The 140,402-nt window shown below is 50.1% G+C and overlaps 3 protein-coding genes and 1 long non-coding RNA gene across 9 annotated transcripts; 2 read left to right on the top strand and 2 right to left on the bottom strand.

Moving 5' to 3' along the window:
• The first annotated feature begins 2,777 nt into the window (after positions 1-2,777).
• On the top strand, positions 2,778-52,130 carry Anxa6 (annexin A6). Of its 2 annotated transcripts, XM_042688855.1 has the most exons (26): positions 2,778-2,890; positions 12,584-12,623; positions 18,508-18,598; positions 19,697-19,791; positions 20,180-20,293; positions 22,435-22,525; positions 22,816-22,895; positions 24,297-24,353; positions 25,114-25,207; positions 25,707-25,802; positions 28,376-28,434; positions 28,843-28,965; positions 29,627-29,685; positions 31,661-31,739; positions 34,180-34,261; positions 35,642-35,736; positions 36,643-36,756; positions 36,869-36,959; positions 37,667-37,746; positions 38,287-38,340; positions 44,301-44,318; positions 45,562-45,655; positions 47,157-47,252; positions 48,961-49,019; positions 50,220-50,342; positions 51,691-52,130. In XM_042688855.1, the coding sequence occupies exons 2-26, from the start codon at positions 12,606-12,608 to the stop codon at positions 51,748-51,750; spliced, it is 2,022 nt and encodes a 673-aa protein (XP_042544789.1). In that variant the 5' UTR covers positions 2,778-2,890; positions 12,584-12,605; the 3' UTR covers positions 51,751-52,130. The 2 variants fall into 2 exon arrangements, with proteins under 2 accessions (XP_042544789.1, XP_042544790.1); XM_042688856.1 differs by lacking the exon at positions 44,301-44,318.
• A 15,167-nt stretch (positions 52,131-67,297) lies between these two features.
• On the top strand, positions 67,298-120,037 carry Tnip1 (TNFAIP3 interacting protein 1). Of its 5 annotated transcripts, none has more exons than XM_042688842.1 (18): positions 67,298-67,347; positions 86,694-86,865; positions 87,891-88,025; positions 89,698-89,783; positions 91,341-91,421; positions 94,003-94,194; positions 97,292-97,386; positions 99,367-99,490; positions 102,965-103,054; positions 104,119-104,184; positions 104,381-104,512; positions 107,722-107,850; positions 110,146-110,274; positions 111,657-111,782; positions 112,233-112,298; positions 112,554-112,745; positions 116,437-116,524; positions 119,348-120,037. In XM_042688842.1, exons 2-18 carry the CDS (start codon positions 86,730-86,732, stop codon positions 119,377-119,379), a joined length of 1,899 nt encoding a protein of 632 aa, XP_042544776.1. In that variant the 5' UTR covers positions 67,298-67,347; positions 86,694-86,729; the 3' UTR covers positions 119,380-120,037. The 5 variants fall into 5 exon arrangements, with proteins under 5 accessions (XP_042544776.1, XP_042544774.1, XP_042544775.1 ...); XM_042688840.1 differs by lacking the exon at positions 67,298-67,347 and adding an exon at positions 76,958-77,110; XM_042688841.1 differs by lacking the exon at positions 67,298-67,347 and adding an exon at positions 77,110-77,198.
• Positions 90,816-106,472, bottom strand: LOC122115403. Its single transcript, XR_006148761.1, has 3 exons — positions 106,220-106,472; positions 95,866-95,870; positions 90,816-90,825 (listed from the first exon to the last, which is right to left on the bottom strand). It is a non-coding gene; the product is annotated as an uncharacterized LOC122115403 (long non-coding RNA).
• Positions 120,038-120,752: 715 nt separating the features above from the next.
• Positions 120,753-130,107, bottom strand: Gpx3 (glutathione peroxidase 3). Its single transcript, XM_042688994.1, has 5 exons — positions 129,932-130,107; positions 124,252-124,405; positions 122,388-122,505; positions 121,979-122,078; positions 120,753-121,758 (listed from the first exon to the last, which is right to left on the bottom strand). The coding sequence occupies exons 1-5, from the start codon at positions 130,016-130,018 to the stop codon at positions 121,537-121,539; spliced, it is 681 nt and encodes a 226-aa protein (XP_042544928.1). The 5' UTR covers positions 130,019-130,107; the 3' UTR covers positions 120,753-121,536.
• Positions 130,108-140,402: the final 10,295 nt, after the last annotated feature.

Here is a 140,402-nt window from a genome sequence, read left to right as displayed (position 1 = left end):
GAGGCAAGCCAGGGTGCAGAATTGAACAGATGGTTGTGGAAAGAATCCAAGCCAAGGAACATCTGGATAAGACCCTCACAGCAAGAGCAGGTCAGTCTGTCATGTCTCCAGATCTCTAGGAGGGGTGAGCTGGGCTGGAGCAAAGCCGGTGAGAAGTAGGTAGAGAAGCAAGAGAGGAGAAGTAAGAGGGAACGAATCGTGCAGGACCTGTGAAGCCCGAGGGGACTTTGCCTTTTACTCTGAGTCATTTGGCAGCTGTCGCAGGTTATTGAGCAAAGAAGAGTCATGACAGTCACCATGTTGTGTAACCACTGGGTTCTGTCCAGTGCCCCAACATTTTCATCCCTGCTAAGGGAAACCCCCCACAAATAAGCAGTCATTCTGTTTCCCATGGATCCCTAGTCCTAGTGGCCACTGATTTGCTTTCTGCCCCTTTAGTATTATGAAATAGTTATATATTGTGTATAAATGAAATATAATGAGTCCATTTGTGTCTGGCCATGTTCATTTAGCAGTGTGTGTGTGCATGTGTGCAGATACGTGTGAATATCCACATGTGCACATGCCGTACTAGTGCTGGGGCTTGAGCCAGTGCCATACTAGTACTGGGACTTGAACCTAGGGCTTTGTACTCTCTCTTGGCTTTTTCCATCCAAGGCTGGCACTTTAGCCGCAATTCTGCTTCTGGCATTTTCACTGTTAATTGGAGAGGAAAGTCTTCCTAGGCTGGCTTTGAACCTTGATCCTCCATACCTCAGCCTCCCAAGTAGCTAGGATTACAGTTATGAGCTAATTTGAAGTTTATCCACATGGAATTTTGTGTTAATACTTCATTCCTCTGTGTGTGTGTGTGTGTTGGTGGTGGTGGTGGTGGTGGTGGTTGTGGGGCTTGAACTCTGGGCCTGGGTGCTGTCCCTCAGTTCTTCAGCTCAAGGAGAGCGCTCTACCACTTGAGCCACCATACCACTTCTGGTTTTCTGATAGTTAATTGGAGATAAGAGTCTCGTGGACTTTCCTGCTAAGGCTGGCTTTGAACCGTGATCCTCAGATCTCAGCCTCCTGAGTAGCTAGGATTACAGGCATGAGCCACCAACACCCAGTTGGGCATATTTATTTACTGTTTATTTATTTCCTCCTCTGCTGGCAGACAGACTCAATGAGAGAACAGAGATCTTTGTCTATACAACTCTCAGAATAGTGTCTCTAATCCTAGCCCCTTAGGAGGCTGAGATCTGAGCATCTAAATTGGGAGCCAGCCCAGGCAAGAAAGTCTATGACGTACTTATCTCTGATTAACCACCCAAAAGCTGGAACTGGGTCTGCGGCTCAAGTGTACAACACCAACCTTGGGTGTATATGGGGTTGGGGGGGAGCTAAGGGATAGCACCCAGGGCTGAGTTCAAGTCCCAGTACTGGTGTGCAAGTGTGCACATGCACACACACACAGAGAATAGTGCCTGGCACATAGTAAGAACTAAATAAATGTTTTCAGAGAGTTGTGAGGATGAAGTGTGACATTGCATATAAGATGTTTACCTGAAGTCTTTGCTTTTTTTTTTTTTTGTCGGTCGTGGGGCTTGAACTCTGGGCCTGGGCACTCTCCCCAAGCTCTTCAGCTCAAGGCAAGCGCTCTACTACTTGAGCTACAGCGCCACTTCCGGTTTTCTGGTGGTTTATTGGAGATAAGAGTCTCACGGTCTCTCCTGCCCCGGCTGGCTTTGAACCGCGATCCTCAGATCTCAGCCTCCTGAGTAGCTAGGATTACAGGCGTGAGCCACCAGCGCCCGGCTGAAGGCTTTGCTTATAGAAAGTGTTTGTTAAATAGCAACCATTACCATGATGCATAAGAAGAACTCACCAACATCTTCACTAGGTTCAGCTTCTCTTGTTCCATTCCTGAAGTGCGCTCCCCTTCCCCCTCCTTCTCCCCCTACCCCGTCCCCCCCCCCCCCCAATCCTGGGGCTGAACTCAAGGACTGGGTGCTGTTCCCTTAGCTTTTTTGCTCAAGGCTGGCACTCTACCACAGCTCCCCTTCCAGCTTCTTGGTGCTTAATCAAAAAATATGAGTTTCATGGGCTTCCCCCCGCCCCCTCCCGGGCTGGCTTTGAACCACGATGCTCAGATCTCAGCCTGGGCCAGGGGGAGCCCTGGCTGACATTTGTTTTCAACACAGCCCTAGATGATCACTTCTGGATTCTGTCTGCCACCTTCAACACCCCCCCTCCTCCCCATTCACTATTCTATGCTCCCCCAGGAACCGAGCATCTAGGGTTGCTGGGGCCCAAGTTCGAATCCCGCACCACAGCCTACTAGCTGAGCGACCTAGGTCAAGGAACTGCCTCCTGCGGCCTGGGCTGTTCTCCTCCTGGGAAGGGAGTAAGTCATGCCAGTGACCTGAAGGGGATGTTGAGGCATGAAACCCGATCAGGCAGCTGAGGTGCTAGGCCTCTCTTCACTTTTCAGTTTCTCAGCAAAGCGTTGGGGCTGTGGAGTTGCGGGAAATCTGGGGGGGTCCACAAGTCGGGGAGTCAGAGCCCTTGGCCACACCCCTTTACTCTGCAGATCTGGGGGTCTGGAGCCTGGGGTCCCCCCACGCCTCCCAGTACTGGGTGACATTCTAAAGATTCCCGAAGTGAAGGCTCCCGGGTGGGGTGGGGGTGGGGGCGTGGCTTGGCGGAGGGGGCGTGGCCAGGCGCGGCCTAACCCGATTGGCCTCTGCGTGTCACGTGTCCGGCGCCCAGGGTCGGCCCCGCCCCCTCGCTGCGCCGCGGCTGCAGCTGCTCAGCTAACGGGGCCGCGACCAGCGAGCTCGGCGTCCTGCGCGTCCCGCCCGGTGCGCGTTCGTCCCTCCGTCCTCCGATCGCCCCGCGACAGGACGCTCCACGCGCGGTGAGTGGACCCTCGGGGGGGGGGGGGTCCCCAGCCAGGGCTGAGTTACAGAGGTCTCCACGTCGGCTGACCCCGTGCCCTCTCCACGCGGGGCTTGGGGAGGGGCGCAACGACCCTGAGTGGTGGTGGGGGGGTGGAGCGGGCCGCGCCCCTGCTGGGGATGGGGGGGAGAGAGGGGCACCGAGGGGGAGCCCCGGCTTTGCTGAGGGATCGTGGGGAGGGGGGACCTAACTTGGGGGGTGGAAGCTAAGAAACCTTGAAGGCCCGGGGTCGGGGGGCGCTGAGGATCCGCAGGGATGGGTGTGACTGAGGCCGAGACTGAGCGCGAAAAGGGACAGAAGATGGCCTGTGTTGGGGTGTGTTGGGCAGGGGGGAACCCAAGGTGCCGTCGGAGGAGCCGGGACCCTCTTGTTGTGCCTACCCCGGGCTCTGCGGGTCCCTCCTGCCACTGGGCCGCGCTTGAAGGAACCTCCAAGGGTTCTTGGCTGGGAGACAAGGATTCCCTCTCCCCCCCCCCCTCCACCTTTCTCTCTGCTTTGCTGGAAAGTCTACACCTTCCTCAGAGATTAGTCTTCGAGATCCTTGCAGACATACTTGTTATGGGAGTTAGAATCCCAACCTCAGCTGCATCACCAAAACTTGCTGGGTGACCTTGAGGCTAGTAGCTTTCCCTCTCTGAGCCTCCATTTCCTTCTCCTACGTACCCAGCGAATGACCCCAGCCATCGGTTTCTGTGCAAATGGTTCTGTCAGGTGCCAGGACCCTATTACAGGTTTGGGATTCTTGATTACAGGTTTGGAATGCCTTGTCTTACCCTCCTAGGCCCTGGAAGGAGAAAGGGAAGGGAAAAGTGGGGGGGGGGGTCCTTTGGGAGGACTGCTCTGGTCCCATTTCCTCTCTCCTTCCTTCCCTCCCTCCCCTTCCTTTTGTTTAAACTCTGGTGGGTTTTCCAAGACAACTCCAAATTTGGACATACGGCTGCAGGGTTTGTGAAAAGACTCTGGTTTCGCGCAAGAATCTGTCTTTCCTCCCCTCTGCCCTCCTCCCCTCTGAAACTGCCCCTCCCAGCCACACAGGATAGCCTGGCCAGCTAAAGCCCTCACAGATGAGTGTCTGTAACCCTGCTAACCCCTGTGGACAACCCCTCGGGCCTGATCTCCTTTAAGAATTCGGAAGACTGCCCTGGGGGTGGGGAAAGCTAGGTTGCAGCTCCTGATGGGCAGGGCGGGGAGAGATGGGAAGACTTAGACACCCCTGTTTCCCCCTGGGCCCCAAGACGGTCTTGCTGAGCTGGCTGCAGGCCGTGCTTGCCCAGCTCAGCTGTTTGAAGATTCAGACTTCTGGGAGTTGGGTGTGGCCAGGCTGGGCTGGAGGCGGAGGCCCAAGCCTCCAACCCCCTCCCCGACCTCTGCAGCTGTCGCTGCCTCTCATCCACCTCCCTTGCTCTTCCCACCCTTTGTTTCTGCTATCTCTGTGCATCCGTGGTTTCTGGGCAGGTGCTGCAGCTGGGGCCGGGGCGGGATGGAGCTCAGAGTGTTGGGAGGAGAGAGATGCCCCAGGAAGGCTAGGCCTCTAGGGCAGGATGGGAGTGGGAAAGGGAGTCTGCAGTGCTGGGTAGCTGCCCAGGGCGGGGAATCTCTGCACTGCAGCACCCAAGAGGGAGCCCTGGAGATGCCAGGCCTCAGCCCAGCCTCTGCCGTGCACCCAATCAGCTGGGTGCCCTGGGCACACCCACCTTGTTGGACCCAATTCCTTCTGCCGTAGATGGGTGAGTCCTAGGCTGGGGGCGCCCCAGGCTGCAGCACCCAGCCTCTTTAGAAGACTTCCTGGGTGGGGAAGCTGGCTGAGGATGTGGTCTCTACACTGAATCCTGAGCCTGTGCGCCCCGCCCCCACCAACAGGAAGTGTGAGAGGGCTGGGAAGGTTATCTCTCAAGATCCTCATCTTAAGAGATCTGGCTGGTCTTGTCTTCAGCCACTTTCCCTGGGTCCTTTTTTTTTTCTCCTCCTGGGCTGAGAAATCCCCATTGAGCCTGGCTGTAAGAAGGATGGATGGCTGTCCTTGGGGACCAAGGTTCTGTGAGCCTCAGATCTCCCATCAGCAAATGAGGAACACAAGGCTGGGAAGGTGGCTTAGTGGTAGAGTGCTTGCCTAGCATGCATGAAGCCCTGGGTTCAATTCCTCAGCACCACAGAGACAGAAGTGGCGCTGTAGCTCAAGTGGTAGAGTGCTAGCCTTGAGCTGAAGAGCTGAGGGACAGTGCCCAGGCCCTGAGTTCAAGCCCTGTGTGTGTGTGTGTGTGAGAGAGAGAGAGAGAGAGAGAGAATACAGCCTGCCGCTGCCACTGATGGTTCTTGTCTGTATGTCTGTAATCCTCGCAACTCTGGAATCCCGGTTCAAAGCCAGCCTGGGCAGAAAAATCCCTGAGACTCTTTTCTCCAATTAACCAATGAATAAAGCTGGAAGTGGAGGTGTGGCCCAAGTGGTAGTGCACCAGCCTTAAGCAAAATAAGCAGAAAAAAAAAAAGCCAAGCAAGAGCTTGAGGCCCTGAGTTCAAGCCCCAATAATGGCACACACACACACACACACACAGAGGTGACTAAGCCTGGTGTGTTCCTGAGGTGGCAAGATGAGAAGCAGATATGAAAGTCGCCTCTCAAGCCGAGCTCTGAATAGAGAAGCAGGTACTGCTGTTGTAACCGCAGAAGGGTGGGGTGCTGGAGGAGGCAGGCTACCTGAGCCTCTTTGGCTAGACTGAGGTTCTAGTGCCCTTGAAGGATTCGTCCCAATGCAGTGACCACAGCTATTGACTGAGCCCTTACAACTTGACAGCCCCTGGCTGAGCCCTTGATGTGGGCGTCACCGTTATTAGCCCTTTGGGAGGAGTGAAGTCTTCCATGTCCCTCCTGTGTGCATGTCTTCATGTAAGCACTGAGCTTGGTCAGTCCATTCTCACTACCTTGTAACTCTGGGGGGTGGGGGGGCTTGTGTGCGCATGGGCATATGTACCCATGGGTTCTGGGCCCTGAATGGCCTTTTGCTTGGCTTTTTCACTGAAGGCTGCCACTTGAGTCATTGACCTCCCCCCACCCCCCTTCAAGCCTGCTCCTCAGATCTCAGCCTCTCTGAATACCTCGGATTACAGGCATGAGTCACTGGGGCTGAGTGGGAGGTGCTACTTTTATCCCTACTTTACATATACAACTAGATACCAAGAGGTAAAATGTGTGTATCCGGGCCTTTGGCTTCTATCTTAGTTAGTCTGGCTCCAGCATAGAGCCAGCTTTGCTGATCGTCTCCCGATGTGACCTGAGCTGGGATTCAAACCCAGGTCAGACCATTTCCATCTCTGGGGCAGCCAGAAGACCTCCCGGGGCCTCGTCCAGCCTGGGATCAATGGTTCTGGGTCAGGAGAGGAAAGACTGCTCTCTAAGAAACCTGAGTGCCTGGAGCTGGAGGGGGGGCGGTGCCCAGGCCCAAGGCCAGGGTGGCATTTACCCTGGCTCCATTAATTGAAACTCGTGGAGGAGAACCATCAGAAAAGGGAAGAGGAAAGGATCTAGTTGGGTTAGTTTTTTGGGTTTTGGGGGGCTTTGTTTGTTTGTTTGGTCGGTCCTGGGGCTTGAACTCTGGGCCTGGGCGCCATCCCTGAGCTCTTCAGCTCAAGGCCAGTGCCCTACCACTTGAGCCACAGTGCCACTTCTAGTTTTCTGGTGGTTAATTGGAGATCAGAGTCTCACAGACTTTCCCGTCAGGGCTGGCTTTGAACCTTGATCCTCAGATCTCAGCCTCCTGAGTAGCTAGGATTCCGTGAGCCATCAGTGCCCAGCTTTAGTTTGTTTTTCTTTTCTTTTCTTCTTCTTTTTTTTTTTTTTCATTTGTTTTGTGTGTATGTACCTGGGATAGAATCCCAGGGCCTCATATATGCTGGGCAAGCATACTGTCACCTGGAAGGATCTAGATTTTATAATCCAAAGCAGGGTGGGGGTACATACACCCTTGGAGAATGATCTTCTGGAAGGTAGAGATAGAAAACATCAGACTTTTTATTTTTCGCAATAGTAGAGTTTGAACTCAGGGCTTTAGCCTTCCTAGACAAGCGCCCCACTAAAGCAAAGTCCCTGCTTTAGTTACTTTAGGGATAGGGTCTCATCTTTCCTGTGGACCGTACTCTTCCTGTTTACATATTCCTTGAAGCTGGGATGACAGGTGTACACCACTGTGCCTAGATATTGGTTGAGATGACGGTTTCACGAACTTTTTGCCAAGACTAACCATGAATCATGATCCATTCTCCTCATCGGTGTCTCTCAAGAAAGTGGCTGGTATTCTGAGCCACCAACTTCAGGCTCCTGTATAACATATACCTTAAAAATGTTTTGTTTTGCTTTTGCTTTGTGCTAGTACTGGGGCTTAATCAGAGACTGTGTGATGTCCCTTAGTTTTTGTTCATTTGTTTTTTGCTCAAGGCAAGTGCTCTACCATTTGAGCCATAGCTCCATTTCTGGCTTGTTCGTGGTTAATTGGAGATAAAGAATCTCAGGGACTTTGCTTCCCTCTGCTAGCTTCAAACCAGGATTCTCAGATCTCAGCCTCGTAAGTAGCTAGAATTATAGGCATAGCACTGACACCCAATTCCTATATGTACCTTTATATATGTACCTATATGTACCTGTAAATACCTTATTTAAATATATATATATATATTGTTTATTGTAATAAATCTTCAGTTTTGTTCTCTTGTTACTAGTAGTTTCTGAGACCCAAAAATAATTGGCAGACTGTTGTGTTATCCTGCCAGCCTTGGGGAGAACCTTGTCGGTCTCTTCTTCCCTTTCAGCCCTCATATCCTATGAGTGAACCTGATTTGCTCAGTAGATATCTTCAGGTTAATTAGTGATTATCTTCACAGAGATGGGCTGAATACCAAAATTCTTGAGTTATTTGTCTATCCTGGCCATAGAAAGCATAGAAAGAATGAAAACACAGCATGGCTAAATGTGTCTCTTTTTTTTTTTTTTTTTAAATTCTGTGACTTTTCCAAGTTACTAAAGAAAGTTTAGTGCATATCATCTGACAATCCGTCAGCACTTCATGCTCTTGGCTGTGGGTAGGGATTGAACCTTTAGGGAATAACAGCAAAGACACATAGACCATATAACTACTCAATAATTTTCCTCCAAAAGGGCAAAAATCAGGACCCACAGTGATATAAAAATGATCTTGTGCTAAGGATTTTATTCTAAGCATTAATCTATGATCAATGCCAGGCAGATGTCAGCAATGCCAGCACTAAACCAGATCGGTAGATCCCTTTTATTGAGAAAAATGTCACTAGATGCAAAACTGGTTTTTCCACCCGCTGGAGAGGGAAGGCTGTGTACTGGTATTGGAATTACTTTACATACCAGCAGTTAGTTATCTAAAGTTTGCTGAACTGTAATAGCCCAAAGGTAGTGAAAGGCTGTAATTAGATAGTTTCCAGGGTTTTCCTTTGAGTTGGACTTTTAAAGTTTGTAAAAAGTATTGGCGGGCTGGGAATGTGGCTCAGTGGTAGAGTGCTGGCTTAGCATGCATGGAGCCCCAGGTTCGATTCTTCTGTACCCCCTAACACAGAAAAAGCCAGAAGTGGTGCTGTGGCTCAAGTGGTAGAGCACTAGCCTTGAGCACATAGAGGCTCAGGGACAGAACCCAGGCCCTGAGTTCAAGTCCCAGGACTGTCAAAAAAAAAAAAAAAAGTATTGGCAGTGCTTGTTTTTGAACTCAAGAGCCTCCCATTTGGTAGGCAGGCGCTCTACCTACTGAGTAAAATCCCCGGCAGGATTTTTCCTTTGAAATACAGATTTCTTTTTGCCTACAGTTCAGGGAGGCCAGCAGCCTCTATCCAATAGAGGCTGACCTAAGTCAATCAAGGGAAGGTAGTTTCAGGGCTTTGTGGGGGTTCCAAGGAGGGGAAATCACTGCTGGCTTCCTAGAAGAGGTGACCTTTGCATCCTGCAGAGAGGAGTCCTCTCACCTGACTGTACTTCAGAATCACCCAGAGAAGTTTTTAGAAGTTACCAAAGCCAGATTCTTACCTCAGAACCATTGAATTAGTCTTGGAGCCTGGGCACCATCTTTTGCTTTTTTACTCAAAGCTAACACTCAATCACTTGAGCCACCGCTCCCCTTCCAGCTTTTTGCTAGTTAATTAGAGATCAGACACTCAAGGTTTTCCTGCTTGGCTTGGAACTGCTCTCCTCAGATCTCATCCTTTTGAGTAGCTAGGATTATGGATGTCAACCACCCAACTTAGTAAAAGCATTTTTTTCTTTTTCTTTTTTTTTTTTTTGGAGCGGGGAGATGCTGGTCCTATGGCTTTAACTCAAGATCTGGGCACTGTCCCTGAGCTTTTATGTGCAAGGCTAGTGTTCTACTACTTGAGCCAAAGTTCCACTTCAGGCTTTTTGGTGGCTAATTGGAGATAAAAGTCTCCTGGACTTTACTGCTTGGGTTGGCTTTGAACCACGATCCTCAGATCTCAGATCTCCTGAGTTCCTAGGATTATAGGCATGAGCCACCAGCAGCAAAAGCATTTTTTAAGTTGTCTCTTACAGTAATCTCTAAAAACCTCTGGTGTAGGGGATATTGTCCCCATTTTATGGATGAATATACTGAGGGACAGAGCGGGAATCTGGATTGCCTGATACATAGGGTAAGTTAGGAACCAGATCCTTTTTTTTTTTTTTTTTTTGGCCACTTATGGGGCTTGAACTCAGGGTCTGGGCACTGTCTTGGAGCTTCTTTTGCTCAAGGTCAGCATTCTACCACTTGAGCCACAGCACAACTTCTGGCCTATTCTATGGATATGGTACTGAGGAATCGAACCCAGGGCTTCATGCATGCGAGGCAAGCACTCTACCACTGAGCCACATTCTCAACCCAAACCAGATCCTCTTGATGTCCCTCTTGGCCCTGGCTAGATAGGAACCTATTTGCCCTGGGGTTGTTCAGCCAAGCCATCGGGTGCTGGCTGAGGCCCGGAAAGCCACTTTTCCTCCCTGAGGCACCCCTCGGATGTCTGAGAGGCTGGGGGACGGGGCCCTCTCATGCTTCTAGAACTTTGGATATGAAATGTCCAGCCAGTTTGAGACGTACGATCCTGTTTGCTCTGGAAAGACTCCAAGGCCTTCGGAAAGCCAAAAGCAGTTTGTAAATGCTTTTGGTGCGATCAGCTCCCAGAGTCCCCAGAGGGGCTGTGGAATGTACTAGAAGGTTGGCTCTGAACCACAGACAGTCTGAACCCCCTAGCTCTGGGGAGAAGCTTGCTTGCCACGTAGGCACTCCCAAAGAGGCCCCTCGTGTGAGCCTCCCCCTCTATCCAGATGGGGGCCTGGGTGGTTTCCAGCAACCAGGCCAAAGCACAATGGCCCAATGGTGCAGTTGACGGCCAATAGTGTCCTCCTTCCCTGGTGTCAGAGGGCTCCATTCAGTCTTTCTGATGGCCTTGGAATTTCCTTCCCCTCTGGCCCCACCACCCCAGGCCTGGGGAACACCACAGCTGGAGGCCAGCCCCATCCTGGGCAGGATGTCAGCACCCCTCCCCCCCCCCCCACTCTGTGATTGGGGGCTGGTAGTTTCCATTTCCTGGGGAGAGCTTCACATTTGCAGCTGAGGGCCTCTGGTTGCCAGGGCAACAGCCATGGTTTTTCTCAAACTGAGCTGAGCCAAGTGGAGCAGGTTGACCCAGCTGAGCCCAGCGGAACTGCCCCAGGCCACAGGACCTCCTTTCCCCGGCCTTCGCCCTTCACTCTGCACCCCTATCTGATAACGGTCATGATCGATCACTTGGGGGAACTAGTCTTCAGGTGATGCAGGCAAATGGGCCAAAGGATAAGGAAGGGCCTGTTCCAGCTCCTTCCACCAACCCCATGAAAGTCTCACGTTTGTGCTCCACAGAACCTTGAACTCCAAAGTAGGCAATAACCCTGGGGTCACATAGGTAATACGTGTGCTCTCCTGCGTGTGGCTTGCCATGCCAAAAACAGGGCAGGGCTGTTCACTGGGATATTTTTTTTTTCCTGAAGAGGGGCTGCCCTCCCAGAATTTCCCCTCATAGAACAATGAAACCTATTGAAATGGGTTTGTTTGGGTTTTGTGCCAATACTGAGACTTGAACTCAGGACCTCACGTGCTTACTTGCCTTAAAAAAAAAAAACAAAAACTCAAGGGCTGGCCATCTATTAAATCAAGCAATGCTTACACTTCTGGCTTTTTTGATGGGGGGGGGGGTGGTTGATTGGAGGTAAGAGTCTGCCTAGGCTGGCTTGGAGCCCCAAACCTTCAGATCTCAGCCTTCTAAGTAGCTAGGATTATAGGCATATAAGCCACCAGTGCTGGCTTCTTATTCATTTTCTTCTTCTTTTTTTGTTGGTTGTGGGGCTTGAACTCAGGGCCTGGGCACAGTCCCTGAGCCTCTTTGTGCTCAAGGCTAGCGCTCTACCACTTAAGCCACAGCACCACTTCTGGGTTTTGAGGGGTTAATTGGAGATGAGTCTCATGGGCACTTTTTGGCCTGGGCTGGCTTCGAACCACGATCCTCAGATCTCAGCCTTCTCAGTAGCTAAGATTATTAGGCATGAGCCACCAGCATCCAGCTTCTTATTCATTTTCTGTTTTGTGTGTTGTACCCCCCTGCCCTCATGGCCTTGTCCTATCTAGAAAAATCTAATCTTCACAGTGGCCCACAGGATCCCCCATCCTGTCATTTCTGTCCCTTCCTGGCGATCACACCAAGCAATATGGTCCTGTATTGACACTGCCCCAAGATGAGAGTCCCTGACCCTCCATCCTGGGGTTCTACCAGCTGCTCCCCTTGTCTTCCAGTTGCTGCTTGGATCTCCAGATCCTAGTGCAGTGCCTGGCTGGGTATAGATGGTGGGTAATGATCTCAGGTTCCGGCTGGACTATTCCCCTTAGAAAGAGGCTGCTGGGAGCCTGGCATCTACCTATCTGCAGCCTGGGAAACCCTGGGCTGCAGCTGGCTGTGTGGTGACTTGAAGAACCAGCCATGGGGCGCATTGCATGGGCTCTGGACTCTGATAGTGGTTGAATTCGTGTCTCAGTTGTTTGACCATGGACCACATGTTGTGTTGCTCAACCTTAGTTTCTTTTCCTGGGATAGAAGGGGGTGTCTCATGCCTGGAAGGACTAGTGGGGGGGGGGTGCTTGGTGGTGGTGTTCATTTGTGGGTCCATGATCAGGTCTAAGTTTCCCCCCCTTAACCACTCCAGTCTAGACACCACTATGCCTGAAAGAAAAGTCTCAGGCTGGGTACTGGTAGCTCACTCCAGTAATCCAAGCTACTCAGGAGGCTGAGATCTAAGGGTCGCCATTTGAAACCAGCCAGGGCAGGAAAGACCATGAGACTCTTATCTCCAAGTAACTACCCAAAAAAGCCGAAAGTGGAGCTGTGGTTCAAAGTGATAGAGAGCTAGCCTTGAGTACTAAAGCTCAAGGAGAGTGCTCAGGCCCTGAGTTCAAGCCCCAGGACTGGCAAAAATAAACAGGCTCTGGCCCAAGCTGGACCTCCATGTGGGTTATAGCCTGGAGGGCTGGAGGCAGCTGGAAGATGGCGGGATGGAAAATAGAGAGAGGGGAGGGAAATGCAGGAATAACATGGAGGTCTCATGACTCTGTTTTTTTCTCCACAGTGGCTTCTGTTGAACCAAGATCATGGCCAAGCTAGCACAGGTAAGAGCTCTCCCTGTTGAGGGTTGTTCTTGGCCTCCATGGGACCTGGGATCCCCCTGGCATCAATAGGCCTACTTCAGAGACCCCTTCAAAAGCCACACCTCTTTGGAGGCAAGTCACCAGTGACAATACATAATACCTCAAGCAGAAAAGGATCTAGGTACATTGGCTCACATGACTGACAAGCATGGGACTTCAGGTCTGGCTGGATCCAGGGGTCCAAATGTTAGTCAGGATTCCACTTTCAGGGAGTAGGCTTCCTCTGGGTGGCTTTGTTCTGGGGTCTGTTCCTCCTTGCTGTGCATGTTAGCCACCAGCAGCTCTATTCTGTCCTAGTGAGAAATGAATTCCTAATGCTTTCTGGGGGAATTTCCAGGTGTGTTCTCCTTGATTGGCCCTCTCTCAGAGCCAGATCCCACTGGACCTGTATAGCTCAAGATTTGTTCCCCAGAAAGGGAAATGAATAGTGGGGAGACACAAAGAAAGGAAAGAAGGAAGGAAGGAAGCAAGCAAGCAAGCAATAATAGAGGGTCTTTCCCCCTATAGAGATAGAGTGTTGTGCATTAATACTGGTGCTTGAACTCAGGGCCTGGGCACTGTCCCTTAGGTTATGTGCTCAACGCTGCTGCTCTACCACTTGAGCCACAGCTCTACTTCCAGCTCTTTGCTGATTCATTGGAGATAAAGTCCCATGACTCTTCTTACCTGGGTTGGCTTCCAAACATGATCCTCAGATCTCAGCCTCCTGAGTAACTAGGGTTACAGGTGTGAGCCACCGGTGCCTGGCTTCATCCCTGTTTCTTATGACTTGCCACAAAATGGACTGGGGGCCCAAAGGGTAGCCACAGCTTGGGTGCAACACCTTGGCATCTGAAAATAGCCCTGTATCTTTCCCCTTCCCCGGCTGCAGAGCATGCTCTGCCCCAGACCTCTCCCACTCACTCCAGGCAGAACTCCAGACACAGCTTTGCTGTTCTGTATTTCCCGGATTGCTTCCTAAGGGGCATTGGTATTGTAAGGTTCTAGCTGACTCACATAAACAGGTCAACCAGGGAGAGACCAGAGGGGTCAGGAATTGTGGGATATAGAGCTATGGACTCCAAGGCCAACACTCGGGCTAGTGTCTGTTTGTCTGACCCGTGCTTATTATTATCATCAAACCAGGGGCTAATAGACATCCTTGCAAGCAAGTTCTAGGGTGGCAGGGCCTTTAGGGTCCCCTCCCTTGGGACAGGTCTTCCAGCAAGCTCAAGTTGATATCTAAGCCACGCGCCGATGGCTCACACCTGTAATCCTAGCTTCTCAGGAGCCCGAGATCTAAGGATTGAGATTTGAAGCCAGTTAAAGCAGGAGAGTCCACAAGACTTTTTTTTTTTTGGGGGGGGGGGGGTCGATCATGGGGCTTGAACTCTGGGCCTGGGCATTGTCCCTCAGCTCTTCAGCTCAAGGCTAGTGCGCTACCACTTGAGCCACAGCGCCACTTACGGTTTTTCTGGTGGTTTATTGGAGATAAGAGTTTCTCAGCTTTTCCTGCTCGGGCTGGCTTTGAACCACAATCTGCAGATCTCAGCTTCCTGAGTAGCTAGGATGACAGGCGTGAGCTACTGGTGTCCAGCTCCCACAAGACTCTTTTTTTTTTTGGGTCCGGTCGTGGGGCCTGAACTCTGGGTCTGGGCGCTGTCCCTCAGCTCTTCAGCTCAAGGCTAGCGCTCTACCACTTGAGCCACAGCGCCACTTCCGGCTTTTTTCTTTTTGCTTATGTGGTGCTGAGGAATCGAACCCAGGGCCTCATGCATGCAAGGCAAGCGCTCTACCACTGAGCCACCTTCCCAGCCCCTTCCCACAAGACTCTTATCGCCAATGAACCACCAAAAAAGCTGAAAGCAGAGGTATAGAGGACAAGCCTTGAGAGAAAAAGCTAAGGAACAGTGTGTCCAGGCCCTGAGTTCAAGCCCCAGTGCCAGCACAAATATAAAATAAAATAAAATCATTGGTATCTACCACCTCCAATTATTAGCTCTGTTTCTAGTGGCCACCCTATGTCATACACATGTCCCTGTGCAGACACGCTTACATGTTCACGCAATGCTCCCTTTTCTGGAGTCTGTTTATTCTGGTTCCTTCTACAGCTGTCCTTTCAAAAGAGGGACATGGGACCCGAAGGCCCGAGAGTGTGATGTCTCACGAGGTACCAGCTCTGTGGTCTAGTTCAGGGTTGAAATGCAGTGAGGAACCAAACCACTTTAAGAGCAGGACAAGGACCAGACTCACGCCTGTCATCCTAGCTACTCAGGAGGCTGAGATCTGAGGATCACAATTCAAAGCCAGCCCACGCAAGGAAAGTTCGTGAGACTCTTACCTCCAATGAGCCACCAGAAAACCAGAAGTGGCGCTGTGGCTCAAGTGGAAAAGCACTAGCCTTGAGTTAAAGAGCTCAGGGACAGCACCCAGCCAGGCCCAGAGTTCAAGCCCCACAACCAACCAAAAAAAAAACAAAAAAGAGCAGGAAAAGAGAAGACAGATGGCCATGCCTGAGACACTGGGAACTTACAAAGAAAGACCTACAGAAAGTTCCACCAGGGCAGCTGCAGTCCCAATACTGGTGGCCATCCCTGGGGCAGCTGCTGCTGCTGTGTTCTGGGTGTGGCTTCAGCCTACAGAGCGCCAGGGCCTAGGCTGCTCACCAGCTGGCACCAAGACCTGCTGAATATTTCAGGTGGAAAGTCCCTTGTCCTCCTCCCCCACCCTCCATCATGTCTACCTGCAGCCAAGATCCCTTCTGCCAAGAGACGGGACGGGCCGAGGAGAGACCCAGCCATCCAGGAGGGGAGCACTCTCCACATTGGGGGGGGGGGGGGGGTGAGGAGGACTGTCACTGGGCCCAGATGATTGTCTCTACATGTGACCAATGCTAAGAAACTCAGCCCCACTCGCAGTGACCATGGTCCTGTGGTATTCTGGGTAACAGCTGTGGCGGGAGATTATTTACTTAGGGGGTTAGATGTAAAGTTCCAGCGTGGACATTGGTTGTCTTCCTGTCCACTGAACTCTTGGTGACAGCACTTGAGTGTTGTCCCTGGTCATCTCTGAGTGGCACGTGGGCTGGGTCTGGTACCTGCCTCTCTGGGGGTCCCGAGATCAGATTGTCTGTCTGTGCCAAGCTGGCTTTAGGAATGTCCAAAAATGAGGCGTGGGGACCCTTAGCATGGGGCAAAACAAGTTCCCTGCAAGGTGCCACCGTCCAGTGTTTGGCCTGTGACTCCTTCCTTCCCTGCCCAGGGCCCAATCTGGTTGCAGGAGATTTGTGGATGGCGGGAAGAAGGCTGTGTCACTTTCTAGTCACGCTGGCCTTTGCAGAACTTTAAATAGCAGCCCGGCGCCCACGCTCACGCCTCCTCCACAGACATAAACGGAACAGCAGGCTCTTGCTCCTTGAAAGTGAATGTGTGGGTCACCCCACCCCCATGCCCTGCAGCTATTTGGTCCAAGAATCCTTCTCTGCCTCTACCACCCCCCAAGCAGAATTTGGCCCTGGCTCATTAACCTTGCTTCTATCAGAGATAGTTGTTACTTGCTTTGTTGGGATTTATGGGCTCCTCCCCCACCCACCCCCAGCCAATCAAATGCTATCTCTGCAGCTCTCTGCTATACTCCTTCCTGAACCCTGTGTTTCTCAGTGCCATGGCTGACCCGCAGGTGCCTGCCACCTCTGTGAACCCATTGTCCATTCAGGTTTAGATCTGATGTCTCAGTCTACCTCTCCTGGCCTCCAGGGACCTTTGCCAGCTTGTCCTCAGATGCTGGTTCACGGTTTGGTTTACTCAACTGGCCCCACAGAGACAGACAGCCCTTATTTCTGCATTGAACTTGGGGGACAGGGGGGCGTGGAGCTCTGGCTTTGGATCCCCTGAGTAAATTGGCAGCTGCAAGGCTTGTGGGGGACAGGGGATGAGGTCTGGGGTCTGGGTGGCTTTTTTAATCAGTCATGGGCTTGAACTTAGGGCCTGGGTGCTGTCCCCAAGTTCTTCAGCTCAAGGTAATGCTCTACCACTTGAGCCACAGTGCCACTTCTGGTTTTCTGGTGGTTAATTGGAGATAAGAGTCTCACAGACTTTCCTGCCCAGGCTGGCTTTGAACTGTGATCCTCAGATCTCAGCCTCCTGAGTAGCTAGGATTACAGGAGTGAGCCACTGGTGCCTGGCTTTGAGTGGCTTCTTTAAGTGGCTTCGCCTCTCTGCCTTTGCTTCTCTTGGCTTGCTTCTTTTAGCAGCTCAAGCAGCTGCTAAAATAATCACTGGAGTGTAGGGCAAAGGGCTTTTGAACTGTGAGTGCATGAAAATAAAAGAGCCAGTGTCTCACGCCTGTAATCCTAGCTAGCTACTCAGGAGACTGAGATCTGAGGATTGCAATTCAAAGCCAGACCAGGCAGGAAAGTCCCCGAGAGACTCTTATCTCCAATAAACCACCAAAAGTGCCACAGGAAGTGTCACTGTGGCTCAAATGGTAGAGTGGTCACTTTGAGCTGAAGCTGAGGGACAGCGCTCAGGCCCAGAGTTCAAGCCCCATGACCGACAAAAAAGAAAAGAAAAGGGGTTCTTGTGGGTCTCACAGGATCATTTTCATACCTTCCAGCCAGCCAGATGTTTATACTCTTTCCTGGGGGTGGCCAGGGCTGTGGATCTTGGCCACACCACCCTCCATGGAGAAATGGCACTGTCCTTGTAAGTTGGAGCAAGTAGATCCAGAGATTCACCTACACCTTTCCCTGGAGTTATGTGAACAGTATTTGTTTTTTCATTTATTTTGTTTTGCTCTTTTGGTGATATTAGGACTTGAATTCAGGCATCTGAAAGCCTAGCCATGCCCCTCCCCCAGTATTCTTTCTCTCTCCCTCCCTCCTTCCCTCCCTCCCTCCCTCCCTCCCTCCCTCTCTTCCCCCCTTCCTTCCTTCCTTCCTTCCTTCCCCCCTCCCTTTCTTTCTTTCTCTTTTTTTTTTTTTTTGTCATGGGGTTTGAATTCAGGGCCTGGGTGTTGTCCCTAAAATTGTTGTTTTTGTTTTTTTGCTCAAGACAAGCTCTCAGGCTGGGAATGTGGCTTAGTGGTAGAGTGCTTGCCTACCACGCATGAAGCCCTGGATTCGATTCCTCAGTACTACATCAACAGAAAAAGCCACGCGTGGCACTGTGGCTCTAATGGTAGAGCAAAAGCAGCTCAGGGACAGTGCCCAAGGCCTGAGTTCAAGCCCCAGGACTGGCAAAAAAAAAAAAAAAATAGCGATCAACCACTTTGAGCCACAGCTCCAGTTCTGTGTTTTTTGGTGGTTGATTGAAGAGCTTCAACGAAGCCAGGAATTGGTGGCTCACACCTGTAATCCTAGCTTCTCAGGAAACTGAGATATGAGGATTCTGGTTCAAAGCCATCCTGGCAGGACTGTTATCTTCAATTAACCACCAGAAAACCAGAAATGGTGCTGTGGCTCAAAGTGGTAGAGTGTTAGCCTTGAGCAAAAAGAGCTCAGGGACAGTGCCCAGGCCCAGAGTTCAAGCCCCCATAAGTCAGGGGTGGGGGCAGGGTAAGGGGGAGGAATTGAGGTTCAACTAACTTTTCAGCCTCCTGAGTAGTTAGGATTATAGGCGTGAGCTACCAGTTTCATACTTTTTCTTTTTTAAATTTGCTTTTCAAATAGGGTTTTCTGCTTTTGCCCGGGGTTAGTTCTGAACGTTGATCCTCCTATCTCTGCCTCCTGAGTAGCTGGGATTACAGGTGTGAGCCACCTCACCTAGCTCAGTACTTGGTTTTATCAGAGGAAAGGAGCTCAGCCTTGATTTGTTCCAGCAGTCCAGACCCAAGGTCAACATGTTACCCTCTGCCTTTCTTTCCACAGGGTGCCAAGTACCGAGGCTCTATCCACGACTTCCCAGACTTCAATCCCAATCAGGATGCCGAGGCTCTGTACACTGCCATGAAGGGCTTTGGTGGGTTTCAGGTCCCTGGACAATAGGTTTTGCAGGAAGGAGGCTTCATTGGAGTTTGCCTGTGCTTGCTAAAAGTGTGGGCATAGCCCAGAGCCTGTTCCTGTTAGTGGGAAAGGGCATGAGACAGTGAAATGTCCTGTGGTTTTCATTTGTTTGTGAGGTTAAGGATTGAGCCCAGTACCTCATGCACTGGGTTCTCTGCCACCAAGCTGTGCCCCCCCCCCCCATAATAACCTTATTCATAATAAAGCATTTGGGGCCAAGGCTGGAAATGTGGCTTAGTGGTAGAGTGCTTGCCTAGCATGCATGAAGCCCCGGGTTCGATTCCTCAGTACCACATACACAGAATAAGCCAGAAGTGGTGCTGTGGCTCAAGGACAGTACACAGGCCCTGAGTTCAAGCCCCAGGAGTGGCAAGAAATAAATAAAATAAAACATTTGGGGCCAACAGTAAATCATAAAGGATATTGGAAGCCTTCTCCACAGCCCCTACTCTACTCCTCTCCCCATTTCCAGGAAAGTGAGGGCCTTCTTGGTGTACTTGAAAATCATCTTGGTGGGCCCCTCCCCATAGCTCCCCCTGCCTTTGCTCAGGGTAACTGCTACCCTGGCTTCAGTGCTTATTGCTTTCTTCTTTAGAGAATGGGATTTTCTTTTCTTTTTGTTCTTTTTGGCTAGTTCTAGGGGCTGGAACTCTGGGTCTGGGCATTGTCTCTGAGCTCCTTTTGCTCAAGGCTAGCATTCTACCACTTGAGTCACAGCGCCACTTCCAGCTTTTTCTGTGATTCATCAGAGATAAAAGTCTCAGGGGCTTTTCCTGCTCAGGCGGGCTTCAAAGCTTGATCCTCAGATCTCAGCCTCCTGAGTAGCCAGGATGAAAGGTCTGAGCCACCACTGGCACCTGGCTGATACCTAAGTTATGCTCAGATTGTAAGATCCTAGACAAGTCCTTGCTCCTCACTTTCCTTCCTTGTACTATAATACCTTTCAATGAGGACTTAAGAGACCTCATTGGCCCCAGGCCTCTGACGAGGAAGCAGCCTGAGAGGGCTTCCTGGAGGCGGTGTGGGCTCACGACGATCATCTCCCCTCTTCCAGGCAGCGACAAGGAGGCCATACTGGAGCTGATCACCTCCCGGAGCAACAGGCAGAGGCAGGACATCTGTCAGAGCTATAAGTCTCTCTATGGCAAGGTAACCATGGCAACCAAGGGCCGAGAGGGTGAGGGTCAGCCCCCACGCTGGCCCTTCAGCCTCAGAACCTGCCCTGGCTCTTTCTCTTCGTGTAGTCTGACCTAAGGCTAGAGCACCTGCTACATCCGGGGCTCTGTGCTGGTGTTAGGGCACCACTGGGAAAATTCCCAGACTGTGGGGGGAGGGCACGGTAGACAGGGAAGCAGTCAGGGGTAGGAAGGGTGCTGTGCTGGGACTTGAACCTGCGTGACCCATTTGATGAATGACTGGGTGGGTGACTGACGTCCCTAGGGTGGGCTTTCAGGGATAACAGCGTGACTCAGGGCCCATCACCTAAGGCCTTGGGGCCTGTACCTGTGCCATGAGCCCACCTCTTCCCCACCCTCAGGACCTCATTGCAGACTTGAAGTACGAACTGACGGGGAAGTTTGAGCGGCTCATCGTGGGCCTGATGAGGCCACTTGCCTATTGTGATGCCAAGGAAATCAAAGATGCCATCTCGGTGAGTAAGCATGAGGGCGAGTTTGGGGCTTGGGGGCCAGGGTATGGGTAATGAGGGCTTCTAGGGCTCTCCAACAGGCATCTGCTAGGCCCAGACCTCCACAACAGATGACATCATGCTTCTAGAAGCAGCCCATCCCACAGGGCTTACCCTGTCTACTCTAGACAGCCAGCTGTGGACAGATGTGTGACACAGACTCCACAAGACCTTGGCCTTGACCCAGGAGTTTATACTTCTGAGGGAAGCAGGGTATGGTATTGAAACCCCTCTGTTAGCAACTATGTGAAGATTAAACAAAACAGGACAAAAATACAGTGTCCGGGGTGCCCTGAAGAGAGACATCAGGGAGAAATCCCAGGCCCTAGAGGGGCCTGAGAGGATGTCTGAGGATAATTTAGGGAATGCCTGGGGAACCGATTTTTTGGGGGACATTTGAGATCTTGTCATGCTCACGGCTTGGATGGGCTGGGATTTGGCAAGTAGGAGAGTGGAGTTGTATTAGGATGAGAGGAGGGACGGGGGGGGGGGGGGGGGGGGGGGGGGGATTGGGTTTTCACGCATGCGCTGTCTGCAAGGAAAAATGGGGGAAGGTGAAAAAGCCCATGATGTCTTGGCTGGGACAGAGCTCAGGGATAGATCACCTGGCCCCTGAGCTCCATCGTCAGTCCCGCAGGATCTGTAATTAAAAGCCCTTGGTTCGAATCCTGCACTTGGCAGTCAAAGAGCCGTGGTCACTGCTGGCATTGGGTTATCAACATGAGTGCATTTCAGAAGCAGAGAGAGCAGCCGTGTGAGCTTACCGCCTCCTCAGCATCCCTCAGCATCTACGTGAGCAACTAAGCCTAAGAACGGCTCTGCTTTGCACACGAGAAAACCAAGGCCCATGGGGCTGGGAAGGTGGCTCGGTGGTAGAGCGCTTGCCTTGCAAGCATGAGGCCCTGGGTTCGATTCCTCAGCACCACTTAAACAAAAAAAAAAGGAAGTGGGCGCTGTGGCTCAGTGGTAGAGCACTAGCCTTGCATGCATGAGGCCCTGGGTTCGATTCCTCAGCACCACATAAGCAAAAAGAAAAAAGGAAGTGGGCGCTGTGGCTCAAGTGGTAGAGCACTAGCCTTGCATGCATGAGGCCCTGGGTTCGATTCCTCAGCACCACATAAGCAAAAAAAAAAAAGGAAGTGGGCGCTGTGGCTCAAGTGGTAGAGCACTAGCCTTGAGCTGAAGAGCTGAGGGACAACGCCCAGGCCGAGTTCAAGCTCCAAGACCAACAACTCCCCCCCCCCCCCCCACAAAAAAAAAAAAAAAAAAGAAAAGAAAACCAAGGCCCAGGAAAACAGTCTCTGTTTAAAAAAATTGTATTGGTACTGGTTTCTGTCAAGGCTGGTGCTCTACCACTTGAGCCACACTTCCATTTCCACCTTTTCATTGGTTAATTGGATGTAAGAGTCTCATGGGCTTTCCTACTCAGGCTGGCTTTGACTTTTGATCCTGAGATCTTAGCCACCTGAGTACCTAGGAGGACAGATGTGAGCTACCAGTACCTGGGAAGATTGTATTTTTGTTTTTTTAATTAATTTTTTTGTCAGTTGTGGGACTTGAATTCTGGGCCTAGGCGCTGTCCCTGAGCTCTTCAGCCCAAGGCTAGTGCTCTACACTAAGATTGTATTTAAAAAGTCACAAGAAGCTGGGTGCTAGTGGCTCATGCTTGCAATCCTAGCTACTCAGGAGGCTGAGATCTGAGGATCACAGTTCAAAGCCAGCCCAGGCAGGAAAGCCCGGGAGACTTATTTCCAGTTAGCCAGTAAAAACAAAAAACAGCTGGAAATAGAGCTGTGTGGCTTAAGTGGTAGAGCACTAGCCTTGAGCAGAAAAAGCTCAGGGACAGTGCCTAGGTCCTAAGTTCAAGCTCCAGGACACACACACACACACACACACACACACACACACACACACACACACACACACACACACACACACACACACACACACACACACACACACACACACACACACACACGTCACAAGAGCAAGCTGCTGATCAAAACAGGACTAGAACCCATGCCTTGAGTGTCAGCGGTTTCAGTGCTGAGGTCTTGCAGCCCAGGCCGCCGTATGACCCTCTATCCTTGCCCCTTTTCTCTTAGGGAGCCGGCACAGATGAGAAATGCCTCATTGAGATCTTGGCTTCCCGGACTAACGAACAGATCCACCAGCTGGTGGCAGCGTACAAAGATGGTAAGATGATGGGAGGGAGATCCTTGCTCAGGATCTTTGCATGTGAAATGAAGGTGATTGTGGGGCGGAGCCACTGAGACTGGCCACACCCCCTGTCCTCCCTTCCCTTTGACACCACCCATCTGCCCATGGGTCCCTCTAATAAGTATTCTGTGTGGGGTGTGGGATATGTGTATGCCATGTATCTGGGTTTGGGGACTTGTGACAAATACCTGATCACTTTGGTGGGGGTCAGCAAGAATCCCGGGGGCCTCTGGGGATGAGGCTAGAGTTTGTGTGTCCTCCTGCAGCCTATGAGCGAGACCTGGAGTCTGACATCATTGGCGACACTTCCGGCCACTTCCAGAAGATGCTCATCGTCCTGCTCCAGGTGGGTACAGGGCGTTCCTGGGCCCCTCCACAGAGCTGCCTTGCGGAGAGGCTCCTGGGGGCCAAGGGGCCCTTGTCCCTGATGCTTTGGCAGGTGGATGATCTGATGTGAGTCCTTCTTTCATATTGTGTCTTCCTTCCCTCCCTTCCGCTCCCCTCCACACACTGTCTGCTGTGTTCGCTGGAGCCTGAGAGGTTGTTCTGAGGATCTAGGCTCAGGTACCTCTCCTCCACTTGCTCAGAGAGGCATTCACAGCTGGGCTGGGCTCCCTCCCAGCCCCCCAAGGGGCCATCACCAAAGGGGCTCTGAGAGGGCTGAAGAATTCTTTGGTTATCTGTGGGCAAATTCAGCCTGCCACACTGGAGCTTTTTTCTTCATGTTTTCCCATACATGTGCACCTCTGTCCCGGGAAGCAAGGACCCGGGTTGGCCCCTTTGAGCAGCGTCCTGTTTCTCTGTGTCCTCTATTGGATGGGGCTCGGGGCTTGAGTGGAGCAGTAGGAGCATCAGGAGGGTCTGCGCCTTTGGGGCTGTGCACTTAGACCTGTGATTCAAGACCCAGATCGTCCTTGGGGAAAGCTTCCTGCAAACGTGCCAGCCCTTTGCCTTGTGGCACTGTTGTCATAGGCACTGCCATCTAGATTTCGGGTCCTGGCTTCTGAGATGGCCTCAGTGTTACAGCCTAGGGAAACACCTGAGAGACCCTGGCTATGCCCGGTTTGGTTGTGGCCCTGAGAATAACTGGGCAGCTGAGGAGAGAGATCATTGTATGATTCTCTAGGAATCAGATGCCTTTTTTTTTTTGGTCAGTCATGGGGCTGGAACTCAGGGCCTGGACACTGTCCCTGAACTCTTTTGCTCAAGGTTAGAGCTCTACCACTTTGAGCCACAGGACTATTTCTGGTTAATTGGAGATCAGAGTCTCACGGGGACTTTTCTGCTTGGACTGGCTTTGAACTGGGATCTTCAGATCTCAGCCTCCTGAGTAGCTAGGATTATAGGTGTGAGCCACTGGCACCTAGCTTGTTTTTTTTGTTTGTTTTTTGGCCAGTCCTGGGGCTTGAACTCAGGGCCTCTGCCCTGTCCCTGAGTTTCTTTTGCTCAAGGCTAGCACTCCACCACTTGAACCACAGTGCCTCTTCCGGCTTTTTCTATTTATGTGGTCCTGAGGAATCGAACCCAGGGCCTCATGCATGCAAGGCAGGCACTCTACCACTGAGCCACCTGCCCAGCCCAGATGCCATTCTTAATCCCATGGCAGCTAAGTATTTCTCCTGACCCAGACACCTCGCGCCACCGCTGCTGCTCACCTCTGCACTACCAGGGTTTCTCTTCTCTGCTCCAGCGCTGGCTCCCAGGCTCTGCACTGTTAGAGACACATTTTCCTTGTCTCTCTGTCTAGGGAACCAGAGAGGAGGACGATGTCGTGAGCGAGGACTTAGTCCAGCAGGATGTCCAGGTAAGCAGGCACTGAGGGAAGGTCCCCAAGACACCGCTGAGGAGCCTGGGGAGAGAGGGAGAGGGAGGGGGTCATGATGATATTTATTTATTTATTTAGATAGTGCTTTGTGGAAGAAAAGGTCAAAGTTTATCTTTCAGAGGTATACATAGCAGGTACACAGGTGAGATGGATTTTGGAGCTTTCATTGTGGTTGATTTTATTCATTCCGTTACGTCCTGTGGATTGGAGTTAAATCCCTGGCCTTTTGCCTGGCCTTCTGCCAATCACTTCATAAACAGCATCAGACAGTACTGGAGAGATGGGCACACATCGATCGGGGAGATAGATATGTGAGGAAATACTGTAACCCACGGTAGGTCAAGGAGATAAAGAACAAAAAGTGATGGGAGAAAGAGAGAAGGAAAGAGAATTCTACCTGGAGACTGTAGGGGGGGTGGTACTTTGAGGGAGGAAAAACAGGACATTTAATTGGAGCCATGAAAGTTGAAGAGCTTCCCCAGAAAGAAAGGAAGAAAGGCTTGCAGGTATATGCAAAGGTCCTGAGGCTACCAGTTACTGATAATGTCAGGATCTGCTCTGAATGACTTGGCTAGGCTGTCCTGTCCCCCCAGATTCCTCTTCCTTTTTATTTATTTATTTTAATATTGTGATTTGAACTCAGGGCTTTGTGCTTATTAGGTCCATACTCTCCTACTTGGGCAACACCCCAAACCCTCCTGAGGTTTTGTGGCCATTAATTCATACCTCTTCTCTTTAGGATCTGTATGAGGCGGGGGAACTGAAATGGGGAACGGATGAGGCCCAGTTCATTTATATCTTGGGAAATCGCAGCAAGCAGCATCTCCGCTTGGGTAAGTTCCAGAAAAGACCCCACAGCTTGCCTGCCTGGGGGTTTGTGCCCAGATCGCCCTTCTCTTTACCTTTTAAGTGACACAACAGCTACTTTAGCCCTGATCCAAAAGCTGATGCCATGAGAAATGAGTGGTTTTATAGGGTCCCTCTTCTAAGTCATTAATGAGGGGTCATGTAGATACAGATATAGATATATAGAGAAATGAATTCTATAGCCATATAGATATATAGTCTATAGATGGATATAGGTAGATAAACATACCTATCCATAGATAAATCTATAGTTGTAAATATATAAATATATATATAAGTATATATAATTTATATCTATAAATATATCTATAGATATAAGTATATAAACCTATATATAAATAGATAAATATATCCATATATATGGTAGAATTACATATGTAGGTCCCATCCCTCAGAAGTCACTGTCCCCTTCTTGCCATTTCAAGGACAGTAACCTAGACATCTTGTCTCTCTCTTTTGACACAGTGTTTGATGAGTATCTGAGGACCACAGGGAAGCCGATCGAAGCCAGCATCCGAGGAGAACTGTCTGGGGACTTTGAGAAACTAATGCTGGCTGTGGGTATGTCCTGAGATCACCTTCCCAAGGGATTCTGGGATGCCAGCCCCAGAGAAACGGGCCAGGAATTGGACACAGGGAACTCATTTGTGGAGTAGGGAAGGAAAGCAGACGGGCCTGATTTCTGCCTACCCCCTCCTCCACAGTGATAGAGGGAGCAAAGCACTGAACTTGGGGCTAAGATAGTGATGATCATAGTGGAGCCTAGACTCATGCCTGTAATCCCAGCTGCTCAGGAGGCTACGATCTGAGGATCATTGTTGAAGGCCAGCCCAGGAAGACAAATCCGAGATACTCTTAATCTCCAAGTAACCACCAAAAATGCCAAAAGTGGTGGAGGTGTGGCTCAAGGAGTAGAGCCCCTGCCTTGAGCGGAAAAAAAGCCAAGCAAGAGTATAAGGCCCTGAGTTTAAGACCCAAACATAAAAGGAATTTTTTAAAAAGCCCCTTGTGGAGGTCCTATTGTGCCTGCACCACAGTGCTTAACCTTTAGGAAAGGGCAGAGAACAGGCACTGCTCTTCACAGTGAGGAAACTGAGGCTAGGTCACGTGCCAAGGGGTAGTTTGTCATGAACTGTATGCTCTAGCCTTCAATGGTGAAGGCTCAGATCCAAACCCAGTGCCTCTCTCAAATTCCCTGCCAGCCCAGGCAGGAAAGTCTGTGAGACTCTCATCTCTAATTAACCATCAGAAAACCAGAAGTGGAGCTGTGGCTCAGACTGGTAGAGATCTAGCCTTGAACACAAAGAAGCTTAGAGACAAGGCCCAAGCCTTGAGTTCAAGGCTCACAACTGGTGTGGGGGGAACAGGGGTCTGGATTTCTTACTGGCTTTGAACTACTATCCTCAGATAGTAGCTAGGATTTCGGGCATGAGCCACTGGCACCAGCGACTATGAATTCCTATCTCAGGCCTCATCTTCCCCCCACCCCCATATACACACCCCTTCGATTGTCCCCTGCCAGCCTTATTTGAAGTAGTTGGGGTCTGACCTGCTTTGTCACGTGACTCCACTGCCAGTACCTTCCTGGTATAATAGAACCTAAAGAAATACCTTTCACCTTCCACCCAGCACCTACCCCTGATTGGACCCAGTTCCTATGAAATGGAAAGGGACCAGAAACAGGAAGTAGATCTTTGAGATAGACTCTTCTGATTTCTCTTTTTCTTTCTTCCTTTTTTTTTTTTTGGTCCATCATGGGTCTTGAACTCTGGGCCTGGGCGCTGTCCCTCAGCTCTTCAGCTCAAGGCTAGCACTCTACCGCTTGAGCCACAGCACCACTTTGGGTTTTCTGCTGGTTTATCGGAGATAAGAGTCTCATGGACTTCCTTGTCCAGGCTGGCTTTGAACCAAGATCCTCAGATCTCAGCCTCCTGAGTAGCTAGGATGACAGGTTTGAGCCACCAACACCCAGCCCGACTCTTGTGATTTCTATAGGCTCCTTGGCTGATTTCTTTCTTTGTTTAATTGATTATTTGTTTATTATTATGATTGACCACATGTTGCCAAGGCTGTGTGTAACAAGTCTTCACACAAGACAACCTCTCTGTTTATGTCAGTGCACTGCACAAACACACCAGGAATTTAGGAACTCTTCTGGATGCATCCCTGGATAGAAGGAAGTGATGGGCAGTGACTAGGATAGAGAAATGAAGCTGGTGGGGCTGGGAAGGTGGCTCAGTGGTAGAGCGCTTGCCTTGCATGCATGAGGCCCTGGGTTCGATTCCTCAGCACCACATAAGCAAAAAGAAAAAAGCTGGAAGTGGCGCTGTGGCTCAAGTGGTAGAGCGCTAGCCTTGAGCTGAAGAGCTGAGGGACAGCGCCCAGGCCCAGAGTTCAGGCCCCACGACCGGACCCCCCCCCCCCCCAAAAAAAGAGATAAATGGAGCTGGGCACTGGTGGCTCATGCAAATGATCCTAACCTCTCAGGAGGCTGAGATCTGAGGATCACGATTTGCCAGCCTGGGCTGAAAAGTGCATGAGACTCTTATCTCTCCAATAAACTACTCATAAAAAGCTAGAAGTGGCGCTGTGGCTTAAGTGGTACAGCGCTAGTTTTGAGTACAAAGAGGCTCAGGGACAGCGCTCAGGCCCTCAGTTCAAGCCTCTGGACTGGGAAAAAAAGAAAAAAAGATAGAGAAATGGTGTGGCCAGCAACGTAGAGGGTGTATTGCAATTTGCATCTGCCTTTCTTTTTCTTTTTTCTTTTTTTGTGCAAAAACACAGTTAAGCCAGGCACTGGAGGCTCACGCCTATCATCCTAGCTACTCAGGAGGCTGAGATCTGAGGATTGCAGCGCAAAGCCAGCCTGGACAGGAAAGTCTGTGAGACTTTAATCTCCACTAACCACCAGAACACCGGAAGTGGCGCTGTGGCTCAAGTGGTAGAGCACTTGCCTTGAGCTGAAGAGCTCAGGGACACTGACCCACCAAAAAAACAAAACAAAGCAAAAACAAACCAACCCAAAAGCCAGGATTCTTCCTGCCTTTTGAACTTGGTGGCTCCTAAGGGATAGAAACAAGGTCATAGCTTTCCTAATCTGGTCAGAATAATCCGCCTCTTCTTCCTCTTTCCAGTGAAATGTATCCGGAGTACCTCAGAGTATTTTGCCGAAAGACTCTTCAAGGCCATGAAGGTGTGTGGTGTGGGGCTGGTGTGACTGGTTGGGGCCAGTGTGCGTCTTTTGCCAGTCATTTTTCACTTTCTTTTTTTTTTTAATCAGTCATGGGGCTTGAACTCTGGGCCTGGGCGCTATCCCTGAGCTCTTCACTCAAGGCAAGCGCTCTACCACTTGAGCCACAGCGCCATTTCTGGTTTTCTGGTGGGTAACTGGAGATAAGAGTCTCACGGCCTTTCCTGCCCGGGCTGGCTTTGAACTGCAGTCCTCAGATCTCAGCCTCCTGAGTAGCTAGGATGACAGACGTGAGCCACCGACGCCTGGCTTGTTTTTCACTTTTGATTATGAAAATTGTGTTTCGGCCTACACTAAGGGCTCTCAGCCTCTTCTCAAGGACCTATGTCTCAAACCTGTTTGTCATTCTAGGGCCTGGGGACCCGGGACAACACCCTGATCCGCATCATGGTCACCCGCAGTGAGCTGGACATGCTGGACATTCGGGAGATCTTCCGGACCAAGTATGAGAAGTCGCTCTACAGCATGATCAAGGTCGGCTCAAGGGAGTTCAAGTTCAGGGGTGCTTGGGAGAGGCAGAGCTAAAAGGGAGGCAGGGCCACTGCATGAAGCCCCCATCATTCCAAGGGCAGCGAGATTCTGTCTCCTACAAGGTGTGGTCGCTAAGAACGTAGTGATGACGGCCCTTGAGGCCTTGGCTTTTCCAGAAGCCGTAAAGTTAGATCTTTCCTTCCTTCCCTCCCTCCCTCCCTCCTTCCTTCCTTCTTTCCTTCCGCCTCTCCCTCCTCTCTCCCTCCTTCCTTTTTATTTTGTGTTGAGTAGAGGGCTAGGAATGTGGCTTAGTGGTAGAGTGCTTGTCTAGCATGCATGAAGGCCTGGGTTCGATTCCTCAGTGTCACATACACAGAAAAAACTGGAAGTGGCACTGAGGCTCAAGTGGTAGCCTTGAGCAAAAGAAGCTTGGGACAGTGCCCAGGTCCTGAATTCAAGCCTCAGGACTGGCAAATAAACAAACAAACTGGAGACACACACCACTATTTAGAAGTCTCTGCCACATCCAGACAGGAGGAGGAGCAGGGCTGGTAGGGAAGACTGTGGAGCTTTCCAGTGTTTGGGCTATGCAGAACCTTTTCTTCTTGTCTGGGAGATGCTCAGGGCCCGGTTGGAAGTTATCTTCTTTTCTCTCTTTACCCAGAACGATACCTCTGGGGAGTACAAGAAGGCTCTGCTAAAGCTGTGCGGAGGAGATGATGAGTAAGTAGTCCCACGCCCCGGCAGGAGGAAGTAGCTGGGCCTCTCCTAGCCTTCATCCTGGTGGAGGATGAGTGGATCGAATGAGACGCGACAGCCCTGCAGGTGAAAGATGTCCTTGCCAGTGTCTATGGAGCTTGTGGCTCTGTGCGTCTGGATATGAGGGTGATCTTCCATGCGTGTTGATGTCTTGAAAACTTGGAAAGTCAGTCTGGGGTTTGGACCAGAAAACAGACTATGGGGATCCAGGCCCTGCTACTTTGTAGCATCTTTGTGGCTCCGCCCATTTACTTTGTGGCCCCGCCCACTCCCCTGATTTACATATTTGTATGCTTGATGAGCCTTCCTATGGTGGCCCCATTGGGAAACTCCCGTGGGACCCTCACCCAGGATGGACTGCGGGTGAGGAGAGCCTGTAGGTCCCGTGCACATGGCAGCATGGCCTGGAGCAGGGGGGAGGGGAGGGAGAGGGGTATGGGGAAGGGTATGGGGAGGGGGAAGGGTATGGGGAGGGGGGGGTCTGAGAGTGAGACCCAAGAGGAAGGGACAGGTGACAGGTGACAGCAGCTGGCTTTCAGGGGAGTTTTCACAGAAGTCCTGGAGGCGAGAAAGAACGCGAGTTCATCTGTGTGACTGAGAGCACTTTTGTGGCATAGGAGGAGAGGGGGGCGGGCCCCACAGAGGCCTCTTCCCCAAAGATTAAATTGGTCCCCATGACTTGACCAAATTTGGGGAAAGAGAATTGTGGGTGCTCAGTTGTGGAATGTCCAGGAAAGGTCAGGAGAGCATCCTGTCAGTGTGGAAGGTGCCACAGGGGCAGGGAATCTGGGCCACAGAGTTGCTGGCACCCGGGAGGGAGTTGGGGGCCCTCACTGGAAGATCCTGGCGCACTGGCTTCTGGGGAAAACAAGGCTGCTGGGAGGTTCAGCTTAGGAGAGGGCAAAGAATCTTCGGGATGGAGGGAGGGCTCTGGTCAGCCGGCCCAGGTTGGAGAAAAAGCCAGACAGCCATGTGTGCATGGTGTGCATGTGTGTATGTGTTGGAATGTATGTTGATTGTGTTGGGGTATGTGTTGGGGCGTTACATGTTAGAGTGTGTGTGTTGGTTTGTATATATTGTGTGTTGGGGTATATATACATGTTGGGGTATGTTTTGGTGTTGTTGGTATTTATATGTTGGTGTGTGGGTGTTGAGTATATCTTGTAGTACACATTTTGGTCTGTGTGTTGGAGTGTATCTGTTGCTATGTGTTGGGATATAAGAGGTATATATGTTAGGGTGTGTGTGTGTTTGTTTGTGCATATTGTATGTGTGTTAGGGTATATGTTGGGGGTGTTGGGGTTTATCTGTTGGTATGTGTATTGGTATGGGCCTGTGTACTGGGTGCATATTGAAATATATATGTTGGTTTGTGTCTTGGTGTGTATGTAAGTTAGCTGTGTTGGTATGTATGTATATGGGTGTGTATGTGTGTTGACATGTGTGGCCTGTATGTTAGACATGTATTGGAATGCATGTGTTAGTGTGTGTTGGTGTGTATGTGTGTTAGTATGGGTTGGTGTGTATGTGTGTTGGTGTGTGTGTTCGCGTGGGCATGTGTGTTGGGTGTCTATTGAAATGTATGTACTGGTATGTGCGTTGGTATGTGTAATGGTACATGTGTATATTGGTATGTGTGTTGGTGTGGATGTGTGTTGGTGTGGATGTGTGTTGGGTATGTATTGAAATGCATGTGTTGGTATGTGTGTTGGTGTGGATGTGTGTTGGATGTGTATTGAAATGCGTGTGTTGGCGTGTGTGTTAGTGTATATGTGTGTTGGCGTGTGTGTTGGCATGGGCGTGTATATTGGATGTGTATTGAAGTGTATGTATTGGTGTGCGTGTGTATTGGAGAGTCATCGGTGTGTGTCAGATGCGTGGAGAGCTGTGGCCCTTGATGACGTTCCCTCCCATCCTCTCCCAACCCCCTCCATTCCAGTGCTGCTGGCCAGTTCTTCCCGGAAGCAGCGCAGGTGGCCTATCAGATGTGGGAGCTTAGTGCAGTGTCCCGAGTAGAGGTCAGACCCTCCCCACCTCCTGCTTGACCTCTTCACTGGCAGCTTCCACTGTCCTGTGCTTCCTTCACTCCCTGCTGCTCGGGTTGGCTCCCAGCTGCCCCCTGGAGGCCAACCTGAGAAAGCAGCTCTCGCGTCTGAAGCTTGTTTCCTCCCTCTCTCAGAGCATCAACTTGGGTGGGCAGCCACCCAGAGGAGGCATCCCATGATTCCTGCACTGACTCTCACACGCCCTGGGAAGTGCTCTGGCCCCCTCCCTACTAACAAGCCTGGCTTGAATGGACACCTGGCTAGTTCCACAGCAGGGGCCTAACCCCATTCTGAGCCCACAGTTGGGCTGTGCATGCATTGGACACCCAGGGTCCACTCCACGGAGGACAGGGAGGAATGGTTGCACAGAAACACTTGGGGAAAGACATTGCCGATACTTGATCCACATAAGAAGTTGGGGCCCTCGGATCCTCTCTGCTTTTGGCTGTGCGCCCTTTGCCAGGTTTCTACCTGTCTCTGGCCCTCTACGTCTGCATCTTTAAAAATGAGAGGCTTAGAGGTCTGGGGGCATGCTCATGTGGGAAGGCTCTGAGTTCAAACCCTAGTACTTAAAACAGGGCAGGGTTGGTGGCTTGGGGGCTCGGAGCTCTGATGTCCTGATTTCCCTGAATTGATGGCCTCTGTCGTGCGAGGAATGAAGTTTAGTGTAGCGGTCAGGGCATTCCACAGCATCAAACATGAAGCCTTGCAGAGTGACAAGGCCGATCTTTAGTCTCACCACCTTCCTGAGGTGACACAGATACCACCTCAGCTTGTTGCCACCCCTGTTGGTTGTCCTTACCCATAAACAACTGAGGAGCGAAAGGAGCTGGTTTTAGGTTCACAGCTCCATGTGTGTGTGTAGGTGTGCACATGCGCTGGTAGTGGGCCTTACACTCAGGGCTTGGGCTCTGTCCCTTAGCTTTTTCACTCAGGACTGAGCCACAGTTCCACTTCCAGCTGTCTGCTGGTTTATTGGCGATAGAGAGTCTCCTGGACTTTCCTGCCTGGGCTGGCTTTGAACCAGGATCCTCAGATCTCAGCCTGCTGAGTGGCTAAGGATTTCAACTGTTGTGAAGCACCTTCATCCGGTCAAGTTCACAAGCTCACAGCTTTTTAACAAGCGAGGACATCTTGTTAAAACATGGTGATATTTAACCTGAAATTTTTGTTTTTCTTACTTTTCTTTTTTTTAACATTTAGTATATTTTTTATTACCTTTGCTTATGATACAATACCACTTTCTTTTTTCTTTTTTTTTTTTGGGGGGGGTCCAGTCTTGGGGCCTGAACTCTGGGCCTGGGCGCTGTCCCTCAGCTCTTCAGCTCAAGGCTAGCGCTCTACCACTTGAGCCACAGCACCACTTCCGGCTTTTTTCTTTTTGCTTATGTGGTGCTGAGGAATCGAACCCAGGGCCTCATGCATGCAAGGCAAGCGCTCTACCACTGAGCCACCTTCCCAGCTCCACAATATCAACTTTCTAACTCATGATCGTCAAATAAGTGTTTTTGCATCCGTTCAGGGACAAATATTTCCTGAGTGCCTGTTATGTGTTAGGTACTGTGGTAAACACAATAGGATATATCAAAGGATAAAACAGACAAAAACTTACCCTTTAAATTGTCCTTGAGAGGCCTGGGAATATGGCTTAGTGGTAGAGTGCTTGCCTAGCATGCATGAAGCCCCGGGTTCGATTCCACAGTACCACATACACAGAAAAAGCCAGAAGTGGCACTGTGGCTCAAGTGGTAGAATGCTAGCCTTGAGCAATAAAGACAGTGCCCAGGTCCTAAGTTCAAGTCCCAGGACTGGCAAAAAAAAAAAAAGGTCCTTTATAATGGATATGTTAGCGCTGAGGATGTAGCTCCTTAGGGGGCACAAGCCCTTCATTAGATCCCCAATACCCAAAAAGAAAAAGATGGCTCCAAAATGAATGTGTTTGACAAAGTAACCAAGCTGAGCTTGCTACGCATTGAGAAATAACAAATATAGAGAACGACGTGAAGGCCGTTGAATGCCATTTCAGAACACCTTGGCTGCCTTTTTAGGGACAGTAGCTTTCCATCAAGTAGTTGGGGGAGGGAGACAGGATGAGATTCTGATGAATGGTGGGGGTGGGCCAGTGGAATGAGCAGCCGCAGGGAACTGTGGGCCAGAGCTGAGTCCTCCAGCCTCCAGCTGGCCACTTACCCTTGACCAGCGCTGGCCCTGCTCCCAGGCCTGAAGTCTCTCATGTCTCAGCTGTAGGCCAGGGTCTGTCTTCCGCATCTTCTTCCTGCCTCCTCCTCCAGGCTGCTTGGTTCAGGGCTTGTGTGGAAAGCCTCTTCCCTTGCGCATGCTCAGATCTTGGCCAGCTCCTGGCTGGGGAGCCTGGCCTGTAGACACCTCCTGAGGGCTTCTCTGCTTCTCACAGCTGAAGGGAACCGTGCGCCCGGCTGATGATTTCAACCCCGACGCAGATGCCAAAGCCCTGCGGAAAGCCATGAAGGGAATTGGTAAGGGGGGGCCTGAGAGCTGGGGGTGGCTGCTCCTGGGTGGTGGGTTTGGCACTGGGCTGGGCCAAGGGGAGGGCCGAGGCCTCTTACTAGGGTCCACAGGACAAGGAAGACTCTAGACTGAATCTTCCCTCTCTTGGAAAGCCTCCAGGCTCCATCAGACAGGAAAGAGGGGCATCAGGAGAGTTTGAACCAAGTTGTGCCCAGCCCTCTTGGGAGCAAGTAGGCTGGTGTATGTGTGTGTGTGTGTGTGTGTGTGTGTGTGTGTGTGTGGCCATAGAACTTGAGTTCATGCCCTGACTTTGTTGCTAGCCCACTGTATGGCTTTGGGCAAGCTCTGAAGTGAGTCTGGGTCTCAATTGTCCCATGTGTAAAAATGAGTCTGGTCTCAGTTTCCAAACCCTGTGTAAAATGATCCTGGTCTTCAGATTCCAGGCTTGGAGCAAGAGCACCCCCTGCTGGCCAATCCCTCAAGGCGGCCTGAACTCTGAGCCTGGGCTCTGTCCCTCAGCTCTTCAGCTCAAGGCTAGAGCTCTACCCCTTGAGCCACAGCGCCACTTCCGGCTTTTTTCTTTTTGCTTATGTGGTGCTGAGGAATCCAACCCAGGGCCTCATGCATGCAAGGCAAGCGCTCTACCACTGAGCCACCTTCCCAGCCCTGTTTTTTTTGTGTGTGTTTTTTTGCTGGTCATGAGGCTTGAACTCTGGGTCTGGACACTGTCCCCTAGCTCTTCAGCTCAAAGGAGTGCTACTGCTTGAGCCACAGCGCCACTTCCAGTTTTCTGGTGGTTCATTGGAGATAAGAGTCTCATGGGGCTGGGGGTTGGGGGGAGCCTGGGAAGGTGGCTCAGTGGTAGAGGGCTTGCCTTGCATGCATGAGGCCCTGGGTTCTATTCCTCAGTACCACATATACAGAAAAAGCCAGAAGTGGTGCTGTGGCTCAAGTGGTAGAGCACTAGCCTTGAGCCCACAGAGGCTCAGGGACAGGCCTCGGCCCTGAGTTCAAGCCCAAGGACTGGCAAAAAAAATCCCTAAGTGTGGAAACAGGTTCAGAAAGAGAGAGACTTTGCCCAAGATAGCCAGCCATTGCCAAAGCTGGGACTGGAACGCGCCTCTCAACCCAGTGATCTCTGCCTCCAAGGTGTCTCTTTTTGCCAAAGCAGTGACATAGGTGGCAGCAAGCAGTCCTGAGAATCAGTGACTTGAGTCAGCGGCACGGTGCCCGCAGGAGCTCAGGGCACATAGCTGCTGATCCAGCTTCTACCCTAGGGTTGATGGCGACTGTCAGTGGGAGGAGGGAGAAGCGGGGTGGGGAAGGAGGCCGATCAGGGAGGCAGAACCACAGGCCTTCCTCTGAGGCCTGTGACTTTGGTGACTCAGGAACCGACGAAGCCACCATCATCGACATCATCACGCATCGCAGCAACGCTCAGCGGCAGCAGATCCGGCAGACCTTCAAGTCTCACTTTGGCCGGGTAAGGGCTGTTCCTGGACCCTGGGCCTTGTGTCCATACAACCTCCAGAGGAGGTTGCCACTTCAGCCTCTGCACAGCTAGGCAAGGGGGGAGGGGTCTTCCGAGCCTCATGCAGATGTGGGATCTTGGAATATCTCCAGCGCTTGGGTTTGGGCTGCCAAACAGGTGTGCTTCTGCGTTCTCCCAATTCCTTGTGATCTGTGACACTTGTGCAGGGTGGCTGGGTAGAGTCAGGGGCCTGGAGGGGGGATGGAAGCTAGTGCATGCAGCACTTTGAAGCCCTAGACCTTCTGCATAAGGAGAGCTGGCTTCTAGGTCCCAGCATTATTGGTGATTATGGCACCCTTGGTAGCATCTGGTATAGGCTGATGAGATCCCCAGATAAAAATGGTGTGAGGTTTCAGCCTGGCCTCTAAGGAAAGCAGATCTACCCTCTCCCTGCACCCCCCCCCCACCTTTGTGCTTGAATTCAGTTCTGGATCTGGATCTTGAATTCAGGGCCTGGGCAATATATCCCTTAGCTTTTTTTCACTCAAGAATGGCATTTTACCGATTGAGCCACAGCTCTACTTCCAGCTTTTGGCTGGTTCAGTGGAGATAAGAGTCTCACAGGCTTTCCTGCCCTGGCTGGCTTTGAACCTCAATCCTCAGATCTCAGCCTCCGAAGTAGCTGGAATGATAGGTATGAGCCACTAAAGCCTGGCTCAGATCTGCCTCTTCACTGGCTCCCCACCACACCCTCTTTGCATTCTTATAAGTAGGAAGTCCACCAGCAAAGTCTATCAGCAAAGAGACCTAGGTCCCTCCCTACTGTCTCCCGTCCTCATTACAAATCTCCTCCCTGCCCTGGGTCATCCATGGGCCAGTGCTGGTGTGGGCTTGACCTTGGGCTGTGCTCTTTGGCAGGACTTAATGGCTGACCTCAAGTCTGAGATCTCCGGAGACCTGGCAAGGCTGATTCTGGGACTCATGATGCCTCCTGCCCATTATGATGCCAAGCAGTTGAAGAAGGCCATGGAGGTAGAGCGTGGGCACCAAAGGGATGGCATCCAGGCTGTTTGGGAGCTGGGGGGAGGGACACAGGTACCCCTCGAGACCCAGGCTGAGGTGGGCTTTTGGCCGAATGTTCTAGGGCGCTGGCACAGATGAAAAGGCTCTCATTGAAATTCTAGCCACTCGGAACAACGCAGAAATCCGGGCCATCAACGAGGCCTACAAGGAGGGTAAGTGTGGGGGGTCTGGGCTGCAAGCTGCTAGTCAGGAGTGGGTGGCAGGAGAGCCAGGGTCCCCAACTTTTAGCCTCAGCCTTTAACTTGCCCCTCAGATCCTGCTAGTCCCCTTTCCCATAGTCCACGAGGCTTTGGAAAGCCCCTTGGGCCTCCTAGCCTGGTGTCTAGGGAAAAGACAGAAGTGGCCCAGAAAAGACCAAGGCCCAACGTTCTTAGAAGAATACCTGGGAAGAGAGAATGTCCCAGCCCACTATGAGCCGGCCAGGGCAGGAAAGTCCATGAGCCTCTCATCTTCAGTTAACCAGCAAATGGCTGGGAGTGGGGCTGGGGCTCAGGTCTGTAATCCTAACTACTCAGGAGGCTGAGATCTGAGGATCACGGTTCAAAATCAGCCTGGACAGGAAAGTCTGTGAGACTCTTATCTCCAATAAACCACCAGAAAACTGGAAGTGGCGCTGTGGCTCAAGCGGTAGAGCATTAGCCTTGATCTGAAGAGTGCAGGGACAGCACCCAAACCCAGAGTTCAAGCCACAAGACCAACACACACACACACATACATACACACACACACCAATCTGGCTAGAAACACCTCCTCACCTCTAACACTTTCCTGCCCCAAGTCTGAAGATCTCCCACCACAAACCACCACCACCAAGTCTTCTTTTGCCAGCAGCTGACCATCTCTCCTTTCTCTCTCTTAGACTATCACAAGTCCCTGGAAGATGCCTTGAGCTCTGACACATCCGGGCACTTCAGGAGGATCCTCATCTCTCTGGCCACGGTGAGTGAGTGCATGGATCCATATCTGGAAGAGAGGAAGGGTCACAGGGTGGGAGAGAGGGTATTCCCCACTGGCCTTTTCAGTCCTGCCACCCATCCTGGTCCTTTTTTTTGTTTTGGTCCATTGTGGGGCTCGAACTCAGGGCCTGGGCGCTGTCCCTCAGCTCTTCAGCTCAAGGCGAGCACTCTACCACTTGAGCCACAGTGCCACTTCCGGCTTTTTTTCTGTTTATGTGGTGCTGAGGAATGGAACCCAGGGCTTCATGCGTGGGAGGCAAGCACTCTACCACTAAGCCACCTTCCCAGCCCGAAAGCTTTGTATTTGTATCCAGTTTCCATAATCTGAGCACTAAGGCCTCCTCCGCTGGTGGAGAGCTCACTATGCCACTGGCCACTAGGAGGCAGCATTGTCCATAGGCTTCCTGTGAGGGAGTGGCTTCCAGGAGGTGATGTGATTGAGCAGGACCTGTGGTAGTGGTGGTAGGGCAGGCAGAGCAGGTGGGGATTTTCTGGGACTCACTGCTCATTGATCTTGCTGCAGGGGAACCGAGAGGAGGGAGGAGAAGATCGGGACCAGGCCCGGGAAGATGCCCAGGTAAGACTTCCATCCACCCCTCTGAGATGTGGCTCCTGGTGTGTGTGTGGTGTGTATATATGTGTGGTGTGTGTGTGTGTGTGTGTGTGTGTGTGTGTGTGTGTGTGTGTGTGTGTGTGTCCCTGACAGAGCAGATCTGGTTTGATTGGTGGTTGCTAAGCCTTCTCCATCCTTAGATGTGAGTGTGTGTGTGTGTGTGTGTGTGTGTGTGTGCATGTGTGTGTGTCTGTGTCCCTGACAGAGCAGATCTGGTTTGATTGGTGGTTGCTAAGCCTTCTCCATCCTTAGATGTGAGATGTAAGGATTTACAGAATGAGATTTTCACTGATGGTACTGGTTTGACTGGCATTGCCCACATGAATGGTAGGAGCCTCCACCCCCTCCTTCCTCCCCCCCCCCAAAAAAAATAGGAGATTCATAGGTCATCCAGATGAAACCTGGGGAGAAAGGCAGTCAAGGAAGAAGGCAGGTAACTTCTAAAAGTCATATAGCTTGCTGTGCGCTGGTGGCTCATGCCTGTAATCCTAGCTACTCAGGAGGCTGAGATCTGAGGATGACAGTTCAAAGCCAGCCAGGGCAGGAAAGTCAATGAGACTCTTATCTCCAATGAACCACCAGAAAACCAGAAGTGGTGCTGTGGCTTAAAGTGGTAGAGCATTAGGCTTGAGCTGAAGAGCTCAGGGATAGCACCCAGGCCTAGAGTTCAAGCCCCACCACCAACAAAAACAAACAAAACTAAAGATCATATAGCAAATTCCTGGTCCAGCTTGAGCTGAGTCTAGAGGGAGCTGGTCTCAGCCGATGTTGCTGAAGAAAAGGCCTTAGTAACTGAAAGTCTAGTTTTATTTTCTGTAAAACCCGACCAAGGGCTAAGCGAGTCCTGGGAGAAGCCTAGAAAGCAAGTTCCTGACAGCTGCTGGTGGTGTCGTGCTTGCAATGTTTTCTCATGGCGCATGCTCAGAACTCGGTAGATCATCGTTGACCACTGCAGGAGGGGCTGTGCTGCGGTCACTTGATCTGCTCTGTCTGCGTCTGCCCTGCTGCTTTGGACAAGCAGCACAGATCTGGAAATGGCTTCTCATGGAGGCGGGACAACCCCAAATTCATTTTTTCCTGAGCATCTGCATGGCTGTGCTAACTCCCCTGAGACCATCTGTCTGGTCCCTATGGGCCTTCATCCCAGGCCTGGATCTCCCATCTCTTCTGCCTGATTGGTCCTCACTGCTGGTAAAGGTGCTGTATCCAGGGTTTGGGCATAGATCCTGCCAAGTGTGAATCCAGCCAGCTTCCTTCACAGTTTATAGATGGGGGAAAGAGGCCAACAGGCTCTGCTACCAGCTCTGCATCTCAGCTATAAAATTCCTAGCCACGCCCCCACAAGTACAAAACTAATTACAATAGACTGACTAGGGCACGAAGATCATTCTATATATTAGTAATTAAATTTCCCAGCCGTGTGCTGATGGCTCACACCTGTCATCCTAGCTACTCAGGAGGCTGAGATATGAGGATCAAAGCTCAAAGCCAGCCAGGGCAGGAAAGTCCATGAGACTCTTATCTCCAATTAACCATTTGAAAGCCGGAAGTGGTGTTATGGCTCAAAGTAAGTGATAGAGCCCTAGTCTTGAGTGGAAAAAGCTCAGGGTAGGGCTGAGAAGGTGGCTCAGTGGAAGAGCGCTTGCCTTGCATGCATGAGGTCCTGGGTTCGATTCCTTAGCACCACATAAGCAAAAAAGAAAAAAGCCGGAAGTGGCGCTGTGGCTCAAGTGATAGAGCGCTAGCCTTGAGCTGAAGAGCTGAGGGACAGTGTCCAGGCCCAGAGTTCAGGCCCCACGACCGGACCCAAAAAAAAAAAGAAAAGAAAAAGCTCAGGGTCAACATCCAGGCCCTGAGTTCAAGCCCCATGATCAACAACAGCAAAAAAGCCAGAAGTGAAGGTGTGGCTCAAGTGATAGAACACTAGTCTTGAGCAAAAAAAGCTAAAGGACAATGTCCAGGCCCTGAGTTCAAGCTTCAGTACTAGCATACATCTTCATCATCATCGCCATCATCATCATCTTCTCCTCTCTTTACTGAAGCTCCTTTCCTATCTGAGGTTTCTAGATAGCTTTGGTTTGATTGGCCCTCCGGCTTGCCTGTCTTCTTATTACTGCGTGCTATCCTCTGCAATTTCCAGGCCGGGTAGCTGTTGTCCAGGGGCCCAGCCCTGGCTTGGGAATAGTGTCACAACTGCAGGATTATACTAGGTGTGCTATTCCAGTGGCATTGTCGGTGTGTTTGTGGGAACTAGCCTGGGAGCCCAGCCATACCCTCAGTAACTTGCCCAAACCAATTGCATGCACTCATTCAGAGATGATCGTTGAATGTCATCATGAGTGGCTTCATGGTTCCATGGGGGTGAGGGGAGAGGGCTTTGATCTTCGATGTTACCCAAAAATCCATCCTCCACTCCCAAAGTCATCTCCCAGGGAATGCTTGTGCCTGGTACCTGGTCTGCTTATGAGGCTATTTGCAGTGGACACTGGGAGGGGCAGGGGGAAGGACTCTCTTGGCAGCTGGTTTGCAGAAAGAAGGGAAGGGGAGAGAGAGAGAACCTTCTGGAAGCAGCCAAGGGACCCTTGAGCAGCCAGAGCCCTGCCTGACTCAGCTGCTTCCCAGGCTAGGCTGCTGGCCCCAAATCTCTGTGTACACCCATTTTCTTACACCTAGAAATTTTTTTTTTTACAAGTAATACGTGTTCTTTATAGAAGCTATAGGAAATGGAAAAAAAGAAAAAATCCACCATCTAATAACTTTTTAATATCTTGACATATAGTAATGAAGTTGTTTTTCTACTGAAGATCAATCAGATAGACAGACAGTCAGACAGATAGATAGATAGGCAGACAGACAGATTGGTCTATCCACATTCTCATGGTCAACCACTTCCTCACAATTTCTGACGTACTTCCTAATAAGTATGAGTGGCTTTTTTAAAAATCCAGATTAAAGGAATACTGATAAACACAACATGTATGCCTTTACTCCCCTCATTCAAGACTTTGTACTTTCTTAGCTTGCTCGTTTGGCTGGTGCTGTACTACTTAAGCCATGCCTCCAGCCCTGTTTTTTTTTCTGGAAATGGAGTCTTGCAGACTTGTCTCCCTCGGCTGATTCAGATGATGATCCTCCATGTCTGTGCTTCCTGAATAGCTAGGGTGATACACATAAACACCTTGCTCTTCTTTTTTATATAACTTATGTCAAATGAGGCTGATCATCTCATTTTTCTCTTTTTTCCTGTCCCTGAGCTTCTTTTGCTCAAGGCTAGCACTCTACCACTTGACCCACAGCAATACTTCCAGCTTTTTCTGTTTATGTGGTACTGAGGAATCGAACCCAGGGCTTCATGCATGCTAGGCAAGCACTCTACCACTAAGCCACATTGCCAGCCACCGAGGATCTTCTTGTGCTAAGCACCTGCTCTACCACTGAGCTCCACCCCAGCCCTGTCTAATCTGCAAAGATTGTTCCATTGATCAGAGAAACCACAGTCTGTTTCTCATTGTTCTCTGCTACGGAGAAAGCTACAAGAGCAACCTTGTATTTCATTCACTCTCTTACGCTCATTACATACCTTAGGGCACATCCCTAGTGATGTAATTAATGAAATGCATTGTGTATTTAAATTTGCATAGACATTGACAGTTTATACGATAAGAAGGAGATTGCAGTAAACTGTTAGCTTATAAAATAAAACCAAGCTGGGTGCCAGGGGCTCACGCTTGTAATCCTACCTACTTAGAAGGCTGAGATCTGAGGATCAGGTTTCGAAGCCAGCCCAGGCAGAAAAGTTTCAATTAACCACCAGAAAACCAGAAGCAATGTTGTGGCTCAGAGTGGTAGAGCTGAAAAGCTTAGGGACAGTGCCCAGGCCTAGAGTTCAAGCCCCAAGACTGACAAATAAATAAACAAATAAATAAATAAATAAATAAAACCAGTGGGCTGGCAATGTGGCTTAATGATAGAGTGCTTGCCTAGCATGCATGAAAACCTGGGCTTGATTCCTCAGTACCACATACACAGAAAAGGCCAGAAGTGGTGCTGTGACTCAAGTGGTAGAGTGCTAGTCTTGAGCGAAAGAAGCTCAGGGACAGTGTCCAGGCCCTGAGTTTAAGCCCCAGGACTGGCAAAATAACAAAAATAAATGAGTAAAAATGAAATAAAACCTAGGGAAATGTAAACTAGTACAACCTCTCTGGAAGGAGGCTTGGATGTTCCTCAAAAAAAAAAAAAAATAGGCTGGGTGCTGGTGGCTCACGCTTGTAATCCTAGCTACTCAAGAGGCTAAGATCTAAGGATGGTGGTTTGATGCCAGCCAGCAAAACTATTACCTGCAATTAACCACCAAAAACCAGAAGTGGTGCTGTAGCTCAAAGTAGAAGAGTACTAGTCCTCTTGAATAAAAAGAGCTCACGGACAGCATCCAAGCCCTGAGTTCAAGCCCCACAATTGATCAAAAACCAAAAGCTTAAACATAGAACTTCCCTATGGCCCAGCCATACCACTCTTGGACATCTACCCAGATCATTGCAAGTCAGGTTACTGGTAAAGACACTTGCACACCCATGTTCATTGCTGCACTATTCACAACAGCCAAGTGATGGAAACAGCCCAGATGCCCTACAACAGATAAGTATATTAATAAAATGTAGTACCGATACACAATGGAATTTTTCTCATCCATTAGAAAGAATAAGATCATGTCATTTGCAGGGAAATGGATGGATCTAGAACAAATCATGTAAGTGAGGTAAGCCAAGCTGAGAGACCAATGGTGCATGTTTTCTCTCATATGTAGAAGCTAGATCTAATGTAACTGGACATGATACCCTATATAGGACTCTAGGCATTCACGCACCAACAGTAAGACGGGGGTTTCAGTTCACCTAAGAGAATAAGTGCTCTGGGCAGAAAGCAAAGGTTGGAGGCAGTCCCTGCCAAATGAAGGCATCTGGATTTGTTCCTGGTAATTTCCAATAACAGCTATTTCCCTAGTGAAATACAGTGTTTTAGCCACAGGGGGTGCTGTGGAAAATGCCACCATTAAAATCAACCTTGCCTTTCCTGGCTCTGCTGATTGGCTGGGTGACTCCCAGGCCTCAGTTGTCTTGCTTCCTACCTGGTTTGAGAGACATAATAGTTATCTCATAGGCTGGATGGAAGGTGGCTCAGTGGTAGAGTGCTTGCCTTGCATGCATGAGGCCCTGGGTTCGATTCCTCAGTACCACATAAGCAGAAAAAGCCAGAAGTGGGGCAGTGGCTCAAGTGTTAGAGTGCTAGCCTTGAGCTGAAGAGCTGAGGCTAGAGTTCAGGCCCCATGGCCAACAAAATAAGGATTACAGTTTCTCTCCTGCCCCTTCCAATTCAATATACCAAGGGCCCAGGGTATCAGGGGATTGAACTCAGGGCCTCATGCTCATACTTGGCATTTTCCCTGACACCTGATGCTCTACCATTTGAGCCAGGTCTCCAGTCTGACATTTTGCTGTTGGCCCGTGATAGAATCTCATGATCTTTTCTGCCTGAGCTAGATCACAATCCTCAGATCTCAGCCTCCTGAGTAGCTGGGATTACAGGCATGAGCTACCAGTGGCCAACACGATGAAATTTATTTCTCTTAGTTTTATGACAAGCAAATAGGTCTGGAGCCTGCTCTTGATACAGAGTGCGGGTCCTGTTTCTAGCGCTTTCTCTTATCCTTTAGGTGGATACACTTTTCATTATTCCCTATCTGTCTTACCCTTTGAGTCTAACCCCGAGTTATTTTTCCCTCCCTGCCATTACAGTTTTGAGGTATCTTAGGGTCTGGTCTCTAGGGTCCTCTGCCCCCACCCATCACCCCAATCCCAACCTCTCAGGCCTTCTCTGACTCTTGCCTTCCCTCTCTCTCCCTCCTCTCTCTCCTCCCCCGCTCTCAGGTGGCCGCTGAGATCTTGGTGAGTGTCCTGGTGTTCGTGTGGGTTTTATAGCTTCTCTGAGCAAAGTCTGTCTGTGCTTCTGGGCTGGGTAGAGTTGTGCAGGAATGTGGAGGAATTGCTCCTCGGCTTCTCTCTCTCCCCCCTTCAGAGCCCCTTAAGGACCCCACTGCTAAAAAAACAAAACAAAAAAAACAGGCCAGACAAGTATTTCCCACACATTATCCTAGGCATGATTTATGCAATGTAAGTACCAGCTATGATGGTTTTCTTCAAATCAACTCATTTTCCCCCCTAATCTAAACTACATTATTATAAAGGCAATTAAAATTGATACAGAGGCAGACACGGTGGCTCATGCCTGTAATCCTAGCTACTAGGAGACTGGGAGCTGAGGATCAGCATTTGAAGCCAGCTTGGACAGGAAAGTCTATGTGACTCTTACCTCCAGTGAACCACCAAAAATGAACTGGAACTGGAGCTGTGGTAACAAGCGGTAGAGCTCCAGCCTTGACTTAAAAGAAAAAAAAAAACTAAGGGAGCCAACACCAGTGACTCGTGCCTGTAATCCTAGCTACTCTGGAGGCTGAGATCTGAAGATCACGGTTCAAAGCTAGCCTGTGCAGGAAAGTCCCTGAGACTCTTATCTCCAATGAACCACCAGAAAACCGGAAGTGTTGCCGTGGCTCAAGTGGTAGAGCGCTCACCTTGAGCTGAAGAGCTGAGGGACAGCGCCCAGGCCCAGAGTTCAAGCCCCATGACAGAAAAAAAAAGAAAAAAAAAAGCTAAGGGAGTATCCAGACCCTGGAGTTCAAGTCCCAGTACCTGCACAAAAATAAATAAATAAAATAAGTTGATATGGATGGCATCATAGCTGGTTAGAATATAATTGTGGGAACTTAGGAACGTGTCCTGGATATACGTTTGACATGTTGACCCTTGAGGAAACACTGGCAAGGCCATTTCTGCTTGCATGCCATTCATAGTTCCCAGAGGGGCTTTCAGACAGCGGGAGGGAGGGAGGGAGGGAGGGAAGGACTCCTAGCTTCTGTCCAGTGGCAGATTTGCCCAGTGCCAGTCCCAGAGCCAGGCCCTTCTATGCATATCCTCAGGGTCTCCAGGAACAATAGTTTGGGGTGGGTGGCTACTGCTAGAGGATGAGGGAAGAAGTGGGGGCAGCCCCAGCCCCCCCTCCAGATGACTGGATTAGCCCCGCTTCTGACTGCAAGAAAAGAGATGATGCCCAGACTTGTGGTTTCTGCAGGAGATCGCCGACACTCCCAGCGGAGACAAAACTTCCTTGGAGACGCGGTTCATGACGGTCCTGTGCACCCGCAGCTATCCCCACCTTCGAAGAGGTGAGACCTCACCCCACCCCTCCACTTCCGGTTCAGCAACCAGAGCCCCAGATCTGACCTGGGTCTCTTTAGCTCGCGATGAGGGGCAGCCAATGAGCCGAATCCCTCCTCTTAGACCAGATGTGGAGAGTCATGGCTGACAGTAGATCTCCAGAGTCCTGACACATCTGCAGCCTTCAGCCAGTTCCCCTCGCCTGTTGGGGAGGCGGGGGGGGGGGGGGGGGGGGATGATGAGCCTCTGGTGTAGCTGCCAATACTGCTATGTTGAGAAGGATTCTGGGGTACAGTGGGAAAAGATCTCTGGGTGATGCCTCTCAGGAGCAAGGCAGCGTGGGCAGCCAGTGATGGCAAAGAACCACGAGTCCCTGAATCAAATGTTGCCACACACACACACACACACACACACACACACACACACACACACACACACACACACACACACACACACACACACACACACACACACACACACACACACACACACACACACACACAGGTGCATGGCTGTAGCACTGGCCCAATTGCAAAATTCCCTTTCCACAAAGGTAGTTTATGCATTTGCCTGACCTCTTTCTGTATGAAAGGTGCTTTAACATGATGGCCAACAGAAAAGAGAGTCTCGATGAATTCCCTTACTTACTCTGCAGCTTAGGCAAGTTCCCAGATCTCTGCCTCCGTTCCCTTACCTAGGAATTGGGATTTTAGTTATGCCTTGAATGATTGTTGTTAGGATGTAAAAACTGCAATAGAAGCCGGATGCCAGAATCTCATGCATGTTACCCTGGCTACTTGGGAAATCTGAAAATCCCAGATCAAAGCCAGCCCAGGCAGACAAATCCATAAGACTCTTTCTCTCCAACTAAGCAGCAAAAGGCCAGAAGTAAAGGTATGACCAGGCACTGGTGGCTCACACCTGTCATCCTAGCTACTCAGGAGGCTGAGATCTGAGGATTATGATTCAAAGCCAGCCTGGGCAGGAAAGTCAGTGAGACTCTTTTCTCCAATAAACCACCAGAAATCGGTGTCAATATATATAATGTATTACACACACACCCATGGTGTGGTCTATGGGTGTGTGTGTAATAATATATTATGATTATACATTATGATTTACATTAGGAATGTAGATCCTATCATCATCACTACTTGTAGCAGCTTGGCTTGAAGATAAGAGTCCAGACAGAGGCAGGGGTCACCCAAGGTCATTAGTGAGCTCAAGACACAGTGCCGGATGACTAGGACCCCTGTTCTTCTACACCAGCCTAAGTTCATAGAACTTGCTAAAGCTCTGGGGCTGGAAGCTCTCGTTTGGCACAGATCTGGCCGGAAGTCCACTCAGAAGTCCTTCTCAGTGTCCCTGCCCAATTCTCAGCCTGGGCTGTGGCCATTCCCCCTGCCCTTTCTGCTTTCTGGGGGTGGCCCTGGGAGGCAAGGAGAACATCGCCTCCCTCTCTGAATTGAGGGTCACTTCTTCCCTCCTCCTGGCTTCTCTTGGGACCAGTCTTCCAGGAATTCATCAAGATGACCAACTACGACGTGGAGCATGTCATCAAGAAGGAGATGTCTGGGGACGTGAGGGATGTATTTGTGGCTATCGGTAAGTGGAGGGAACCGAGGAAGGGGCTAGGGACACTGGGAACATGGCAGGGTCCCCTAAAAGAATGGAGCTGTAGTCACTGGTAGAGGAAGTAAATACTGCCTCAGGTCTCAGCCAAGGGGGTGATGGCTGGGGCACGGTAAGGACTTGTTCACCATGTGGAGCAGGTAAGAAAACAGGCCTCCCGGGCTGGGAAGGTGGCTCAGTGGTAGAGTGCTTGCCTAGCATGCATGAAGGCCTGGGTTCGATTCCTCCACCAAAAAGGCCAGAAATGGTGCTGTGGCTCAAGTGATAGAGTGCTAGCCTTGAGCAAAAGAAGCCCAGGGACAGTGCCCAGGCCCTGAGTTCAAGCCCCAGGACTGACAAAAAAGAAAAAGAAAACAGGCCTCCCTGGTGAAAGAAGAAGACAAAGAAGGGTATTTGGGGGGTGCCGGACCCTCATGATCAACACACAATATGCATACGCTATGCACACACCACATACACTATGCGTTCACTCAGGACACACACTACACGTCCACACGCTGCACTCAGCACCTGACTACGCTGGCCTCCTCTTACATAATTTAAATTCTCGAATTTAAATTCTTGACTGTGAAAAGGATCTTATTTTCCCTGTTCCTGAAGGTGTGTAAGTAGATAGGAACAAAGACTGCACTCTTGTGGTTGTTTTGGTTTTGGTTTTGTTTTTTATCAGTCATGGAGATTGAATTTGGAGCCTGGGCACTGTCCCTGAGCTCTTCAGCTCAAGGCTAGTGCTCTATCACTTGAGCTACAGCGCCACTTCTGGTTTTCTAGTGGCTAAGTAGAGATAAAGAATCTCACAGACTTTTCTGCATAGGCCGTAATCCTCAGATCTCAGCCTCCCAGGTAGCTGGGATTACAGGTATGACCCACAGGCTCCCAGCTCTGAACTCATTTTTATTAGTATTAGTTACTATTGCTTTGTGACTTCATTTTTGATACAATGTGTTGCATTAATGCACATACTTTTTAAAAAATATTTTGGTGCCAGTCCTGGGGCTTCAACTCAGGGCCTGGGTGCTTGCTCCTCAGCTTTGGTGTTCAAGGCTACCCAGCACTTGAGCCACAGCTCCCCTTCTGGCTTTTTCAGTGGTTCATTGGAGATAAGAGTCACACAGCCTTTCCTGCCTGGGCTGGCTTCAAATCATGATCCTCAGATCTCAGCCTCCTGTAGCTAGGATTTACAGGCATGAGCCACCAGTGCTTGAGTCATACTTTTATTTTTTTAATGCCAGTCCTGGGGCTTGAACTCAGGTAATGGGTGCTGCCACCCCTCCACTTCTGGCTTTTTAGTGGTTAATTGGAGAAGTGAGAATCACAGACTTTTCCTTCCATGGCTGGATGACAAGTTATCCGCACCCAGGCAGGGTTTTCAGTGTGAAGACCCGGATCAAGCCCACCGGGATGATAGGCATTGATGCCCTTGAGACTCTGACACTAACCAGGAATGAGTGCCCTCTGAAACCTCTCCTGACCTTGCAAGTACCCTATCTGCAAGCCCAGTTGCAGCCCTGTTAAGAGCCAGGTTTAGGGTGGAAGTTAATACTGCAGAGGGGAGTGATGATGGTGTCATTCCCTGGTCTGACCTGAGGGTGGCACTGTTCTTCAGACTCTGGGGAAGTTGGGGAAATGCCCAGAGCCCCAGCACACAACCAATTTCCCTGTGTTCCTCTCTTCTCGCCAGTTCAGAGTGTCAAGAACAAGCCTCTCTTCTTTGCCGACAAGCTTTACAAGTCCATGAAGGTAAGGCGAGTGGCTTGTTCCTTCTTTTCCCTCCCAGCACTGACTTTTCATGCGCCCAGACACAGATAGGCGTCATCTCCCAGATCAGGACTTCTCTGGCCGCTGTGTCCTCTCTCCTGTCAAGTGTCAGCATCTGCCAACTATCAGAAGTGATTGTGCTCTGCCCCCAAGGCATATTTGGCAGTGTCCAGACATATTTTCAGTTGTCACAACTTGGAGAGTGTTGGCATCTGGTCGGGAGAGAGAGCTGACAAATAACCCTATAATAGGCCGGGCATGGTGGTGTATTCCTATATACCTTGGGAGGATTGCGGTCTGAGGCCAGCTTGGGCAAAAGCATGAGTCCCTGTCTGAAATAAACTAAAGCACTAAAGGGGGAGGGGGTGTGCCAAGAGCATGGCTTAAGTAGCCCAGTACTGGGGGAGGGGGGGAAACTTCATTGCACAGCTTCTAATTATAAAGAATGTCTGGCCTCAAACATGAAGGCTGAGAAACTTACTTTGCCTCCTCCATCTACGCCCAATACCTGCTCTTTGGACCCTGTGTTTGTTTCCTGCCATAAAAAATTGATTGACAAAAAAAAAAAATTGATTGACAACAGAGACTTTATCACTCGTACTTCTGGGGACTAGAAATCCAACGTGAAGCATTTTGCAATTGGTTCTTTCTAGAGGTTCCAAAGGAGGAATTACCCCATACTTCTAGTGGTTACCAGAAGTCCCCAGAGTTCACTCTTGTGACTAGATCACTCCAGTCTTTGCTCTACCCTTAACAATAATCCAATGTATATCTCTATATAGTCCAGTCGGCCCCCTACAGCTCTCCGTCTACTGACTAGTCTACTTGCTGAATGCTGGGATTACAGGCATGCACCTCTATGCTCAGCTTCCTCTCTTCTTAAAAAAACGACAGCACTTAGTAACTAAGAGGGCACACTCTAATCTACTACAAACTTCATCTGAGTAAATCACAAGGACCCTAGGTTACGTTCTGAGGTTCCCATTGGGCCTGAGTTTTAGAGGGAATACTAGTCAATTGATGTGGTCCTTTTTTGCCTTTCCAGATAGTTGGTCGTCCGTCTGGGGGATGGCTTTGGTAGGGTCAGGACTACTTGGGGAAAATAGAGACATCTTCTACTTCTTGTATGACCCAGCTCTGTGTCTCCTGCCTTGTGTCTCCCTCTTGTCTGAACTCCACTAGGGCGCTGGCACAGATGAGAAGACCCTCACCAGGGTCATGGTGTCCCGGAGTGAGATCGACCTGCTCAATATCCGGCGGGAATTCATTGAGAAATATGACAAGTCACTCCACCAAGCCATTGAGGTAAGGAGAGCTCATTCAGGAGGGTCTTTTCTATGTAGAACAGCCAGGGCTTGCTTACAATAAAAAGAGATTGGCCAAGGTGGCTCAGGATTGCAATCCTAGTTTCTTGGGAGGTGCAGATTGGAAAGGGGAATCATGAGTTGAGGAGAGCCCGGGCATAAAAAGTTTGGGGGGCTCCCATCTCATCCGGTGGCTCAGTATAGTAGTGCACACCTGTCATTCCTTCTACAGGGAAACACAATAGCTTGCTACAGTAGTGCATGCTTGTCACCTCCATGATGGAGATCACCCCCAAATAGGAGAATGGTAGCCCAGGCCAATCAGGTCAGAGAGTGTGAAATCAAACAAACAATGCATAAAAGGGGCTGGAGGCCTGGCTCAAATTGCAGAACACATTGTCTAGCAAGGGTGAGGCCCACACAAGCCGGGTGCTGGTGGCTCACACCTGTCATCCTAGCTACTCAGGAGGCTGACATCTGAGGATCATGGTTTAAAGCCAGCCTGAGCAGGAACGTCCATGGAGACTCTTATCTCCAATGAACCACCAGAAAACTGGAAGGGGCGCTCAAGTGGTAGACCACTAGACTTGAGCTGAAGAGCTGAGGGACAGCGCCGAGGCCCAGAGTTCAGGCCCACGACCCACAAAAAGAAAAAAACAAAAAAAAAGAGGACTGGGAATGTGGCTTAGTGGTAGAGTGCTTGCCTAGCATGCATGAAGTCCTGGGTTCCACATACAGAGAAAGAGCCGGAAGTAGTGCCATGATTCCTGTGGTAGAGTGGTAGCCTTGAGCAAAAGAAGCTCATAAACAGTGCCCAGGCTCTGATTTCAAGCCCTGGGACTAGCAAAAACAATAAACAAAAAACAAATAGTGATTAGAGGCCAGGCACCAGTGGCTCACCCCTGTAATCCTAGCTACTTAGGAGTCTGAGGCCTGGAGGTTCAAGGGTTGAAGCCAGCTCAGGCAGAAAAGTCCACACTATTCCAACTGTAATTAACCATCAAAAGCTAGACTAGAGGCACAGCAGTACGTGAGCAAGCGCAAGGTCCTGAGTTCAAGCCCCCATATAATAGCAGCCACTGCTGGCTCCAGGATCTGAACCTTGCAGGTCCTGTTAGATGCGGAGGGTGGGGTAGAATGACTGAGTTGCTGCAGAAAAGGAGGTGGTGGTGTCCCAGTTCTGCCCAGGTCCGATCCAGTGAGCTTTGGTGTGTGTCAAGAGCATCTCTCTCTGGTCTTGGTGTGGGTGACTGAGACGCGTGGAGATGTTCCTGCCGATGGTCGCTAGGATGGGGTGTTAAGGCAAGGACTCTTTTCACTCACTCTTGTTCTGTTTCTGTCCCTGCCAGGGTGACACCTCTGGAGATTTCCTGAAGGCCTTGCTGGCTCTCTGTGGTGGTGAGGACTAGGACCACCAAGCTGTGGTGGGTGGGGTTTCTCTGCCAAGAAACAGTTGGTAGTACCCATGACCAAGCCGCCGTTCCAACTACAGAGACTAAGCAAGGAGCGCTGGTGGAAAATGGGGTGCAGGTGGGGGTCCCTGTTCCTCACCCGGTGCTCAGGAAAAGCTGCCATTCCTATGGGCCCAGCACAGTCCCCCACCTCCATCCCCCCCACCCCCATCCTAGCTGGGCAGATGAACAGGAACCATCCTGTCTCGTCCACCTCCACTTCCCTGTATCCCCTCTTCACCCTCCCTCAGATTCTGTCCCTTACCACACCCCCCCCCCCTTCTCTGATTTGGACTTTGTCGAATCCTCCAAATACCAAAGCCTCTGCTTGAAACCCAGTGGTGTGTGTGTGTGTGTGTGTGTGTTTGAATGGCGGGTGCCAAGTGAATGGGCTGGGGGAGGAAGGGGGGAGAAATGTGTGCGGGAACCCAAGCCCTCCCCCAGCCCACTTGTCCACCTAGTCGTGTAAAGTGCTGGACCAGCACCAGTTGGATGCCTGGGTCTATCTAGCTTGCATCCAACACACACACTTGCTTTCTGACCCTTTCCCTTCAGTCTTAAATCACTACAGAATAAGAGACCATACAATGTTGGCTTTTTGTAAGTCACGAGGCTTGATTTCAGGGCCTGGGTGCTGTTCCTGAGCTTTTTTTTCCGCTCAAGGCTGGCACTCTACCACTTGGAGCCACAATGCCACTTCCAGTTTCCTAGTGGTTAACTGGACATCGGAGTCTCCGGGACTTGACTGCCTGGGCTGGATCTGAACCACGATCCTCCGATCTCAGCCTTCTGAGTAGCTAGAATTACAGGTGTGAACCACTGGCACCTGGCCCTGAGTTTTTCCTGATGTTTCTGGGAATCCCACGGAACAGTACACACTGCCTAAGCCCGGACACCCGTCTGTGTGATGTGCACTCATTACCGCCAACCCCACACTTCCTCTTTTGACCCCCTCAAGGGTACAGATTTGATCAGTTTGGGGAGGTGAGGCCAAAGTTTCCACTGCATGAAGATTACTGATAAGCAAGTGGGCCTGACTGCAGTTTCTTGTCGCTTCCTCTCTCTGCTCTATAACTTCGATCTAAATTGGTCAGCTACAGATTACAGACACTCCAAAGAATGATGTTTTAAAATACTAACTGTAGGGGCTGGGAATGTGGGAATGTATGCATGAAGCCATGGGTTCGATTCCTCAGTACCACATAAACAGAAAAAAACAGAAGTGGCACCATGGCTCAAGTGGTAGAGTGCTAGCCTTGAGCAAAAGAAACCCAGGGACAGTGCCCAGGCCCTGAGTTCAAGCCCCAGGACTGGCCAAATAAATAAATACTAATTATAATGGCAAAGTTGGGCATGGCAGCTCATGCCATTTAATCTTGGCTCCTTGGGAGGTAGAAATTGGGAAGAGGGAGGTATAGGCTAGCCCAGGTAAAAAAACAATATCCTATCTGAAAAAGTCACGCCAAAAAAGACTAGGGCTGTGGTGTGAGCGGTAGAGCCTCCAGCAAGCACAAGCCCCTGTCCTGCAAAAACAATAACGTACATGGAAATCATAGGTATTAGAAATTTGGACTGACGTGGAGCTCAGAGCACTAGAATCAGAGGGGTAGGAGGAGACCCCCCCAAGAGGCTCAGGGAATGGTGAAGAGGAGGCCTGAGAACCAGAATTGAGAACAACGAAGACCCAGCCCTTCTCATTCCATTCTAATGTGACTTGCACTTCACCTTCAGTTACTGTGCTTGCATCCTGGGATTACTCAGTAGGAGGAGGCTTTGTAGGTGGAGATAGTTGCCATAGAAACAGGAGTCTCTTACAGCCCTAGGAAACCTTTGATGTTTCTTGGGGGAAGGTAGGTATGCATCCAGCCACATTATTTGAGAAAAACCATAGGCAAGCTGGGAGCTGGTGGCTCACACCTGTCATGCAAGGTACTTAGGGAGGCTGACAGCTGAGGATCTGAGTTTGAAGCCAGTCTGGGCAGGCAGGCAAGTCCATGAGCCAATGATCTCTAATTAACCAGCCAAAAAAAGACAAGTGGAGATGTGGCTCAAGGGTAGAGTATCAGCCTTGAGTGAAAAGTCCAAGAGACAGTATCCAGGCCCTCAGTCAAACACCAGGACTGGCAAAAGAAAGAGAGGAAGGGAGGAAGAGAGGGGAGGAGGGAGCAAGGGAGGAAGGAAAGGGAAGAAAAAGAAAGGAAGGAAGAAAGAGAAAACAAGGCTGGGTACCAGTGGCTCGCCTGTAATCCTAACTACTCAGGAGGCTGAGGCCTGAGGATCACAGCTTGAAGCCAGCCAGGGGAAGAAGTCCTTGAGACTATCTCCAATTAACCACCAGAAAATCAGAAGTGGAGCTGTGGCTCAAAATGGTAGAGTGGCCAGTTGCCTTTGGTTCATGCTGTAATCCTAGCTACTCAGGAGGCTAAGATCTGAGGATCATGGTTCAAAGCCAGCCTGGGCAGAAAAGACCATGCGACTCTGATCTCCAGTAAACCACCAGAAAACCAAAAGTGGCACTGTGGCTCAAATGGTAGAGCGCTCGCCTTGAGCTGAAGAGCTGAGGGACAGTGCCACCCAGGCCCAGAGTTCAAGCCCCACAACTGACCAAAAAAAAAAAAAAAGTGCTAGCCTTGAGCAAAAGGAGCTCAGGGACGGTTCCCAGGACCTAAGTTCAAACCCCACGACTGACCATAAAGGAGATGAAGGGAGAGAGGGAATAAACCACACAAGCAGGAAGATCAGCTGTTGGGAGAACATTGGGATGACCCAGTGGTTCACATCTGGGTGTCTGCAGTGCAGCCTGTGTTTTCCTTGGACTTGGAACAGAGGGAAGAGTCACCATTATCCCAAGTTAGAGATACCCATTCATTTGTGAGCCCATGCTTATAGATACCCCCGGGGGCACCGTGCTAGGTGCCAACCACGTGAGCCCTGGGAGTTTTGGTCTTTAAGCAGATCCCTGCTGGGATCTCTCCAGAATGACACAGAAGCTTGTGTCTATGGCCCAAGTTCAAGGAGGAGAAGTGGTGGGGGCTAGAACACAAAAAGGAAAGAGAAAGCAGAAGCTGCAGCCGCTGGCGGTGTCAAAGTGGGAGGCTGGCAACTTATCAGCAACTTATCAGCGTTGATGGGGCCTCAGATTCTCACCTCAGTCGCCCATCAGGAAATTGGCACAGACCCCTTCCACAGTGGAAGCACCGGCCAGGCACTAGTGGCTCACACCTGTAATTCTAGCTACTCAGGAGGCTGAGCTCTGAGGATCATGGTTCAAAGCCAGCCTGGGCAGGGAAGTCCATGAGACTCTTTTATCTCCAATTAATTGCAGTAAAAAGCCAGAAGTGATTCTGTGGCTTAAGTGGTAGAATGCTAGACTTGAGCAAAAGGAGCTCAGGGACAGTGCCCAGGTTGAGTTCAAGCCCCTGGACCACCAAACAAAGAAACAGAAACTTCTATCTCAGAGTTGTAAGGAGTAAATGAGTTGGTGTCTACATCTCTGAGCTCGATAAACCCCAGCCTTTCATGATGAATGGCATTATTTGTTGTATAGGAGAGTAACGGGTAGGACGGGGAGTTCCCATGGCCTCCCATGACTGCTGAGCCCCTATGACACCTCCAGCATTCTCAGCTAGGGGAAAAAGGTTCTCTGTTTTGGGGCTTGAACTCAGAGCCTGGGTGCTGTCCCGAGCTGTTTTGGTGGTTACTTGGAGATAAAGAATCTCACAGCCAGGCGCCAATGGCTCATGCCTATAATTCTAGCTACTCAGGAGGCTGAGATCAGAGGATCACGGTTCAAAGCCAACCCGGGCAGGAAAGTCTGTGATACTCTTTATTTATCTCCAGTTAATCACCAGAAAACCAGAAATGGCGCTGTGGTTCAAGTGGTAGAGTGCTAGCCTTAAACTAAAGAGCTCAGGGATAGCGGCCAGGCCCAGAGTTCAAGCCCCATGACTGACCAAATAAATAAAAAGAATCACATAGACTTTCCTGCTTGGGCTGGCTTTGAACCATGATCCTCAGATCTCAGCCTCCTCAGTAGCTAGGATTTATAGATATGAGACACCAGCATCCAAAGGTGGAAGAAAGGTTTTAGACAAAATATTATCAAGTGCACACTTACTGGGGTAAGTTACTTACAGTACTGGGGTACTTACAGTAAGTGTGGAGGCCAGACTAGAAAATGGAGAGGGATCTCAAAGGCTGACGAGCTGGGCACCGGTGGCTTATACCTAATAATACTAACTATTCAGGAAGCTGAGCTCTAAGGATCACAGTTTAAAGCCAGCCCAAGCGGAGAAGTCTGAGAGCCTCTTATCTCCAGTTGACTAGCAAGAACGCCAATTAGAGGAATGGTAAGTAGTAGAGCATCAGCCATGAGCAAGCAAGCAAGCCAAAGTTTAAGCTGCAGTACTGGTATACACATACACACACACACACACACAGCTGTCTTGAGTTTTACACAGTAAAAAGCAGTGACGGGCCAGGCACTGGAGGCTCACACGTGTAATCCTAGCTATTCAGGAGGCTGAGACCTGAGAATCATGGTTTCAAAGCCAGCCCAGCCAGGAAAGTCCCTGAGACTCTTATCTCCAATGAGCCACCAGAAAACCAGAAGTGGAGCTGTGGATCAAAGTGGTAGAGTGCTAGTCTTGAGCAAAAAGGAGCCCCAGGACCTACAAAAACAAAACAACAAAACCCACAGGGCTGTGCTTGCCTTGCATGCATGAGGCCCTGGGTTTGATTCCTCAGCATTACATAAGCAGGAAGAGGTGCTGTGGCTCAAGTGGTAGAGTGCTCGACTTGAGCTGAAGAGCTGAAGTGCCCAGGCCCAGAGTTCAAGCCCCACGACCAACAACACACACACACACACAGGGTGGGCAGGGGGCAAGGGAATTGCAGACAGAAGCAAAGGCTGAAGCAGAGCTGGGCAAAGCAGGCCAGGACTGCTCTAGGGGCTTTTGAGAACACCATTTGGCTAGGTCAAGAGAATCCAGGAAAAGGGCTTTGGAGTTTAACTTGCATGCAGAGCTGCAGAATGTGCTAGCAGCGGGGAGTGGCATGAGTAACACCTTGATAACCAGAAACGCCAGATAACCCTGGCGGCCAACGAGAAGGAGGAGGCCCTAGTGGCCCTGGGTGTGGACCAATGAGGACTTTAGAAAAAGAGAAGGACATGGGGAGGGAGGGACAAACAATAAGGGAAGTGGGAGAGGAGGAAGGAAAGGGGTGGAGGGAACTGCAAAGCCAGGTGACTTTAACCCAGGGAAGCCAGAGGCGGGAGTAGCTTTGAAGGCAAGATGTGAGGCTAACGCCCCACCCCCACCTCCTTTTTACAGGCCAGGGACTGTCCTTGAAGCTGCTGAAGGACCAACAAAGTCCTGAGCCACAGCTGCCTGGGAATGCAGCCCAGGCAGCAGCTGTTCTCAGAAGCTTCTAGAACTTGTACTTCCCTTTGTGCATAAACCCACCCCTTCCTCTTCCAAGTTACCACCACCTGTCCATGCTATTGCCAGCTGCAGTTGGAGGCCTCCCTGGGCATCTATCCCTGGACCTTGCTCTGGGAGGGTCTGATTAAACAGGAAGAATGGAGAAAGGATAGGTTTTGCTCATAGCTTGTCACAATCCCAAGCCACTGCCTGCCGTGAGACCCACAGTCACTGGCCAGATGTAGATAACACACTCAAGATGTCCATAACGTGGGCTGGGAATGTGGCTTAGTGGTAGAGTGCTTGCCTAGCATGCATGAAGCCCTGGGTTCGATTCCTCGGTGCCACATACACAAAAAAAGCTGGAAGTGGCACTAGAGCACTAGCCTTGAGCACAGAGAGGCTCAAGGACAGTGCCCAGGCCCTGAGTTCAAGCTCCAGGACTGGCAAAAACAAACAAAAAGATGTTCTTAACACATGGTGTTGATAACAGGTACCATGTTGACAACACAAACACACATTGTTGGTCACACAGAAATGATCAGAGCTAAGCCCAGGTACCTGAAATCTGAGGGTCACAGTTCAAAGCCAGCCTGGGCAGAAAAGTTCATGAGACTCTTATGTCCAATTAACCACCAGAAAACTGGAAGTGGCGCTGTGGCTCAAGTGGTAGAGCGCTTGCCTTGAGCTGAAGAGCTCAGGGACAGTGCCCAGGCCCAGAGTTCAAGACACACAACCAACAACAAAAATGATCAGAGCTATCTGGAGTACGTTGTGCTGTTACTTTGCTTTTTGTGCTGCTACTTAGGGCCTAGACATTGTCCCTGAGCTGCATTTTTTTTTTTATTTGATGAGCAGGGGTGGTACAATTATATAACTAAGGCAATAATTATATTTTATTTGTTTTTAATCATTGTTACCCCATCCCTCATTATCTCTCACTTACTCCTCCCTGTTTCCCCCATCCCAAGTTGTAATTTCTCTGTCCACCATAGTGTCAAGTGAGTGTTAATGTTGCTGTGGTTCATCTGTTGTCCCATGCTATTTCTGTGATTCCCTTTTCCCTTCCGCATATTGCATTGTCTACCACTTGAGCCACAGTGCCACTTCGGCTTTTGGCGGGGGGAAGGTGTTATTTGAGTGGAGATAAGACTTGTCTCACAGACTTTCCTGCCCAGGCTGGCCTGGAAATGTGATCCTCAGAGCTCAGCCTCCTGAGTAGCTGAGGTTACACCCGTGAACCATGGGCAGCACTTTCACATTTTGGTTTGGTATGATGTTTTTTTGTTTTGTCAGTAGTGGGGCTTGAACTCTGGGCCTCGTTGCTGTCCCTCAGCTCTTCAGCTCAAGGCTAATTAGTGCTCTACCACTTGAGCCATAGCACCACTTCCAGTTTTCTGGTGGTTAATTGGAAATAAGAGTCTCACGGACTTTCCTGCCCAGGCTGGCTTTGAACCGTGATCTGCAGATCTCAGCCCCCTGAATAGCTAGGATTACAGGCTTGAGCCACCAGCACCCAGCTAAGTACAATTTTTTTAAATAGATCATACACAACTCTATAAAATCAGAGACCCTTCTCTTAATATGTGAGTCCTACAACAGAAGGAGAAACACCCAGGCCCTGTGGTAGGTGGACTTGTAGGCCTCAAACCCTTGAGGTTCTCTGCCCTACTTGATACTCTATCCTGGGGAGACCAGATCACACTGGGGCACCAGGCAGTGCCCAGGGAGAAGGGCCTTGGGACAGGTTGCCTGAGGACTGAGGCTCAGGGTGAGTAAGTTAAAGAAGCTGGAAGGAGACATTCTCCTTTAGAAGATAATTCCCACTCAGTTTACCGTCCCAGGAGTGTTTTGGAAGCTGGTGGTGAAGGAGTTAGTGGTGCCTTTGGAACGTCCCTACAAAAGCCTGGAAAACCCACAGTGCTAGGATTTGCTCAAGGTGACTCAAGGTCACTATCTGCTCTATGCTCTTTCACTGTACCCAGGATCAAGTTCTCCTGTGAATGAAATGCGAACCCAAACATTAAACCCTGCTAGCTAGTCAGGTGCGAGTGGTCACACCTGTAATACTAGCTACTCCGCAAGGCTGAGATCTGAGGATCAAAGTTTAAGCCTAGCCAGGGCAGAAAAATCCATGAGACTCTTTATTTTCCACATAACTAACAAATCGCTGAAAGTGCATTTTGTGATTTAAGTGGTAGAGCCCCACAGCATTGAGCAAAAAAGCTAAGTGAGGTTTTGATATCCAGAGTATTGGCATATAGGAAAAGAAACCCTGGCCAGGCGCTGATGCTCATGCCTGTAATACTAGCTACTCAGCAAGGCTGAGATCTGAGGATCACAGTTCAAAGCCAGCCTGGACAAAAAAGTCTGTGAGACTCTTTTTTTTTTTTTTGGTTGGTCATAGGGCTTGAACTCTGGACCTGGCTGCTGTCCCTGAGCTCTTCAGCTCAAGGCTAACACTACCACTTGAGCCACAGTGCCATTTCTGGTTTTCTGGTGGGTAATTGGAGATAAGAGTCTCACAGATGTTCCTCTCTGGGCTGGCTTTTAACCATGGTCCTCAGATCTCAGCCTCCTGCGTAGCTAGGATTACAGGTGTGAGCTACTGGTGCCCAGCTTGTGAGACTCGTGTCTCCAATTAACCACCAGGAAAACCAGAAGTGGCACTGTGGCTCAAAGTCATAGAGTGCTAGCCTTGAGCAAAAGAGCTCCAGGCCTCTACTTCAAACTCTACAACTGACAAAAAGAAAAGAATAAAGAAAAAAAAAGAAAAAGAAACCCTGGCCAGTGCTGGTGACTCACGCCTGTAATCCTAGCTACTCAGCAGGCTGAGGATCAAGGTTCTATGAGATTCTCATTTTCCAAGTAACCAGCAAAAAGCCAGAAATGGAGCTGTGGTTCAAGTGGTAGAATGTCAGCCTTGAACATAAAAACCTAAGAGAGATTTTGAGGGCCTGAGTTCAAGTCCTTGTACTGGCACCAAAAAAAGAAAAGAAAGAAACCCTGAGGGCTGGGAATGTGGCTTAGGGGTAGAGTGCTTGCCTAGCATGCATGAAGCCCTGGGTTTGATTCCTCAGTACCACATATTCAGAAAAAACCAGGAAAGGTGCTGTGGCTCAAATGGTAGAGTGCTAGCCTTGAGCAAAAAGCAGCTCAGAGCCAATGCCCAGGCCCTGAATCTCTTCGCTGGCATTGTCAGCACCTTGGTCTTCCCAGAGTTAGAACACACACAATGCATCTTGGTACTGGCTCATGGCCTACCCCCCCAACCCCCCACCCCGAGTTTTCCTACTGTGGAAGATGCCTTACATGATGCCACCCAAGGAGCAGCTTAGCTGGATGCCAGATCCTTGGAGGGTTCTCAGGCTTAGCTGGATGCCAGATCCTTGGAAGGTTCTCAGGCTCTATTATTTTCTCGGCCTTTTCCAGGATCCTCGCCTCTCTCTCTCCCTTTCCCATCCTTGAGTTCAGGTCAGCTGGAGTGTAGCATTTGCATAGACCAGGCCTGGGGAAATTCCCACTGGTGACCAGGCTTCCCTTTTTGAGGTTAGACCACATCATCAGACGGCTCCCTTCCTCTCCAGCTCACCCTAGTCCTCTGCCGATCGATCACAGCCTGTGAACTGACAGGTGTGGATCCAACCACACAGATTTAGTGTCATCCTGTGATCCTGGGCACTGTCTAGAAGGCTGGACTTGGGACAAAAGTTAAACTTGATAACGCACCTGCCAGGAAGAAGACAGGACAGGGGCAGGAGATGCAGGAAACTGGAATTCTCTTTCATCAATAACTCTTTGTCTCTTCCTGGCCACCAGCCTTGCTTTCCCTGGGCCTTCATTTTCTCCTGTTGCAGTGAGAAGATTGGAGAAAATCAGCTTTGTTCCAGAGTGGATCGTCTAAGATTCACTAAGGGAAAAAAAAAAAAAAAAGCACACTTCCTTTTACAACACACACTTGCAACATTTGTTCTTGGATCCTCTTCTTTTGAAAGAAAAAAATATATATTTATATCTCTTGCAACATTCCACCCTGTATCTGTTTCTTTAGAAATCACAGTTTTACAAAACCCATTGCTGAACCCCATTTTTTCCATGCCAACAACATGACATGTACCTTTTGTGTCTGCTTCATAACTCTTGAGTTTTCATTTTTCCTTTTTATTTTTTTATGTGGGTCATGGGGCTTGAACTCTGGCCCTGGGCACTGTCCCTCAGCTCTTCAGCTCAAGGCTAGCTCTCTACCACTTGAGCCACAGCGCCACTTCCGGTTTTCTGAGTGGTTTATTGGAGATAAGAGTCTCATAGACTTTCCTGCCTGGGCTGGCTTTGAACTGTGATCCTCAGATCTCAACCTCCTGAGTAGCTAGGATTACAGGTGTGAGCCACTGGCACCCAGCTTCATTTTTCCTCTTATAACGCCATGCAAACTGCCTTGTGATCCAGAAAAAAAAAAGGATGGGGCTGAGAATATGGTTTAGTGGTAGAGTGCTTGCCTAGCATGCATGAAGCCCTGGGTTCAGCTCCTCAGTACCACATATACAGAAAAAGCTGGATGTGGTGCTATGGTTCAAGTGGTAGAGTGCTAGCCTTGAGCAAAAGAAGCTCAGGGACAACATCTAGGTCCTGAGTTCAAATCCAGGACCAGAGGGGGGAGGGAAAGGATGAGCTCCTCTAAGATTGTTGTTATCACAGACTCTGACCTAGTTCTGAGTGGGCAACTTTGCTGGTCCAAAAAGAACAGCACCAGGGCTGGGTAGGTGGCTCAGTGGTAGAATGTTTGCCTTGCATGTATGAGGCCCTGGGTTCGATTCCTCGGCACCACATAAGCAGAAAAAGCTGGAAGTGGTGCTGTGGCTCAAGTGGTAGAGCACTACCCTTGAGCTGAAGAGTTGAGGGACAGTGCCTGGGCCTTGAGTTCAGGCCACCACCGAACAAACAACAAAAAAAAGAACAACACTAGTGGTTCACACCTGTAAGTCCAGTTACTCAGGAGGCTAAGATCTGAGAATCACATTTTGAAGTTAGTCTGAGCATGAGAGCCTGTGAAATTTTTATCTCCACTGACTTACCAAAAAGCTAGAAGAAAAGTTGTGGCTCAAGTGGTGGAGCACTAACCTTGAGCAAAAGAAGCTCAAGGATAGTGCCCAGGTCCTGAGTTCAAACCCCAGTTTGGTCACAGGTACACACACACACACACACACACACACACACAAGAACAAGTGTGAGGTCACTTATATGAGAACCCATTACTAAAAGGATAGCTTCTAGCAGGGTACCAGTGGCTCATGCCTGTAATCCTAGCTACTCAGGAAGCTGAGATCTGAGACTTGGGATTCAAAGCCAGCCTGGGTAGGACACTCATGAGGCTCATTGCCAATTAACCAACAAAAAGCCAGATGTACCGGGCACTGGTGGCTCATGCCTGTAATCCTAGCTACTCAGGAGGCTGAGATCTGAGGATCTGTGGTGGTGTGGCTCAAGTGGTAGAGCGCTAGCCTTGAGCTGAAGAGCTGAGGGACAGTGCCCAGGCCCAGAGTTCAAGCCCCATGACTGACCAAAAAATAAATAAGTAAAAATAAAAATCCAGAAGTGGAGCTATGGCTCAAGTGGTAGAAGGTTAGCCTTGAGAAAATATTCGGGGACAGTACCCAGGCCTTGAGTTCAAACCCCAAGACCAGCATGCGCGCACACACACACACACACACACAGACTTTTTTTTTAGCTGACATGAAACCTTTTCTTTTGCCAGTCCTGGAGCTTGAAACTCAGGGCTGGGCACTGTCCCTGAGCCTCTCTATGCTCAAGGCTAGCATTCTACCACTTGAGCCACAGCACCACTTCTGGCTTTTTCTGCGTATGTGGTACTGAGGAATGGAACCCAGGGCTTCATGCATGCTAGGCAAGCACTCTACCACTAAGCCACCTTTCCCAGTCCTGACATGAGACTTACATGAGACTTTTCTAATGAATTTGATGCTCAGACAAGAAGAAGCACACCCACTACCTCCCACTGCTTTTCCATGGCTAATTCGAGCAGGCAACTCTCTCTTGGGAGTTGGAAGGCCTAACTCAGCATCTGCTGAGTAAATTCCAGGGTGACTCTGGAATTTCTTTTAAATGCTTCATCTAGGGCTCTGCACCCGCCCCACCCGAGAAAACCTGGTTCCTTAAGTGTGTGGAGGAGCCCCAGAAATGTGCTGACCCCTAGGTTTGGTTCTAATATGATGATGAGTTTCTGTTATTGGTGAGCTTTCAACAGAATCCGTGAACGAAGAACCCCGTGAAGTCATAACTCATAGTTTCCAGAATAATCATCGAGTGGCTTCCACGAGTCCAGTGCTGTTCCCAGAGCACCAATGGCAAGAACCTAGGGGAGGGAGGGAGAGGGGAGAGGGTGATAATTAGTATCCAAAGAATGGCCCTAGAAACTGGGTATAGGTGGCTCTCGCCTGTAATCCTAGCTACTCAGGAGATTTGAGATCTGAGATCTGGTTTAAAACCAGTATGGGAAGGAAACCTATGTGATTCTAAGCTCCCGTGAACTAGCCAAAAGCTGAAAGTGGCGCTGTGGCTCAAGTGGTCAAGCCCCAGCCTTGAATGAAAAACTTAAGGGACAGTGCCTGATTCCTGAGTTCAAGCCCCAGTACTGGTGCGTGTGCACGCAAACACACACACACACACAAAGAAAAAAATAAGAACATTAATCAGAACTGTGAAGAGAGAAAAAACATTGTAGCAGGAGTCAGGAATTTTTGCCTTACTCATTCAGAACTCATTTCCGATTTAGGCTTCACTTCCTCATCTGTAAGATGATGCATTTTTCTTGATCCTTCTAGCATCCATCCCCTGTAAGGGCACAGAACTGAGGATCCAATTCAGTGAGCTCTCTACTTCTACCTGCCTCCCCCTTACCCATTTCCCATCCAGGGCTTGCATGAGACCCCAAGGAGACCTGGCCTTGGCCATTTCTCCAAATTCACTGCCGATTCTTCCTTCTCCTTTGTTTCCAACCTCAGGCTGAAGGCCATTTTCAGTTCCCTGAATCAATTCTCTCTTCTAGGTGTATATTCTGTTCTATTGGATGTCATCCCCTTCCATATGATCTTGTTTGACTACTTCTAGGTTTCAGGTTAATAAGTCACTTTTTCATCGAGTGCCAGTGGCTCACGCCTGTAATCCTAGCTACTCAGGAGGCTGAGATCTGAGGATCTCAGTTCAAAGCCAGCCTGGGTAGGAAAGTCTATGAGACTCTTATCTCCAATAAACCACCAGAAAACCAGAAGTGGCACTGTGGCTCAAGTGGTAGAGTTCAAGCCTTTTTTTTTGGGGGGGGGGAGCGGGGTCTGGTCATGGGGCCTTGAACTCTGGGCACGGGCGCTGTCCCTCAGCTCTTCAGCTCAAGGCTAGCGCGCTACCACTTGAGCCACAGCACCACCTCCGGCTTTTTTTTTTCTGCTTATGTGATGCTGAGGAATCGAACCCAGGGCCTCATGCATGCAAGGCAAGCGCTCTACCACTAAGCCACCTTCCCAGCCCCTGAGTTCTAGCCTTGAAGGAAAAAAAAAAAAAAGCTCAGGGATAGTGCCCAGGCCCTGAGTGCAAACCCCAGGACAGGCACAATATTAAATAATAGATAAATAGATAGATGATAGATAGATAGATAGATAGATAGATAGATAGATATGCCTGGTATTACTGAAGAACTGAATTGCTACCTTTATTATATATATATATATATATTATATAATATGTATTATATGTGTGTATATATATATATGTATATATATACATATTTAAAATCATCTACCACTTGTGCCACAGTTCCACTTCTAGCTAAAATGTAAAAGTCTCATGGAAGCCAGGCGCTATGGCTCACGCCTGTAATCCTAGCTACTAAGGAGGCTGAGATCTGAGGATCAAGGTTCATAGCCATCCCTGGCAGGAAAGTCTGTGAGACTCTTATCTCCAATAAACCACCAGAAAACTGGAAGTGGCACTGTGGCTCAAGCGGTAGAGCACTCTCCTTGAGCTGAAGAGCGCAAGGACAGCACCCAAGCCCAGAGGTCAAGCCCCACGACCAACAAAAAAAGTCTCATGGGCTTTTCTTCCTAACCTGGTTTCTGAGATTAAATCTCAGCCTACTGAGTAGCTAGGATTATAGACATGAGCCACTGGCACCCAGCTTTAATTACTTTATAGTTAAGTAAATTGGTCAAATGTGGCTAATTCTACCGGATAGGACAGTCTTCCTGTTTATGGGGGTTTTGGTATTTGGGTTTTTTTTTTCCCTGCCAGGAATGGAACTTGAACTTGGGGCATCTCACTTTTGCTTAGCTTTTTTGATAAAGTCTGGAGCTCTGCCACTTGAGCCATAGTTCCACTTCTGGCTTTTTGCTAGTTAACTAGAGATAAGTCTCAGGCTTTTCTGCCTCAGGCTGGCTTCAAGTACTGGATCCTCAGCCTCCTGATTAACAAGATTGAGGTTTGAGCCATCAGGGCCTAGCTCCTGTGAGCTTTGAGAAGAAAGTAGATCTGATTTGTCCACCGAGCACACCCCCAGCCCAGACTTGTGCATTCCTGTATCCTTACTTGCTGTAAGATGAAGATGTTTGTATCCAAGGAAATTCAAGAGAAGCCAGCTCATACAACAACCCTTCTATCCTCTTCCCAGCATCTGTGCATAGGACAGGGAACAGAGACATTAGGTTTGAGGACTGGAGGCATGCTTCAGTTGGTAGAGCGCTGATCAATCAGTGATCACATCAGGTACCAAGTTCAAGACTGGATCTCTGAACAAGGGAAAAAAGAGACCTTAAGTTTCTCTTAGCCCTTACATTCTCTCCCTCTCCACACCCCCTGTCTCTCTCATACTGGAGCCTGAACTAAGGGCCTGGACTCTGTCCCTTAGCTTTCTCACTCAAGCCTAGCTCTATGGGGCTGGGGATGTGGCTTAGTGGTAGAGTACATGCCTAGCATGCATGAAGCCCTGGGTTCGATTCCCTGGAACCACATAAACAGAAAAAGCTAAGGTAGCACTGTTGTTCAAGTGGTAGAGTGCTAGCCTTGAACAAAAGGAGCTTAAGGACAGCACTTAGGCCCTGAGTTCAAGCACCAGGACTGGAAAAACAACGACAACAAAAAAACCAAAATAATAGTACTCTACCACTTGAGCCACAGCTCCACTTCCAGCTTTTGCTGGTTAATTGGAGATAAGAGTCCCACAAACTTTCCTGCCTGGGCAGGCTTTGACACATGATCCTCAGCTCCCAGTCTCCTGAGTAGCTAGGATTACAGGCGGGAATCACAGGCCCCCAGCCAAACACTTGTCTTTAAGCTCCATAGCAAAAGTCAGGCACAACAGGGCTCATGGTCCCTATTTTGCAGCAAGGAGTCGAGATGAGTGGGGTGAGCTCCCTGGATTGGGTGGGGGGGGAGGGTCCTCTGGGCACCACTTGGCATCTGAAAGCAACCCAGCCATGCAGGAAGGGAAGGCATGGGTTTTTCCTTCTCTGCAGAGAATCTGCAGAGAAGAGGAATTCAGTGGAAACAGATGGATGGGAGCAAGGCAGGAAGATGTGGGCTGGACCTCTGGCAATTTCCTCAAGCCTGTGAGTGCTGGAATCCCCCCACCTTAGGCAGAGGAGGAAGTGGAGAGCCTCAGGAGAACCCAGAAGGACGGGACAGGTGGCCTCTGTGTCCATTTCCCCCAGTCCACTCAAAAACTCACCAGGCATCCGGTGGTGCTTCTCCAGGGGACTCCCCTCCCCCTCCCTGGAATTCCTGGCAGGCCACAGCTGGTCTGGGAAGTGACAGGTGGAGGCTGACAAAATATAATATATATATATATATATATATATATACACGCACATATATATACATATATACACATATATATATATAATATATATATATATATATAGGACCCTGTGCTCTGCCAGAGGCAGAGGCTAGGGCCTCAGCTGGGCCTATAGAGTTGTCTGGTGGCTGTGCTCCTCCATCTTGGGGAATTCCCCTCCTGCCTAAAAGTCAGCCCAGCCCAGCCCTCCTTCCTGCAGAGCACACAGAAAGCCCAGCAGTCTTTCTCCGGGACGTACTGTACTGGCCTTTGGACTTCCCTGCCCTTCTCCAGGTAAGAGAGACGCAGACTGGGAGCAGGTGGACCACAGGGCATGAGAAAGTTACTTACCATACAAGGGTGCCCCCCCCCACCGGGCCCCCAAACCACCAGACTCCTTGCCAGCTCTGTGCCAGGAGCTGTCTGTATCTTCTCTTTCCTGCCCACTGGGGTCTGTTCCTCCTCAGCCCAGTTTGCTGGGCTTCCCACTCCCCAACCACCACCCCCGGTCCCCTACTTCCCCCCCCCCCCCCCCAGATCTGGGCTCTGGATCTCTTTGCTCCTTGCTTGGCTTCATGTTCCCATCTTTATAATCCCCTTCCTCTACCCTTCTCTTCTTGCCCTGTCCGCTGCTCTTTCTTCCAGATGTTCCTAGATACACACACACACACACACATACACACACACCCACATCCACACCCACACACACACTAGGGAAAGAAAAGAAAGATCTATTTTGTCTTACCCCATGGGTCTGAGTGAATGTACGTGTTTTGTTAATATGAGAATGTTTGTGTGTCTATGTATGTTTTTTGGGGAGATGAGGCATCCAGGGTAACAGGGTTTGGAAGTAAAAAATCAGACAGCAAGAGACCAGGTGGGAGCCCAGGCTGCCTGGGAAGCGTTTAGTGGCCAGGCCCTTCCTTGACAGTGGAGAAGACGAACCTCCCACTCTCTCCTGGTCTTATTTGCTGCGTGGGCCGCTGGCTTTCCTCTGGTTGAATCTTTCACAGAGAGCTCAGGGCCCTGGGAACGGGCCAACAGCTGGCACACAGTGGGCATGCGTGCGGCCTTGTCTTTGATCACAAACAGTCCAGATTTTCCCAAAACTGGTCACAGGCCAGGGAGCCCAGGGAAGTCCCTGGCTAAGAGAAGCCACATCCTCAGATGACTTCAGGGGCTGCAGAGGGATAGAAAGAGAATGCAGAAGGGCCTAGAAGGGCACAGCTTGTGGGAAGACACGGGGGCAGGGTAGGACGAGAAGGGGAATGCACTTGGGGGCCTGCTAGGGCTTCCCAGAATTGGGAAATGCCTCATTTGCTTGTGTGGGTCTGCCTCCCTGAAGTGGGCCAACCTCTTTCCACTCCAGGAGGATGATAAGGCCCTTCCTGCCAACATCTAGTGTGACACCTGACCTGGAGATAGTCAGGCCAAAGGGAGAGAAGCAGCAGGAGGGAAGACTCGGGACTCCTGAGGGCCTGGGGGAGGGCCCTGCCATGTCACGTATGTGACAAGGCTGGGAATTTCCCACAGTGTCACTTTGTGCCAGTTCTTCTTCTGTGGTACCCTTAAAAAAAAAAAAAAAAAGTAACATGCAGGCTAGGGACACGCCGGGGAAGAAAGAGTTGAGAAGGAGAAAGAGAAACAGGAAAGAGCCTGGGTTTAAAACAAACAAACACACAAGCAGCAGAGGCCTGCTAGCAACTCAGGAGGCTGAGATCTGAGGATCCCAGTTCGAAGCCAGCCCAGGAAGGAAAGTCCATGAGACTCTTATCCCCAATTAACTGCACCCTCCCCATTGAAAAAAATAAAAGCCAGAGGTGGAGTTGTGGTTTCAGTGGTAGAGTGCTAGTGTTGAAAGGGGGGAAAAAAAATAAGATCAGGCCCTGAATTCAAGCCCCAGGATCAGCACCAAAATAACATAAGAAAGAAAAATAAAATGGCAGCAAAGCCTTATATATAGGTCTAGCTCCTCAGAGACTTCTGGGAAGTCTAGGTGAGTTGCTCCCTAGCTGTGGGTTCAAGGGGTTCCCCCTTGGAAAAGGCAGAGAAACAATCTCTGGCCCCTCAGAGGTTGCTGATCATAACTGCTCAGGCCAAGCCCTGTGACATTCAATTCTCATGGCCCTGTGAAATGGGGTTGAGAGATGTAAATGGGCGGCTTGGGATCTTAGTCCGGGTTTGTCTGCCTCCAGAGCCTACACCTTAACTCCTCCTTGTCTTCAGGAAAGATGTTGAATACATATACAATGTTAGCTTAAGAACTATCTTACCATCCTCTCATGAAGGTGAGCCAAGAATTTTAATTGTTTTTGTATGTGCTGGTTCCTGGGGCTTGAACTCAGGGCCTAGGCACTGTCCCTTAGATTCTTTTGCTCTACACTAGATCTCTACCACTTGAGCCACAGCTCCACTTCTGGCTTTATTGGTGATTAATTGCAGAGAAGAATCTCATAGGCTTTCCCGCCCGGGTTGTTTTCAAACCTTCATTCTCAGATCTTAACCTCCTGAGTAGCTAGCATTACAGGTATGGGCCACAGTTGCCTGGCGTGTGTGTGTGTGTGTGTGTGTGTGTGTGTGTGTGTGTGTGTGTGTGTGTGTGTGTGTGTTGGCACTAGGACTTGAACTCAGGGTCTAGTTAATATTCCTAAGTCTTTTGGTTCAAGGATAGTGCTCTACCACGAGTCACTACTCTACTTCCAGCTTTTTGATGGTTAGAGATAAAGAGTCTCACAAACTTTCCTGCCTGGGCTGGCTTTGAACTGTGATCCTCAGATCTCAGCCTCCTGAGTAGCTAGGATACAGGTGTAATCTTACAGCACACCATTGTGCAGAAAAATTTTAAAATGCTTTCTCTGGCAGAGGAAAGGAAGCTAGAGACCTAGACTCTGCTCATTTATTTACTTTTTTTTTTTTTTTTTTTTTTGTCGGTCGTTGGGGGCTTGAACTCTGGGCTTGAGCGCTGTCCCTGTGCTCTTCAGCTCAAGGTGAGCGCTCTACCACTTGAGCCACAGCACCACTTCCGGTTTTCGAGTGGTTTATTGGAGATAAGAGTCTCACAGACTTTCCTGCCCGGCTGGGTTTGAACCATGATCCTAAGATCTCAGCCTCCTAAATAGCTAGGATTACAGGTGTGAGCCACCTGTGCCCGGCTCATTTATTTACTTCTTGCATGATTACTTGGTGCCATTTCAGCCCATGCCATGTGCTTGACATATTAGTTCATTTAACTATCACCCAGATCTTTTTCAGATACTAACACACCCAGCACCAAGAAAGACCTAGAATCCTCTGTAGTCTTTGTTTGTTTTGTTGGTTGTAGGGCTTGAACTTTGGGCATAGGCGCTGTCCCTCAGCTCTTCAGCTCAAGGCTAGCACTCTACCACATGAGCCACAGTGCCATTTCCAGCTTTTTCTGCTTATGTGGTGCTGAGGAATGGAACCCAAGGCCTCATGCATGCAAGGCAAGCACTCTACCACTGAGCCGCCTTCCCAGCCCCTCCACTGTGGTTCTTAATATTCCTGAGACTGCCTCTGGCTAATCTGAGGATGGGAAGATTAAGATTAGAAGCTAATCTGAATTGACAGAATGGATCCAGGACTGTTCTTTCCCAGGCTCCTTAGCGACAACCCTGACCACACCCCCAGCTCCACTCACCCCTCACCAAAGCTCCAATTCTTTCATTCTCCTAACGGAGTCTCTCGAACCATGCTGTTGATTTCCCATCAGTGGTGTGTGGCCAGAACCTTACTGCAGGGAGAGCAGAAGATTTGGGGGCTAGACACCCGTATTTATTCCCAAATCCATGGAAGACTTCCTACAAAGCCCAGGCTCCATTCCCTACAAAATTAAGGCAGGCTTCATTATTTTCCTCTTGTTCATTTTTCTTTTTTCTTCTTCTTGCCAGTCCTAAGGCTTGAACTCAGGGCCTGGGCACTGTCCTTGAGCTTCTTTTTGTTCAAGGCTAGCATTCTCCCACTTGAGCCACACTACCACTTCTGGCTTTTTTTGTAGTACTGAGGAATCGAACCCAAGGCTTCATGCATGCTAGTCAAGCACTCTACCACTAAGCCACATTCCCAGCCTCTCATGGGCTTTGCTGTGCAGGTTGGCTTCAAACCATGATCCTCAGCTCTCAGGCTCCAATGCTCAGCTTTTGCCTCTTGCTCGCTGGCCAGATGTCAAGGAATAATGTTTAAGAGAGGTAAGAGAATCAGCTGCTAATGGCTCAAGCCTGTAATCCTAGCTTCTCAGGAGGCTGAGATCTGAGAATCAAGGTTCAAAGCCAGCCTGGGTAAGAAAGACTACGAGACTCTTATCTCTAATGAACTACCAGAAAGCCAGAAGTGGTGCTGTGGCTCAAAGTGATAGATCAGTCTTGGGTGAAAGAGCTCAAGGACAGTGCCTAAGCCCTGAGTTCAATCCCCAGTACCTGCCCCCCTCATCCCTCCTTCAATGCCACACAAAGGAGTAGCACCAAGTTAAGAACCTGGCTGTATTGTAAATCTGAAGCAAGCATGAGTTACACCAAAACCCATTTCATCTGTGAAATGGGATTCCTGGTATCCAGGTCATTGGCTGTTGGGAGATAAACCATGCAAAGGTACAAGCCTAGCACAGCATTACCTTTCTATGTTTTGTAACACAGGCTGCCACCCCCAACTTCTGGTACTTGGTGTGAAGCTGAATTAGTTAATGGTGGATTTTTTTTTTTTTTTTGCTACTTATTATTATTATTTGTCAGACATGGGGCTTGAACTCTGGGCCTGGGCACTGTCCTTCAGCTCTTCAGCTCAAGGCTAGTGCTCTACTACCTGAGCCACAGCACCACTTCTGGTTTTCTGGTAGTTTATTGGAGATAAGAGTCTCATGGACCTTCCTGCCTGGGCTGGCTTTGAGCTGCGATCCTCAGATCTTAGCCTTCTGAGTTGCCAGGATTACAGGTGTGAGCCACTGGTGCCTGGCCATTTTTTTTTCCCTTCAGAAGTGTACTTGGTCTGACTTTGGTAGAGGTGGTAGTAGAGGAAGGATTGGCAAAAACCAGGTAGTTGCAACCTTTAAACAAAGAAAAACATAACCAAACATGGGCTGTTCGGCTCTCTTCAGGTGGGGCTTTGCCCTGGTACTTGTTGTCACTCTGGAAAAGCAAGGAGTTGTCGTCTGTCTGAGTCACTCAGCAATCAAGGGTCAGGCCCAGCTTCCTGATTTGGAAATCCCCATCCAGGCTGAAGGGTGGCAGAGAGTACAAAGCTCGGGGATCTGTCACCCCTCTCTCTCTCTCTGGGCCCGGGTGCTGTTATTGAGCATTCAACCACTGGAGCCACTCAGCTCCACTTCTGGCTTTTGGGGGGTTAATTGGAGATAAGAGTCTCAGGGACTTTCTTGCCCAAGCTAGCTTTGAACCATGTTCCTCACATCTCAACCTCCTGAATGGCTAAGATTACAGGTATGAGCCATCGGCTGTCCAGCTAATTTCTCCCATCTCTTTTGTGTCCCCAGGCCAAGGTTCCCTGGGGGGGGGGGTATAGATGGTAAACTGAAATCCAGTGAGATGGCATTGCTTGTTTGAACAGTGCATACAACCCATATGTACATTCCACTGTTCTGTCTAAAAGGCCTACTGTGTGCTGAGCCTTGGGCTTTATTCGCATTACCTCATTGTCTTAATGATCACATGAAGGGAGGGTACAATCATCCCCATTTTTCTAGAAAACAAAAACAAAAACAAACTTGGGATTTAGAGCTTGCCCACGTAGTAAGTGGTGGAATAGGCATTGTAATCCTAGTAGACACACAGGTGACAAAAACGTTCAGGTACTGGGGCTGGGAAGGTGGCTCAGTGGTAGAGTGCTTGCCTTGCATGTATGAGGCCCTGGGTTCAATTCCTCATCACTACATAAGCAGAAAAAGCCAGAAGTGGTGCTGTGGCTCAAGTTGTAGAATGCTAGTTTGAGCTGAAGAGCTGAGGGACAGCGCCCAGGTCCAGAGTTCAGGTCCCACGACCAACAAAAACAACAAAACAAAAATTCAGGTCCTGGAGGCTCAGGCCTGTAATCCTAGCTACCCAGGAGGCTGTAATATAGAGGACTGAGGATTTTCTGCCCAGGCAGAAAAGTTGGAGAGACTTCATCTCCAATTAAAAAAAAAAAAGCAAGGAGACATGGCTCAAGTGGTAAATTATCAGCCAGATTACTCAGCGGGGCACCGGTGGCTCATTCCTGCAATCCTAGCTACTCATGAGGCTGGGAGCTGAGGATCAAATTTCAAAGCCAGCCTGGGTAGCAGTCTGTGAAACTCTTTATCTCCAATAAACCACCAGAAAACTGGAAGTGGCACTGTGGCTCAAGTGGTAGAGCACTTGCCTTGAGCTGAAGAGCTGAGGGACAGCTCCCAGGTCCAGAGTTCAAGCCCCACAGCTGACCAAAAAAAAAAAAAAAGATTGCTCAAAGCCACACAGTGAGTGCTCAAGACTAGAACCCAGGGCCTTTGCTTCCAGTCCTGTGTGTTCTATCCACAACACCGTGTTGTCCTGACAATGTGGTGATTTCTTCTTCCTCTCTCTTTTGTGCCAGTACCAGGGCTTGAACTCAAGGCATCACACTTTTGCAGTGAGATGCTGGGTAATGGTTTCATGTCAATGTCCTCATTCTCCAACAAGGTTACTTAGGAGTCATTTGGCACTTATGGGATATGATACTCTAAGGTCAGACTTTTTTTCATTAAGTAGTTATATAAAGAGGTTTCAGTTCCACAAGTTCAGTTGTAAGAACAATGTACCTTGCTCAATGGCCACCCCTTCCTTCCACCATTCTCTCCCATTTTTACCCTTCTCTCAAACAACAACAAAACCCTTATAATCAACACTTTGGGATCGGAGGCATGGCTCAGGTGGTAGAGCACCAGCTAATGAGCAAAATTATCAGTACCAAGTTTGAGTCCCAGTCTAGGGCAACCCCACACCCCCCCAAAAAAAACACAATATTTTTTCCCCTCTCCTATCCCTACTCTCAAATTATATCATTCATTTATGTCAGATTTTTTTTTCTCTGTGTGCCATTACTGAGGTTTCAATTTGTGGCCTGGGCCTGGTCCCTGGGCTCTTTTGCTCAAGGCTAACACTCTACCACTTGAGCCACAGTTCCACTTCCAGCTTTTTTGTTAGTTTATTGGAGATAAGAGTCTCATGGACTTTTCTGCCTGGACTGGCTTCGAACTGTGATCCTCAGATCTTAGCCTCCTGAGTAGCTAGGATTACCATGGGAGCCATCAGCATCTATCTTAGGTCAAGATATATATTTTTTTATTTTTACACGAACAACTGGACTAATGTGGAAACATAATGCAAATTATAGCCTCTTCAATTTTAAGTAAATTCCAATGCTCATGGGGAGAGGGGTAGAGAAGGCTGGGGTTGGCCATCCAGGAGGGGGTGAATCAGGTAGCACAGAGGAAGCACAGGAGATAAGAGCCAGTTAGGGACTGATAAAAGGCACCAAGCTATAGCATGACATCAGTGGTGTGAATTGGGTCCTAGGTTCCAAGTCCCGTTTCCTCTTGGGATGGTGACAACTGGAGTCTGGCTGGTGAGTTTTGTTTTGTTTTTTGGTCGGTCATGGGACTTGAACCCTCGGCCTGGATGGACACTGTCCTTCAGCTCTTCAGCTCAAGGCTAGCACACTACCACTTGAGCCACAGCACCACTTCCAGTTTTCTGGTGGTTTATTGGAGATAAAAGTCTCATAGACTTTCCTGCCCAGGTGGCTTTGAACCTTGATCCACAGATCTCAGCCTCTTGAGTAGTTAGGATTACAGGCGTGAGCCACCAGTACCTGGCTCTGGCTGGTGTTTGGGACTCCTCTCCAGAATCAAAGTGGATGGAAATTCCTTCCCATAATGAAAGTGAACTGGAATATTGTTTTGAACACTTGGTAATACCTTTGAAGTGACTGAGGCAGGTGTGTGTTTGATCATACCACTTGATTGACAGGTTTCCCCATTTTACTATAAGGACCTAGATGAACTAGTTCCTGGAATCCTTTCCCCCAGTCATTTTAGATAAAGGTCTGTCAGTGACAAAAGTTTTGTTGTTGTTGCTGTTGTGTATTGGGCCCATTCTGGGGCTTGAACACAGAGCCTGGAGTTGTCCTTGAATTTTTTTGCTCAACATTAGCATTTTATTTTTCTTGGCTGGTTATGGGGCTTGAATTCTGGGCCTGGGTGCTGTCCATCCGCTCTTCAGCTCAAGGCTAGCTCCTCTACCACTTGAGCCACTGGCTTTCTGGTGATTAATTAAAAGATAAGAGTCCCATGGATTTTCCATCTTGGGCTGGCTTTGAACCTTGATCTTTAGATCTTAAGATTACAGGTCTGAGCCACTGGCACCTGGCTGATGGATGACAATTTTTTTTTTTTAGGTCTTTGCAATATGCTTCTCATATTTGCTCAGTTTAAAGAATGGTTGGCTGGGAATGTAGCTTAGTGGTAGAGTGCTTGCTTAGCATGCAGGAAGCCCTGGGTTTGATTCCTCAGTACCACATACACAGAAAAAGCCCAAAGTGGCACCGAGGCTCAAATAATAGAGTACTAAAGCTTTGAGTGAAAAGAAGGTCAGGGACAGTTCCCAGGCCCTGAGTTCAAGCCCCAGGACTGGCAAAAACAAAACAAAACAAAACAAAAAAAAGAGTGGTCCTTTATTTCAAGGTCAGGCCTTTCACTTTTTTCTTGGAGTTGAAACTTAACATTTCTGCTAGGTATAGTGATGTACACCTCTAATCCTAGCTACTGCAATAGCTGGGGCAGGAGGATCACACATTCTAGGTTATATAGCCAGACCTTATCTCAAATAAACAACCAAAAAAAAAAAAAGTATTCCTAACCTTAAACAAGTGAATGCTCCTCACTGTAACAGCTTCTTGGGATTACCTGGCCTATATATAGATGGGTGGGATGGAAGGATTTGTCCACCTGGTTTTGGATCTTCTTTCTTTTTGGATCTTGTTTCAACCTCTTGAGGTCTTCTATTCTCTTTGTGCCTTGTACATTATATTAAGAAAAAAAAGAATTGAGTGGAACATAACCTCCTTGCTACGGTGATTAGTGTCTGTAGTAGTTACATGTGCAAAAAATGTTAATAGTGCCCAGCACCGGTGGCTCACCCCTGTAATCCTAGCTACTCAGGAGGCTAGATCATAGGACCACGGTTCAAAGCCAGCCTGGGCAAGAAAGTCCCTGAGATTCTTATCTCCAACTAACCACCAAAAAACTCCCCCAAAACCAGAAGTGGTGCTGTGGCTCAAGTGGTACAGCACTTGCAATACCCTCCCCCCCCAAAAAAGGTTAACAATAATAATTAATAATCCTATTTTTTTAATGGGTGCTTTAGCCTAACTGGGTTTAGAAGGACCCTGCAGGGAACTTTGAAGCCTCTGGCTCCAAATGCTGACTTGCATTTTGGGGTGCCTCCCCCCTTCCCCGTTTCCCACCCCCCCCAACGTCTCCCAAAAGGATGGGGTTGGGTGGTCTCTGAAATTCCCCGCTTTCTAGGTGGTCCGGGCCTGCGTCCAGGGCTTCCGGCGCGGGGCGGTGGGCCGAGAGGCTTCGCGGACGCGGGGAGGGCGGCGCGGGGAGGGCGCAGTCTGCGGGGAAGCCCGGCCGTCGAGGGCCTCGCCCACCCGCGGGTAGGTGTGTGTGGAGGGGGAGGAGACAGGGCTCCGCAGCGACCTCCGCGGCGCCAGAACCCGGCCGGACGCTGTTTACCTGGCTCGGCTCCGCCCCCGCCCCAGCAGCGCGCGGCGCGATTGGAGGAGCGTGCTGTCAGTCAAAGCGGGGTTTTCCCAGGGGTGGGGCCTCTCCTTCCTCCCCCTCCCCCCTCCCTCCGCACTTCCTCATCTAGGGCCGCGTCCCCTCCCCCTGTCCCGGTCAAGGTCCGGCTTCTGAGGAGAGTCGGAGCAACCGCGGGGGACCTTACGAAGCTCGGCGTCCCTGGACGCGGCGAGCGGGGTGCTTCCCCCCCCCCATTTCCCCACCTCACACACATAGACAAGTTCTCGTCCTCAAGTAAGCCGTAGCGGGAGAGTGAAGGGGCGGAAGGGAAACCGGGAGTGGGGTACTTCAAAGGCCTCGGCCACCCCGGCCTGGAGTAGAGGTAAGGCTGGGGAAGACGGCTTAGGCCGCGGGACGCCTGCCACCCCGAGCTCGCCCGCTCCCGGAGCGACTCGGTCGTGGTTGGGGCCGGGCCTGCGCGGGGAGGCCGGGCCTGCCGCCGAGGGGCCGCGCGTGCGCACTGCGGGGCGGGGGGGGGGGGGCGCCGAGGCCGGGCCTGCCGCCGAGGGGCCGCGCGTGCGCACTGCGGGGCGGGGGGGGGGGGGCGCCGAGGCCGGGCCTGCCGCCGAGGGGCCGCGCGTGCGCACTGCGGGGCGGGGGGGGGGGGTTGCCGAGGCCGGGCCTGCAGCCGAGGGGCCGCGCGTGCGCACTGCGGGGCGGGGAGTTGGGGGGGGCGGCGCCACTACTGATTGCCCGCTGAACACGGTAGTTAGGTAAATAGTGAGCGCGTACAACTCTGTAATCGTGATGAGAAAAAAAGGGCAATAACTTTTGGGGGCGATTTGATGAGATCAAATGTTGATATAAAGCGTGTGTTAAACTCTTTAATTATATATAGAGAGAGACAGACAGACAGACAGACAGAGACACAGAGAGATCCTAAACACCAGCATGATTTTTATGCCCATTTTACGGTTGAGAAAATCCGACCCACTTGGAGATTGGGTTCAGTGTAGTAAGTTGTAAAGTCAGGCTTTTTCTTTCTTTCTTTTTTTTTAAAATTATTATCTGTAAGTAGCTGTACAAAGAAGTTGCCATTCTACAAAGCAAGACAGGTTGTGAACTACAGCTCCCCCCCTTTGTTTCTGTTCATATGTGTGTTTGTGTGTGTGTGTGTGTGTTTCTCCTTTGGAGACATTTGTTACACATTGCTAGGAGTATTTTGTGGGGCTGGAGTTTTGACTTTGGGCTATTTTGACTGTAGGGCATTTGTGTGTCTGATCATATGTGGAAAGAATCACTTTATACATTCATTCAGGAGTGGGTGGGAATTTTGTGTGACTGAGAAACTGTTTGGGTTAGGGAGGGAGGGACTTTTGCGGATGAGGTAAGAGCCCCCCTCCCCACCCCTTTGCAGAATGACAGTGCAGGGAAATGTGGAGATTCCTAATGCATCATTTTTATGTCACCACTGCATCAAAATGGAATTTAATCAGCTCTTACTCATTTTCCAGACAATGGGGGATGTACTTCGAGGGGATTTCAGCATCTGGTGCTGGTGCGTGGTTAGACTCTCAATTTTTTTTTTAATCCTTAGTTATGGATATTGGTGGAATGTTTATTGTTAGTTCAGACTTCACAGCAATCAGTGATCCTGTATTAATATCCCTTTGCCACAGAGCATGAATCAGTAAACTGATAATGAAAATATTATACTTTGTGAATGCTTTACTAGGTGCCAGTAATGTGGCTTGAACTCAGGAGCTCTCTCTCTCTCAGTTTTCTGTGTGTGTGTGTGTGTGTGTTATGGATTTGAATTCAGGGCCTTAGCATTGTCCCTTACTTTTTTTTTTTTTGGCCAGTCCTGGGACTTGAACTCAGGGCCTGGGCACTCTTCCTGAGCTGCTTTTGCTCAAGGCTAGCACTCTTCCACTTGAGCCACAGCGCCACTTTGGGCTTTTTCTGTTTATGTGGTACTGAGGAATCGAACCCAGGACTTCATGCATGCTTGGCAAGCGCTCTACCACTGAGCCACATTCACAGCCCAGGACTGACTCTTCATGGAAGCATTTGATAATTGCTCCCCCTGGAAGCTACACATGGGAGAATCTTTGTTCTACATATGTAGAATATGAAATACTCCAATGTTGTCCCCCACCCATGGGTGTCCTGTTTGTAGACAGTGTGGCTGAGTGTTGATGCCTGCTTCTGGATGCCCACACTAGCAGCTTCTTTGGGCCCCAGGAAATGGTGGGGTCTGACTCATCCCCCCTTACTCCCAGTACTGCTGTGCCTGGGGGCCCGGATGTCCTCGTTGGGTCAAGTCGACCTGATTAAGGTACAAAGCATTGTGGGAGGTTGCTTATCTGCCTCCTCCTACTGGCCACTCTTCTTCCTGCAGGAGCTGTGATTTAGCCTCTTGGCCAGCCTGCTTTTTCCTGCCAGTGTGCCCAGCTAGTTCTCATGCTGAAGCCTTTGTCTTGCCTTCTCTCCGCTGAATACCTTCCATAGCTCTTCCCGAGGCTGGTTTTTCCTCATCTCACTTCAAATGTCACCTCACCAGAGGGGCCTTCCCTGACCTCCTTATGCAAAATAGGCCCCCCCTCTCACTTTCTGTCACATTGCTATTTTACTTCTTTTGCGTGCGTTCATCATGTTATGAGAATATATTTGCAAATGAGAAAGTACATGCACGGAACTTGGTGGCTAGCATAGATTTTGTTTGTGGTTTCTTTTTTGCCAGTCCTGGGGCTTGAACTCAGAGCCTGGGCACTGTCCCTGAGCCCCTTTGTGCTCAAAGCTAGTGCTCTACCACTTGAGCCACGGCTCCACTTCTGGCTTTTTCTTTCTTTTTTTTTTTTTAATTTAATTTAATTTTATTTGTGAACATACTGTACAGAGGGGTTACAATTACATGGGCAGGATAATGCGTACATTTCTTACCAAGCATTGCAGCCTCCTCCTTTGGTTTACCCTTCACATCCCTTCCCAGCCTCCCCCCTCCCCCCCAATCCCAATCCTTCTCCTCCCCCCCCCCCCCCCCACCGACGTTGTAACTTCTGGCTTTTTCTGAGTGATTTATTGGAGATATGAGTCTTATGGACTTTCTGCCCAGGCTGGCTTTGCACTGCGACCCTCGGATCTCAGCCTTCTGAGTTGTGAGGATGACAGGCATGAGCCACTGGCTTCTCTTTTCCTAGAACAATAGTGGAGAAGGCAAGGATCATTTTAGTCTTCCCAAATGTACTCAGACACTGGGGAACAGGATGGGTGTGGCTCTGCTGAGTGTCCAGCACAGCAGTAGAAGAGATGAAACTGGAATAGTGCGCAAGGTGTAGACAGTGCAGGCAGGATGAGAACCAGAACCTGATCTCGCGAGACATCACCCTTGGAGAGTTACAAGCACGTCCTGCTGATTCTCAGGCCCACCCTGGGCCGTGTTCAGGAGCATGGGTGCTGAACCTGGCTCTGCCCTCCACCAATAGGTGGTCCGATGAGGACCACTGGACTATGAGCTCTACTGGGAAGCATCAAGACTAACTGGTGGCAAGTGTTTCGAATATGAAATACTCCAAGGGGTACCAGGTAGTGAGGAAGGGATCTAAAAGGAGGTGACATTGTGGATATTCCCTAGAAATATGGTGAAGACCCCGATCTCTTATGAGACATAGAGGTCAAGGCAGAAGATTTGGAATAAGGCTCTGTTGGATTGGAGGGTCTTTGCTGACCATCAGCTGAGTCAGGCCTAAGAGATACCAGGCCTGGGGCTGGAGGCGTGGCTCAGTTGGTAGAGCGTTAGCCAATGAGCAAAGCATCAGGTGCTGAGTTTGAGTTTGAGTCTCTCACACACAAACAAAAGAGAAAACAGACCTGAAACTGCCTGACTTCCGCTAGGGAACCAGCTAGAGCCGCTGGTTCACAAACCTAGCCTGCATTGGTGTCCCCTGGGCTTCAGCAGGTCCCCCTCTTTTCTCACTGGGCCATACCTTTCTGGTGCCAACCCTCCCCTCCTCTCATCCCCCCCCCCCTTCCCCCAGTGTCCCTGAGCATGGGCCTAGGGCGGGCTTCAGTCTAAGGAGAGTGACAGGGAAGGAATTGGGGTAGGAGCCGCTACATTCCAGCCCCCCCCCTCCCCTCCCCCGCTAACCCTGGTAGTCCCTGTGGCCACTTTGGGAAGTTTCCCCTTGTTCTCCCTGTCACCTGCCTGGATGATCACTGACTGGAATGAATGACTGCTTGTCTTGAGGCCATTCATCCCTGCAGAGCTGAGCATGTCTGCTCTGAGGACCTGGTCCTGAGCCAGTTTCCTCTGAAAGGCAGGAGCCCCGTGTCCCGCAGCACCTGCGGGGCAGGTCAAGCATAAGCACCACTCCCCCGCGTCTAGAGAGAACACCTGGAGTTGCATCCCGACTACCCTGCCAGCCCCAGAGAAACCAGTGTGCTGGGTTTAATATTGGCATCTATGTGTGCACATGCACACCAACACTGATACTTGAACTCAGGGCTTGGGTGCTGTCCTTTTAGCTTTTTTGCTTAAGGCTGGCACTCTACCACATGCACAATATAGCTCCACGTCTGGCTTTTTTGGTAGTTAATTGGAGAGAGAAGAGTCTCCCAGATTTTTCCTGCCTTGGCTCGCTTTGAATGGAGATCCTCAGATCTCATTCTCTTGAATAGAGTCATAGGCATGAATTGCTGATGCCCATCTTGAATTTAGGGTTTATTCTTCTTCTGTATGTATGTACAGTTTTATTATGAAAATGTGCATCTGTAAATAATATACATATGGTATTGTGTTAAAATCACCTCAAATACCATTACACTGTGTTCTTTCACAACCTGTTTTTTTGTTTGTTTGTTTTGCTTGCTATGATTGCTGTGAATTGTAGCTCTGGTTCACTCATAGTCACTATTTTATAGCATTCCCTGGTAGGAATTTGCTAGTAAGTATGTATTTCTTTTCAGTACTGGGGTTTAAACAGCTCCCCACCTTGCACTTGCTAGGCGGGTGCTCTGCTACTTGAGCCACTCCTCCAGCTCTACAGTTTTTGTTGTAGTTTCCTACCCTTTGTTGTTAGAATCGCATCTTTGGCTTTTATCTGAGTCTCTTCCCAGGCCTCAATACCATATTTGATTTATAGTGTTTTTCTTAGAGCGAAATTGAGGGATTAGGTAAATCAGCTGAGGCATGTTGGGAACGGAGAGACAAGAGGAGACTTGAGACCTCCAATTCTTGTTGTTTCCAGATGGGGCTCAGTGTCTTTTGTTCCCACAGCTTGTGACTGAGGCCAGTGCTCCCTCCTGCATTCAGTGAGCTCCTAGCTGCTGGGAGGTTCGCCGCCCCAGTGCAGGAGCTGAGGGGAGGAAGGCTGGAGGAGACAGTGGATGGGGTTGCACAGGGAGTTCTCAGCAATTTTAGTACCAGAGGAGCAGTAGGCAGAGGTCAGTGCTGTGCTGGTGAGGGTTAGCTTCCTTAGGATTGTGTGGTCATGAGTCGGGCCCTGACCTTTGAACTCAGCCCGCAGAGCAGGTGTTGAGCCAGGTGTGAGTTGCACACCTGGGTGGTCGTTGCAGCGTAGGGTGGTTGTCTCTAGTTTCGTGTTGTTGTGCCTGCTGTGGTCATCTCAAGACCGGGCCCAGGGCCCAGGAGGCACTCCTGTGCCCAATGCCTACGCTGGGAGCACTGGCCTGGAGTCCTTCCTCCTCTGTTTCTTATCAGGCCCCTGTAGCCTGGTCTTTGTTTTTGCCACTCCTGAGGCTTGAACTCAAGGCCTTGGCACTCTCCCTGAGCTTCTTCTGCTCAAAGTCAAGGCTAGCACTCTACCATTTGAGCATAGCACCACTTCTGGCTTTTTTTGTTTATGTGGGACTGAGGATGCTAGGCAAGCACTCTGCCACATTCCCAGCCCTAGTCTTGTTTCTAATAAGGGGGCTCTTCCCCCTTCCCAAGGTCCTCCAGCCTCAGTAGGTGCCAGAACAATGATTCTCTCTTGTTATCTCTCTCTCTTTCTTTCTCTCTCTCTCTCTCTCACACACACACACATTCACACACATGGATATGAATAGAGAAAGAGGTGCCAGCTGTGAGCAAAAAAGCCTAGGTAGAATGAGATACCCAGAATTCAAACCCTGGTACTCCAGTACTCATTGCACGTATACATACACGTGCATGCACACACACACAAATAATGTCTTATTGCACATATATACTTGTACTTTGACAGTTGTTTTGTGGGTGTTTTTCTGTGTCATCGCAGGCTTTCCCATCGTTTTTGATGGCTGTATAGTACTCAGTATATGATTAGTCCAGTGCCAATGCTGTGATAGAGTAGACTTGCCGACTCAGCAAGTTCTGGCCCATTAGGTAAGAGAAGCTCCCTCCAACACAATTTTCTACAGCAGCCCCTTTGTCCTCAGCCAGTCTGGTGGACCTACGGAACATTAACGGCATGGAGGGAAGGCGTGTTAGCTGGCTGTCACTGTCACGGATTACTGGAGGTGATTATGAGGTTTACTTTGGCTCTTGGTTTTGGACAGTCAGAGACCAATTGCCCCTATTGCTTTGAGCCTGTAACAGGGCAGCACAGCATGGCCGAAGCACATGGCCCAGCAAAACGCTCACCTCATCAGTGAGGAAGCAAAGAGAAAAGGGGAGGGGGAGGAGCCTGCCCCCACAATTCCCTTTGAGGACATGCCTAAGGACCACCTGTCTGGTTCTACCTCTCAGGTTCCACCATCTCCCAATTAGTGTCCATTAGCAAGCCTGTAACACAGCTGGACTGTGGCTGGCACTTGCCACCATAGGCTGACATCTGCAGGATTGCGGTTGCATGGGTTAGGAGTGGTGAGCTAGTGGTGAGGCTGGGGAGGGGAGCCAGGCCCTGTGGAGGTGGAGCTGGAGCCAGGGCCAGGCCGCTACAAGGCAACACTGGAGGTTCTTGATCTCTCAGCGGTGCATGGGGAAGAGCAGCATCTTTTTTTTTTGTTAGTTGTGGGGCTTGAACTCTGGGCCTGGCCGCTGTCCCCCAGCTCTTCAGCTCATGGTGAGTGCTCTACCACTGGAGCCACAGCACCACTTCCAATTTTCTGATGGTTTATTGGAGATAAGAGTCTCACAGACTTTCCTGCCCGGGCTAGGTTTGAACCGAGGTCATTTTTTTAAGTTTTAGCAAGGATTGATTGATTGATTGATTTTGGTGCAGGTCCTGGGGCTCGAACTCAGGGCCTGGGTGTTATCCCTGAGCTTCTTTTGTTCAAGGCTATTGCGCCATCAGATGAGGAAACAGTACTTGGAAAAAATGTTTATACTATGCCTGCGCATGCCTCTGATCAATGCTCTCAGGTGTGTGGCCTCTCGGAACGGGCGGGGCCTTGCAGTCTCCCTGCCGTGAATCGGAGGCATGGAGGTTGCACAATGGACCTCTCAGAAGATGCCCCTGTACACAGGTGTGTCGAGCCGGGCTCTGTGCTCCCAGAACTTCTCATCTCCCAAGTGAGCCAGCCCTGGGGAAGAAAATGAGCCCTGTCATCAAGCAGGGTCAATTGTGGACCTGTTTAGGGCACCTGCAGAATGGTGGATGGGAACCAGGACACCTGCTGCTACTTGTCCCTTAAGGCAGCCCCAGTCCCCTTGCCAGCCCTCAGTCCCAGGTCCCAGGGATGGCCCACCATCCCGGGCAGTGACAGGAGCACAGAGATACCTAACATAGACTCCTGTCCAGGAATGTGTCAGCCACGTGGGCCGATGCTGGCTCCGATCAGGCCTATCAAGCCTAGTGGCAGGCATGGGGGGTGGGGCAAGGAGGACACTTGGGCCACCAGCCAATCTGAGTGTCTAGCTCTTTGTCACACCAAGAACACCACCCACACAGGTTCCTTATCACAGTACTGTGTCACCTTGACCTTTCAGGTTAAAAACAAGTTACTCCTAGCAGGCATGACTGTATGGGCCACTGTCCTTTGCCTCGTGGGACCTGGCAGGGCATGGGTCCCTGTTGCAGGAGAGTGTGTGGGGCTTGGGTCTGCTTGTCCGAAGCTTGTCTACTTTCTAGTCTGTTCCATGCCGTGGGTGCTCTGGGTGAACCCCTTGCAACTTCTTAGGCTGCAGGAACCAGCCGAAAGTTTCTCCATTGCCCGGAGCTTTCCTGCCAGCCTTCTTGAACTCCCTCTGCTGTTCTGGCCTGTCCTGTTGAGGGCGCTCCCGAGCCAGGTGAGTTAGAGCAGAGTTAAAGCATCAGCCCTCTGGCAGGCTGAGATGGCTTTATATCCAGCTGTTAATGAGCGTCCGCTGTCTCCTGTGTAACTCAGAGATGGCATCAGCCATGCGTAGGCCGAACGACAGAATCACATAGAGCATTCAGTGAGCACCTGGTCAGCCCCTGATTGGTGAAGGGAGGAATAGTTCTTATTAACGCTGCATCCGAGTCTGCTTTCTGTGGCCACAGTGGGTTTGAAGGGCGGTGGAAGGAGCATTGTGGAAGCAGCTTTTTCCTTGCGAGGGGAATTCGGGACTCCTGAGTGCTAGATTCTGAGGGCACCCCCTGGGGAAGGATACCCGGGAGCTCTTGCTCAGAGGCTGGCTCAGCCTTTGCCTAGAACATTCTTCCTGACGCTTCTTCCGGTTCCTGTCTCCTCCTTGCTTGCTTGGGTTTTGTCACCTGGAGTACTTACTGTGTTCCCAACACCCCCATCGCCTCTGCTCCTAGGACATAATCTTCACAGAGGATTTTGTCTGTTTTGCTTGCTGATAATCCCCCAGCTCACTCCAGGGAAGCTCACTCATTATTGAACAGATGAACGAAGGAGTGAAGGAATGAACCAACAAACAGTTTCTCGACCAAGTTATAAAACTATGATTCAGAAATGATGTAGAGTAACTTCAAGTGTGTGTGTGGGGGGGTGTGCGTGTGCGCACATGCACGCATGCATGCACACACATGGGGGGGCAGATGAAATCCAACAGATTAAGACAGTGTCACTGTGCAGAGAGTGGTTGGATGGAAAATTCTTCAGCTTCTTAGAACTGGAAGGGACAGACTATTCACATCTGAGACCAAAGGAGGAGGGTGACAATGTTAAATGTGAGCCAGGCTTTTTCTTCTTTACATTGAGGATCACTGTTTAAGGCTCGTGCTTCCCCTCTTAGAGTAGAAGAGGGACTCCCCACAGTCCCACGGTGCCTTAATGCCATGGTTGTTTGCTTTTGCTAACATTACACAGGACATGGACTTAAAGCCCACCACTACCGTTGACAGCTCCACTTCCATTTTTCTGGTGATTTTGGAGATAAGAGTTTCATGGAAGGGTTGGGAATGTGGCTTAGTGGTAGAGTGCTTGCCTAGCATGCATGAAGCCCTGGGTTCGATTCCTCAGCCCCATATAAGCAGAAAAACCTGGAAGTGGCGCTGTGGCTTAATTGGTAGAGTGCTAGCCTTGAGCAAAAGAAGCTCAGGGACAGTGCCCAGGCCCTGAGTTCAAGCCTCAGGACTGGCCAAAATAAAAAATAAAGTCTCATGAACTTTCCTGCCTGAACTGGCTTTGAACCATGATTCTCAGATCTCAGCCTCCCGCGTAACTACAATTATAGGCATGAGCTACCAGCGCCCAGCCAATTGACATATTTTAAACAAATGAGCAGTGCCCAAGGCTGCTAAAGGGAATGGGTGTCATTCAGTTGCATTTATAGAAGCAGAGTATGCAGATCAAAGGAGGCGATGTTCTGCTCGGCCGTTCTACGGCCAGACCATCCTGAAGTAATGTGTCCTATTCGGGATTCTGGGGACTGCGTTTTGGAGTGTTGGCAAGCTTAGTGCATCCCCAGAAAAGACGCCCCCAATGACCAGGCCAGCCCGCTGATACACTGCTGTTGTCCTTACAGCCAGGTGGGCACCACGGCAGGGGCTGAGTCACCCTCATGGAAGGGAGAGGACCCTACCGGATCTACGACCCTGGGGGCAGTGTGCCTCCAGGAGAGGCGTCCGCAGCTTTGGAGCGCCTAGTGGAGGAGAATTCCCGGCTGAAGGAAAAAATACAAGGGATAAAGATGTTAGGTAAAGCAGACTGTGCCCCCTGCCGGTGAGCTCCCTCCTCGCAGCCCAGTCCCTCCACCTGTCGGGAGAGAACGCAGCCAGCCTCTGCCCATACCACCCACGCTGTCCCTCCAGGCCCACAGGAGTGTCTTTATGCACTTCTAGAGCACTGGGACATTGGTCCCAGGCCCTGATTCCTCACCACCCCTGAGGGTCATAGAGGGACCCCGAGGGATGTCGTGGGAAGCAGGGGGGAAGGACTAGGAGGCCCAGTTCACAGACCTGGACCCAGAAGGGTCTCGTCTTTGTGAGTGTGAGGGGCAGAGGGCCAGCTGCATGCTGGCAGCAGGGATGGGCCACTGAGGGGTCCAGGGAGCCGAGCTGGCTTAAAACAAGGTACAGCAGCCCCCTCAGCCTCTCTTCTGGCTTCTGCTCAGCTGTTCCCCACTGCCTGGAGCAGCCCCACATTCCTTCATACCACTGCCGTGTCCCAGGCGCCTGGCTGGTGCCACCTCCTCCATGCAGGCCTCAGGAATTTCCCACCTTCTTCAACCGAAACCTCTTCCTTTGCTCCCTTCTCTGCTTTCAGCCTGGAGGATGAGTTTTAAAATGCTGCCTCTCTTCTTGGCACATCTGCCCGGGACGGCAGATGGGAGGGAAGGTGGTGTTCCCCTTCTTAGTTGCAGAAGGGAAACTGAGGCCTAGGGTGCGGTTGGTACTAGCCAGGGTCTCCTCCTGCAGCAGCCCCTGGCTCAGGGGGGCTTAGTGGTGGCCACCCTAGGCTACCACAGTGTCGTTTCTCCCCCCCTCCCACCCCCCACTTTCCACACTCCCCTCCCCGTTATTTCCTGGCTTGCTGGTACCTTTTCCTTGCTCTGGCCCATTTCCGGTGAAGAGTCAGAAAGTGGTTGGTTCTGTGTGACCACAACATAATGGAGGTTGTTCAGTCCAGGACTTGAGCCTCCAAATCCAGGCACCGGGCAGGGTGGGGAAAGCCAGTGCACGGGGCTAAGAAACCATCTGCTTCTCCACCCATGGACCTCTAGGGGAGCTCATGGAAGAGTCTCAGATGGAAGCATCCAGGCTGCGGCAGAAGGCCGAACTGCTGGTCAAGGACAGTGAGCCACACACGCCACCTCCTTCCCCCGCGGACTCCTTTGACCACTTGGCTGAGCTCACAGGTACAGAAGCATGTGGGCACCCCGCCTTCCTGTACCCCAAACTGCTGAACCTTTGTTCCTCTTGCCTAACTCCCTAATCCAGTGAAACCACAGCATTTATCCTGAGGCCACAGTTCCTCTTCATTCCCCAAGGTCAGATCTGGAAAGGACTTCAAAAATAATCTTGTTAAAGATGACTGTTGACTCAGCGCCTCCTGAGGCCCTGGCAGACATTAGTAGTCAATCACAGCAGTTGACTTGAGTCCAAGATGTGGCCTCAGGACCTTTACCGGCATATTCGACAGATACTTAGCAGTTGTTTGCCAACCATAGCACTCCAGGCGGCCATCCCTTATCAGGCTGAGTTAGGGTAGCTGAGTTGCAGAGAAGACTCTGCGCTCATTATTAGCCAGTTTTGGTTTATTTCAGTGTAGGTTAAGAGAAAGGAGGGCAATGACCAGGTGCTGAAGCCCTGCCTTACTTCAGTCCAGCATGTGCCAAGTCCAGGGCAAAGTCTGACCCCTCCCTGGCCTGGGTGAAAGCCTGCCCTTTGGCTGGTTGCGACATTTGCTGAATAATAGACCAAGGTTGGAAAATGGTGATATGGCTGCAGCCAGTGGCCATTTCCAACCTCTGCCTGCCATGCCCATTCAGCATGTCCTGATCCTGACGTCCATCCTGAGCCCGTGATTGATGCCAGGGCTAGCCAGAGTGAGGCACTGAGCCACACTAGGGAGTTCTTGGCAGCCAGGGCCCCAGCAGACTGGGGAAGTAGAACTGAGTGAGAGTCTTGGTTTTGTAATTGCTGGCTCTGTGATTGTGGGTAAGTCGGTGACCTTGTAAAGCCTCAGCTTCCTGTAGAGCCAGGCACCAGCGTCTCACACCTGCAATCCTAGCTGTCAGGACGCTGAAGTCTGAAGATCAAAGTTTGAAGCCAGCCCAGGCAGAAAAGTCTGTGAAACTCTTATCTCCAATTAACCACCAAACAGCTTGAAAGTGGAGCTGTGGCTTGAGTTGTAAACCTCCAGCTGCGAGTAAAAAAGCTAAGGGAAAGCACCAGTCCATGAGTTCAAGCCCCAATATCAGTACACAAAAATTTTAAAAACGTACAAAGGCTGGGTGCTGGTGGCTGACTCCCGCAAGCCTAGATATTTAGGAAGCGGAGATCTGAGGATCTTTGAAGCCCACCTGGGCAGGAAAGTTTGTAAAACTCTTATCTCCAATTAACCAATTAACACAAGCCAGTGGAGCTGTGGTTCAAATGGTAGAGCACTGTCCTTGAGCTTTGGGGTTAAGGGCAGTGCACAGGCTCAGAGTTCAAGCCCTAGGACAGGCAATAAAAAAGGCAGGGGGCAGATGTGGGATGGTCATGAAAATGGCCAGGAATATGTTTATAAAACCCTTTGTTTCTTGTAGATCACTGTCTTTATCATGGTGTGGAGTAGCAGGGAATGGGGGGTGCTTTTGGTTTGTCCCAGTGAGTTGAGGGAAAGGGGGTCGCTATATCCAAGGTCTTATCTCAGTCATTCCATGGCCAGTTTTCCTAGGCTACCTAGGCCTGGAGAGTCTGCCTCTATTTCTCCAACTAAAGTGGAGAACTCTAAGAACTCTTCTGTCAAGCACTGTTCTTGGGGATCCTTCTCTAGGCTTCTCCTTTCCCAATGTCTACAACTATGCTGTCTTGATTTTCCAGGGAAGGATACAAATGTGCCAGCACCTGTTGCTGCCTCGGTATGTTCCAGGGAGCCGCCGGTACCTGTGCCCAAACCTCCATCCAGTGTAAGTTGCATTTGGAATCATGGCTGGAGGTTACCTGACCTTCCAGTTCCTGCTGGCTGATACAAGGACCAGAAGAAAGAGGGTTGGAATCAAGACTGTACAATCTGGGTCTGGGAGTGTGGCTTAGTGGTAGAATGCTTGCCTAGCATGCATGAAGCCCTGTGTTCAATTCCCCAGTATCACATAAATAGGAAAAGTTGGAAGTGGCTCAAGTGGTAGAGTGCTGGCCTTGGGCAAAAGTAACTCAGGAACAGTGCCCAGGCCCTGAGTTAAAGCCTTAAGACTTGTTGGGGGGGGGGGGGGGAATGAGGGGAAGACTTCAATCTGGCTAGTTAGGTAACATTGAAAAAGTCAGCCTCAAGCTTTGAAAGGCTCAGTTTCTCCCTAAGATTTGTCAGAAAAACCCTGCTATGTGCAAGGATTGCTCTAGTTGGCTGAGTTGTCTGATGTGAAGTGAGGAGCAGTGGCTGTCGCCAACACTCAGAAGACACACCAACTTGGTGTGGGTCACATCATCAAGATGACCCACAAATTGTGCCCTGCAGATTTGGCTTGAGACGTTTTCCATGGTTTTCTAGCACAAGCCCTTAAGCATCTTCATCCTACAGATCAGGCCTGGGGAGAGAAAGGTCTTTATCAGGGTCCTTCAGGTACCTGTGAAAATGTAGAAGGAAAGGGGGACTTGGTTAGGGCATGGCTGAGACCAGAGTTAGGGGTCATGGTGACTTTGAGGCTCAGTTGGATGCTAGAGTGGAGCTGAAACACAGTGTCTGCAGGCCAAGTTTAATGGGGAAGCTTACAGCCAGGTAAAGTTCAGATGGACCATGGACCTCAGTTGAACAACCAGTGAATTCTACTTGGTATTGTCTTGGGGGGTAGAAAAAGGTGTGGTTTGGTTGGCCATCTTGGATTTGGAAAAATCTCCATATCCGTTGAATCATCTTTTGGGATTCTTTTCAACCTTTCCACTCACTCCTTTGAGCAATCTGGGACAGGGCTGGCAAGGCCAGCATAGAACCTTGCCTGATGGCAGCCCTAAGAACTGCCATCTGTGTCACCTTGAAAGAGTAGTCAGAGCCATCTGGGCCTAGGATACAGCCCTGGTGCCATAGCAGGACTTCCAGTTGTGGATGCAGTCTTTGTTTTTCGTATTAACTATGTGTTTTCGGTCTCCACATCTGTCCCAAGGGGAGGGGATACGAAACTCAGACCCATTCCTTGAGTTGCTTTAAGGACTAATAGAGTTCATGAAAACATTTGAAAAGGACCAGACCTTCAGAAAGATGTGATTCTGAAGCACTAACAGGGCAAAGTCATTGCTCACAGATGAGCAGAGTAGCCAGGCCGGGCCTAGACCTCAGATCCCACGCGGGTTCTGGTGCCTGTCTGCAGCCTGGCTGTGTGGTCTCATGCCAGTTTCCCTGGGAGCTCAGTGGGGCTGAAATCCCAGATGTGAGACAAGACCTTGGCCTTCTACACCCTTGCTGCTCTCAGCAGTGGGGTGCCGGAAGGCCAGAGATACTGTTCTTGGGTCACTCCTAACTGCCTTCTGCACAGGGCACCTCCTCTGAATTTGAAGTGGTCCCCACTGAGGAGCAGAATTCTCCACCAGAGAGCGGCCACCCCAGAAACACAATGGTGAGTGGCCAGGCAAACCCCTTGGGCACGTGGTACTGTCTCCTCTCGATCTCAGCCACCTGATTCTGTATGAGAGGCCTGGGACCCTCGAATCCCTTGGGCTCCCTGGAGTCACATGGGGACACACAGGGGCTGGAGGAGGCAGTGCTTCTCGCTCTTACATGCAAATCACTCTGGCAACTTCCCCAAGTTGGAGCACCCTACAGTTGTGACAGCCCAGGCACTTTGTCAGCCCTGTGAGTTTCTGAACAAGTCCATTCTCAGGCTATGACTCAGATTTGGGGGGGAGGGGGTCTGTGGGCTCCTAGCCATCGGGTGAGGGAAGAGAAAAGTTCCAGAGCCTCTTGCACAGGTTCTTGGCTCCTTCCTGGAGTACATAAGTTGGAGGCTAAACTTTCTCTCCTTAACACATCTGCACCCATCACGCATACAACACAAGTCTTACAGCTCTGGAGCAGTCACCTGCATCCTTATTCTGTGCCTTCTAGCACTTGCCATCATGGTTCTAACGCATCTTCCCTCTGCTCTCTTAGATGGAGAACCGCTGCAGGGTTCTTCAGAGGTCTTCAATTCTGTCTTCTCCTTCCCCGTCTCTTCCTTCTTGGAGTTTTCAATTGTTATGCCAACACTATGTGTCCTGACCCTTCACCAACACTCCAACTCCCACAGCCTGGTTCACAGGTGGCTGTGTCCAGTGGCTGTGGTGGCTCCTTGGTTGCTGATTGCTGCTTCTGTGTCACTTCCCCTCCCAACGCCCAGCATGGGGCTGGCCAGCTTGTGCAAGCATTTTAGCTTTCAGCACATAGAGGCTTATCACCACATCTGGCAGCTCTGAATATGAGACAGGGTCTCTTGTCTCCTGGGACCTTAGTTCCCTTGTCCTGTTCTGTCCCAAGGGCTGTGAGCTGCTGGCTGAGGCAGCAGGATCCCCTACTTGGAGACGTTTCACTCTGACTTTGGAGCAGTGCTTTTTATTTTTTTTCATTTTGATCAATACTATTTTATGTGATCAGATGTACATAAGCATTGCGCTCGTCTTTGTGTTCCTCTCCTAATGAACCACTACCTGAATCTCATTAGTCCTTCCTTTGCCCCCAACCCCCTTAGGGTTCCTGGTCTACACCAAGCCAGGACCAGACCACTTCCTTCTGGAAGCTTGTAGGCTAGTTGAGGGATGGGAAGAACTTCATGAGCCTTGATTTGAGGGAGGCTGGCTCAGGACTTGGGCACAGGGGACCTGCTTTTGTAACCAGGCCAGGGAGCTGGCCAGGCCTGATAGCATCAGCAGGTACCATTGTTGGTCCGTGGACATCGCTTGGTCATAACCAAGGCAGTGTTCTTGGTGGGAGTGCTCTAGCGCATAGAGAAAGTGGGATTGGACTTCTTTTCTTCTTCTTCTTCTTCTTCTTTTTTCTGGAGCTTGAACTCCAGAGCCTTGCACTCTCTCCCTCATCTTTTCCACTTGTGGCTGGTGCTCCACCGCTTCAGCGGCAGTTCACCACTTGAGCCATGCCTCCCGCCTAGGTTTTTGCCGGTTAGTTGGAGATGGAGTCTCACAGACTTTCCTGCTTAGGCTGGCTTCTAACAGCAATCTTCCAGGTCTCAGCCTCCTAGGATTACGGGTGTGAGCCACTGACAACCGGGTTTGTTCCATTTCTTAGATGGTTTACTAGGCTGGAATTCTCCACAGTATCTAGAGCTATGATTCTTAACCTGGTTTTGGGGGGGTCTTGGTGCTTCGAGAAGCGGTTGAATGTTTGGACCTGAAAGAATCCTTCAGGACCAGCTCAGGGGACCACATGGATGCAGGCAAGGCACAGGAGAAACATTATTGTAAGATTTATTAGAGGGCCCCTATCTCCCCAGGAGAGGGAGCATATGGTGTCTGCCCCTATACAAGTGGGGGAAGTGAGGTAAAATGAGTGAGTGGGTGGGTCTGGGCAGAGAGAGGGAGTGGCCAGCTGTAAGGCAGGAACTCCAGCGCTGGGAGGAGCTCAGGTCTGGGTGGAGCTGAGGACCAAAGGTGCGGATAATACTAACAGGACCATTTTCTATCAGATAATCCACGAGGTCATGAATGGATCCTTCCCTAGTTGTTCCCCTGAGCTAGGGAAGCAGGGACTATAGGGTTACTCTCTCTGTCTCTGTGTCTGTGTCTCTCTCTCTCTGTGTCTCTCTGTCTTTCTCCAGGATTGCTTCTCTTTTGGCTTCATTCCTCCTATAAGAGCCCTAGGAGGGAGAAGAACAGGAAAGTCTGTGTGTACATGCTGTGGATGAGGGTGCTAAGGCCCAAGGAAAGTCCGGTTGACCCACAGGCACTTAGCAAGGGCTAAAGTGTGGGCTGAAGGTGGCCCTGGATGCTGCTCAGCTGGCTGTTGATTGGCCTGGGAGTCCTAGATCCTCCCCTGTGAGTCAGCCCCAGACAAAGGAGCCTGTGTAACACCAGAATTTCCCTGGGCTTAGCTGGGGCCCCAGGGGGGGAAACTGAGTCATGGGGCATGCAGAAGCAGTGGGAGAGCTGGCTGGCATTCCCTGTTCAGGCCTCACTGAAGGGTGGTCCTCCTCGTCTTCTCCTTGCCAGGATCTGGGCTCCCTGCCCCATGAGGACAGCAACCTGACGCTCCACCTGCAACGCCTGGAGAACACCCTGAGCGTGTGTGCCGAGGAGCCTGACCACGGCCGGCTCTTCACCCACCTGGGCCGCATGGCTCTCGAGTTCAGCCGGCTGGCCTCCAAAGTGCACAGGAATGAGCAGCGCACCTCCACCCTCCAGGTGAGGCCAGCAGGGAGGGCTTCCCGATCAGGCACTGGGCCTCCGAGGGCTGGATGGCAGGTGCACTTTGGGCTTCTTCCTACAGCGGTGAACAGTTAGGGAGTTGGGAAGATATGAGGAAGAGGAAGGAAATGGGGAAATGGAGAGTGGGGAGTGTAAATTCTTGACTAGGGGATTCCTAGGGGTGTGGATGTGGTACTTTGAGCACGGCCCTTTCTTTGTTCTTCTTGGGGTGGGAGCTCCTTACGTATTCTATCCCTAATGTAGACTCGATCAATATTCCCACTTCCTAGGTGAGGAAACCAAAAGGAAGGACCTTTTTTTTAACCCAAGGTCACCCAGCTGTTAAATGGTGGACCTGGAATCGGAACCCATGCTCGTTTTTGTTGGTTGTGGGGCTTGAACTCTGGGCCTGAGTACTGTCCCTGAGCTCTTCAGCTCAAGGCTAGTGCTCTACCACTTGAGCCACAGCGCCACTTCTAGTTTTCTGGTAGTTAATTGAGGAGTCTCACAGACTTTCCTGTCTGGGCTGGCTTTGAACCATGATCCTCAAATCTCAGCCTCCTGAGTAGCTAGGATGACAGGTGTGAGCTACTGGTGCCCAGCTTGAACCCGTGCTCTTAACCACAATCCCAGCCTACTCTGGGGAAATTCCTTTTAAAGACCTCACTCCCCATGCTCAGGGAATGAGGTGGCATTCTGTCCATTAGGGACCAGGAGCAGGACATTGTGTTCTATGGAGGCCCCACCCAGGCCTGTGACACCTTGAGCATTCGCAGTCATTAGATAGAGGTAGATGGATTCAGTTCCTCCTCATTCATTCATTAACTTGTTTCTCGGTTCACTCAGCATTCATTTTCAATGCTAGGCATTAAGGGAACTTCAGACCCTAGGCCGTCCTACCACCCTCCTGTACCCCCAGGACTCTTGTATTAGTCAGAAAGGAAACGAACACATCCTGGAATCTCCCTGGATGACATACATCCGCCTTCCTCTTCTGTGCAGCACAGCGTCACTACTGTTCCACACAAACTCAGGCTTTGGATCTCTGCCCCCATCATTGAGTACCGGGGTCCACATTAGCCCCTACTCAAGGGAGAGACAGGGGACTGTGCACAGACCTGTCACATGTCCACATTCCATGGCAGGCACTCAGGAAGTGGGAGCCACTGGGCTGTTCTGTGAGAATCTCTCTCCATTTCCCATCTCTGTCTCTCCTTTGAGCTCTACCATTGTTCTCTGCTCTTTGATCTCAGAGGAAAGACACCAGTTGAGGAGTCTAATCCAAGTGGTAGTGTAACTCATGCAAATTACTGAACCTCAGTTTACCTGCCTTTTGGGGGTTTTTTTGTTGTTGGTGGTTTTTTTGTTTGTTTGTTTTTTGGCCGGTTGTGGGGCTTGAACTCTGGGCCTGGGCACTGTCCCTCAGCTCTTCAGCTCAAGGCAAGCGCTCTACCACTTCAGCCACAGAGCTACTTCCAGTTTTTGGGTGGTTAATTGAAGATAAGAGTCTCATAGACTTTACTGCCCGGGCTACCTTTGAACCATGATTCTCAGATCCTCATGAGTAGCTAGGATTACAGGCATGAGCCACTGGCGCCCCGCAAGTGATTTATTTTATTTTTATTTTTTTGCCCCCAGTCCTGGGGCTTGAACTCAGGGCCTGGGCACTGTCCCTAAGGTGCTCTTGCTCAAGGCTAGCACTCTACCACTTGAGCCACAGCACCACAGCACCACTTCTGTTTATGTGGTACTGAGGAATCGATCTCAGGGCTTCATGCATGCTAGGCAAGCACTCTACCACTCAGCCACATTCCCAGCCCTCTCTATTTCTAAAATAGAGATAAGTTACTCAGCTTTGGGGCAGCTGACTCACAGTGTTAGGACAAGCACCGGTGCAAGACCGGCACTCCTTAGGTTCTCAGTGGACATTTGGTGATAGGTTGAGCTGTTCTCTCCAACCCTGCGCACCCTCATGGCTGGCAGCACCTTGCCCTCCCCACCCACCTGGGAGGCCCCAGGCTAGCCAGCCATCACTGCATGGTTCTCCATCAAGTGATCAGTATGCCTGGGACACAGCAGCCCCAAAAGAAGGTAGAGATGGAACACTCGTCCCCATTTTGTAGAGGAAGGGACAAGTGTTGGAAATGCAGTATGAGCCATGCTGGGAGGGCTCTCTGTCTCCTGACTCACCTGTGACCGCACTGGAAGTGTCTGCACACTGGAAGTGTCCTCACACTTCCAGGGACTCGCGTGTTTGTCTGTCCATTCGTTCGTTTATTGAGCCACTCAGTCTTGTGGTGCTTTGACTAAGTTGAGCTAAGGGCCAGTCACCTGGCAGTGAATGAGAGTGGGGGGGGGTCCTGCCCTCCTGGGAGCTCACAGACCACTGCAGGGGAGGGGCTGGACTTTAAGAAAATAATGACCATCTTCATTTGGCTTTATGTATGACAAGCATGCATAAATGTGAAAACAGAGGACTTGGAGCGAGATAAATGGTGGTAACTTGACAGCGGGATGTGGGAGTTGTTTTCTGTGGAGACCTTGTTTGAATACCCCTAAAGGAGAGGCCAGCCAGAGTGGTGAAGGGGAGAAAGTGGGGAGATCTGATAGGGAGGACCAGAGGCCTCGACTGACCCTTGCACAGGCATCCTCATAACTGGCCCCCCAAGGGATGCCCGAAGGATCCTAGATGGTGCTGGTGGTCTGGATGCCACCTACCTTCATGATCTGACATTGGAGGTACCTCCAGTCTCTCTCTCTCTCTCTCTCTCTTTTTTTTTGGTCCATGGGGCTTGAACTGTGGGCTTGGGCGCTGTCCCTGCACTCTTCAGCTCAAGGCGAGTGCTCTACCGCTTGAGCCACAACGCCACTTCCGGTTTCTAGTGGTTTATTGGAGATTAGAGTCTCACGGACTTTCCTGCCCAGGCTGGCTCTGAACCATGATCCTCAGTTCTCAGCCTTCTCAGTAGCTAGGATTACAGGTGTGAGCCACCAGCACCCGGCCCTCCAGTCTCTCTTATCCCCCTGTGTCAGCCTGTATTAGGACGTACCCCCTCCTTAACCCTCCCTTCCCATCCACCTGTCTTCCCCACAGACCTTATGTGAACAGCTTCGCAAGGAGAATGAGGCCCTAAAGGCCAAGCTTGACAAGGGCCTGGAACAGCGGGAGCAGGCTGCAGAAAGGCTGCGGTAAGCCCAGGCCCCAGGAGCAGGGTGGGCAGAAGGAGTTGATGCCTTCCACTGATTCCAAGGATGAGGATTCATGCTCAGAGCTCTGCTTGGATAGATGCAGATCTCTTGGTCTTTTCTAGCTCCGCTGGTAATTTCTCCTGGGCCCTCTGATTACCTGGGAGAGTAGAGAAGGCGGATACAAGCTGCCTCCGCCCCCAGACCCGCGCCCTAGCCTGCCGACTGTCCTCTGGCTGGCTGTTTGGGAGAGGGTCACAACTCTTCTGTCCCTGCTAGCCACTGTTGTGCCATCCCTTGTCTGGACTAGTCAGTGGGTCTGGGGCCTATCTGAGGATGTGGACGAAGGGCTAGCTCTCCTGTCTCAATGTTGAGGTGGTGGTCTAAGGTGAGATGCAGGGTCTACATTTCAGCAGAGATCACACCTGACCCTGACTGTCAGAACTCAGAGCACCCTCTGTGATCATGGGGGCCCAACCCCTCAGCATATGAGGGGAGACTAGGTCTCAGAAAGGTGCAGGGACTCACAATGGGAACCTGAGTCTCCTTGCTCTGCAAACTGTTACGGTGTCCACGATTTCTGCCTGTGCTCTGGGTAATGTCTTGGGTAATATGCTGGATTATATTAGGCACCAACTAAGCTCAGTCCATGTAGGAGACACCTGTACCACAGCAAGGACTTTCCCTCCTAAAGTCAGTCAACAAATAGAAGTAATACAGACTTCAATGTGGCCACATAATGGTGAAGTACTGAGCCACTGTCATTTCTAATCAGCATGCTTTTATTTACTTTCGGATGGCCTAAACAGTTGAGGTTTTATGCCACATTGACTCCATCTAGGAGTATGAAACCCCAGGCTGGAAGAGAGATGTATTAGAAGGAAGAATGTGTGGCCTGGGGAAACAACTTCACTTCTTGGTGTTGCTAATGAGTAGGAACCCAGATGGTGAAGCGAACCTGAACTGCTGTGTTCTTTATTTCCCTGAATCCCAATCGCTTTCATTCTTTCCTGTTATCACCTGCCTTATTGTATACACAAGGTTTTACTTGAATTCATCTTTCTACTTGAAATTACTATAAAGGGGCTAGTCGCTAGTGGCTATAAGATCTGAGGATTGCTGGGTGCCAGTGGCTCACGCCTGTAATCCTAGCTACTCAGGAGGCTGAGATCTGAGGATCACAGTTCAAAGCCAGTCTGGGCAAGAATGTCTGTGAGACTCTTCAATATCACTAGAAAACCGGAAGTGACACTGTGGCTCAAGTGGTAGACCACTTGCCTTGAGCTGAAGAGCTGAGGGACAGCGCCCAGGCCCAGAGTTCAAGCCCCACAACTGACAAAAAAAAAAGATCTGAGGGTTGCACTTCAAAGCCAGGCTGGGCAGGAAAGTCCAGGAGACTCTTTATATCCAATTAATCACTGAAAAAGCTGGAAATAGAATGGTAGCTCAAGTGGTAGAGCACTAGTCTTGAGCAACAGTTTCTTAGGGACAGTGTCCAGAACCAGCAAAAATAAATTAACTAACTAAAAAATATATATACATATGTACATATATATATATATTATATATATATAATTGTAAAGGAAACTTTAACTGGAGTAAATGGAATCCATCCTTACCTATTCTAAATGTACAGTGAAACTGAAAGCAAATTAACAGGCAATGGTAAAGGACCATGGCCACCATAGGCTCTGAGCCTCCAGCTGGCTCCTTCTGTTCCCCTGCTCCATCAAGGCCATTTGGAGGTAACTGGTGGAGCTTTCTCACTGGTAGGGGATGGGTTATTGAATGCAGACTTCGAGTATATCCTGAAGATCTCGTGTATATAAGCAGCCCACTGGAGACAGCCTGCCAATGAGGATTAGAGACTGTCAGGGTAGCTCGCACCTAGCACTGGGTTCTACAAAGTCACGTGCCTAGGTTGAGGCTTCCCTGGCCAGTGAGCTAGACACACTGTGACTCCTCTGTTTGACTCCACCACAGGGAAGAAAATATGGAGCTCAAGAAGTTGTTGATGAGCAGCAGCAACAAAGAGGGTGCCTCTGGGCACCCAGGCTCCCCAAAGATAGAGGGTGCCAACAAGAAGGGAGTGGCTGGACAGCAGCAGGTATGTGATCAGAAATCCCTTCTGTAGTATCTCAGACCTTAGTGTCTGTTCACACCTCCAGAAACAACAGGCTTGCACTTCTGCACACCATTAAACTGGTAGAAGGTTCTGTCTCATTGGTAGATGGTGGTTACATGGTTTGATCTGCAATATATGCCTCCCTGGCGTGTCCATTCCTTAGAATTCTTTTCTACCTTCAGCCCCACAGACCTTCCCATTCTCTGGGATGCTGCCCAGAACTGCTTGAGTTACATGGCTCCATAACCCCATAGGCCAACTCCTAAAAGTCAAATATAGGGGACAGAACTGGGATCCTGCTGAGTTCCTACAATCCTGTGCCCGTAGAGCCCCAGAGATGGAGAGAAGATGGCGTCACCGCACCCGTGTGGCCTGGTCATGCCACAGGCTGTTCCGTTTTCCCCTCCTACCTCCAGGCCCCACTCTGGTGCACAACTAGGTCCCAAGTGCCCCGACCTTCTCTTCACCCCTGTCCCCCGAGTCTCGCCTCTATCATATGGTTGTTGTTTTCCCTTAAATGGGGTTTAGTAGCTGCACTGTAGGGCTCAATGATAATCTTATATGTATATAGTAGTAGAAGTAATTATCTTAATAACTTAATTCAAAGCCATGATCTCATTTGGGCCTCCTTTTACTGAATGGTAGGCAGGGCTAGGATGACTCCTGTATTTTCAGTAGCAGCAGGAGGGTCATCATGCAGTCAGGATCTCTGTGTCATCTGTTATCAAGCAGACGTGGGAAACAGGCCACATGGCCAAGGTCTGTTCATCATGGCTCCACCTGTGACAGGCTGAGACCTTAGTCAAGTTACAGAAACTCTGGACCTAGACTTCCTCTTCATCCTCTAAGATAGTAATACACCTTCAGGAATTTTTGGGAGAATTCATTGATACAGTACATATAGAGTGGCTTATTGGGTTGTGGCTCAGTGGTAGAATGCTTGCCTTGCATGCATGAGGCCCTGGGTTCGATTCCTTAGCACCACATAAGCAGAAAAAACTAGAGTAGTGCTGTGGCTCAAGTGGTAGAGTGCTAGCCTTGAGCTGAAGAGCTGAGGGACAGCGCCCAGGCCCAGAGTTCAGGCACCATGACCGACCCAAAAAAAAAAAAAAAAGTAGCTTATTTACTATAATAAATGGTGAATATTAATTGCTGTCTGTGTATGTATATGAGAGTATGCAAGCATGTAACCAGTCCTGGGGCTTGAACTCAGGGCCTGGGCACTGTTCCTGAGTTTTCTTGCTCAAGGCTAGCATTTTACCAATTGAGCCACAGCTCCACTTCTGCCTTTTCAGTGGTTAATCAGAAATAAGAGTCGCATGGATTCGTCTACTTGAACTGGCATTGAACTGTGATTGTCGTATGTTTGCTTCCTGATTAGCTAATACTGAGGTATGAGCCACTGATGCTTGGCTTAGCTGCTGCTTTTTAAGGTAGATTTGAGAACAGCAGCTGGGTCTGCCAACTGTGTGGCTGGCTGTATTTACTTCTCCACAGATTCCTCGGTCTCTGAAGGTACAGGGTTCATCACCCAGGGTCTCAGCATCCTCCTCCTTCTCCCTTTCTTGAGCTGTTACCCTTCTCAGCTATGCATAGTTTTGGTCCAACGGTCAGCAGGCTCCCAGGGGGCAGGCCTGTCTGTCCCTTCTCAAAGGAAGCAGCCTTACCCTGTATGCCCTGACCTCTAGCATCATAGGTGTGCTTACAGGCACTAGCCTGTAGAGGGCACTTGAGCCTAACAAGTTCTGCCTCTACAGCTCACCCCAAGCCTGGAGGGGAGATGTGAAGGAGGGCTAAAAGGGAGTAGAGAGAAGGTAAGAACAGAGATATAGGACTCTAGGAAAAATTAGAATCAGAGGGTGACCTCAAATATCAAAGGTCCCCCATGCAAGTGCAGAAACCACCAGCCTCTGATTCATGTTCACATCCTGAGGCCCAGAGAGAGCCAAAGTCCTGGTCTGGCCAGCATCCCAGAAGGGTAAAGATAAGAGCCAGTGTTCAATTCCACACTCCTAGACTGTTCCAATATGCCACACCTCCTAGACTGTTCCAGTATGCCACCTCAACGCTTTTTTTTGGGGGGGGGGTCCAGTTGTGGGGCCTGAACTCTGGGCCTGGGCGCTGTCCCTCAGCTCTTCAGCTCAAGGCTAGCGCTCTACCACTTGAGCCACAGCGCCACTTCTGGCTTTTTTCTTTTTGCTTATGTGATGCTGAGGAATCGAACCCAGGGCCTCATGCATGTAAGGCAAGCGCTCTACCACTGAGCCACCTTCCCAGCCCTGCTTAACATCATCTTATCTGACCTTTTCTGCTTGACTCATACATATACTAGTTATTGCAAATAAAGGAAACCATGGGACCTATGTTTCTTTGGGCCTGGCTTTCTTCACTTAATATAATTTTTTCCAAGACTTTCCATTTCCTAACAAATGGGGCAATGTTATTCTTTCTGATGGAGGCATAGAATTCCATTGTGTATATATACCACATTTTCTTGATCCATTCATCTACTGAGGGGCATCTGGGTTGGTTCCATATCTTAGCTATGGTAAATGCTGCGATAAACGTAGTTGTGCTGGTAGCTTTAGTATAGTCTTGTTTGTAATCATTCGGGTAAATGCCCAAAAGTGGGATTGCTGGGTTATAGGGGAGCTCTATGTGGAGTCTTTTGAGGAAGTTTATACTCCCACCAACAATTCAGTAGGGTTCCCTTCTGTCCACATCCCCTCCAGCATCTTGTTGTTAGAATTCTTCTAACTGGAGTGACACTTCTTTTTTTCTTTTTTCTTTTTGTTGGTCATGGGGCTTGAACTCTGGGCCTGGGCACTATCCTAAGCTCTTTAGCTCAAGGCAAGCACTCTACCACTTGAGCCATAGCACAACTTCCAGTTTTCTGGTTAATTGGAGTTCAGAGTCTCACGGATGTTCCTGTCCCCTCTGGCTTTGAACCATGATCCTCAGAGCTCAGCTGAGGAGCTAGGATTACAGGTGTGAGCCACTAGTGCCTTGCTAGTGAGACTTTTATCTCCAGTTAACCACCAGAAAAACCAGAAGTGGCACTGTGGCTCAAAGTGGTAGAGCGCTAGCCTTGAGCTGACAAGCTGAGGGACAATGCCCAGGCCCAGAGTTCAAGTCCCATGACTGACAAAAAAAAAAAAAAAAGAAGAAGAATGGGAGGAAAAGGCCAGGTGCCAATGGCTCATGCTTGTAGACCTAGCTGCTCAGGAGGCTGAGATCTGAGGATCATGGTTCCAAGTCAGCCTGAGCAGGAAAGTTTGTGAGATTCTTATCTCCAGTAAACTTCCAAAAAGCCACAAGCGGGGGTGTGGCTCAAGTGGTAGAATGTTAGTCTTGAATGCAAAAGCTTAGAGACAGTACCTGGGCAAGTCACACACAAAGGCTGGGAGGAAATGTTTATGCAAAGCATTGGATGAGACCCTCTGTGTTTCTCCCCAGGCTAGTGTAATGGCAGGGAAGGTTCCAGAAGTGGTGGCCTTGGGTGCAGCTGAGAAGAAAGTGAAGATCCTGGAGCAGCAGCGCATGGAGGTAGAGGTCTTGAAGGGCTGAACAGGGAAGACCTATGATTAGTGTTCTGTTAGAACTTAAGAGAATCCAGTATACCTTACTGCTTTTTATTCGTTTAGGTGATAGTAGGGTTTGAACTCAGGATTTTGCACTTGCTATGCAGGCACACTGCTGATAAGCCCATTTTGCTGTTTGGTTTTTTTAATGAAAGAAAAAGCCATGCACCAGTGGCTTACACCTATAATCCTAGCTACTCAGGAGGCTGAGATCTGAGGATCATTGTTCAATGCCAGCCTGGGCAGGAAAGTTTATGAGACTCTTACTTCCAATTAACCACAAAAAGTTAAAAGTGGAGCTGTGGTCCAAGTGGTAGAGCACTAGCCCTTGAGCACAAAGAAAGTTCTTTATGTATGGTGTATTCGTATGTATATTTTGGGAGGTGGGGGAGGATGTAGTACTTGAGGGTCAAAGGGTAATAAAGCGCAGCAGTGGAGCTCACTAGACACTGATGAAAGTAAACTGTACAACTCGTGTTTGGAGACTGGAGGGAGAGACTGGGAGAGAATGAGAATAGAAGGCACTGTACAGAAGGAAATGAGGGCTGGGAATGTGGCTTAGTGGTAGAGTGCTTGCCTGAAGTGCTTGCATGAAGCCCTAGGTTTGATCCCTTAGTACCACATAAACAGAAAAACCCAGAAGTGGTGCTGTGGAGTGCTACCCGTGAGCAAAAGCAGCTCAGGGACAGTGCCCAGGCTCTGAGTTCAAGCCCCAGTGCCAGCAAACAATAAAAATGAGAACAGAAACTCTTGTTTCCATTTCTTGAACATTTTGCTGTATTTTTTGGGGGGGGGGGGGAGGTCCGGTCATGGGGCTTGAACTCTGGGTCTGGGCGCTGTCCCTCAGCTCTTCAGCTCAAGGCTAGCGCTCTACCACTTGAGCCACAGCACCACTTCCGGCTTTTTTCTTTTTGCTTATGTGGTGCTGGGGAATCAAACCCAGGGCCTCATGCATGCAAGGCAAGTACTCTACCACAAGCCACCTTCCCAGCCCCCTGCTCCCCTTTTAAGCCCAGCCTCTCCCCACAGCTGCTGGAAGTGAACAAGCAGTGGGACCATCATTTCCGATCCATGAAGCAGCAGTATGAACAGAAGGTAAGGGCTCAGGAATACCCAGTTTTCATCTTGCCACTTCCTTCTCAGCAGCTTTGAGCCTTAGAGGGGACTGAGCTGAGCCCCCTCCCCCCCACCCCTCATGGCTGGGAGGAGAAGCTGGGCGACAGTGTGGGGGTGGGGTGGGGTGCTGCTATACTCTGCCATTGCTCACACTGGCCTCTGCCCCTCAACCCAGATCACTGAGCTGCGTCAGAAGCTGGTGGACCTGCAGAAGCAGGTGACTGACCTGGAGGCGGAGCGGGAGCAGAAGCAGCGTGACTTTGACCGCAAGCTCCTCCTGGCCAAATCCAAGATCGAAATGGAGGAGGCAAGTGAGATGCTGACCCTGTGGGTCCAGGTTCCTCTCCCTGGGTAGCCAAGAGTGCATGCCATCCATGAGCAGGGATGGAGTTGAACGGTTCTAGACACATGTCAAGGGCTGTGTGGCTCCAGACAAAGGCACTTGCCCTCCCTGAGCCTCAGTTTCCTTCCTGAAAATGGAGGAGGTTAGGTTAGCTCCTGCTAATCCTAGTTACTCGGGACTGAAGATCACAGTTCAGATCCAGTCAGGGTGAGACTCTTTATCTCCAATAAACTGTAAAAAAGCTGGAAGTGGTACTACCACTCAAGTGGTAAAGCGCTAGCCTTGAGCAAGAAGAAGCTCAGGGACAGTACTCAGGCTCCAAGTTCAAGCCCCAGGACCAGCATGTGTGCATACACATGTGTGCACATACCCATACACACAGAGAAAACTTTACAGACTGAGGAACCAAGCAGAGAAGCAGATAATATGAAAGATACAAGCTGGGCACTTGTGGCTCACTCCTGTAATCCTAGCTACCCAGGAGGCTGAGATCTGAAGATAGCAATTTGAAGCCAGTTCGGGCAAGAAAGGCATGAGAGTCTTCAGTTAATCAGCAAGAAGCCAGAAGTGTAGCTGTTGCTCAAGTGGTAGAGCACTAGCCTTGAGCAAAAAGGAAGACACAAAGCTGGGCACCAGTGGCTCATGCCTGTAATCCTAGCTACTCAGGTGGCTGAGATCTGAGGATTACCATTCAAAGCCAGCTGGGGCAGGAAAGTCCATGAGACTCTTACCTCAGTAAACTGCCAGAAAACGGGAAGTGGTGCTGTGGCTCAAGTGGTAGAGCACTTGCCTTGAGCTGAAGAGCTGAGGGACAGCACCCAGGCCCAGCATTCAAGCCCCATGACCAAAAAGGAAAGACACAGCAGCCTTAGGCTGATGCTCAGTGCTCAGAGTAGTGATTGTATTTTGTAGTCAAGAGGCTGAAGCAGACAAAATTTCATTTATTTATCTTCTCAGCATTATCCCTCAGAGCATGTCCCAGGTACTGTGCTAGGCATCAGATTGAGCATGGACTGGCCAGCCTTACCCTTGTCAGGGAATGTATGCCACATGACTAGGTAAAAGCAAATACAGAAAAGTGGGTTACTACTGCAAGGAAAAAAAGCTGCAGAAAAGAAAGCGTGGGCCTGTGGGGGCCAAGTCATGTAGTGGGAAGCAGGAGCAAGTCCTTGAAGAAATGACATCTATACATGTCACTGGTGCTATTCAGAGCTCTTCCGAGTCATAGGACAGCTAAAAGAAGAAAGGCCAAGGCTGGGAATGTGGTTTAGTGGTAGAGTGCTTGCCTAGCATGCATGAAGCCCTGGGTTCGATTCCTCAATACCACATACACAGAAAAAGCCGAAAGTGGTGCTGTGGCTCAAGTGCTCGAGTGCTAGCCTTAAGCAAGAGAAGCTCAGGGACAATGCCCAGGCAGGCCCTGAGTTCAAGCCCCAAGACTGGCCAAAAAAAAAAGCTCAACTGGATGTAGTGGCGAATACCTATAATCCCAGTACTCAGAGGCTGAAACGGGAGCATCATGAGTTTGAGGCCAGCCTGAACTACATAGTGAGACTTTATCTCACTTAAAACGGGAGGTGCGTGTGACTCCCAGACTCCGGGGACTTTATTCCCAGTACCTTTGTGAGAAGTGGGAATGGGCTCTGCCTGGCCTAAGGAAGGCCTTCTCACTGTGGATTGGGTGTGTAAGTTCTTCCTTAGGTTGTGACTCTCCAGGTCCTCCTCTAAGGATTAGCCCGGGAGGAGGAGGTCACTGCCTGTGTTTTCCCTGGTAGGGCAGAGCATTTGGGGCACACAGCTGGCCCTGGTCCCTGCTCCCCCTCACTTGAGCAGATGAGGCAATCCTTGGGATCTGGGGTCTGGGTTCTTGCCTGTCCGCTGGGGGAGGTGGGACATTTCCAAACACAATCATGTCCTGTAGATCAGGGCGCAGGCAAGTGAGGTAGTGCTTTATCCTGGAGCCCTTCAATGGGAAATCAGGACAGACTGTTCTCACCAAGGCTACCCTGAGCCTTCTCTGTTGGACACAGCTCACTGCTGGTTTGGACAGTGTGCACTTAAAGGTCATACAGAGCTAGGTGGACCCTGATCCTGTGGTCTGTCTCCTAATCCGCATGAATCCATGTGATGGGACCGTGAAACATTCGCCCCTCCCCAGCCTCCTCCCACAGGTCACCACGGTGGTCAGTTTCCTCTCTCTGGGCCTTCTTGCATTTGTGCACAGAGACACTGTCTTTTTTGGGTGTGTCCTATCTTTGCTGTGCGCCATGCTGCCCCACCACTTGGGCGGGAGAGGAGTGCAGCTAGGAACAGGGGTTCCGGCCTTGGCTGAGCCGTCTCCCCTCTGGACGTGTCCCCATCCCATTGTATAAAGTGACTAGGACTCGCTGCCCTGCTGCGATCCCCAGTGCTTCTGCCATGTGCTGCATTTGCATCTGTCTTTTTTATATTTTTGAGGTGGGACTAGGTATTAACTGAGAATCTGAAGCTCTGTCACTTAAGCATGCCCCAGTTCTTTTGTTCTTGAGATAGGGTCTTGCATTAACTCTGCCTAGGTTAGCTTCGATCCTCTTGTCTCCAGGTAGCTGGTGTTACAGGTGTGCACCATCATGCCCAGCCACTTATCTCTTTGAGCATTCTCCCTTTTGTAGACACAGAGACTATAAGAGGACCTGTAGAGGTTCCCATGATTCATCACTCTCTATGAATCACAGAAGACCCCTCTGTCAATCTGGTGGAAACTATGCCTTTCTCCCCAGAAAATTGACACATATAATATTTTACAGTCAGTTTTAGGGTTCACATTGACATGAGTCATCCCTATGACTCATATTAAGAACCTCCTTAAACCCTGGCATTTAAAGACTGACGGCTAGGGGAATGCCTCCGGTCTCTGCTGGTCTCTGCTTGTCCTGTTGTCAGAATCCAGGTCCCATCTGGCAGGCTGGCAGGCAGGCAGGCAGGCAGGCAGGCAGGCAGGCAGGCAGGCAGGCAGGCAGGCAGGCAGGCAGGCATGCATCACTGCTGCCCCCAGGTGCCTTAGGTGAGTACTGCAACGTGGCAGTGGGAGAGGGAGCAGAGGAGAGCAGGCATGAGTGAGCAAGGCTGGGGCAGGCCGGCACTCTCAGGCTCCTGGAGAGGCTCCCCGCTAACCAACCCTGTGCTCCCTGCAGACAAACAAGGAGCAGCTGACGGCAGAGGCCCAGGAGCTGCAGCAGCGGGTCAAGTACCTGCAGGACCAACTAGGCCCACTCACCCGGCAGCGCGAGTACCACGAAAAGGAGATCCAGCGGCTGAACAAGGTGGGTGTCTTGGCCCTGGTCCCCTGAATGGAGAAGGCTGCCCTGAGCCCAGATGCCAGACCCACTCCATTGCCTGAGCCCCCAGCTCAGGAAAGTGACCACAGTTTCCACCCCCTCTGTCCGTCCTTCCCACATTGGGAAGTACGCATGCTCACTAGCATGTACCCTATGCCTTCCTCATTGCTGGCACTGAGCATGTGTTCAGGGCTGCTCACTGGGAGGGAGAGGATGAGTTTTCTCAGCCCTATGAAGTAGGGTCCAAGAGGTGGGGCACCCCAAGTGGAGGCTGATAAAGCAGAAACCTTCTGGCCTGAGCCAGGGTGGGTAGCAATATGGCCGCCATGTGGCAAGGTGGCTCTAGTTCTGATTCAGCTTCTCTGTGTTTAGATTAGTTAAGCTGAGCCTCCCAGAGCCTCATGTTGCTGCCTGCAGGCTGATTAGCATCATCACAGCGCAGCTCACCTTCTCTGTGGGTCCGGGAGGAGCCAGCGTGATAGAGCTGGGAGAGGAAGTGTTTTGTTCTCCACGGGCCTGGGGAGTTGTGCCGCTTACTGCTCAGTCTATTCTTTGGCTGTTTCTCCTTCCTCTGTTTCCTGGTCATCACCCTGCTAGGACAACCCTCTAACCGTGGTTATTGCTCTTTTAGAACCATTGGCTGTGTCACATGAAGAGCCAGGGTATTTGGAGGTCTAAATGCAGGCATAATCTCCCCATATTGCTGTCCTGCCACTGGAAGATTTTCTTAGCAGAATTGAGGATAGACCTGGTGCTAGTTCCTCACGCCTGTAATCCTAGCTACTCTAGAAGCTGAGATCTGAGGATCACAGTTTGAAGCCAGCCTGGACAGAAAAATCTGTGAGACATTCTATCTCTAATTAATCAGCAAAAAACCAAAAACAAACAATAAACAGAAGTAGAAGTATGGCTCAAATGGTAGACCCTCCAGCCTTGAGAGGAAAGCACCAGCCTAGCACCAGCACATCTATACACACACACATGCACGCGCGCGCGCACGCGCGCACACACACACACACACACACACACACACACACACACACACACACACACACACACACACACACACACACACACACACACACACACACACACACACACACACACACCCCCCCCCCCCTGGGGACAGAGATACCTGTGTATATGAGTCGTGCAAGGCATGACTATGATTTCAAGCCAGTCTCTTGCCTGAGGCTGGACCTCAATCTATGCATCCTAAAAATGGAAGAAAATGGAGGACTTGGCTGGGACTGTGGCTCAGTGGCAGAGTTCCTGCCTAGCATGCATGAAGCCCTGGGTTTGATTCCTCAGTACCACATAAACAGAAAAGGCCAGAAGTGGCACTGTTGCTCACATAGTAGAGTGCTAGCCTTGAGCAAAAGAAGCTCAGGGACAGCGCCCAGGCCCTGAGTTCAAGCCCCACAACTGGCCCCCCCCCCCAAAAAAAATGTGGGGGGTGAAGTAGGAGAGGAAAGAAGAGGGGTCCTTTTTCTCAGAGCATCCTGAATTTATTCCTGGTTCAGTGTTCTCCTCAGGGCTGAGTCTACATTGAGGAAAATCTGTTTGCCCATAGTCCTGGGAGTCCTGCCGTCTAAGGGCTGAAGTCCAGGTGCAGATGAAGGGTGAACAGCCTGAGAGGTGTCAGGAGTTGTAACAAGCCAACAGCTCCTCTTCTGGTTTTCTAGTGGTTAATTGGAGATAAGAGTCTCATGGACTTTCCTACCTAGGCTGGCTTTGAACCATGATTTTCAGATTCAGCCTCCTGAGTAGCTAGGCTTACAGGCGTGATTATTTTCGTGGTCTCATTATTGATGTTTCAGCTCATGAAACTAAGGAGGAGCAGGTTGGGGGAAGCGGGGCACGCAGGGCGCCCTGGTGTTGGAGGAAGGGATGCTGAGGTTCTTCATAGCTCTGTACTAAGAAATGAGCCATACCTATTTATAGAAAGAGATCCTCTCCTACCTGAGGACCCCAGTTAAGATCCTAGACTGGGTTGTAGTCCCTGTGTTGCCCCTTACTAGCTGTGTGACCTGGGGCAAGTCACTGAGGTCTCTGAGCCTCAGTTTTCACATCTGTCAAATGGGACAGTGATCCTAGTCTTTCGTCATGGGGTGGTGATGAGGCTTCCTTGAAGTGCTAGGTACACAGTGTTACGGATCAGGAGATCATTTGTTGCATGGTACTGGTGGTGTGATTATTATCCAGAAGAGGGTCCTTGAGGATGATCTCCAAAGGGGCCTGACTTCCAGGGCTGATGGTCCTGTCTCTTCCTAACCCCAGGCCCTGGAGGAAGCTCTGAGCATCCAGGCCTCCCCTTCATCTCCATCAGCATTTGGGAGCCCTGAAGGAGCTGGAGCCCTCCTGAGGAAGCAGGAACTGGTCACACAGAATGAGCTGCTGAAACAGCAGGTGAGGATTCCGGGAGGCTGGGCCAAGATGGGTTTGGCGTCACATGACCCTAGCTGTGGGCCTGGGCCTCTGCGCGCTCACCAGTTTAGCTTTTCCAGCTGCATGTCCCCAGCTGCCTTCACCCCTCTACTAGCCAGCCCTGGGCCCCTCCCCCACCTCCTTCCCAGCTCCTGTTTACCTAGTTAGGAAAAGGCTTTTAACAAAAATCATTTTGTATTCTAGTCATGTGTTCAACAATGTATATTTCGTTCCATTTGAGAATTTTGTCTAAAATTAAAAGTAAGTTTTAGATAGGGCATGGTGGAACACTCCTGTAATCCCAGCTACTCCGGAGGCAAGAGGAGAATCTGGAAAGAAGAGGAGAATCACCACCAGCCGGGGCAAAGTTAGCTAATGACCCTGTCTCAAAACAAAGTAAAAGCAAAAGGGCCAAGTGCTAGAGCACTCTAAATTTAATCCTAAAAAGGAAGGAAGAAAAATGAATGCAGTTTTCAATAGAAAAACCTGTTCCCCACAAATATTAAAGAACTATAAGAGCTTAGTATAGTAAACACCCACATCTCAACTTTTTTTTTTTGCTGGTCCTAGGCCTTGAATTCAGGGCATGGGCACTGTTCTTGAGCCTCTCTGTGCTCAAGGCAAGCACTCTACCACTTTAGCCACAGTGCCACTTCTGGCTTTTTCTATGTATGTGGTACTGAGGAATCGGACCCAAGAGTTTATTCATGCTAGGCAAGCACTCTACCACTAAGCCACCTTCCCAGCCCCATGTCTCAGCATTTTTGACAGATGAAGACTTTGAACTTGGGTTCTCTTTCTCAGCGATGGGCAAGCACTGGAGAAGCATTACCGACCCACTAGTCTAAAACACATGCCCTCTTAGAGGGTCACGGAGCAGGAAGGAAACAGAAAAGTTATAGAGCTCCCAAGTGGTTCCATGCTATTGCATGCTGCCCGCCCAGCTTTCCTGAATCATCTTGACCTTTGTCCAAATCTGGGGAGAGTGTTCAGGTCCTCTGCCCTCACAGCTAGCCAAACCCGAACCTCATTCTTCTGCCATGCCAGTTCTGTGGCCTCCACTCTGTGGGCCTTAGCAGCTGAAAGCATTGGCTGATGGCGTTCAACCTATTTATTATAAGCCATGGGATCTCGGTTTAAATAAAGGCCTGCCTTAAAGCCCAGAACCTAAGATAGTGAGATCCAGGATTATTCTGAGTGTGTTTGGGCATAGAGCTGGGGGTATGCCCATCCCAGTCCCCAGGACATCCCCAAGACCATGCAGAAGAGGCGGGGTCTGATCTTGAGCGCAGGAAGCCTCTGCTTCCTGAGGCGAGTGCTCAGAGCTGACCCCCTCTCCCCTACACCTGCCGGGGTTCCTCCAGGTGAAGATCTTTGAGGAGGACTTCCAGAGAGAGCGCAGCGACCGGGAGCGCATGAATGAGGAGAAGGAGGAGCTGAGGAAGCAGGTGGAGAAATTGCAGGCTCAGGTCACCTCGTCCAATGCCCAGGTAGGAGCCCCTGGGCCAGGGAGGGCATCAGCCTATCTTCATGGGAGACAGGAGGGAGAGGGGTATGAGGGCACCTGGAGACTTGATGGGTCAGCACACAACCTGGTCTGTCTCCAGCTCTTTGCCACACTCCTTTTAGGACCTTCACAAGTTCAGTGCCCTCTCTGGCCTTTGTGTAATGTGGAGGTCTAACTCAATAGCATCTCCAGCCCTGCACTTCTGTAGTTGGTGTCGATGCTGTAGAGGAACAAATCCATGCACTTGCTCACAGAGAGATGCACAAACCCTCCTGACCTGAGTCCAGTCCACTCCCGGGCACCACACAGCCAACAGCCTGGACTCTGCCCTGCCCCCTGGGGATGCCCAACACACCGGCCCTAGAGAGGTGCCCTAGACCCCGGCCTGGCCAGAGCCACCTGTGTACACAGGCTTTTCCCTCCCCTCCTCCAGCTAAAAGCTCTCAAAGATGAAGAGAAGGCCAAAGAAGCACTGAAACAGCAGAAAAGGAAAGCGAAGGTGAGAGGTTGGAGGAAGGAGAGGGTACCTACTGCCAGCCAAGGTCACAAGGTGTAGATGGCGGCAAACTGGCACACAGAGCTGAGGATGTGCAAGGTGTGGCGCTCGTGGGTCACTGTGGCCCACAGTCTGTGCCCTCCGCCCACGTCTCAGCCTCTCCTGCCTTGAGGGAACTAGGGTTCTGGGTGTAGGGCGATCTGGGGGTGGCCCATCCGATGTGCCACAGGCCAGGGCCAGATGAGCCTTTTCTTGCAGGCCTCAGGAGAGCGCTACCACGTGGAGCCCCACCCGGAGCACCTGTGCGGGGCCTATCCCTACGCCTACCCTCCTATGCCAGCCATGGGGCCACCCCACGGCTTTGAGGACTGGTCCCAGATCCGCTATCCCCCGCCCCCTATGGCTATGGAGCACCCACCTCCACACCCCAATTTGCGCCTCTTCCATTTGGTGAGTCTGTGTGCCCCTCCTTCCCTGCAGGACACCCCAAGGGTGAGAGGGAGGTCAAGGGAGGGGTGAGGAGCCCTGGTCTGGACAGCAGGCTGATGGCTGGCAGCAGCCCTGCTTCTCCCATGTGCAAGGATTCTACAGCCACAGCTGCCCTGCCAGCAGTGGGTCATGGTGTAGAGTGGAGAAGGCCGCGTGAGGTTCCAGGCAGGAGCCTGGCTTGTGTTGTCCTCATATGGGCCTAGTTTGGAGCTTCACCCTGGCCTCTCCCTCTCATGTTCTCTTTGCCCCATTCTCTCTCTCTCTCTCTCTCTCTCTCTCTCTCTCTCTCTCTCTCTCTCTCTCTCTCTCTCTCTCTCTTTCTCTCTCTCTCTTTTGTCTGTTGTGGGGCTTGAATTCTGGGCCTGGGTGCTGTCCCTGAGCTCTTCAGCCAGAGGCAAGCACTCTCCCACTTGAGCCACAGCTCCACTTCATTTTCTGGTGGTTAATTGGAGATAAGTCTCACAGACTTTCCTGTCCGGTCTGGCTTTGAACTGCAATCCGCAGATCTCAGCCTCCTGAGTAGCTAGGATGGCAGGCCTGAGCCACCAATGCCTGGCCATTCCTCTTCTCTTTGTTTGGCTTGCTTTCCTATCATTCTTTCTCTGAAGAGCTCTGTCACCTGCCCCTCTCCTCCAGTCCCTGCCACACTGTAGCTCAGGCAGTACTCCTGTCTTCTTCAGACTTCTTGCATATGACCATTGGTTTCCTGTTTTAGATTTAAGTTCTAAGTTTTTTATTGTTCAGGATATTGTGGCATTTTCTTCATGCTTCTGATGTATTTTCACCATATTTATCCCTCCCATTCCTCTTTCTTTCTTTCTTGTCCTCTTCCCAAATCAAATACAGATTCAATTTTTTTTTTTTTTTTTTGGTTGGTCGTGGGGCTTGAACTCTGGGCTTGGGCGCTGACCCTGCACTCTTCAGCTCAAGGCGAGTGCTCTACCACTTGAGCCACAGCACCACTTGAGCCACAGCACCACTTCTGGTTTTCAAGTGGTTTATTGGAGACAAGAGTCTCATGGACTTTCCTGTCTGGGCTGGCTTTGAACTGCGATCCTCAGATCTCAGCCTCCTGAGTAGCTAGGATTATAGGTGTGAGCCACTGGCGCCCGGCTTACAGATTCAATTTTTAAGAACAGTTTAGAGTATCAGAAAAATAAGCAGAAAGGTTAAGGAGCTCCCATATACAGTGTCATCTGACATTCTCTATTATTAACATCTTCCAGCCTAGCACTCGTGACTCACGCCTGTAACCCTGGAGGCTAAGATCTGAGGATTATAGTTTGAAGCCAGCCTGGGCTTCTTCTTTTTTTTTTTGGGTCCGGTCGTGGGCCCTGCACTCTGGGCCTGGGCGCTGTCCCTCAGCTCTTCAGCTCAAGGCTAGCGCTCTACCACTTGAGCCACAGCACCACTTCGGCTTTTTTCTTTTTGCTTATGTGGTGCTGAGGAATTGAACCCAGGGCCTCAGGCTCTACCACTGAGCCATCTTCCCAGCCCCAGCCTGGGCTTCTTATCTCAAGTTAACCACCAAAAGGCCAGAAGTAGAGTTACAGCTCAAGTGATAGAGTGTTAGTCTTGAGGAAAAACCTCAGGGATAGTACCCAGGCCCTAAGTTCAAGCCCCAGGACTGGCAAAAAAAAAATCTTTTTTTTCCATTAAATAATATATTGGTTATAATTGATGAGCCAGGATTGATTTATTTCTACTCCATAGTTTGTATTTAATTATAACTGATATTATAATAATAATTAACAGCCCATGTGATTATTCTTCATATGCATATTTTTTTAACTGGAATATGTTAAGGGATTTCATGGTGCCTATTCCATACTTTTTTTTTTTTTTTGGGTCCGGTCTTGGGGACTGAACTCTGGGCCTGGATGCTGTCCCTCAGCTAGCTCTTCAGCTCAAGGCTAGCGCTCTACCACTTGAGCCACAGTGCCACTTCCGGCTTTTTTCTTTTTTTTTTTTTGGTCCAGTCGTGGGGCCTGAACTCTGGGCCTGGGCACTGTCCCTCAGCTCTTCAGCTCAAGGCTAGCGCTCTACCACTGGAGCCACAGCGCCACTTCCGGCTTTTTTCTTTTTGCTTATGTGGTGCTGAGGAATCGAATCCAGGGCCTCAGGCATGCAAGGCAAGCGCTCTACCACTGAGCCACCTTCCCAGCCCCATCCATACATTTTTATGATGGTATTTCAACTGTTTTTCCCATTACTGTTCTAATCCTCTTCGCTTCCCCTGCTTTTCCCTTCTTCCCCCTTCCTAGGAACCTTCTTTTACCTACATCACCTTGGTTGTTGCATTTCTCCCTATCTCCCACAACTGAGAGTAAACATTTGATACTGGTCTTTATGGGACTGGCTTATTTCATTTACCGTGACAATATTCAGTTCACCCATTTTCTAACAAACATTTATACACATCTTTAGACACTAGAGTGTGGTGGTTAAGAAATTGGTTGAAGTTAAGCCAGGCACCAGTGGCTCAGGCCTGTAATTCTAGCTACTCAGACTGAGATCTGAGGATCTGAGATCTGAGTTTAAAGCCAGCCCTGGCAGGAAAGACCATCTCCAATTAGCCACCAAAAAGCTAGCAATGAGGCTGGGGCTTTGAGTAAAAGAAGCTCAAGGACAGCACCTAGGCCCTGAGTTCAAGCCCAGGACTGGCACAAAAAAAAAAAAAAAAAGGCCAGGTGGCTCATGACTGTAATCTTAGCTACTCAAGAGGCTGAGATCTGAGGATTGTGGTTCAAAACCAGCCCAGACAGCCGGGCGCTGGTGGCTCACACCTGTAATCCTAGCTACTCAGGAGGCTGAGATCTGAGGATCGCGGTTCAAAGCCAGCCCGGGCAGGAGAGACTGTGAGACTCCTATCTCCAATAAACCACCAGAAAACCAGAAGTGGCGCTGTAGCTCAAGTGGTAGAGCGCTCGCCTTGAGCTGAAGAGCTGAGGGACAGCGCCCAGGCCCAGAGTTCAAGCCCCACGACCGACAAAAAAAAAAAAAACCAGCCCAAACAGAAAAGTCCGTGAGGCTCTTACTTCCAGTAAACCACCAGAAAACCAGAAGTGGTGCTGTGGCTCAAGTGGTAAAATGCTTGCCTGGAGCTGAAGAGCTCAGGGACAGTGCCTAGGCCCAGAGTTCAAGCCCCATGACTAACCAAAAAAAAAAAAAGATTAACTGAAGTTGCAGAGACATTCCTTCAAAGCTAAGCTTTGAACATCATCCTAGCTGGGTGATGTTTCCTAGTCCTTCTGAGATTCAGGTACTTCATTTGAGAATGAAAACCTGGATAGTTATTTGGCTTTTTTTCTTTCTTTCTTTCTTTTTTCTTTTTTGCCAGTTCTAGGGCTTGAACTCAATGCCTGGGCAATCAATGTTCCTGAGCTTCTTTTGCTCAAGGCTAGCACTCTACCACTTGAGCCACAGAGCCACTTCTAGCTTTTTTTGTGTATGTGGTACTCAGGAATTAAACCCAGGGCTTCATGTATGCTTGGCAAGCACTCTACCACTAAGCCACATACCCAGCCCTAACCTGGATAGTTGTTAGGTTTAACTTATACTTGGTTAATGAGTATTTAGTACTATTGCGTCATTGTAGCTTCGAGTGTTGTTTTCAATTGTGGTCATTGAGTAAACCTCCATTTCATTGCAGCCAGAATATACCTGGCGTCCACCCTGTGCAGGGATGCGAAATCAGAGTTCCCAAGTGGAGCTGCCCACCGCCAGGCCTGCAGAACCAGGTAGGTCTAGTCCTCTGGCCCTAAGCCTGCCTCCTCCTGGGGGAGACAACTTCATCCCTACCAGGAAGCCCCAGGTTAGGAATGTTACTTTCTGAGCTTGGTGAAGGCAAGGTCTAGCTTCTGGACTAGTGTTGAAAAGAACATGATGTTAACTGCAGAGTCAACTGCAAGAGGAGTCAGGGATTTTTTTTTTTTACGGTTCCTGATTTTTTAGAGTAAATTGGCCAAGAAGCAATCAGCAGTAGCCATGCCACTACTCTAATGCTGTGCTGCCTTATAAATTCCTCTACCAGATTAACTAGCCCATCACCTTTAAACTCAGCCTCACACAAGTCTCAGGACACAGACAAAACATAGACAAGTTCTTTGCCAGGCTGAAACATAAGGGGCATCTTGTCCAGTTTCCAAGAGCCCTCATTCCCATCTGAAGGCTCATGAGCCTGGGCCTTACTATTTGCATTCCTACTACCATGCTGTTCTTCTGAGTTCTTATCATATTCACCCATTACATTCTGAATGTATCATTCTAAGCTATTTCTAGAGTACCAAGCCTATTCCAAAGGTTTCTAAACCACAAATTCCAAACACAGCAATGACCCTACTTCTTCCTTTTTTTTTTTTTTGTCGGTCATGGGGCCTGAACTCTGGGTCTGGGCACTGTCCCTCAGCTCTTCAGCTCAAGGCTATCGCCCTACCACTTGAGCCACAGCGCCACTTCTAGCTTTTTCTGCTTATGTGGTGCTAAGGAATCGAACCCAGGGCCTCATGCATGCAAGACAAGCACTCTACCACTGAACCACCTTTCTAGCCCCCACTTTTTTGTTTTTTGTTGTTGGTGGTCACGGGGACTGAACTCTGGGCCTGGGCACTGTCCCTCAGCTTTTCAGCCCAAGGCTAGCGCCCTACCACTTGAGCCACAGCGCCACTTTCAGCTTTTTCTGCTTATGTGGTGCTGAGGAATCGAACCCAGGGCCTCATGCATACAGGGCAAGCACTCTACCACTGAGCCACCTTCCAAGTCTCTGACCCTGCTTCTTATGGCAATACCCTGTTAGCTTTGTGTCTTTGGGACAAAATACCTGAGACAGTCACTTGGTAAGGAGAAAGATAAGTTTTGGCTCATAGTGAGAGCTTTCAGCCCATGATGGTTTGGTCCTATCTCTTTGGGCCTGGAGTGGTCCAGCACATTATGGTAAGAGTATGAGGCAGTGCAAGTCTAGCAGCCAGGAAGCCAGAAAGAAAAACAGGAAGGAGCTGCTTTGAGGCATACTTCCAGTAACCTCACTTCCTTCCACTAGGCACCAACTCCTAACAGCTCCATTGCAATAGCAAGACATCTTGACAGGCCACTAAGCCTTTAGCACATGAGCCTCTGGGGGACATTTAAGATCCAAACCATAACACTGCGATAAGAGTGAAGTATGGTGTTCAGTTCAAGGATCTGAGTGGATAGCATGGCTGCAGCCACGAACAAAAGAAAAGAGTAATAGACAAGGTGTGAGACGTGGACAGGTCCATACGGTGCAGAGTATGATGGGCTGGGCTAGTCTGAATCCTAAACATAGCATTGAATATTTTGTGGAGGGCAGTACTAGGGTTTGAACTCAAGACCTTGTGTTGCTCTGCTTGTACACAACCATTTGAACCATGACTCTGGCCTTGCTTTTTTTGCTGGTTATTTTGGAAGATGGAGTCTAGTTGACTTTCCTGTCAAGGCTGGCTTTGAACCATCATCCTCCAATCTCAGCCTCCTGAGTACATGGTATCACAGGTGTGAGCCACCAACACCTGGCCTGGAGTCTTACATACGTTCCCTCCAGGCACAGTATCTAGCATAAGACGTTTGCCCTCCCACATTTGCTAGTCAAGAGGAGACTCTGAGCCTAGCGACTGTCTTCACTCCCTGCATGTCTCTATGAGGCAGGAGGCACTGCCCCACCTGTGAGGCCCTGGGAGCTGAATCATATCTAGTGGGTGAGAGCAGCGTGGAGGCCAAGTCCATCTCAGTATGACACGGAACTTTCTAGAAAAAGAGTCACAGGTGTACAGACATGGATCCAGCTGTGTCAGGAGGTGTAGAGCCAGCAGAGGCCACAGAACAGATGATGAAAGAAGTGGGGAGGCCTGGTGCTTACAAGGGATTGGACTCCCACTCTTTTCCACAGAGGATCTGCGGAGTCTGGTTGTTAAGTGGAAGAAGGTGGCTAGAGGAGAGGGCCAGCCCTCCGCAGGAGCTGCTCACTTCAGGAAGCCGGAACCAGACTGACTGGGCTCACTACCTCCCACATCTAGGGTTTTGTGGGGGGGTTTTGTTGTTGTTGTTTATTTCTTGCCAGTCCTGGGGCTTGAACTCAGGGCCTGGGCACTGTCCCTGAGCTTTTGCTCAAGGCTGGAGCTCTACCACTTGAGCCACAGTGCCACTTCCACCTTTTTCTGTTTATGTGGTACTGAGGAATCGAACCCAGGACTTCCTGCATGCAAGGCACGCACTCTACCACTAAGCCACATTCCCAGCCCACATTTGGGACTTTGGACATGTCTTTTTAAGACCCCTCTTTGTCCCATCTCCCTCCTCCTTGGAAAGGTCATAATTGGCCTGCTCCACAGGGCTGGAGAGGACTGCATAAGGAGAGTCCCAGCACTCAGTAGTACTCAGGGCTAGCTAAGTACTCCCTGCTTCCAGCTTAAGACTTGAGAACTGACCGTCCCTCACCATGTGTTAAGTCCTCAACGCTTTCGTTTATTTAGAGTCTGCAAAAAAATGACAGTGAGGGGCCTCAGTGAGACCAGCTTGTGTCATTTGGCTCCACCTTCGTCTTGCAGAGCCAGCTGACCTCAGATTACCCAAAAACTAGAGCTACAGGCTCTGCATGGCCAGAGCCTTGGCAAGAAGGGAGGCTGACAGGAGCCGTCCGCTCACATCTCCAGCCCTAGACTGGGTACGAGACTCGGAGACTTCACCCAGTGGCCCTCCACTGGGGCTTCTCTTCTGGTTGGGCCAGGAAGAACTCACTACTGCCTCGTACTGCCAAGTGGAGAGAGACTTTGATCTGCCATCCTTTGAGAAAGCATCTGGACATCAGCCTTTATGAATGAGATGCAACTAAGACCCCCTTCCTTTTAAAACCTACACAGAAGTGGTTTGGGGCCCATCTGGGCGCACATCCGATTAATGTGTGTATGTGTGTGTATCATTTTTGCTTCAAGTTCTATAGTCTATGCCCTCACCTCAGGGAGGAGCTGCGGAAGAGTGGGTTTGTCTGTAGAGCACAAGAGAACCATGGGATATTCTGATGCTGGGCACTCCACTGCCACCCCCCACAGTAGCCTTGCAAGAGCCATCAGAGCCTGGGATCGAGGCCGCACCACCAACCATGTCTGCTGAGGGGCCTGAAGTCGCCGGGCCCTCAGCCCTCACGGCTAGCGGTTTGTGGTGCCAGTGGCCTGCACTGGGGTGGCTGCTTCCAGGCACCTGTTTGTATGGATTTTGGACATAAATCCAAGTGGAATATCTCTCTTCTGTGGCTGGTATTCTTTCTTTCATGTCCTACCTACAGTTCTCCTCTCCATTGGTTAGTGTACTGGACCCTTCCCACTACCCACCTCTCCCCATCCTCCCGAGAGCATCCCATCCTCCTGAGAGCATCACTAGCCTTTGGGGGGCAATCAGGTGGAGCAGTGGAAAGAGTCAGGGGACCTGGCTTTAAATTCTGGTTTCTGGTTTTTTGGTGTTTGGGTTTTTTCTGGTTGGCTGGCTGGTTTTTGTCAATCATAGGGCTTGAACTCAGGGCCTGGGCTCTGTCCCTAAGCTGTCTCTTTTTTGCTCAAGGCTAGTACTCTACCACTTTGAGCCGCGGCACCACTTCTAGTGGTTCATTAGAGAGAAGATTCTCAAGGACTTTTCTGCCTGAGCTGGCTTTGAACCACGATCCTCAGATCACAGCCTCCTAAGTAGCTAGGATTACAGGCGTGAGCCACTGGTGCCTGGCTTAAATTCTAGTTTTCACTTCACTCACCAGGAGATCTGGGCCTCAACACCTCTACTCAGCCCTAACTGCCTCTGAGAACTATGAGCAAGGATGAGAGCCCATGTGAACGGGTGTGTGAACACCAGATGCTGAGTCAGGGAAGCAATTATGGGCCTAAGTAGAAGCCACAATCAGATCTCTTCTTTGGCTTTCACCTTTCCCATCCCCTAAGCAGGAGGAAGCACCACAGAAGACTCAGCTGCTATAGAAAGGCCTTTACTGGGCAGACGGGTGTGAGAAGCGCCAGTGGACAGGGTGAGAGGAGAGGGCACATCCTCAGAAGGCCGGGGTGGCATCCCTGCCCAGGGGTGTCAGCCTGAATGCACTAAGGGCTGGCCCCACAGGCAGGCTCAGGGGAGGCCCGCCCACCAGGGCTTCGGGCCTCTCCCTCATGGAGATGCCACGCCTGACCCAGGGTACGTGGTCCTCACTCTCACATCTGCCTTGGCTGATCTCAGGGAGCACTATGGGATAGGGGTAGGGGGTGGAGGGGGGGAAAGGGTGGGGCTCTTCAGGAAGGAAAGAGGCTGGGCAGTGCCAGGGAGGACTTGAGTGGTACCATTGAGGCAGTTGACCCCAAGGTTGAAGTCCAGTTGAACGTAGTGCTGCTAGTTTTTTTCTTGGGGGGGTCTGGTGAAAGTAAATGGTTTTATTGGAACAGAGAAATGGAGAGCAAGGACTATGGGTCAGCCTGCCCACAGCCCAGGCTCGTGCATGGTACACTGCCTCGGGCACTCGGACAGGTAAGGCTTGGCTGTGTCCTCGTGTGCATGTACACACATGGTCACACATTGGAGGCTCGTGTGCAGATGCCCACAAGCACAGTGGTACACACAATTGTGTGCATGCATTGTGCCAGGGTGGGGACTTGGGTAGTAAAAAAAGAAGAAAGGGCGGAGTGGTCTATGGTGGTAGGATGTGGCTGGAAATGGGGGTTCCCTCCTGAAGAGCATCCCTGCGTGGTGGGCGGGGCGGGGCGGGCTGTTACTTCCCCTGGGCCCTCAGGGCTGCCTGCTGCCTCATGTGAGCCAGGATGTCCATCTTGACGTTGCTGACCGTGGTGCGGTGGTACCAGCGCATGACGGGTTTGCCATCTGGCCCCACCAGGAACTTCTCAAAGTTCCAGCGGATGTCATGGACCTTCATGGGCTCCCAGAAGAGGCGGCCGGGCGAACCCAGGAGCTCCGCAGTGGGAGGACAGGAGTTCTGGGATAGGGATGGAAGAAGAGCTTGAGGTCCCGCCCGGAGCCCTCCATCCCACCATCCTCCCTAGGCCTCCAGGAGGGATAGACCCAAGACACTGCCAGTCTGAAGGGTGACTAGAAGATTCTGAGGTCCTTGGCCTGTCCCTCCCAGGCCTCATCTGGGGGCTGGAGCCAGCAGCCAGGGTCAGCAGGCCGCACTTCCCACCAGGCTGCGCACTTACCTTTAGGAAAGTGTAGAACTTCTGCTCCTTCTCCCCATTCACGTCGCCTTTCTCAAAGAGTTGGAAATTAGGGACGAAGCCCCCACCAGGCCGGACGTACCTGTGAAAAATGAGGCAAATACAGATCAGAATGAGGGAAGGGACAAAGCCGGATGAAGTATGGGAAAGCCATGACGGTTGAAGATGCATAGGCAGAACACGAGTTTGGAGTCATCAGCTAGGTCCCTTCTCAGTACCCCCCACACCCTGTACCCCTCAGAACCACCCTCAATTCCTGCCATGCCCTGAATAGCCAGCCATCCTTTGCTCTCTTCCTGCCCCTCCCCCGACTAAACAGGGAGTGGCCCTGAGTGGCCTAGGGGCCCATCCAGAGCTCATGGCTTCCCAGGGTCACAGGGCGCACACTCACTTGAGGCTGGGTAGGATCTCTGAATTCTCTCCTGGCTCCTGTTTTCCGAATTGGTTGCAAGGGAAGCCCAGAATGACCAGACCAAATGGTGCAAGTTCTTCTTGTAGTGCATTCAGTTCTAAGCCAGAGAGCAGAGGTGGGACAGCCTGGTGAGGAAGCCGCCTCGTGGCCCCGCTGCCCCTGCCCACCCATTGGACAGCTGAAACCAGATGCCTGAGGAGAAAGGGACTTGCCCAGGATCACCCAGTGAATTTGAGGCAGTGCTGGGATTTAGGTCCTGCAGTGGGTGGATCAGAGATTTGGGAGAAGAGAGAAATAACCGGCTCATGCCTGTCAGCTACTCAGGAGGCTGAGATCCGAGGGTTTGCAGTTCAGAGTCAGCCCAGGCAGCAAAGTCCATGCGATTCTTATCTCCAATTAACTACCAAAAAGCTGGAAGTGGAGCTATGTATGGTTCAAGTAGTCAGCTTCGAAGAATGCTCAGGGACGGTGCCCAGGCCCTGAGTGCAAGTGCCAGGGCTGACACAGAAAAAAACAGTCTCTAGCCCACTGCACAGGGCCCAGTAACTGGGCCAGTTAGCCAAGGACAATAACTCTTCAGAACATTCAGAAGCAAGAGCCATCCATCCTTGGACAGAAGGCAGAGGCCTTCCTTGGGGATACTGGGGGAGGGGGGGGGGCGGGGCGGGGCTCACAACTCTTCTGGGAATTCAGGAACCAAAACAAGGTCTTGGCCAGCTCCTTGAGTTTCCTTAGCCTCTCCTGGCCTTATATGCAATGTCTAGCCTGTAGTCTAGCTTTTTCTAGCATCTAAACAAATATCTGGAGCAAAGCACTTAGTACCACTGAGCCTTGCACCCTGCTGTCTTCCCACGGGAATTCGCCTGTGAGGACCAGACAGACTCAGGACCAACCCTCACCCCACTCCCAATCCCTGCCAGCATTCTGTGGATCTTTTCCTGGGTGCCGTCAGAGGCCTTTGACCAGCCTATTCCCTGTGGCTCCTTCCTCTACCCCAGCAGGGTTGGGGGTGGGGGGGAGGGAGGAGATGATAAGGAAATCGTTTTTGTTTTTGTATTTGTCAGTCATGAGGCTTGAACTCTGGGCTTGGGCGCTATCCCTGTGCTCTTCAGCTCAAGGCGAGTGCTCTACAACTTGAGCCACAGCACCACTTCTGGTTTTCTAGGGGTTTATTGGAGATAAGAGTCTCAGGGACTTATGTGCCCGGGCTGGCTTTGAACTATGATCCTCAGATCTCAGCCTCCTGAGTAGCTAGGATTACAGGCGTGACCCACCAACAGCCGGCAATAAGGAGTCTTGAAGCATTTGACCCAGGTTGAATGGCAAGTTCTGTCCCTGCTAGCTTTGTGGCCCTGGTTAAATTTGTTGGTGTTTTGTTTTTCCCCTATTGAGCCTTGGTATCCTCATTTGTTGATTGAGCAGAAGGGCTGGCTGAGCAACATTTCCTTTAAAGCTTATTGTAAAGTGTACTATGTGGCCTGCCCTCCATCCCCCTTTCTCTGTCCCCATGTACTCTGGGGCCCCTGTGGCCAGCTCTCCAGACTGGGCCAAAGTAGATGAGACTGGGGGAAGATGAACCTCTGAGCCAAACTCCCATCCCTTTGCGTTTAAGGTAGCTGAAGTGCTCAGGGATCAGAAGCATCTAGAATCTTCTAGAATGTATTCAAAAGCAATCAGACATCAGGCTTACCTGATGGACTTCAGAAACATGGGGAATATAGTAGAGTTTGGGGATATGGGTTTGGAACCCCTTAGCCACCACCACCTCCTTTTTTCCTGACCCAGAAGCTCCTGTGATTGAAGTGTGCCTGAGTGGCGAAATCAGAGGAGGATGGGCTCTTACCAATGTATTGGTCTGTCAAACCTCAGTAGCTGGCTACATTGACAAAGAGGACGTATTTGCCAGCGTACTGCTTAAAGGGGATGTACTCCTCTCCATCAATGGTGAGGGCCCCGTACTCGTAGATGGTGCCGCTCACGCCGTCATGGCAGTCAGTCTGAGAGAGAAAAACCAGAAACAGAGCAGTTAGGCTGGAAGGATGCTGGCTGGGATAGTTGTTCAGTTGTCCACCTTCGAGTGAACGGGAGATTCCCCAGAGAGAGTGGCTGGCCCAGGTCCACACTGGAAATAGAACTGGTCATGGAATATTTGATAATGATTGGTGTGTGTGTGTGTGTGTGTGTGTGTGTGTGTGTGTGTGTGTGTGTGTGACAGAGACAGACAGTTCTGAGATTTGAATGTCAGGGTGCTGTCCTGAAGCTTTTTGGAGGTTTTTACCAGTCCTGGGGCTTGAACTCAGGTCCTGGGCACTGTCCCTGAGCTTCTTTCACTCAAGGCTAGTACTCTACCACTTGAGCCATAGTGCCACATATGGCTTTTTCTGTTTATGTGGTACTGAGGAGTCAGGCTAGACAAGCACTCTACTATTAAGCCACATTCCCAGCCCCTCCCTAAGCTTTTGCGCTCAAGGCTAATGCTCTACCACTTGAGCCATAGCTCCATTTCCAGCTTTTTGGTGGTTCATTGGAGATCATAGGAGTCTCATGGATTTTCCTTCCTGGGCAGGAAGGAAACTTAGCTGCTGCTTTCTTTGTTTTTCCAAGTCCTGGGACTTGAACTGGGCCTAGGCACTGAGCTCAAGGCTAGCACTCTACTACTTGAGCCACAGAGTCACTTCCAACTTTTTCTGTTTAAGTGGTACTGAGGAATCTAACTCGGGGCTTCATGCATGCTAGACAAGCACTCTACCACTAAGCCACATTGCCAGCCCATGATCTTAGCTTCTTGAATAGTATAAATTACAGGCATGTGCCACCAGTGCCCAGCTTTGATATTGATTCTGAGGGCACAAGTGTTGATGGGAAGCACTGAGAACTACAGAACCCTGGAAATGACTTAGGAATAATGACCTCCACATCCCTGTCAATTGAAGAGCATTTACCAAGATTGGAAGGTAGTGGCCCAGATGGAGCTCGTAGTTGGGTTCTGGGGATGAGCCAAGGAGATGATTGGGTGGCTACTGTAATAGTCCAGGCTTAGGCTACTGTGAAGGAAAAGCTGGTCAGGGCTTGGAATGTGGCTTAGTGATAGAGTGCTTGCCTCCCATGCATGAAGCCCTGGGTTCCATTCCTCAGTACCACATAATCAGAAAAAGTCAGAAGTGGCGCTGTGGCTCAAGGGGTAGAGTGCTAGCCTTGAGCAAAAGCAGCTCAGGAAGAGTGCCCAGGCCCTGAGTTCAAAAAAAAAAGCTGGTCAGAAAGGAGGAAGTGTTTATGGAGAGGGGAATTCAATGGCCAAGATGAGGTCTGGAATGGGGAAAGGCTCTATATACGACAGAAAGACAAAAGTCCCATGCCTAGCATTTAATAGCTGTTCCACATGCATGGACAATCAATACACCTTCCAGTCTGCCCACCTTCCCCTCCTAGTCAGCCTCCAAGATGAGGAAGGATGGAGCCTAGCACTGTGGCGTGAGCTGCAAGACCTGAGCTTCACCTGCAGTTCCATCAGCTCTGGGGGATCTTAAACTAGCCCTTTGTCTTCCCTAGGCCTTACCTTGAAATAACTCAACCATTCTCATCACAGAGGGTCACCAGTGTCAGGAAGAAAGGCACTGATGCTAGCCAGCAGGATACTGCCTGTGACACCCCCAAACCTCATCCCTCACCCCAGTGACAAAGTGTCATTGGATGGGACCTAATAGTAAGGAAAAAGCTTGATCTTTAGGGCCCAGGAGGAGAGATCAGGAATAATTGCGGTGCAAACTTGGTATGAGAGATAAGAGAGATCAGAGTTCTGGAAAGCTTGATCCTGAGATAAGGTTCCCCCCACACACACACACCTCAGTCTAATTGATGAAGGGCGTCACCTGGAAGGCAAGGTGTGTCCCCATTTGGGGCTCAGGAAAGCTTCCTGGGTCAGGGTTACCACATCCCCAAGCCAGGGCAAGCTGGCCTGCCTCTGCCAGGTCATTCCTCAGCCGTTGCCAGCTCTCTTCTTGGCTCGGTGCAAATTCCCTACTTTCCATGAGTCTAATATTCCACACCCCATGACTTCATGTGGGTGCTGGGGGCAGGGCCTAGACCTCAGCTCAGCATTCCTTCTGCCCCAGATCGGTCTGGCTTTTGCCTTAAAATGCAAACAGAAGTCAAGTGCCTGTGACTCAGGCCTGTAATCCTAGCTGAGATCTGAGGATTCTGGTTCAAAGCCAGCCTGGGTAGGATAAGTCTGTGAGATACTTATCTGTAATGAACCACACCAGAAAAACCAGAAATAGTGCTGTGGCTCAAGTAGGAGAGCACTAGCTTTGAGTAAAACAGCTCAGGGACAGTGCCCAGGACTGGCACACACACAAACACACAAAATGCAAACAGACCAGAGTACAAACAGCACCCTAGCTGGCCACAGAGACCTGGCAATGAGATCGTAGAATCTCAGCACACCACAGCAAGCCTCCCCTTCTCCTCCAGTCTGGTCTGAACTTGATCTCTGGGAAATGGGAGGAGAAAAGCCATGGGGTCGCCTAAATGGCTATGAGATTAACTAAATAACCAGGGCTTCTTAACAAGGGGAGGATTATCTTTGGGGCACAGTTTTCAGGTAGGGATGGGGTGAGAGGGTCCCCTCATTAAGTTCTCGGTAGGGAAGGGGAAAGCACTGGATGACTTATCTCTGTGAGGAGGCACCAGTGATGACCTTTAGGCTTTCTACTGTGGCCATTGAGACTCAAGGCTGCAGGGTTGGGTTAGCAGAGATCAGAGGGTGGTCCTTGGGGGGGCGGAGTCACAGCGCAGTGCCTTGTAGGAAGAGGAGACAGGCTGCAGGGGGAGGGGCCTCTTCCCCCCCCACAGACACACCAGAAAAAAAGAGGAGTTTCTGATGGGGAGGGTGTGGAGGATGACACTTAGCCAGGCCCCTGGCTATCTAGGACAGTTGATCCTTGACTTCCTTCTCTCCCAACCTATCACATCCATTGGTGGGATTGCTGGGAAAGGAAAACTAGACTGGAAGGCTGGAGCCGTCTAGGCTTTGACACATCTCTCACTCTGGGTGAGCATCCTTTTTCCCTTCCGGCCTCCAGATCCTCCACTGGAAGATGGCGTCCGATTCAGGGCTGTCTTAAGAGCCCTTCAAGCCTTGACGTCAGCCTGTGGTTCCATGATTCTCTCTGCCTAGTCACCTAGAAACCAGCGGTTACTAGGATCCCAGGCACGTTAGCAGCTGTTTAGTCTCTGCAGCTTCTGCACAGTCTTTTTGTCTAGAGCAAGGACAAGGAGCCTGGGCAGCCATCAGCTGGACTGAGGGAACACAGCAAGAAAAGGAGGATTCCCTCTGTGCTAGCCCCTCCCTTGGAGTTAGGAGGTGGAAAACATCTGGGAGCTGAGTCACCTTTGGCCCACCCCATTCCCCATGTGGTCCCTCCCCATGCCTTTGTCTTGGGGGCCAAGTACTAGGGCATCGTAACTCCAAGGACTTGGGAGGGAACATGGGCATGGCCAGGCCGCCATTAGCCAGCAAGTCCTGGCTGGCTGTGTATGATAGGATCACACTGACCCCAAAACTTGACCCTGTTCTCTCCAGATCCATCCAGTCCTTCCCAGAATTCTTTAGCAAACACGTGACTCTGATCAGTCACTCATAAGAGTCTTACCTTCAGCCTTCCAAGGGCAGAACAGAATCTTCCCCTCCCTGGCTTTCCTTGAGCTGACAAGATAGGACTGACCCCATGGTGCTTGCCTGTTTACCCACCACCTTACACTACTGTGTACTCTGTGTGTGGGGGTGGAGGGGGGGATTGTAAGGCTTGAACTCAGGGCCTGAGCTCTTTTGCTCAAGGCTAGCACTCTACCATTTTGAGCCACAGGGCCACTTCCGGTTTTCTGGTGGTTAATTGGAGGTAAGTGTCTCACAAACTTTCCTGCCTGAGCTGGCTTTGAACCATGATCCTCACATCTCTGCCTCCTGAGTAGCTAGGATTAGAGGAGTAAGCCACCAGTGCCTAGCTCAGAAAAAAAAAAAAATGCTTTCTGAGCCATTGGTTAGGAACAAGGCTGGGAGGAAGAAGGATTTTGAAGTCATACAGTCTTTATACTTGACACCAAGGAGAGGAAGACTACTGGATTTTAGGCTGAGAGTAGAGGTTTGGGCTGGGTGCTGATAGCTCACACTGAGATCTGAAGCTCAAAGTTCAAAGCCAGCCTGGGCAGGAAAGTCTGAAATTCTTACCTCCAATTAGCCAGCAAAAAAGCCAGAAGTGGAGCTGTGGTTTAAGCCACAGGACACCAGCCTTGAGTGATCAAGCTAAAGGACAGTGCCTAGACTGAGATCAAACCCTGGTTTTAGCATGAAAGAAAGAGAGAGAGGGAGAGAGAGAAGGAAGGAAAAGAAGAAGAAAAGATGGGGCTTTTAACAGGCAGCAGTACCCTGCTTTTAGGATGAGAGGTAGATAGAATTTTGGAAACAGCATCATGGACATAGAAGATCTTAGAATAAAGGCCCAGAGAATGCCTATGCATGGTGCATGTGTGTATGTGTGTGCGTGTGTATGTGTGTGCGTGCACATGCACACTCGTGTGTGTTGGGAGGTTGGGGGTAACATAGTGTCTCTCTGGGTCTCTCCCTACTCCTGGTTTCTGTGCCCACACCCTGGGGAAGAGGAGAGATTTTCAGGACCTACCCAGCCCCTCCTGACCAAGGAGAGACACATACCGGGTCATCCCTCCTTGTCCCCCCTCCAGCTTAGGGACAGACAGGCCGGGGGGAGTTCTGTCTCTCCTTTGGAGAGACCCACTTTTCTCTACCAGGTTTGCTCAGGTGGTGAAGCCACCGGCAACCCCGAGACAGCAGCCTCTCCCAGCAGCCTGTCTGAAGCCATTAACTTCTCTCTGCCCTGTCCCACCCTAGAGGTGGAGACTCGGAATCCAGAATGTTCTCCCACTGCCAGTCCCAAAGCTCTTTCTGACCCAGATCTCTACTCTTCTCCCCAGGCCCCCCTGGGGTCCATGTGGACATTTGCACCTGCAGATGTGCTTGGGCTAGAAGAACATGCAACAGCAGCCCCCCAAGACTGGACCAACCAGGTAACAGCTTCTCCCCTCCCTCCCCTGGGGGCCTGTAGAGCCCGGCTCCAGGGCAAATCTCTGGGTCCTTTCCCCCCACCCCACCCCCGTGGTACCCCACCCTCTCCAGGCCCTCCTGAAGCAGGATGGTTGGCACCCATGCCATATGCATGTAGCAGGGCACCCCGAGAGGGCATTGGGGGGTGACAATGCGACAGACACCCCCTCCCTCCCTCCCTTCTGCCACCTGGAGACCCCTGGTCTGGATTCGATGGAACTGAGAAGAGATGATCACCGCCCCCCCAGTGGGGGTGCCCCCTGGCGCATGGGGTGGGGAGTAGGCAGAGTTTAGGGCGTCCCTTCTGGAGGGGAGCCTGGGAACACAGGTGCCTGGCCGCTGCCATGGACAGCTGGGATCTGGGTTCGATTCCCCATGTCCCACCCTTGGAGGAGAGCAAACTCACCCTCGATTTCTCTTGTCCCCAGCCCGGCGGGACGAAGCCGGCCAGGAGCAGGGAGAGTAGGCAGGAGGCTCGGAAGAACCGGGCCATGGCAAGCTGAGCGCGTCCCGGGGCTCGCTGGCCGCGGACGCGGTCCGATCCCCAGCCACCGTCCGTCTGAGGTGTCTCAAGCTCCCAGCCACCTTTCAAGCCCTCAGCGATGACCAATCCACGGCCGGGCCGGGGCCCGAGTAGCCAATCGCAGGGCGGTTAGGATTTCAGGGGCTTAGTCGGGCCCGCCCCCTCGTCCTCCCCTTCCCCAGCCCCGGGCAACAGTGACATCAGCAAGTCTGGGCAGAGACACGAGAGTCCGGTGCCTCCTCTGTGGGCACAGCCTTGCCCAAGCCCAGTCAAGGGCCAGTGGGGGTCAAGAAACCCCCCCACACCAGAAACTGATGGAAAGTTAGGCTCTGGAAGGCAATTCTTAACCCTGGACTTTAAAAGCATCCATCTCTGGTCCTGCCCAGGATTTGAGTATTTACATTTTCAGCAAGATTTGAACTTAGACCTACAGGAAGCTTAGGAAGGGAAGTGTGGGGCGCTGGGGTTTGGAATGAGCCCTTCCTCCCTAGGACGCACGGAGACACGAGCTAGATACACTTATTCCCATGTAATATGTCTTTCTGTCTGTCCTCTTTTAATTGACATATAAAAATTATATGTTTATGGGACACAGAGATCAGGAAGATTGCGGTTGGAGATAAGCCACAGGCCAGAAAAAAAACAAGAGTTAGGAAGAATGTGGCTTAGTTGTAGAGTGCTTGACTAGCATGCATGAAGCCCTGGGTTTGATTCCTCAGTACCACATAAACAGAAATGGCCAGAAGTGGTGCTGTGGATCAAGTGGTAGAGCACTAGCTTGGAGCAGTGCCCAGGGCCTGAGTTCAAGCCCCAGGACTGACAAAGAAAAAAGGAAAAGTTAGGATGATTCCATCTCAATAAATCATTCATCTGTAATTCCAGATACATGGAAGACAAAGGTAGGAGAATTGCAATCTGAAGATGGCTTGAGACAAAAATATAAGACACGGGGCTGGGAAGGTGGCTCAGTGGTAGAGTGCTTGCCTTGCATGCATGAGGCCCTGGGTTCAATTCCTCAGCACCACATAAGCAGAAAAAGCCAGAAGTGGTGCTGTAGCTCAAGTGGTAGAGCGCTAGCCTTGAGCTGAAGAGCTGAGGGACAGTGCCCAGGCCCAGAGTTCAGGCCCCATGACAGGCAAAAAAAAAAAAAAGCCATATCTAAAATAATAAAAGTAATAAATAATAACTAATAATAATTCAAGTAGTAAAGTACCTGTCTACCAAGTGTGAGGATTTGAGTTCAAACACCAGTACCACCACCCCACAGAAAAACACCCTGAATGTTTACCAGTAGTTTACCTGTACAATCTTGAGCACATTACTTTCCCCTCTCTGTGCCTCAGTTTCCCCAACTATGTGATGATGGGATTGTTTAACGATCTCTAAGGCCCTTCTGGCTCAAGTTGGATGGTGTGCTTTTAAGTGATGGACTTAGCCCAGGACTCTTTGGAGGCTCGTGAGGAATCCTTGGCCCAGGGCTTAGTACACAGCAGGTGTTTAAATGTTTGCTATAATCAATCATTACATTGGTTTCTGCTCGGAAATACTTACCAGTCAGGCCAGGCAGCTATAGGTCTGGACTGTCCAAGCACACTTCTGTTGACAGACAGGGAACCAGAGCTTGTGACTGGGCAGCTGGCAAGAGCCCCTCACCCCCACCCCCACCCCACAGTCACTGAGGGGATGGGGAAAAGAGGCAGAGAATTGGCCTTCAGACATCCTCTAAAGCAGGTTCTGAGCCTGCCTGGCTTTAGGCTTGTTGATGTGAGTCCTAGAACTAGGTACTCTCTAGAAATCTCTTCTCACTTGAGACACTATGTCTTCACTGTAATTCAGGAAATCAGTGTCCTCGTGGTATGGTGGAAGATCTGTTGCCATTCTTCACAAAGTTTCCCTTTCCTCAAACCACAGCATGTTGACGTGGAGGAAACCTTGAAGACTAGTAAGTCTTTAAATGCACAAGGCAGAGACCAGCTGACCCAAAATATGTGTTCCATAAATGTTATTTACTCTAACACCACAATTTAGGGCAACTTGGAGACAGAGAACAATTTACTCAAGTTTTCACAACAAATTGGTGGTTAAAAAAAAGGACCAGAATCCAGGTCTTTAGACGCCAGTCTGGAGTTTTCTCTACATTCTGTTGTCTTTTGAGGTTCATACTTACCCAGAGGCACAAACAAACATCTGTATATGGTGTTTGTCAGATTAGCATCTGTAGGCCTCTGGTTACCCTTGAAGTTTATGCCTAGTAACAAGTCAAGCACCCTGAGGGAAGTCAAAGAGTTTTCTAGAAATTGTAGTCCTTGTCCTCAAAGGGGCATGCAGGCAGGGTGCCGGTGGCTCACGCCTGTAATCCTTACTATTCCAAAGGCCTCATGAGAACTGAGGATCTCAGTTCTAAGCCAGCTCAGGCAAAAATAAGTCCATGAGACTCTTGTGGCCAATAACCACCAAAAGGCTAAAGTGTTAGAGTACCAGTCTTAAGTGAGAAAAATAAATAACTAAAAGAAGCCACCCAAATACCAGAGGTACTCAGTACAAGCCCCAGTACTGGCACATAAAAAGGGGGGGGTTTATGCATTAGAGATCTCTGGGGTGACGCAGGTGAGGCGTCTTAGGTGGGCTGGCTTCTGAGGGGGAGTACCACCTCATTTGTCTTGAGGGACTTTCTCTAGAGGAGACAGAAGGGACAGAGAGAGGCCTGAGGCGCTGCACCTGGATTGCTGTGCAGCCACAGACAAGTCACTTTCCCTCTCTGGATCTCAACTCATCTGTTACACCAAGGGCTTTAACAATCTCTCCAAAGCAGGCTCTGTGGTTTTCAGTTCCCAGGGTCTAAGGAAAGCTATGCTGCGGGAAATTCAGGCATCCTGACACCATTGGCAGTGGGGTTGGGACTTGGGAGAGCGTGCCAGGTCTTGAGGAGGGTCTCATGTGCAGTCCATTCTTGGGGGACCACATGCCAACAAGTATGAAGATGAGAATGAAAACATTACAGTCTCAGGGCTGGCAATGTAGCTTAGTGGTAGAGTAGCTTGCCTAGCACGCGTGAAGCCCTGGGTTCAATTCCTCGGTACCACATACACAGAAAAAGCCCAAAGTGGCACTGTGGCTCAAGTGGTACAGTGCTAGCGTTGATCAAAAGAAGCTCATGGATGGTGCCCAAGCCCTGAGTTCGAGTACCCGGACTGGCAAAAAACAAAACAAAACAAAAACACAAAAAAGTATTACCATCTGGCCTGATTCTGAGCCTTGGTTCCTTGCTTAGCTTTTTGACTCAAAGTAGGTGCTCTGTTACTTGAGCTACTCCTCCACTTTTGGCTTTCTGCTGGTTAACTGGATTTCTCTGCCCATGCAAAGACTGTGATCCTCAGATCTCAGCCTCCTGAGTAGCTAGGATTACAGGCATGAGCCACTAGTACTGATATGCACACCTTTTTTTTTTTCTTTTTCTGCCAGTCCTGAGGCTTAAACTCAGAGCTTGGGCACTATCCCTGAGCTTCTTTTGTTCAAGGCTAACCCTCTACCACTTGAGCCACAGCACCACTTTTGGCTTTTTCTGTGTATGTGATACTGAGGAATCGAACCCGGGGCTTCATGCATGCCAAGCATTCTACCACTGAGCCATATTCCTGGCCCCACCGTCTTTTGATCAGCAGTCTTTTTTAGTACATTTGGTTCGTTTGTTCCCGGAGATGAATGTTTGGAAAGATGTTGTTCAGCACCAGGCAGCTTCTAATTGCTCTCAGGTTAAAGTTCAGATTCCTTAACGCTTCAGGAAATGCCCTCCGATCCACCCACTTCGTCTGTGCCATGCTCTTCTTACTCTGTCTACTTTGGCTGCACTGGATGGCCGTTCTTCCAACTCTTTCTGCCTGTCACTCTAATCATTTTTCTGTTAGGCCTTGGGGCTCTCTGCTAATGTCACAGGCACTGTCCCCTGGCTTTTTCACTGGCTTCAAACCACAATTCTCAAATCTCAGCCTCTTGAGTAGCTAGGATTACAGGCAAGGGCCATGGGTGCTCAGCCTTTTTTTTTTTTTAACTTTTAAACAACTTCATTGAGATACAGTTCATATCATTGAAAATGCTGGATTCAGCTACTCTATTTCATTCACAATATGTTCAACCCTTACCAATTTTTAAAGTTGTTGTCTTAGAAATCAAATCTACACTTTAGCTATTTCTTTTTCTTTTTTTGGGGGGGGGAGGGGTCTGGTCATGGGGCCTGAACTCTGGGCCTGGGCGCTGTCCCTCAGCTCTTCAGCTCAAGGCTAGCGCTCTACCACTTGAGCCACAGCGCCACTTCCGGCTTTTTTCTTTTTGCTTATGTGGTGCTGAGGAATCGAACCCAGGGCCTCATGCATGCAAGGCAAGCGCTCTACCACTGAGCCACCTTCCCAGCCCTTCTTTTTCTTTTTTGTCAGTTGTAGGGCTTGAACTGAGGGTTTGGGCACTGTCCCTGAGGTCTTTTGCTCAAGGTTAGCACTCTACTGCTTTCAGCCACAACTCCACTTCCAGTTTTCTGGTGGTTTATTGGAGATAAGAGTCTTGCAGACTTTCCTGCCCAGGCTGGCTTTGAACTACCATCCTCAGATCTCAGCCTCCTAAGTGGTTAGGATTACAAGTGTGAACCACCAGTGGCCAGCTTACCCTTTAGCTATTAGCTCCCATCCCTACACACACACACACACACACACACACACACACACACACACACAGAGAGGAATTTTAGGGTACATTGAGGTAGGGACCAAGAAAGTTTATTAGTAAAGCAAAGTGAAGAAAAAAATAGTACACAAACCCACTCAAGAGTGCAGGTACGGGGCTGGGAAGGTGGCTCAGTGGTAGAGTGCTTGCCTTGCATGCATGAGGCCCTGGGTTCCATTCCTCAGCACCACATAAGCAGAAAAAGCCGGAAGTGGCGCTGTGGCTCAAGTGGTAGAGCGCTAGCCTTGAGCTGAAGAGCTGAGGGACAGCGCCCAGGCCCAGAGTTCAGGCCCCCGACCGGACCCCCCCAAAAAAAAGAGTGCAGGCACATCATAAAATAGGTGCAATGGTTCTATCATGGGTATTTGTGGTGAAAAAGTCAGTTAGTATTTGGCTCAAATTCACCTAAGGCTATAAGCTCACCTGTGATCAAGCACCTGGTATGTGTAATCATTCTTTTCTTTTTTTTGGTTGGTGGTGGGGCTTGAACTCTGGGCCTGGGCACTGTCCTTCAGCTCTTCAGCTCAAGGCTAGCGCTCTACCACTTGAGCCACAGCACCACTTCCAGTTTTCTGGTGGTTTATTGGAGATAAGAGTCTCACAGACTTTCCTGCCCGGGGTTGGCTTTGAACCTCGATCCTCAGATCTCAGTCTCCTTAGTAGCTAGGATTACAGGCATGAGCCACTGATGTCTGGCTGATAACTGTATTTCTCTGAGAAATACACTTTGGGGTTTTGTGTGTATGTATGTGTGCTAGTCTTGGGGCTTGAACTCGGGGCACTGTCCCTTGGTCGCTTTTGCTCAAAGCGACTACCATATGAGCCACAGTTCAACTTCTGATTCTTTTGGGAGTTTATTGGTGATAAGTCTCACACACTTTCCTGCCTAGTCTGGCTTTGAACTGTGATCCTCAAATCTCAGCCTTCTGAGTAGCTAGGATTACATGTGTGAGCCACCAGCACTAGACAACATATCCTTTATTTAAGAAACTCACAACACACTTACCAATTTGGGCAAACAGACATGATCAGGAAGAAAGAGCTGCTCTTTCTTTCTTTTATTTTTCTTTTTACTGAAGGTTGTGACTGTTAAGGTAGTATAAGACTTAAAGCAAAGAAAATTATGCATGTACACTTTTAATCAAGCTATTCATTAGTACAATATTTGTCTCTGAATTCATGGCTGTCATTTCCCAGGCCTTGTTTTCCCTGATCTGTCTTGCCTTGGCTTCTCAAGAAAAGAGGTGAGGTTGGGCTGGGAATGTGGCTTAGTGGTAGAATGCTTGCCTAGTATGCATGAAATCCTGGCTTCTATTCCTCGGTCTCACATAAACAGAAAAGGCTGGAAGTGGTGCTATGGCTCAAGTGGTAGAGTGCTAGCCTTGAGCAAAAAGAAGCTCAGGGACAGTGCCAAGTCCTGAGTTCAAGCCTCAGGACTGGCCAAAAAAAAAAAAAGGGCTGGGAAGGTGGCTCAGTGGTAGAGCGCTTGCCTTGCATGCCAGAGGCCCTGGGTTCGGTTCCTCAGCACCACATAAGCAAAAAGAAAAATGCCGGAAGTGGCGCTGTGGCTCAAGTGGTAGAGCGCTAGCCTTGAGCTGAAGAGCTGAGGGACAGCGCCCAGGCCCAGAGTTCAGGCCCCACGACCGGACCCAAAAAAAAAAAAAAAAAAGCTAATTAGACTCCAGCTGATAGGAAAACAGGTGAGTTGCTGTGAGTAAGGAATTCTAGAGAGTGAATGATTTACAAATGGCAGTGGAAGGGGAGGATTGTGCCCGTCCTAGGGCTTGAACTCAGGGCCTGGGGTGCTCTCCCTTAGCTTTATACATTCAAGGTTGACACTTTACCACTTGAGCCATAGCTCCACTTTGGGCTTTTTGGTGGTTTACTGGAGCTAGGAGTATCATGGACTTTCCTGAATGGGCTGGCTTTGAACCATGATCCTCAGAATTCAGCCTTTTGTGTCATTAGGATTACAGGCATCAGACTCTGGGGTCTGGCACAAGTTAGTTTTAATTAAACATGTTTTTCTAGATCCCTGAGCACTCTTTACAAAGGCATCTCCAGCGTTTTGTTTGTTTGTTTGTTTTTTGGGGGTTTTTGTGATCATAGGGCTTGAACTTTGGGACTAAAAGCTGTCCCTCAGCTCTTCAGCTCAAGGCAAGCACTCTACCACTTGAGCCACTGAGCCACTTCCGGTTTTCTGAGTTGTTTATTGGAGATGAGAGTCTCACGGACTTCCCTGCCTGGGCTGGCTTTGAACTGCAATCCCCAGATCTCAGCCTCCTGAGTAGCTAGGATTGCAGGCTTGAGCCACCTGTGTCTGGCTGCCTTTTTTTTTTTTTTTAATGCTCTTGCTTTGAGACATTTACAGGGACCTCCGTACCTATCTTTCTGCCTGATACGTCAACAAGGACTGCACATGACAACAGAAGTCTTTACAAAAAAAAAAAAAATGCATTGTGTCTTCAAAGAAAACAGAACAAGAGTTAATGAACAAGAAAAAAGCATGCATCATGTCTTCAAGGAAAACAGAACCAGAGTTAATGAACAAGGAAGGCTGTGGAAGCCAGAACCAGGAACAACAGCCTCTACCCCTGCTGAGTAAGAGATTTCGGTTCTGGGGTCAGTAATAGGTCAGCCATTCCAACAGATGCATCCTCATGAAGGCAGCACAATAGAGGGCAACACCCTTCTCCCCCCCCCTCCCCAATCCCTTTGGTGCCAACTTCAAACCATGGCCCTGTTTTGTAATCAGGTGGAGCCTTGGAGCTTCTGGTTTCCTGAATACGTAGCAGATTGGATCTCAGAGTCAGCCAGGAGGCAGAGGAGAGTAGGTGAGCAGAGATTTTTCACTTCTGATACTAATGCCTTCCACATTCTGAGTATGGTTGGGTTGTTTTTGTCCCCCCCCCCCCCGCCCCCCGCTGTCTATGGAACAAGAAGTTGGACCCGGCAGTGTCTAAGTACCAAGATTTAAGATAACAAGAGGACTGTCTAACATTCACTTGATAACTTATACATCCCAAGAGCTGACTTTGATTTTGTGAACTGTTGGGGTTTTTTGTTTTTTTTTTATTTTTGGTGCTGTTACTGGGATTTGAACTCAGGGCTTGGGTGCTTTCCTTGAGCTCTTTGACTCGAGACTAGTGCTCTGCCACTTGAGCCACAGTACTTCTTCCGGCTTTCTGGTAGTTAATTGGAGACAATAGTCTCATAGACTTTCCTGTCCAAGTTGGCTTTGAACGGTGTGCCTCAGATCCCAGCCTCCTGAATACCTAGGATTACAGCTGTAAGCCACCCAGCACCTGGTAGTTGGTGAACTTTTTGAAAAACCCCTTTGACCTCCTTATGAAATGGTTAACAGTATTAGACCTATTTCACAGAGGAAACAGCAAACACATAGAGAAGTTAGATAATGTGTCATGAGGTTATACAGTTGGTAAGAGGCAGAACCAGGATTCTGACTCAGACATGTAGTCTTCAGATCGCTTGCTAGTAAACTCTCAGCTTATACCACCCAGCATGGCAGCCCGTACGCCATGTGGGCCTACTGGGCCCTTTGCAATGTGGCTAAGCCAAGGTGATAGTGTGTGAATGTGTAAAATGCAGAATAGTTTTTGAAGAGTCAGTATGACAAAAAATTTATAAATGTCTTAGTTACTTTTTAAAATTTTTTTTTGTCGGTTGTGGGGCTTGAACTCTGGGCCTGGGTGTTGTCCCTCAGCTCTTTGGTTCAAGGCTAGCACTCTACCGCTTGAGCCACAGCACCACTAATGGTTTTCTAGTGGTTGATTGGAAATTAGAGTCCCACGGACTATCCTGCCCAGGCTTGCTTTGAACCGAGATCCTAAGGTCTCAGCCTCCTGAGTAGCTAGCTAGGATTACAGGTGTGAGCCACCAGTGCCTGTTTTAATTTTTACATGTTCAAAAGATGATATTTTTAATATGTTGAATTAAAGAAAATAAATGCCTAAATTTAATTTCTCCTGCCTGGCGTAATATGTACGTACGGAATCCTGATGCTCAGGAGGCTGAGGAAGGAGGATTACGAATTCCAGGCTAGCTTGGGAAACTCCCTATGCTCTTGTTTCAAAATGAAAAGGGAAGTTGTAGCGTGGTAATGGCACACCAGCCTAGCATGCACAAGGCTTTGTGACATGCACACACGCACACACACACACCTATTTTCACTTTTTTAAATGGGGCTCCTAGAAGAATTTAAATTACACGTGTGACTCATATGTTTATTGGGAAGGGCTGGTTTCAGCTGTGTATTTATAAGGGGTTGATGCAGAGTTAGGGCTGACTCTGTGAAAGTGAATCTTATCTCCTGTTGGGAATCCCCAAAGACCCCCTTTAACTTCAGCGATTTGTTCTGAGGACTCACAGAACATAGCACAGAATCTTTCTAACACGACTTTGGGCAATAAAAAGTTACAGACTCTGCAAAAGGACAGGGTGCATGGGACAGAGTCCAGAGAAAACCAGGTGTAAGCTTCTGAGGAGTCCTCTCCCAGTTGACTCACACAGAGGTGCTTAATTCCTCTAGCTGCAAAGTGTCACCATGTGTGTAAAAGTCTGTCTGGGTCAAGAAAGGCTCTTTAGCAACTCAGTGTCTAAAGTTTTAATCAGGGGCTGGTTCTACAAGCACCCTTTGCAGTCCACATATGAGAGTGTCAGTCTCAGAACTTTAAAGTATTTATATTTTGTTAGAACCCAATACATGTTCCCTCTCCCCATTCTTAGTGGTCTCTGCCATCCTCCCTGTACGTACCCTTCATCCTTTCTAGGTTCTGGTTCAGCAAGGAGACCACAGTGTTGTCATGGCAACTGGCAACCTTCACAAATGGTCACTTAGTGGCAAGTAAACCACAGCCAACTTCCTGGGTTTACCAACCAATATACAACACAGTGTGGACCCAAGGGAGGTGACAGCTGACATGTGGTCAGGTCGAGCCCACTTCCTTCCTACTCCTTCCCTAACTCAGAGGGCTCATGGCATACTTGAGAAAGTTCTGGACAGAGTCTAGTGTCCTCACTCTAGCTCAGTATGTTCCCTAGACAAGTCCTTTCTTCTTACTAACCTAGATTGCCCCAAGCTATGAAACCAAGAAACCAGAATTCTAAAACTTTGTCCATGCCTGTCCATCCACAGGGCACAGTTTCTCATGAGCTGACCCAGGGTGCTCCTGAGTTTGCACAGTCCAGGGTGGGTTAGAAACTAAAGGTGGGCTCTGGGTATATCATGTAGTCTCCTACGTGGCTGGTATTCTTCTCCGATGGTTATTTTGAATTTTCAATGAAATAGAACAACTTAATTCAGATTATATCTGTAGTTTGGGCATTTGGGTGGCTGAGGAAGGAAGCCTGAGAGCTCTAGACCAGCCTGGCTGAATAGAGACCCTGTGTCAAACCAAAATATGAAGTGCTGGGCACCGGTGGCTCACACCCGTAATCCTAGCTATTCAAGAGGCTGAGATTTGAGGATCACGGTTCAAAGCCAGCCCGGGCAAGAAAGTCTGTGAGACTCTTATCTCCAATAAACCACTAGAAGTGGCGCTGTGGCTCAAGCGGTAGAGCGCTCGCCTTGAGCTGTAGAGAGCAAGGACAGTGCCCAGGCCCAGAGTTCAAACCCCACGAC

This window comes from Dipodomys spectabilis, unplaced genomic scaffold (genome assembly GCF_019054845.1).
Source record: "Dipodomys spectabilis isolate Male_0828 unplaced genomic scaffold, ASM1905484v1 ptg000119l, whole genome shotgun sequence".
In the NCBI taxonomy this organism is placed as follows: domain Eukaryota; kingdom Metazoa; phylum Chordata; class Mammalia; order Rodentia; family Heteromyidae; genus Dipodomys; species Dipodomys spectabilis.
Note: the sequence above shows the minus strand (reverse complement) of the source record. Positions and strands in the feature narration are given on the sequence as shown.

Bases quoted from the DNA above. Each gene is read 5' to 3' on its own strand.
- Tnip1 (XM_042688842.1), top strand. From the start codon at position 86,730: ATGGAAGGGAGAGGACCCTACCGGATCTACGACCCTGGGGGCAGTGTG. The intron at 88,026-89,697 runs GTACAGAAGCAT...TTGATTTTCCAG, and splicing joins CCACTTGGCTGAGCTCACAG to GGAAGGATACAAATGTGCCA. The intron at 112,746-116,436 runs GTGAGTCTGTGT...ATTTCATTGCAG, and splicing joins ATTTGCGCCTCTTCCATTTG to CCAGAATATACCTGGCGTCC.
- Anxa6 (XM_042688855.1), top strand. The intron at 25,803-28,375 runs GTATGTCCTGAG...TCCTCTTTCCAG, and splicing joins GAAACTAATGCTGGCTGTGG to TGAAATGTATCCGGAGTACC. The intron at 28,435-28,842 runs GTGTGTGGTGTG...TTGTCATTCTAG, and splicing joins GACTCTTCAAGGCCATGAAG to GGCCTGGGGACCCGGGACAA.